Source organism: Coregonus lavaretus (genome assembly GCF_964263955.1).
Source record: "Coregonus lavaretus genome assembly, chromosome: 11".
Taxonomy (NCBI): Eukaryota; Metazoa; Chordata; class Actinopteri; order Salmoniformes; family Salmonidae; genus Coregonus; species Coregonus lavaretus.
In genome coordinates, this window is record NC_139998.1 from 45754499 (window position 1) to 45877789 (window position 123291).

At 42.6% G+C, this 123291-nt stretch overlaps 5 protein-coding genes and 2 long non-coding RNA genes across 10 annotated transcripts; 1 reads left to right on the forward strand and 6 right to left on the reverse strand.

Moving 5' to 3' along the window:
* Nucleotides 1-3596: 3596 nt before the first annotated feature.
* Nucleotides 3597-11658, reverse strand: r3hdm4 (R3H domain containing 4). The gene is made up of 8 exons (XM_084171799.1): nucleotides 11501-11658; nucleotides 10413-10570; nucleotides 10074-10195; nucleotides 9814-9928; nucleotides 9449-9534; nucleotides 9188-9273; nucleotides 8954-9009; nucleotides 3597-5668 (listed from the first exon to the last, which is right to left on the reverse strand). Exons 1-8 carry the CDS (start codon nucleotides 11539-11541, stop codon nucleotides 5562-5564), a joined length of 771 nt encoding a protein of 256 aa, XP_084027925.1. The 5' UTR covers nucleotides 11542-11658; the 3' UTR covers nucleotides 3597-5561.
* Nucleotides 11659-11734: 76 nt separating this feature from the next.
* LOC311137353 lies at nucleotides 11735-14627 on the forward strand. Of its 2 annotated transcripts, XR_014613944.1 has the most exons (4): nucleotides 11754-12093; nucleotides 12215-12897; nucleotides 13167-13366; nucleotides 13680-14627. It is a non-coding gene; the product is annotated as an uncharacterized lncRNA (long non-coding RNA). The 2 variants fall into 2 exon arrangements; XR_014613943.1 differs by having other exon boundaries at nucleotides 11735-12093; nucleotides 13167-13826.
* Nucleotides 13923-58046, reverse strand: abca7 (ATP-binding cassette, sub-family A (ABC1), member 7). Of its 2 annotated transcripts, none has more exons than XM_084171787.1 (49): nucleotides 57842-58046; nucleotides 55732-55834; nucleotides 54844-54937; nucleotides 53816-53957; nucleotides 53337-53464; nucleotides 52907-53028; nucleotides 52322-52516; nucleotides 49815-49907; nucleotides 49185-49422; nucleotides 48671-48810; nucleotides 48389-48505; nucleotides 47880-48071; nucleotides 47330-47535; nucleotides 46783-46959; nucleotides 46282-46504; nucleotides 45790-46011; nucleotides 45158-45362; nucleotides 38661-38774; nucleotides 38388-38559; nucleotides 37711-37842; nucleotides 36916-37055; nucleotides 36539-36676; nucleotides 36141-36361; nucleotides 35692-35749; nucleotides 35212-35414; nucleotides 32493-32631; nucleotides 32003-32148; nucleotides 31759-31883; nucleotides 31188-31280; nucleotides 30552-30744; nucleotides 30037-30131; nucleotides 29885-29923; nucleotides 29607-29712; nucleotides 29437-29511; nucleotides 29153-29322; nucleotides 28644-28821; nucleotides 27957-28072; nucleotides 27513-27657; nucleotides 27131-27254; nucleotides 23941-24070; nucleotides 23299-23422; nucleotides 23113-23175; nucleotides 22860-22966; nucleotides 22449-22590; nucleotides 22209-22343; nucleotides 21996-22099; nucleotides 21769-21861; nucleotides 16279-16537; nucleotides 13923-15278 (listed from the first exon to the last, which is right to left on the reverse strand). In XM_084171787.1, the coding sequence occupies exons 2-49, from the start codon at nucleotides 55795-55797 to the stop codon at nucleotides 14832-14834; spliced, it is 7086 nt and encodes a 2361-aa protein (XP_084027913.1). In that variant the 5' UTR covers nucleotides 55798-55834; nucleotides 57842-58046; the 3' UTR covers nucleotides 13923-14831. The 2 variants fall into 2 exon arrangements, with proteins under 2 accessions (XP_084027913.1, XP_084027912.1); XM_084171786.1 differs by lacking the exon at nucleotides 57842-58046 and adding an exon at nucleotides 57402-57488.
* Nucleotides 58047-59353: 1307 nt separating this feature from the next.
* On the reverse strand, nucleotides 59354-70226 carry LOC311137763 (amyloid-beta A4 precursor protein-binding family A member 3-like). Of its 2 annotated transcripts, none has more exons than XM_084172348.1 (11): nucleotides 70120-70226; nucleotides 68085-69211; nucleotides 67222-67252; nucleotides 66953-67098; nucleotides 66354-66440; nucleotides 65838-66026; nucleotides 65208-65387; nucleotides 64350-64562; nucleotides 63089-63208; nucleotides 62527-62667; nucleotides 59354-62365 (listed from the first exon to the last, which is right to left on the reverse strand). In XM_084172348.1, the coding sequence occupies exons 1-11, from the start codon at nucleotides 70139-70141 to the stop codon at nucleotides 62294-62296; spliced, it is 2328 nt and encodes a 775-aa protein (XP_084028474.1). In that variant the 5' UTR covers nucleotides 70142-70226; the 3' UTR covers nucleotides 59354-62293. The 2 variants fall into 2 exon arrangements, with proteins under 2 accessions (XP_084028474.1, XP_084028473.1); XM_084172347.1 differs by having other exon boundaries at nucleotides 69952-70226.
* A 95-nt stretch (nucleotides 70227-70321) lies between these two features.
* pex11g (peroxisomal biogenesis factor 11 gamma) lies at nucleotides 70322-73395 on the reverse strand. Its single transcript, XM_084172363.1, has 5 exons — nucleotides 73098-73395; nucleotides 72709-72900; nucleotides 72068-72246; nucleotides 71650-71712; nucleotides 70322-71421 (listed from the first exon to the last, which is right to left on the reverse strand). The coding sequence occupies exons 1-5, from the start codon at nucleotides 73158-73160 to the stop codon at nucleotides 71199-71201; spliced, it is 720 nt and encodes a 239-aa protein (XP_084028489.1). The 5' UTR covers nucleotides 73161-73395; the 3' UTR covers nucleotides 70322-71198.
* A 211-nt stretch (nucleotides 73396-73606) lies between these two features.
* On the reverse strand, nucleotides 73607-89946 carry LOC311137766 (uncharacterized protein). The gene is made up of 16 exons (XM_084172352.1): nucleotides 89828-89946; nucleotides 87453-88098; nucleotides 80996-81092; nucleotides 80695-80798; nucleotides 80420-80457; nucleotides 80236-80273; nucleotides 79847-79982; nucleotides 78886-79048; nucleotides 76750-76921; nucleotides 76620-76639; nucleotides 76340-76400; nucleotides 75960-76023; nucleotides 75634-75790; nucleotides 75409-75442; nucleotides 75213-75253; nucleotides 73607-73885 (listed from the first exon to the last, which is right to left on the reverse strand). The coding sequence occupies exons 1-16, from the start codon at nucleotides 89828-89830 to the stop codon at nucleotides 73860-73862; spliced, it is 1800 nt and encodes a 599-aa protein (XP_084028478.1). The 5' UTR covers nucleotides 89831-89946; the 3' UTR covers nucleotides 73607-73859.
* A 14793-nt stretch (nucleotides 89947-104739) lies between these two features.
* Nucleotides 104740-107561, reverse strand: LOC311137783. The gene is made up of 3 exons (XR_014613979.1): nucleotides 107483-107561; nucleotides 105644-105744; nucleotides 104740-104787 (listed from the first exon to the last, which is right to left on the reverse strand). It is a non-coding gene; the product is annotated as an uncharacterized lncRNA (long non-coding RNA).
* Between the last annotated feature and the right edge of the window lie 15730 nt (nucleotides 107562-123291).

Genomic DNA, 123291 nt, shown 5'->3' on the forward strand with positions numbered 1-123291 from the left:
ATAATGGTTTCTAAGTTTCATGTTGGTGAAATATGTAAGAGATGTTGAAACGTGTTTGTGTTCTATAACTCGAGGAAGGAAGAAACTATTTTATCCCTAAGCACTCCTCGACGTAGTCATGGTTGGAAACTTGTCAGATTCTCCCTTGACATTATAATGAAAGACTACCTACCCCATTTAAGCTTTTGGCGACGTTCCCTTAGGTAGTGAGCGATCCCTTTTCACCCTACAGCAGGTGGGTGGTGCCGATATTCTATTGCAGGGGTCTGCAACTAGAGCCCACGGGCCAAAACCGGACCCGCGAGCGATTTCCTTTGTTGATTTTTATTTTGTTGATTTCTTGTAAAAAATAAAAAAAATAAGACAAAAATCACCAGGAATTCAGCTAAAAATGTTTAATTTAGGAAATCTGTTGCCAATTATTCCCCGAATTAAAAAAATAGACGTGATCACGTCTCAATTTTCAAATACAATTTATTCTGGGCTTAGTTGTGGTCAATTTGCAGTGTTCAAATTATTATAATTATGTTCTGGACCTCGACCATCCGCTCTGACTAAAATCAGTCTGGGGCTGAATCTAGTTACCTACTCTGCCCTACTGAATGTTCATAGCACACAAAGTAAGCAAACTAAATTAAGATGAGACCACACGTCCTAATTATCGCTTATACATTTCGCCAACTCTTTTGCTTTTTCCCTCATCAAAATTCCCATGAAATAAAAGTTATGGTGGAATTTTCTTGGGAAATAAAATAATTTAATTATTATGACATAATTAATCATTATTATTACCATCATTAATGCATAACAGTTGCAAGCGAAACCTTGCGTTTCTGCATCAGTTACTTGTATCAAGGGGTAGCCTATGCATTTCAATCACACAGCAAAGGTCAGCAACAATACAACTGAATCTAATTGAAGCCTAATTTAATTCTAACCAGTATCAACACTTTACCTATTACATATTTGGCTGCATTTAATAAATAAAAAACATAAGTTATTGAAGTTTACTGATGAAAACTAAAGTTTCTTATAAACACATTAACTGAAGCATTACTAACATCAGGCTGCCATCTAGTGGATAGATTCATGAATCATGACAGCTCTCAAAATAGAATACTCTCTACTGTATCTTGCAAACAATTTACTGAAGCAGAGCTAGCTGTTGAAATGATCACCATCATAAAAGATGATAAATGTTTATTTTCACACTTCAAAACAGGAGAAATTACTGCAAGTAATTGCCCAACTGTTATGGGTGTGACTGTGCACATAGGCTCCAGGCTAAAATAAATACACATTTACAGTGAGGGATAAAAGTATTTGATCCCCTGCTGATTTTGTACGTTTGCCCACTGACAAAGAAATGATCAGTCTATAATTTTAATGGTAGGTTTATTTGAACAGTGAGAGACAGAATAACCCCCCAAAAATCCAGAAAAACACATGTAAAATTTTTTATAAATTGATTGGCATTTTAATGAGGGAAATAAGTATTTGACCCCCTCTCAATCAGAAAGATTTCTGGCTCCCAGGTGTCTTTTATACAGGTAACGAGCTGAGATTAGGAGCACACTCTTACAGGTCCCCTGTAGCTCAGTTGGTAGAGCATGGCGCTTGCAATGCCAGGGTTGTGGGTTCGTTTCCCACGGGGGGCCAGTATGAAAAATGTATGCACTCACAAACTGTAAGTCACTCTGGATAAGAGTGTCTGCTAAATGACAAAAATGTAAATGTGAAATGTAATCTCAGCTTGTTACCTGTATAAAAGACACCTGTCCACAGAAGCAATCAATCAGATTCCAAACTCTCCACCAAGACCAAAGAGCTCTCCAAGGATGTCAGGGACAAGATTGTAGACCTACACAAGGCTGGAATGGGCTACAAGACCATCGCCAAGCAGCTTGGTGAGAAGGTGACAACAGTTGGTGCGATTATTCCCAAATGGAAGAAACACAAAATAACTGTCAATCTCCCTCGGCCTGGGGCTCCATGCAAGATCTCACCTCGTGGAGTTGCAATGATCATGAGAACGGTGAGGAATCAGCCCAGAACTACACGGGAGGATCTTGTCAATGATCTCAAGGCAGCTGGGACCATAGTCACCAAGAAAACAATTGGTAACACACTGCGCTGTGAAGGACTGAAATCCTGCAGCGCCCGCAAGGTCCCCCTGCTCAAGAAAGCACATATACATGCCCGTCTGAAGTTTGCCAATGAACATCTGAATGATTCAGAGGAGAACTGGGTGAAAGTGGTGTGGTCAGATGAGACCAAAATGGAGCTCTTTGGCATCAACTCAACTCGCCGTGTTTGGAGGAGGAGGAATGCTGCCTATGACCCCAAGAACACCATCCCCACCGTCAAACATGGAGGTGGAAACATTATGCTTTGGGGGTGTTTTTCTGCTAAGGGGACAGGACAACTTCACCGCATCAAAGGGACGATGGACGGGGCCATGTACCATCAAATCTTGGGTGAGAACCTCCTTCCCTCAGCCAGGGCATTGAAAATGGGTCGTGGATGGGTATTCCAGCATGACAATGACCCAAAACACACGGCCAAGGCAACAAAGGAGTGGCTCAAGAAGAAGCACATTAAGGTCCTGGAGTGGCCTAGCCAGTCTCCAGACCTTAATCCCATAGAAAATCTGTGGAGGGAGCTGAAGGTTCGAGTTGCCAAACGTCAGCCTCGAAACCTTAATGACTTGGAGAAGATCTGCAAAGAGGAGTGGGACAAAATCTGGTGGTCAACTACAAGAAACGTCTGACCTCTGTGATTGCCAACAAGGGTTTTGCCACCAAGTACTAAGTCATGTTTTGCAGAGGGGTCAAATACTTATTTCCCTCATTAAAATGCAAATCAATTTATAACATTTTTGACATGCGTTTTTCTGGATTTTTTTTGTTGTTATTCTGTCTCTCACTGTTCAAATAAACCTACCATTAAAATTATAGACTGATCATTTCTTTGTCAGTGGGCAAACGTACAAAATCAGCAGGGGATCAAATACTTTTTTATCTCACTGTAGTTAAAACATACACCCTGAGTTTATGCTTTCTTTCCCACTATTTATAATCTTGACAATTTAAAGATATACTGTAAAAGCCCACTTTCACATTTGGATGTTGCAGCAGATAATTTTATTTTGATCCAAGATCTATTGACTAATTGCACATCAAAGTTTTTGTTTAGTTCAGGTTTGTAATTGGTTAAAAAAGTTTAGTCTTTCACATTGTGGTACCCAACTCAGAGAAACGTGTTTTGTCAGAGGTATTGCATTCTTGTGACATATTATGTGGACATTTCCTCATATTTGAAGCTCAATTACATTCCACATTTCCTGTTATGTAATACATTCTTTAAAGATCCTGTGCAATCACTTTTTTTTATTACATATTAAGTGTCCATCAAGCAGTAATGTTAATGTAAAAATTATGGCAGGGAGTCACACTGCACCATCATACTGCTCCATCATTGCTACTACCATGTGTCCATTTAATATTCCAAATGCAATATTAAGGGATATACATTTTAAGTTGTTCATGAAATACTGTCTGAATCAATGATTAAATAATCAAGTCATTTAAGAGTCATTGAACACTTGAGTTAACATTTATTAAAATGTGTCTATTCAGACATGGCTTTTGGCACTTTCAGTAAGGATTACACAACCAACTGCCTAGACAATAGGAGAAACATTGACATTTACAAACTAAACTACTATATTATCATTTGACTATTTTCCTGATATAAATATGTACTGACATTACTTAAGATATACACGCCTGCATCAAACAAGCATTGAAGGAAATATCTATTCATATCACTGTAAAAAGCTTTAAGAGAATACTATGCAGAAACAGAAGTTTTCCTATCCTGTATTGTTGGCACACATTGAACATGAGTTCAATTAATTAATGTTGGAGCTTAATATTTACAGCACTACTAGTAATAAACAAGCAACAAAGTTTAAAAAAAATTGCACCACTACATATAGTAGAGGGTTGTTGGTTGTAATATTCAAAAGAAGTTAAGCTTCTCGTATGAATACATTACTTGTGAAATCACAAAAGACATTCATAGTGAGAGGTTGAAAGCCTGGGAAACTAAATGTACGCACACAACAAACTTTGGTTATCGACACACTGGCAGGTCAAGTTTCTTCATACCATTTTAGATAGTACAAATAAAGTTATGGATATTTTAAATAACCTGGATGGATACTTTCAAAAAGTCATTAGTATAAATACATACACAAATACATAGCAATAGGGTTGCCAAAATTCCTGGAACTTTCAATAAATTCTCCGGTTTTCCCAGAGTTTCCATTCAGCCAGGATTTCTGGAAAACCAGGGAATTTATTGAAAGTTCCAGGAATGCATTCGTAAGGCATAAGTGCTAGTTCAGGGGTGGTTTATGATAGAAAAGAGTGCCTGAGAGGCAAAGCACAGAGCAGGTTTGCTGTCAAGTAAGAAGGTTGTGTTATATTAACTCATTAGTACTGTACATAATCAGTACAGTACTTTTTGATTAGACATTCCAAATCAAATGGCAGTTGAGAGAATCTATGAAGCTGTATATTTATTTTTTTGAAGTTGACCTGTTTCATTGTCAGATGGTAAACTTACATAATTTGCTAAATAATGTAAACAAATGGGGGAATAACAATGTACCTGGATTCAGTACAGTAGACCACAAGGTCTATGCATGCAAGTATCAAAAGCTGCCAAATGGTGTACATCTTTGACAAAACAATAGAAAAGCTTTCTCCCCAAATAAAACACAATCATGCAAAGTCAAATTGGAAAGTGGCCCATATCTTTGTGGATAGATTTATATTCTTGCAAGAGTGTGAATATTGTGCAAAGAGAGTTTGCAAGTATTTTTTTTTTTACCAGCACAAGTAATGAAAACCATAGATATACCTCTAAAGCCATATACATTGACAAATGATCATAGTGATGAGTTCTGTGCTATAGAATAGTTTCTGATCACGCTCTTTCTTCACTCAAGTTGCATGAAAAGGTCCAAGGGTTTTAAGCCTGGTCCTACCACTAAAGCTGTTTTTATTTTTTCAATTCATAGTGGCTAATTAATTCATCAGTACAGATACAGAAGGTGAGCTGCATACTCCCTCTCTGGCCCAGTTCTATTTTGATCCCTGCCCCCTTACCCTGGTGGCCATCAATTTTAAGTTCACAGATAGATGAAGGATTGGATTGGATAGTTAAGAGCAATAGAACATCCACTAAGCATATGAGTGGACTACGTAGAGTCAACACAATTTACAACTTACTTAAATTTGGACATCAATGTTAGCAACACTGTTGATTTTCATTCTAACAAATCATGGACTGATTCAGATCTGGGACACCAGGTGAGTGGAATCTCTGGCTAATTAGTGACATCAAACCAGCAGTACTCTGGACTTCCAGGCTCAGATTTGAGTAATCCTATATACACTTACTTATGCCTATCTGTACCTTTCAAGTCTGCACTTATGGGGCTAGGGAGTGAAATGGAACCAGGCCCATCTGTCCAGCGGTGTGACCGTCTCTCAGCTCATGTGCTCCAGGTAGGCAGAGAGCATGGGGCTGGGAGGCTGGAACAAGCCCTCCTGTTTGTTCATGACATCAGTCTGACGAGCACCGTTACAGTCCGAGCCTGCAGCACACAGACAACATAAAACATCTCTCAATACATAACTCATTATAGAGTACCACAGTATGTCATTATACCCATAAAACCTAGCGGTCAAACAGGGAAATGGTTCCAATCGTTTTTACACCATTCATTTTTCCTATAGGGGATTTTAGCAACACTTAAAATAAGGGCTGTGTTTTGTGTAGGCTTACCTTGGTGTGACGTTTTGATAACTGTAAATCTCTCTAGGACAAGGTTTATGGGTATTATGACACCTCCACTGTGGGGCTCTATTTTCATGTTACTAACCACATTTCCATCCCCAGTTTTTATGCGAGTAAAGTCATACCGTATAAAAAAAAAAAAAAATCACGACAGCTGTTGGTACAATTTCAGAAATGTCGACAGACAATTTGTTTGTTCGATATGGTGGGATCTTTGTGTGTCGGTAAAATGAATTATGCAACAAATTTAGGTGGAAACGATTTCTTGCGCAATTTTTGATAGAATAACCATAATGTCGAGGTAAATTTGCAGTCACACTACGCTATGTTGTATGGTCCTCCCACTACGACTTGACAAAGCATGCACATTAGGCTCCAGATGAAATAGATTGAAATGCACTTCACAAGGTGGTGAAAGTGCACGTGATGAGCTTGTTGCTTCTTTCCAATAAATATTGAGTGTCTTTATTTGTATGCTAGTGACATTATGATCGGTGCTTAGCTGCCAATTAACAAATAAAAATGATCTTGCTCTTATCCATCTCATCATATAACCTAATGTCCATTATATCAGCAAACTGTTGTCTAAAGAGCATGCGCAAAAAAAACGAGATTGGGCAAGTTTGCCATTTATCGCAACAGTGTGTGTACCAAAACCATCGATAGAGTGGAAAATGCAATGGAAACACATTGAACTTATGTTTTTTATTCGGTACATGAGAACTTTAGCGCAAACGTTTTTTTTATGTGCACTACGTCATCACGCACAGCCTTTAAACTGCAACAAGTCAGTTTGATGGAAACAAACCTCTGGTGGGAAAATGTGCATATTTTTTAAATATTCGTACTCAAAATATTGGAGAAATATGTTTTTTTCCACAAGCGTAGGTTAGGTGTCAGTGTCGCTTTAAAAGTCATAAATAACTATAGAAATAATATATTTCAGCCTCCCGAGTGGCGCAGCGGTCTAAGGATTCTGCGATGCAGTGCTTGAGGCGTCACAACAGACCCGGGTTTGATTCCAGGCTGTGTCACAGCCGGCCATGACCGGAAGACCCATGAGGTAGCACACAATTGACCCAGCGTCGTCCGGGTAAGGGGAGGGTTTGCAGGCGACCGAAGTCAGCTTGCAGGCGCCCGGCCCGCCACAAGGAGTCGGTAGAGCGCGATGGGACAAGGAATTTGGCCGGCCGGGATTTCCTTGCCCCATCACGCTCTACCGACTCCTTGTGGCGGGCCGGGCGCCTGCAAACTGACTTCGGTCGCCAGCTGGACGGTGTTTCCTCCGACACATTGGTGCAGCTGGCTTCCGGGTTAAGCAAGCAGTGCGGCTTGGCAGGGTCGTGTTTCAGAGGATGCATGCCTCTCCCGAGTCCGTAGGGGAGTTGCAGCGATGGGACAAGACTGTAACTACCAAAGGGGTAAAAGTACACACACACAAAAATATATACATACAGTGGGGAAAAAAAGTATTTAGTCAGCCACCAATTGTGCAAATTCTCCCACTTAAAAAGATGAGAGAGGCCTGTAATTTTCATCATAGGTACACGTCAACTATGACAGACAAAATGAGGAAAAAAAATCCAGAAAATCACATTGTAGGATTTTTAATGAATTTATTTGCAAATTATGGTGGAAAATAAGTATTTGGTCAATAACAAAAGTTTCTCAATACTTTGTTATATACCCTTTGTTGGCAATGACACAGGTCAAACGTTTTCTGTAAGTCTTCACAAGGTTTTCACACACTGTTGCTGGTATTTTGGCCCATTCCTCCATGCAGATCTCCTCTAGAGCAGTGATGTTTTGGGGCTGTCGCTGGGCAACACGGACTTTCAACTCCCTCCAAAGATTTTCAATGGGGTTGAGATCTGGAGACTGGCTAGGCTACTCCAGGACCTTGAAATGCTTCTTACGAAGCCACTCCTTCGTTGCCCGGGCGGTGTGTTTGGGATCATTGTCATGCTGAAAGACCCAGCCACGTTTCATCTTCAATGCCCTTGCTGATGGAAGGAGGTTTTCACTCAAAATCTCACGATACATGGCCCCATTCATTCTTTCCTTTACACATCAGTCGTCCTGGTCCCTTTGCAGAAAAACAGCCCCAAAGCATGATGTTTCCACCCCCATGCTTCACAGTAGGTATGGTGTTCTTTGGATGCAACTCAGCCTTCTTTGTCCTCCAAACACGACGAGTTGAGTTTTTACCAAAAAGTTATATTTTGGTTTCATCTGACCATATGACATTCTCCCAATCCTCTTCTGGATCATCCAAATGCACTCTAGCAAACTTCAGACGGGCCTGGACATGTACTGGCTTAAGTAGGGGGACACGTCTTGCACTGCAGGATTTGAGTCCCTGGCGGCGTAGTGTGTTACTGATGGTAGGCTTTGTTACTTTGGTCCCAGCTCTCTGCAGGTCATTCACTAGGTCCCCCCCGTGTGGTTCTGGGATTTTTGCTCACCGTTCTTGTGATCATTTTGACCCCACGGGGTGAGATCTTGCGTGGAGCCCCAGATCGAGGGAGATTATCAGTGGTCTTGTATGTCTTCCATTTCCTAATAATTGCTCCCACAGTTGATTTCTTCAAACCAAGCTGCTTACCTATTGCAGATTCAGTCTTCCCAGCCTGGTGCAGGTCTACAATTTTGTTTCTGGTGTCCTTTGACAGCTCTTTGGTCTTGGCCATAGTGGAGTTTGGAGTGTGACTGTTTGAGGTTGTGGACAGGTGTCTTTTATACTGATAACAAGTTCAAACAGGTGCCATTAATACAGGTAACGAGTGGAGGACAGAGGAGCCTCTTAAAGAAGAAGTTACAGGTCTGTGAGAGCCAGAAATCTTGCTTGTTTGTAGGTGACCAAATACTTATTTTCCACCATAATTTGCAAATAAATTCATAAAAAAATCCTACAATGTGATTTTCTGGATTTTTTTTCTCAATTTGTCTGTCATAGTTGACGTGTACCTATGATGAAAATTACAGGCCTCTCTCATCTTTTTAAGTGGGAGAACTTGCACAATTGGTGGCTGACTAAATACTTTTTTTCCCCACTGTATTTCATGGTCATTCTACTACTTACTTGCTGAAACAAGGTCCATGTACTGGCAGACGGCATGAAGCAGTAGCCTCTCAAAGCTAATAAACAAAACACAAAATCAGTTCATTCAACTGGAAATCTGTTAATTGGGTCAACATTTCCCACATAATTGGTATCTATACAAGTCCAAATATTAGCCCAGAAGACCTTCTCAAATGTTTAAAGAACACTTCTGATAATTCTGTTTGGGGAACATTTTCAGAGGGAAAAAAGTACCTGCTTCCAAGGTTGGTGGTGTAAACAGAGTGAGGCTGAGCACCAAAGAAACTGAGAAGGTTCTCTTCAAGTACCTCAAGTGTCCCCTAAACCAATCAGAGGGGAGAATGGCAATGAGAGAGAGAAGTTAAAGTGTGTAATTAAGTGTTGATGAGGACAGGTGTCACTAGCACAGATAACAGTGTCTTTATCTTTGGTTAACCCATGATATGGTTGGCAAACATGTCTTAAAATCTCATAATGATTAATGTTGATGCTTACAATGGGAATTTGTTTGCGTTTCAGCGTAGCACGCAGCCTTCGATCAATCCTCTGGAAGTAGTCTTGAGCACTGAAGGCTGGATTCACTGCAGAGTAGAAAAATGTGATCAGTTCATATCAAATATCCCAATGTCAAATATCCCCAAATCCTGACAATGAGCATGTTTAAACCAATGAAGCACTGATTTTTATCATTTACAGATTTTATTTCCTGGCAAACATCGTTGTTTACTGACCTGTAGTGATAAAACACATCAACCGAAACATACGCTTGGTAATGAACTTTCAACAGCATAATGCTACAAGCTTTGTATGTAGGGCAGTGCATGTTGGGATTGTGACAGGCATTGATCCTGGGCTCTCACCCGCTCTCTGGTCCTTGGGGAGCTTGTTGGAGTTGCTCCTCTTGGCCTCCTCTTCCAGAAGGGCCAGAAGCTTCTCCTGCTCCTCTCCAGAGCGATTCATGAAGTCATTCCATTGCTGGGAGACAGACAAGGGGACAATGAGCTACAGCTTAGGGGCAAAAATGTAGTTAGGGGTAGTAGTGGTAAAACGTTCAGCGAGTCTCTCTTGCAACAAGCGAGGCCTGATTGAAGATAAATTGTTGGGACCAGTAGAATCCTACCTCCACGTAGTTGCCATTGGTGCAGGCCTCAGTGAAGATGGAAGGTGGGGCAGGGTCACTGCATACCTCTGCCTCGTCTTTGGAGCACTCATCTTTTTCAAGTAGATTGGCAAGGTAGCGACCTTTTTGGGGGGAGAGAAGAAATGAATAGGCAGCATCGTTAAATCATGTTGATAAAATACTGTTTGGCTATTGGCTATGACTAATGAATGCGTTCAGACCAGCTGCAATCAAGCTAGTGGGTATTAAGAATCTATGATGAACAGGCATCTACCATCTGCAGCAACCCAACATCTGCAGCAGAGTGAAATATTCCCACTGACAGACATGAGAACTTACTGTTCTCCTGCCGCCTTTGGCTCTTCTTGCCTTTGGCTCTGGGTGTGAGGTCAGAGTTGCGTACCGCCTGGTTGATGAAAAACTGTTTCTTCTTGGTTGGAGACGCACGTTTGGCTGGGGAGTTGGGCAGAGAGGTGCATTTGCGCTCCTCTTTCAGGCTGGGAGAAATAGAGAGCAAGGATTATGAGGACTCAATTAGTGTGTTGACTGATGTGTTCGTGGTGACCTCTTCACAAAATATGTATTTGTTCAAGTGTAGCTAGTAACTAATATTGAATGGCCTTACTAATAGAATAATCTCGCTACAGTTATACTGACCACAGAATAGTAGGCTAGATGTAGGTTACATGACACCCCACCATAAAAAGTGGGTCAGTCGGTTCAGATTGCAAAGCCACGCCCCATTAAAATTATCGAGCTCTGAATGGTCGATTTTCACTGTTACCACTTTTAGACCAGATGGCAACATTGTAGCTAACGTCCTATCATTGTCAAATGACTCATGCAAATGAGGTTGCTTGATGATCTGTCATGAAGAAGTATATTGTTGGTTACAATAGTAACAGCTATAGCTAGGTGTATATAGAAGAGGTCTCGTCAGAGAATTTAACGATTGGCTACAAATATTTTTGCATGAGCAGAGAGAGAGCAGCAGAGGTGTCACAAACGACTCGAGCAACAAAAAAATCTTGCTAACCAGTTTTACTAACTAGGGTCAGCCACTTGAAATGGCGTCAATGTAACATATACACAAGCCATTTGTGATAAACTTAGTTCACCTTCACCAACGGTAGCCGGCAAACCTACACACACATTTTAGATGTGTACCACCACACCAGCTTGCAAGCTTAGCTAGTTAACGTTAGCTACCCGTATTGTAGTGTTAAGCACAAACATATTGATATAGCATTCATTTATACAAATGTACCTGCTAGCAAAACTAACTGGCAAAATCTACGATACAGACTAGCTATTTATCAAATATTCAATGTTTGAAAACAATGACTCAAATGTGCTTGTCGATTGCTACTAGCTAGCTCGCAAGTTCCCAATTTAGTTAGACCATTTAGCTAGACTTTTTCACTCACATAATATCCTGTTCCTCATTATTATTTGTCAAAACAACCATCTTACGCAAAGAACAACTAACGAGGGTTGAATACAAAAACAATAGCTACGATACACACATAAATAGAGTACGCGTTCAGTTAGCCACTTGCTAGCTTGGCTCTGTCAGAGTAGGTAGACAGACAACAGCAAAGCTTATCCCCGCCCTTCACAAAACCGAAAACGAGGCACAAGCTCTAGGTCATTAGAATCTTGATCGCAGCAACACGGGCTCTGTGTCAACGTCAAACCAAGTTGACGTTGGTTACAAAATAACTTTATTTCTCGCCTTAACGTTTCTTTTTTATTAGTAGCTATCTACGCGAAAAAGACGCGTAGGCTCTATTTCAATGACATCTGAACATATCTCGTAAAGTTAAGGTTGTAGACGTTTCCATAACAGCAATGTTTAACTGTGCCCTTCCAGAGGCAAGAGAGCCAATTTACAAGACAGAGTCCCAAACAGTCCCACCCGGCCAGACATAGTCAGTAGCCTATTGTTCTTTCTAGGTGTTCTTTGTTTGGGGATATAATTGGGAAAAGGCTACTTTTATCTTTTGGATATCTTTCTCAGGTATGTCTTGGTGTTTTCCTTTGTAGATTAATAGTTATACTAGTATCAAATGTTTTAGAAAAGCTGCTTTTGCTTACATAATATTAGAGCATCATGTTTACAGTGTGAACTTTTATTCCAGGCAAAATTGTAGACATAGGAATGGGCCGGAGGAACAAGGCAAGGGCAACAAGACCAGAAATAGGCGACAAACGGGTAACACCTGAACCTCATCCAATGGTTGTGGGAGCAGTGAAATGTGTACAACCCAGGAAGACTGCCTTAAAGTTAACTAAGGTTTGTGAAGTAACCACAAACAACATCAATGCCAGAAGTCCTGTCTCCAATACATATGAGAGATTAGACAATAGAGTGGTGAAAATCTGTGTCAATCTATGGCCTGTCCTGGCTTCAGCCAAAGAGCCTGTAGAGGAAAGCAGTGGTTCTCTGGATGAAGAGGAACCTGGGACAAGCACAGATACAAGGACCTTCAACACATCAAAGTCTGGTGAGCAGCGTCCGAGAGACCAAGAATGGAGACCCCACGTTAGACAAGAATTGGACAGGGCTAAAGCAAGCCGTCTAGTGAAGCCTATGTTACTACCACCCATAAGTAAACCATCCCCTACTACACGACTAGCACATTCAGAGTGCATGGGAATGCCAGTGTCACACACGTCTCTTCCACAGATATGTGTATCAGACCAAGATGCCTTGGTGAAATCCTCCAAGGGGACAAAACCCAGTGAGAATGAGGCACCATTTCCCATGATCCTATTGCAGAAGACCAGCACTTTGATGGACACCACCATTATCTCCCGATGTGTAAGGATCAGCTGCATTTCACCACCTTTCATGTATTACACAGTTATTACTTAACATCAAACTTCACCAAACCTTATCAAAATCCACTGTTAATGTATCTTATATTAATTTATTCCACAAATGATATTCTAAGGGAGATACAAAAAAAAATGGTACATCTAAATATCCTGCTGGCTAGTTATCTAATCCATTGTGTATCAAATACTGAATGAGCAATTAAATACCCCATTGAAGCAGTTACATCCAATCTTCATATTGTCTCAATTCAGAGGTCTGCCCAGTTTCGCCTCCCTGAGATCTCAGTGTCCAGTATAGAAGGCCTGCTTCAGAGAGTGGCAGAGCGAGTGGGAAGGAGAGAGAGAGATGATGAGACATGGGGACTGACCTATCCTGATCATCTTCTCATGGCTGGCGCGCTGCGAAACCTGAGAGAGAAGAGGCTCCAGCATCAGGGAGACTATAGCACAGAGTACTGTTCCATCAATACTTCTTACAATGGGAAGGTTATCCTTTAACAATTTTACATTTTAGTCATTTAGCAGACACTCTTATCCAGAGCGACATACAGGAGTAATTAGGGTTAAGTGCCTTGCTCAAGGGCACATCAACAGATTTTTCACCTTTCGGTTCCTGGCCCAACGCTCTTAACCGCTAGCCTACCAGCCGTCCCAACAATGAGCACAGAGACCCGTCAGAATTCATGATAATTGTTGTTCTATTGTGGCAATTGATTGAGATGAAGCCACTTTTATGGCTAACTAATTTATTTTAACCTTTCCCAGGGGAACGGTAAGATGTTCAGAGGTCAAGCCAATCGGTGGGAAGAAAGGGACCACTCTAATAACAGAGAATGAAATGCAGAACCCTGCCTCCCTCTGCAATAGAACCAAACTGCCCGTCATCCTTAGTATGACCAAAGGAAGCCTTTGAACATGGATGAATCACCATCTCAACAATAGATGAAAATTGTACATGCTAATAAAGTTGTTATACATTACTAGAACAAAATACCCAAGATAGATGTATCCCCATTTAAAAGTTTTATTACTATATGTTCTGTATACATCTAGTTGTATGTACACATAAATAATCACACACATATTCAAGTATGAATGTTCAAGCATAATATACATCATAAGACCATACATTCAATTGTATGTACAGATATTCTACACATGCCTATCAGTTATTGTAACAATCTCGCCAATACGTCAGACTACAGTACAGTAGTAAACTGCTTTGGATTTACAGCTACATATTTTTTTTCTCAAGTTCCATTCAGTATAACATGAGCCCAATTGAAAGATAAAAAACAAATATAAAAACAACAGTTGACCTAATGAAGGCAGTGTTTGGAGTCTGGTACGCAGTCTGGTAACTGTACATCTCAATGTTGTGCCAGTGCAAGTAAACTACGTTTTTAGCGTCAAATAATAAAAGTGACTGGACACCAGAAAAAAATATGTTTTTGTCTCTGTGCAAAACATGAGACCAATGTGAAAAGATATTGACGATGATTTTGTTGCCCTGAACATCTTCAGCGATAATGTAACAAATCATCGGTAAGATTGTGTGCAGCATTTCTCAGTTAAAGTGCTTTAGGCAAAATGCAAATGCTAAGATATTGAAAGACTCTTTGATTGACCCATGAGGAACACCACTTTTTCATCATTCATTGGAAATTGAAATGCCAAATAAAAAGTAAATAATAAACGAAAGACCTGAACCATGAAAGTGCCTGTAAGTAATTGGAGGTGAATACAACTAGTTTGGAGGTATTGGACCACTACACTATAGCTGTGATGGAGAATGAACAAGGCACCACACCCAGACATTAGAGGAGCTATCCGGTAGTACTTCCCTCCCCTCTCCTAGAGGACACAGGGGCACAGAGATCCCAGGCTGTCCATTCAGGGGGCTGTGCCCCAATAACTTTACACACTGCTGTCTTGTGTGTTGCTACCCACTAGGAACAGACTGGTCGGATCCTTATTGCCTGAAGTCTCCCTTGTGCCCTTGGATCCGTTGGCGGACGATTCCCTGCTTGACCTCCTACTACTCGACTCTCTCCTGCTCTCTCCCCTGCTCTCTCCCCTGCTCGATCCCCTGCTCGATCCCCTGCTCGACTCGGGCTTCTCCTGTGGCCTGCTTGTCATCGCCATGCCACTGTCCGTGACCCCGTTTGGTTTGGTCTCTCTGGGTCTGCCGTCTGAGGACTTGACAGACTGGAGAGGCTTGGTTGTTTGGGCTGGTTTGGCTGTCTGCCCTAGTTGGGTGGGCTGGGCCACTCTTCTGGGTTGAGGTGCTGGTGTCCCACCGTTGACCGTCACTTCCCTCAGCCGGTCTTCATCGCTCTGCTCCTTGGCAAAGTTGACAAACACCTGCAGGGTGGGGGAGAGGAGATAATGGACACACATCGAAGGGTTAACACAGGGGCATGGTTTAAGATAAGATGCAAATGGAAGTAGGTGCTTGGAGGGAAGGAGAAGTGCCCTGTTTAAGTGCCTCACAGTGAATGAGTAGAAAATGAATTCTGAAGTGTTATACAGGTAACTACCAAAATAAAGGAAACACTTGAGTAAATAAGGGATACAAAGTATATTGAAGGCAGGTGCTTCCACACAGGTGTGGTTCCTGAGTTAATTAAGCAATTAACATCCCATCATGCTTAGGATCATCTATAATATTATTTATCTATAAAAATGTCCATTATTTTGGCTACCATGGTAGAGATGAAGAGGCGAAGCGAGAGGTTTCAATCTCGCCAAAATCAGCCAATGTGTTTCTATGGGCTTATTTTGGACCTATGCGTCTCACCTGCCATCCCGCCTTTGGGACAAGACATGAGCGTCTCGTCATTTTATACAGATCTCTAACCATGGCTAGCAGAAGAGATCTCAGTGACTTTAAAAGAGGGATCTCAAAGGAGCATAGGGGGTTTAAAAGGTGTGTGTGTGTGTCTCAGTCACCAGATTTTAACCCAATTGAACACTTATGGGAGATTCTGGAGCGGCACCTGAGACAGCGTTTTCCACCACCATCAACAAAACGTATGGAATTTCTTGTGGAAAGATGGTGTTGTATCCCTCCAATAGAGTTCCAGACACTTGTAGAATCTATGCCAATCTAGGCGCATTGAAGCTGTTCAGGCGGCTCGTGGTGGACCAACGCCCTATTAAGATGCTTTATGTCGGTGTTTCCCTTATTTTGGCAAACAACTGCTAGCCTCTTCAGTGTAATCTGACATTTTATAACCTACCTCTTCCCTTCCTCCTCTCCCCACATAACCACATTGGAGTCTTTGCTACTGATTCTATGAAGGAAACCCCCCAGCCTCAACCTTTAACCATCCCACGTGACTGACCCCTGAATGACCTCTACCTGGTCCAGGGTGGTCTGTGACACTGAGTAGTCGGCAATGCCCAGCTCCTCGTGGTTGTTGGAAAGCACATCGAAGACCCGCGCCAAGGAGCAGGCGTTGGAGGGCAGCTGGTACTGCAGCACGTTCTGGTGCCTCTCCTTTAGCTCGATGCCCGGGAAGGAGCCCTTGATGTAGGTGTCCACCGGGCACGGGTCCTCGGGAGGCTTGGGTGGATTGGTCCCCGACAGGCGCAGGACGATCGTGTAGCCGTCCCCGAACCTGTGGGGAAAAGGTGACGAAGTGGAAATAGGGGGGAGGTGTGGGATTTGAAAGACTTAAAAGAGTGCCGGTGTAGATACTGTATTAAATGTTTATGGAGATTTGTATCATGTGTTAAACTGTATAAACACATGATACAGAGCATGAACAGACCAGCTGGCTGGTGTATTTACGGACATATTCAATCTCTCCCTATCCCAGTCTGCTGTCCCCACATGCTTCAAGGCCACCATTGTTCCTGTACTCAAGAAAGCAAAGGCAACTGAACTAAATGACTATCGCCCCGTAGCACTCATCTCTGTCATCATGAAGTGCTTTAAGAGACTAGTCAAGGATCATATCACCTCTACCTTACCTGTAACCCTAGACCCACTTCAATTTGCTTACCGCCCCAATAGATCCACAGACGATGCAATCGCCATCACACTTCCCTATCCCATCTGGACAAGAGGAATACCTATGTAAGAATGTTGTTCATTGACTATAGCTCAGCATTCAACACCATAGTACCCTCCAAGCTCATCATTAAGCTTGAGGCCCTGGGTCTGAACCCCGCCCTGTGCAACTGGGTCCTGGACTTCCTGACGGGCCGCCCCCAGGTGGTGAAGGTAGGAAACAACATCTCCACTTCGCTGATCCTCAACACTGGGGCCCCACAAGGGTGCGTGCTCAGCCCCCTCCTGTACTCCCTGTTCACCCATGACTGTGTGGCCAAGCACGCCTCCAACTCAATCATCAGTAGTCTTGATTACCAACAATGACGAGACAGCCTACAGGGAGGAGGTGAGTCTCGGAGTGTGGTGCCAGGAAAATAACCTCTCACTCAACAAAATAAAACAAAGGAGATGATCGTGGACTTCAGGAAACAGCAGAGGGTGCACCCCCCTATCCACATCGACGGGACCACAGTGGAGAAGGTGGAAGCTTCAAGTTCCTTGGCGTACACATCACTGACAAACTGAAATGGTCCACCCACGCAGACAGTGTGGTGAAGAAGGCGCAACAGAGCCTCTTCAACCTCAGGAGACTGAAGAAATGTGGCTTGGCACCTAAAACCCTCACAAACTTTTAGATGCACAATTGAGAGCATCCTGTCGGGCTGTATCACCGCCTGGTACGGCAACTGCACCGCCTGCAACCGCAGGGCTCTCCAGAGGGTGGTGCGTTCTGCCAAACGTATTACCCGGGGTAAACTACCCGCCCTCCAGGAGACCTACAGCACCCGATGTCACAGGAAGGCCAAAATGATCATCAAGGACATCAACCACCCGAGCCACTACCTGTTCACCCCACTATCATCCAGAAGGCGAGGTCAGTACAGGTGCATCAAAGCTGGGACCGAGAGAATGAAAAACAGCTTCTATCTCAAGGCCATCAGACTGTTAAAAAGCCATCACTAGCACATTAGAGGCTGCTGCTGCCTATTGAAATCACTGGCCACTTTAATAATAATGTTTACATATCTTGCATTACTCATCTCATATGTATATACTGTATTCTATAATATTCTACTGTATCTTAGTCCATGCCGCTCTGTCATTGCTTGTCCATATATGTAGACCACTGAGTGGCACAGTGGTCTAAGGCACTGCATCGCAGTGCTAACTGTGCTACTAGAGATCCTGGTTCGTATCCAGGCTCTGTCGCAGCCGGCCGCGACCGGGAGACTCATGGGCGTCGCACAATTGGCCCAGCGTCGTCCAGGGTAGGGGAGGGAATGGCCGGCAGGGATGTAGAGCAGTTGATAGAGCATGGCGTTTGCAACGCCAGGGTTGCGGGTTCGATTCCCATGGGGGGCCAGTATATAAAAATAAATAAATATGTATTCACTAACTGTAAGTCGCTCTGGATAAGAGCGTCTGCTAAATAATGTAAAAATGTAAAAAAAAAAAAGAAAAAAATTCTTAAATTCCATTCCTTACTTAGATTTGTGTGTAAAAAGTATATGATCCCCTGCTGATTTTGTACGTTTGCCCACTGACAAAGACATGATCAGTCTATAATTTTAATGGTAGGTTTATTTGAACAGTGAGAGACAGAATAACAACAACAAAATCCAGAAAAACGCATGTCAAAAATGTTATAAATTGATTTGCATTTTAATGAGGGAAATAAGTATTTGACCCCTCTGCAAAACATGACTTAGTACTTGGTGGCAAAACCCTTGTTGGCAATCACAGAGGTCAGACGTTTCTTGTGGTTGGCCACCAGGTTTGCACACATCTCAGGAGGGATTTTGTTCCACTCCTCTTTGCAGATCTTCTCCAAGTCATTAAGGTTTCGAGGCTGACGTTTGGCAACTCGAACCTTCAGCTCCCTCCACAGATTTTCTATGGGATTAAGGTCTGGAGACTGGCTAGGTCACTCCAGGACCTTAATGTGCTTCTTCTTGAGCCACTCCTTTGTTGCCTTGGCCGTGTGTTTTGGGTCATTGTCATGCTGGAATACCCATCTACGACCCATTTTCAATGCCCTGGCTGAGGGAAGGAGGTTCTCACCCAAGATTTGACGGTACATGGCCCCGTCCATCGTCCCTTTGATGCGGTGAAGTTGTCCTGTCCCCTTAGCAGAAAAACACCCCAAAGCATAATGTTTCCACCTCCATGTTTGACGGTGGGGATGGTGTTCTTGGGGTCATAGGCAGCATTCCTCCTCCTCCAAACACGGCGAGTTGAGTTGATGCCAAAGAGCTCTATTTTGGTCTCATCTGACCACAACACTTTCACACAGTTCTCCTCTGAATCATTCAGATGTTCATTGGCAAACTTCAGACGGGCATGTATATGTGCTTTCTTGAGCAGGGGGACCTTGCAGGCGCTGCAGGATTTCAGTCCTTCACGGCGTAGTGTGTTACCAATTGTTTTCTTGGTGACTATGGTCCCAGCTGCCTTGAGATCATTGACAAGATCCTCCTGTGTAGTTCTGGGCTGATTCCTCACCGTTCTCATGATCATTGCAACTCCACGAGGTGAGATCTTGCATGGAGCCCCAGGCCGAGGGAGATTGACAGTTATTTTGTGTTTCTTCCATTTGTGAATAATCGCACCTGTTGTCACCTTCTCACCAAGCTGCTTGGCGATGGTCTTGTAGCCCATTCCAGCCTTGTGTAGGTCTACAATCTTGTCCCTGACATCCTTGGAGAGCTCTTTGGTATTGGCCATGGTGGAGAGTTTGGAATCTGATTGATTGATTGCTTCTGTGGACAGGTGTCTTTTATACAGGTAACAAGCTGAGATTAGGAGCACTCCCTTTAAGAGTGTGCTCCTAATCTCAGCTCGTTACCTGTATAAAAGACACCTGGGAGCCAGAAATCTTTCTGATTGAGAGGGGGTCAAATACTTATTTCCCTCATTAAAATGCAAATCAATTTATAACATTTTTGACATGCGTTTTTCTGGATTTTGTTGTTGTTATTCTGTCTCTCACTGTTCAAATAAACCTACCATTAAAATTATAGACTGATCATTTCTTTGTCAGTGGGCAAATGTACAAAATCAGCAGGGGATCAAATACTTTTTTCCCTCACTGTATGTTGTGAAATTGTTCGATGTTACTTGTTAGATATTACTGCACTGTCGGAGCTAGAAGCACAAGCATTTCTCTACACCCGCAATAACATCTGCTAAACACGTGTATGTGACAAATAAAATGTGATTTGATAAAGGGTTATGTCTGTATCATAATGACATTGGTGAGTGAAGGCCTATAAAGCACAGTATCACTGAGTTCAGGCCCATTTGAAGTGTGATATCTACACATTGACAGTGATCGTGCCATGTACAGTGGGGAAAAAAAGTATGTAGTCAGCCACCAATTGTGCAAGTTCTCCCACTTAAAAAGATGAGAGAGGCCTGTAATTTTCATCATAGGTACACGTCAACTATGACAGACAAAATGAGAAAAAAATTCCAGAAAATCACATTGTAGGATTTTTTATGAATTTATTTGCAAATTATGGTGGAAAATAAGTATTTGGTCAATAACAAAAGTTTCTCAATACTTTGTTATATACCCTTTGTTGGCAATGACACAGGTCAAACGTTTTCTGTAAGTCTTCACAAGGTTTTCACACACTGTTGCTGGTATTTTGGCCCATTCCTGCAGATGCAGATCTCCTCTAGAGCAGTGATGTTTTGGGGCTGTCGCTGGGCAACACAGACTTTCAACTCCCTCCAAAGATTTTCTATGGGGTTGAGATCTGGAGACTGGCTAGGCCACTCCAGGACCTTGAAATGCTTCTTACGAAGCCACTCCTTCGTTGCCCGGGCGGTGTGTTTGGGATCATTGTCATGCTGAAAGACACGACGAGTTGAGTTTTTACCAAAAAGTTATATTTTGGTTTCATCTGACCATATGACATTCTCCCAATCCTCTTCTGGATCATCCAAATGCACTCTAGCAAACTTCAGACGGGCCTGGACATGTACTGGCTTAAGCAGGGGGACACGTCTGGCACTGCAGGATTTGAGTCCCTGGCGGCGTAGTGTGTTACTGATGGTAGGCTTTGTTACTTTGGTCCCAGCTCTCTGCAGGTCATTCACTAGGTCCCCCCGTGTGGTTCTGGGATTTTTGCTCACCGTTCTTGTGATCATTTTGACCCCACGGGGTGAGATCTTGCGTGGAGCCCCAGATCGAGGGAGATTATCAGTGGTCTTGTATGTCTTCCATTTCCTAATAATTGCTCCCACAGTTCATTTCTTCAAACCAAGCTGCTTACCTATTGCAGATTCAGTCTTCCCAGCCTGATGCAGGTCTACAATTTTGTTTCTGGTGTCCTTTGACAGCTCTTTGGTCTTGGCCATAGTGGAGTTTGGAGTGTGACTGTTTGAGGTTGTGGACAGGTGTCTTTTATACTGATAACAAGTTCAAACAGGTGCCATTAATACAGGTAACGAGTGGAGGACAGAGGAGCCACTTAAAGAAGAAGTTACAGGTCTGTGAGAGCCAGAAATCTTGCTTGTTTGTAGGTGACCAAATACTTATTTTCCACCATAATTTGCAAATAAATTCATTAAAAATCCTACAATGTGATTTTCTGGAATTTGTTTCTCTCAATTTGTCTGTCATAGTTGACGTGTACCTATGATGAAAATTACAGGCCTCTCTCATCTTTTTAAGTGGGAGAACTTGCACAATTGGTGGCTGACTAAATACTTTTTTCCCCCACTGTATGTTACACTAAGATACCTTATAAAGACATGATATTAGTCAAATCAGCAGCAAACATGTACCTGTTCTTAAGGTGCTGAACGGAGCCCAGACACTGGAACCTTCCGTTCACCATGATGGCCATTCGAGTGCAGAGAGCTTCACATTCCTCCATACTGCTCACACACATACAGCAAAACACCCCATTATAAGCCAATGTTCATACCGTACAAGTGTTAAGACATCAATAGAATAGACAACGTTCGAGGCCAGGGGAGGGTGTGCTGTTGGCATGAATAGCGTCACCTACCTGTGGGAGGTGAGAACAACGGCCCTTCCTTCCTTGATGACGCTCAGGATGCAGTTCCACAGGAATCTCTTGGCCTTGGGATCCATGCCAGTGGTGGGCTCATCCTATAAACAACAGGAGTGCAGACGTAACTGTAGGTTAGAGGAGATAGGAGAAAAGGAAAGCATCAACTGGTATATTAGAAATCCACTCATTCCTTTCTCTCATACCTACCAGGAATATAACAGGAGGAGCTCCGATCAGGGAGATGGCAGTGGAGAGTTTGCGTTTGTTGCCTCCGCTGTAGCCTCCGGCCTCTCGCTCTGCGTACTGGGTCAGCCCCAGCTTCTTCACTCCCCATTGAGCCACCTTGGAGGGACACAAGTTACATTTTTCCGGACATTTTCTGAGACAAATGATATGAGTGAATTGCTAGGTAATGTGTGTGTTTTTGTGTGCGTGTGTGTTAAGTACCTTGGCCACAGACTCCTCTGGCACCCCTCGGAGCCTGGCGTAGAATTCCAGGTGCTCCCTGCCAGTCAGCAGGTCGCAGATGGCATCAAACTGGGGGCAGTAGCCCATCAGCTGGTGGACCCGCTCCATCTCAGTCAGCACACTACATATCACAGAGTACAGGCATAATGAAGGGTTAGTGCGGTAGGAATTATCATTATGGATACAATGAATGTGAGAACAGCATTTCTAGACTCAGTATTTCACTTTCACTGCCTCTATTATGTCATTGAAAGTAATTTATTTACTTTTATTTTCACAGCTACTAAGCATATGAATAATGTCATAAAACAGCAGGAAGGAAAGGCGCAAACATGTTTGGTATATCTAAGGAGTAAATGGTGACCGCCTAATCAAACTGGTCTTACTTACCTGTGATGACTGAGAAATGCTTCTCCATAGGTGATCGCTGTGTCTCCAGTCAGCATGCGAAACGTGGAGGTCTTCCCAGCCCCGTTTACCCCCAGCAGCCCAAAGCACTGACAGGGAGAGGCAGAGAAAACACAACACTCACAGTCACACCTATCTAAAACATTCATAGTGTGCTACTCCAATGCCCTCGCTAAGTGCTCTAAAGAGTTAACAGTAGATTTGTGGCTGGCAGAAACACAGCTCTATTTCTCACCTCTCCACGAGGAATACCCAGACACAGACGATCCACTGCTGGCTTCTTGCCAGCTTTGTACACCTGCACAAACACAGGGTCATCCGTTTTAAACCCTTAGAGATTAAACCCCATGCATTTAAACCTAAAATATACAGTAGATGACCCAACTTTTTCATCTACAAGTCCAAAGTTTGTTTTACTTGCCTTACTCAGGTCCATCATGGTGAGTATATCGGCTTGGGCTTTCCCACTCTTCACCCTCTCTCTCTCCCTGGCGATGTCCTCGTCCTCTGGGCCAAGAGGGGGCAGCTCAGGCTCTGAGCAGGGCCTGGAAGAATAGACTTATGAGTAAGATAACCTGACGTGAACTGAGGCCATAAAAATAGAATTCGATTATATTTCTATGATTTCACTGATCTGACACTAAGGAGTAAGAGGAGCCATGGGTTTCACTGTAAAGATTTCACCTATAATGATAGTAATATGTAGTAGTATGAACAAATAAATAAATAAAAATGTATGCACTCACTAATTGTAAGTCGCTCTGGATAAGAGCGCCGGCTAAATGACTAAAATGTGAAATGTAATACTATAGTAATGTGTTTATGTAGCTTTTTTCACTAGGTCTTAAAGTGCTTTTACATTGTGTCGGAGTGGCTCAGTCCATATATACCTAATCACATTGTGATCAGTAATAATTTTGAGCAAAGAATTAGGAAAGATGCATTTGACAAGCACAGTACTTGAAAAGGGATCTATGAATGAGATTATATTTTACCAACTGAAATGCCAGGATGTGTTTTGACATCCATGCACAGTCCTTGCAGCAGATGTCACAGTACCTACCTGCAGTTGATGAAGAACTTGTACTGTAGCAGTATTGTGAAGAGAAAGAACACGACTCCCTCCACAGCCATGGCAAACAAGTTCTTCCCCACAAAGTCCCATTCCAGGGGGTCCAGCGTCTGCTTTGTGCCTGTGGACATGGGTACCCACATGGAAACAATGAATTGACCTCAAACCAGATGATGTTGTTGGCACTGATTTGATGTTGAATCTTTAGACAAGCGTATTATCATTAAGAACTCCTCTTCTCTCAACAGAGGAAGCCACCGTCTACTAAGCTATATGGAATTATTTTAAGAAAGTCATAGCAAGGATCATTTAGCTATTTGATTTAGAATTTTAAGACACCTTGAGATATAAAAAAATGATTTGATGAAAATGTTACATTTCCTTTAATTTGCTATTAGCCCATACAAACGCATTGAATTACAGATTCACTAATGGAACAACAGATAGTCCCCCAAAAAATTCTAAAGGTTTGTTCTCAAGTGTATGTTTTATATCTGAGAGATATAAGAAAGATCAGCAAACATTTTTATCTTATTTTTTTATTTGATTTTTTACATCTATTTAACCCCTTATTTTTGGCACTAAACTGTCTCATATACTTCCATTCATTTTTTAAACTGGTACCGGGGGACCTTCAAACGAGTCTTGTGAGGCCTGTGGGCGTCTTAAAGCAAAACAGTCGTCCAGGTCCTGAGGCAGCAAAGCATCCCCAAACCATCACACCACCACCACCACCATGCTTGACCTTTGGTATGATGTTCTTACTGTGGAATGCAGTGTTTGGTTTTCGCCAGGCATAATGGGACCCATCTCGTCCAAAAAGTTGACTCAAGTTTGCCAAAAAGCACCTGGATGATCATCAAGACTCTTGGAAGAACGTTCTATGGACAGATGATTCAAAAGTATAACTTTTTGGACGACATGTTTCCAGTAATGCCTGGCGAAAACCAAACTCTGCATTCCACAGTAAGAACATCATACCAAAGGTCAAGCATGGTGGTGGTGGTGTGATGGTTTGGGGATGCTTTGCTGCCTCAGGACCTGGACGACTTGCCTTAATAGAAGGAACCATGAATTCTGCTCTGTATCAGAGAATTCTACAGGAGAATGTCAGACCATCCGTCTGTGAGCTGAAGCTGAAGCGCAACTGGGTCATGCAGCAAGACAATGATCCAAAACACACAATGAAGTCTACATGAAAATTGCTAAAAAGCAACAAATTGGAAGTTTTGGAATGGCCTAGTCAAAGTCCAGACCTAATCCCAATTGAGATGTTGTGGCAGGACTTGAAACGAGAAGTTCATGCTTCAAAACCCACACGTCACTGAGTTAAAGCAGTTCTGCATGGAAGAGTTGGCCAAAATTCCTCCACAGCGACGTGAGAGACTGATCAACAACTACAGGAAGCATTTGGTTGGAGTCATTGCAGCTAAAGGTGGCACAACCAGTTATTGAGTGTAAGGGGGCAATTACTTTTTCACACAGGGGAATTGGGTGTTGCATAACTTTGTTTATGAAATAAATGAAATAAATATGTAATTGTTGTGTTATTTGTCCACTTATGTTCCCTTTATCTAATATTAGGTTTTGGTTGAAGATCTGATAACATTCAGTATCACAAATATGCAAAAGTTGAGAATATTAGAAAGTGGGCAAATATTTTTTCATAGCACTGTATATTGCCATGGCTGAATTTCTGTTGTTCAATGCTTCCCATGGCTCCCCCTTCTGGCTATTTGGATAAAATTCATAGTGCAGTTTCAACATTTATATGGCAAGGTAAACGATCTCGGAAAGAGGGAAAGACATAGGAGACTATCCGTACCAAACTTTTAATTGTATTTCTAGGCACTGGCATTTTGCCTCATCCTAAATTGGTTTAGACATGATTCTTCTGCCCCCTGGCTGAGTATAGAGAGAAATATGGTGTCTCCTATTGCCCTGGAAGAGGTGGCCTTCACAGATATATCCCTTAAACAATGTAAACTACGCTTTGGTACTATTATTGCGCCCACAATTTATATTTGGCGCAAAATTGAAAAACAATGTAACTTGGAATCAAAATGGCATGCCCCGAGTGGCGCAGCGGTCTAAGGCACTGCATCTCAGTGCTTGAGGCGTCACTACAGACCCCTGGTTCGATTCCAGGCTGTATCACAACCGGCCGTGATTGGGAGTCCCATAGGGCGGCGCACAATTGTCCCAGCGTCGTCCGGGTTTGGCCGGTGTAGGCCGTCATTGTAAATAAGAATTTGTTCTTAACTGACGTACCTAGTTAAATAAAGGTACAAAATAAAATAATAAAATGCCCATACTCCAAAATGTCACAATAATGCCTTGCGATCTGGAGGGCGGCCTTTTGCATCCCCCCCAATGGTCCAAATGTGGAATCTAATCCGTACCCTTGCCGATATCATGGACAGTAATGGTTTGAGAACATTCCAAGATTTGAAAGACACATACACATTACCAGGAAACTCCTTTTTTCTATATTTACAATTTAGGTCAACTATGCTAAGTTGACCACCTAAATTATCCCGAAAGGACTGATCTCTATAATATATGAACAACTTTTGGAACGCTCATATTCTGAGATAGCCATTAAAAAGTATGGTCCACAGATCTAATTGAATCTGAATAACCCTTGAACTGGAACAGAATATGGAAAAATATGACCTTGGCATCCCGTAATCCAAACCATCAATTTATACATTTTAAGTTTGTTCACAGACTATTTAACACCAAGGAAACATTTTACGATGAAATTGGCCCCAACTCCCAAGTGTTCACTGTGTCCCCTAAATCAGGTAGGCACATTGCTTCATATGATGTGGGAGTGCCCTGCAGTTAAATGCTTCTGGGGCAAAGTTACAAAATTCATTTAGAAGTGCATGAATTGAAATATTCAATGCTTTGCATCTATTATGTTACTTAACGATGATAGCCCCTTGAATCTCTCAATCAATCAGAGAAGATTACTGCTGACAGGCAGCACTGCTGCGAAAGAAGGCGGGGTGGGAGGCATGGCTTCCGGGTGGGGATGGAGGATGTGGGCGTGTGGATGGGGACTGTTTTTTTGTACCTGTAAACCCCCCCCCCCCCCCCCCCCCCCCCCCCCTTTGGGAAAAAAATACTAAACTAAATAAAAAGTTGGTAAAAAAAAAAAAGAGTATTATTATACCCAGTCTCTGGAAAGCGTCCGACATAGCCTGGTTCTTAGCCATGTCGATGAGGCCTCGGCCCAGACAGAAGTGGGGGAAGATCAGGAAGACTTTCTTTAGGATCTTGTTGATATCGTTCAAGTGCTGAAAAGCAGACAGACAAGTTCATGTCTGAATACCATAGTAAAAGAACATTCACATCTGATTTGTTAACACTGGCAAACATTTTGCAATTGTAGTGGTGCAAGCAAGTTGAAAAAAACATTTAAAGAAGTACACTGTTGTACCATGTAACCAGACAGCCTCAGCTGAACTAGTGTTGGGTGTAAATCTAAATATCAGCTGTGCCCTGAGACTAATCAGTAACCCTGATTTAATATCATAGTCAACTCCATGACCCACCTGATCTACGAACAGCTCCAAGACAAAGGTGGCGATGCTGCCGTTGATCCCGATGAAGAGGTTGATTGAGGTGAGGACAACATAGGCAGTGCTGGGGACACTGAACAGGAAGGAGGCTGGATACATGAGAGGAGTGATAGACCAGCTGAAATGGAGGAAAGAGAAATTCTAATCAGTAACAAGGAATTTGTTTTGTAATGCACCATGAACTTTGCTAAGAACAACTCTGTGTAACATTCTTTAAAGAAGGAGACCTCAGCTATAATGTTTTAAATTAAAAAAACATTGATATGACCACTCAAGCAAACATACTGTTGTATAGTTGTTTTAAAAGATAATTCATTATAATTTTTAATTACTAAATGTAATGTAATAAAGTGCACATACAACATAATTAGTTATGAGTGCAATGATAACAAAGCTACCAGTGTCCATGGCCCTTACCCATAAAGCAAGAGCAACAGGACCAGAGCAGGGAGGTTGGTTTCAGACACGTAGGACTGTTGCTGGAAGCAAATGAAGATGAGGACCACCATAGTGGCCGGGACTGTATAGTTCAGCTGGGAGAAAGTAGAAGGCCAGTTAAGTACAATTCAATAGAGATGAGACTTATCCCCAGGGCCCAGTTTTTCAAAAGTTATCCATCTGGATTTCACCTTTCGGATAGGATTAAATGCATATAAATAAAATGAATAGAACAGGAGTCCCCATTCAAGTCAATGATTCATCCATTCTATTCATTCAATTTCTATACATTTAATCCTATCCGATAGGCAAAATCCAGATAGATAACTTTTGAAAAATTGGGCCCTGGAGTTACAGTACATGGCACTGAATTATAGAGACACAAGGATTGAAAGGATACTTTTTACTGTCAACATTATCAGGCTTCTGAAACGTAGACTATAAAAGTATTGCTGCACTGTTGGACCTAGAAACACAAGCATTTCGCTGTACCTGGGATAACATCTGAAAAATGTGTACACGACCAATAAAATTTGATTTGATATAAAGTTTAGGTTTGAGCCAAAACTCAAGGTAACTAATGAATAAGACTCTGGAGTGTACCTTAAATATTAGTGCTAACAAAACGGGTATCAGTTAAGCCTATTAGGATGGTGGGAGACTAACCATGTCCCAGGTGAAGTTGGCCAGCCAGTAGAGAATGGGCCGGACTCCGCTGACAAACTGAAGGTGCTTGGCTTTGCTGACCCTCTCCTCGATGAGAAACAGCACGAAGCTGGCCGGCACAAAGGACATGGAGAAGATCACACAGATGGACACCAGAACATCTACTGAGGTGGTCATCCTGAAAACAGAGAGGCAATGAGTATGGTAAGATAAAAGTAAGCACAATTTATTCTGTATTTTGATGGCAGAACTTGTTAGTGACTTTTAAGGCCAGTGTGGTATCATGTTTTCCTACCTATCACATTTTCATACTAACATTACTCAACCTGCTCTGTACATTAAAAGTATTGTGTAATAGTGCTTACAACAATAGTGCTTGCAAATTGGATAAAGCAACTCCAAAAAGAGGGATTTGATTAACTCAGACACACTAAGCTTAGGCTTAATCAACAATGGGTCTTATTGGTGTGAATTGAATAGGAAACTAGAGAGAAAGAGACTGAGCTTACATGGCAATTTCAGTGAGCTGTTCCTTGGTGAGGTTGAGGGGGTGGTTGTAGGCGGTTATGCCATGCTTCATTCGCTCTGGCCCTGGGGGCAGGCTGGCACGGAGCAGGCCATTGTTCATGACATTGACAAACGATGCCATGGCGTGCCAACCCTTGTTGTTATACCACACCTAGCAGGGGCGAGGTAGAGCTTAGGTAACAGTGAAACAACACACACAGATGCACATGCATACACTCACCCACACACACAGGTGCTCACACACACTCATCTTTTGACCTCTCACCTTAACATTGTTCTGACTATTCAGTCCACCCAGAAACTCTGGTAGGCGACCCAGGAGCTGATCCAATGAGCTATTCTGTGAGAAACAGAGAACCAGACATTAAAAAGAGACAACACAGAAACTACGAGGAAACCTGACGTTGAGGGTGTAAAAAGATGTCTATCTCCTACCTGTGCCACTCTGTAACGTGAGCGTATAGACATGACTGAGTCCTCCATTTGGTAGGCCTGTGGGACAGCCTGAGTGCCTCTGCCCCCCAGAGAGAAGCCCCCATATCTACAACAGAAACAGGGTCACATTTACATCAGAGTAGATGGACTGTAATGTATTAGGGCTGAGGGAATCTCTCTTGGACAGCATCTGACCAAATTATGCAAGATTTTTGTTCTGGGTTAACCGAGATTAGGGCTGTAGACAAGTGATGTCTATGATTTTACACTCCACTTACCTGAATTCATTGATCCACTTCTTAGTGGCTGAAGTTAGGCTGAAATCGTAAGAGTGTAAGGAGAAATGAATTTGTAAGGTGGAAAAACACAGATTTAATCACAGTAATACTTTCTAACAAATATAATAATCAAGTGGAGAGGTGTAAGAGACCTTTTCTTCATTATCTGAGGGTAAGTCTTGACCAGGTAGTCCGAGATATTGCGGCCGGTCATATTCTGCAGGATATCCCCTGTCAATCTCTGGCTCTGTGGAACATAGAAACAAGTTACAGTATTCACAACACAACAGTATGTGGACATTTAGCTTTAGACATTTATTTAGGCAGGTAGCTAAGTCATTGAGAACAAATTCTCATATTTTAATTAAAGTCTGTCACAGGAGATTAGTTGCAGTACCAGTATTTATGCAATGTTTAACCACTGAGAACAAAGTAACAGTATATAAAATAATAATAATATGCCATTTAGCAGACGCTTTTATCCAAAGCGACTTACAGTCATGCGTGCATACATTTTTTTTTTGTGTATGGGTGGTCCCGGGGATCGAACCCACTACCTTGGCGTTACAAGCGCTGTGCTCTACCAGCTGAGCTACAGAGAACCACATATAATGCAACATTTAACTATAGAGAAGAATAAAGTAACAGTGTATTATGCGGTATTGACCTGTGGAGGGGGGATGCCTCCGGCTCCTTCGGGGCAGTCTGGTAGCATCCTGCGGACCTCCTCAGAGCTGCACTCACAGTCAGGAGAGGGCTTGTCTGCAGTCCAGTTGCCTCTGTTGAAGAGCTGCCAGGTGGAGTAGAGAATCTGGGGCCTCATGAACATGCCTTCCTCCTCCTGCAAACATTGAGGATCCCTGCAGGGGACACATCCTAGCGTGAACATGCAAAATACACCACGACACCCAACCCAATCGAGGAAACATAGGCCCAACTTAAATATCTTATGTTCATGCTAATACGCACTTTCCCTCCAGAAGTGTCCTTTGGAAAAGTCAATAGCCCTAAGTCACAAGTCATGTGGGGAACCTAGTGAATGACAGGTCCAGAATAGAATGAACCCTCTTTCTCATAAAAACACACCTTTACGCACAAACGAACTGAGAATACATTGAGACAATAGAAAAAACCTTGTTGGTAATGCCGAGAATGAAGATAAAGTGGTTTACACTTTAAGATGGTAACACATATGTGTCTGCTTTCCTTTGTGGTTGCAACTGGACAGGCCAGGTAACACAGTATTGTGTTTTTACAGTACGTATTGCTTTAGTAGAGGAGAGTAGAGAGGAAAAGGCCTTACATGCTGTTTTCCATGCACTTGGTTCCAAATCCAGGCCGGTCGAGAAGGGCATCCAGCAGATTCTGAATGGCAGGATCCCCAGGGGCATCGTTGCTGGAAAGAGGACACCACACAGATAAGAGGTTCAATACAGACAAAGAAAAATAGGAAGACAAAGCAGAATCTGGCAGGTCGGACAGACAAACAGCATGGGAACAACCGACTCCTTGAAGTTTCAGTCCAAACATTTATCAGAATGTTAATCTGATAATTGCCATTCAAGACTACAGATGTAGGATCTTAATCTGATCACCCTGTTGCAGGAGAACTTTCCTGCAATGCAGGAAACTTAAAACTTGTAGTATATTTAAAGTTTAAAAAGGCTTCTGAAGTTTGTCATTTCCACTTTGAAATTTCAGACTTGATTTTCCCTTACGAAAAATGTATTAACCCCTACAACAATATCCATTAATTATAATCCACATAATAATTCACATTTCCCGTTGCTGCAGGATTATTTTCCTGCTGTAGCAAACTGGCACATATTAAGATCCTACATCTGTACTTGAGATCAATAGGTGTAGGCCTTTACCTGAAGAAAGTGTACTGTTCGCCATACATCCAGGGCTGCAGCTGGAGCGAGGGGTACTTTCCGAACGGAGGGACGATGAGGCTGAAGAGCAAAGCAATCAACACAAACACAGCAGGCAGCACGATCTGAAACACAAGGCCATCGTGTCACAATAGCCTGTTACTGGTCTCTCTTCATTGCATCACCTGCTTGTATTTGATACGGTCCAGTAATTGAGAATAAAGTCACGTTTATGAGTCTGCACCTGAGCGAAGAAGCCCCTGCGACTGCGGAGGGCGTACAGCCACCTCTTGATGAAGAGTGCACGCAGCTGCTGCCACGTCAAGCCCCACCCGGTCAGAGGGATTCCGCCATGGCCATCCCCGCTCAGCAGGTCTGTCTCCTGGGGCTCTGTGTGTTGGAAAGGCCCAAGCATGGTGGAGAGAAAGAAAGACATTGTTAATTGAGCCAAACGACTCTTATTCCAACTGCTGCAGTTATCCCTGTCACTAGTGTTAGGGTTAGGGGTAGAGAGCTGAGCTCCCGAAAATTCTGAAAAAGGGAAGTTAAAAGGCACACAAGGCCCACTACTGTAGGTACCTTGCTTGCGAAGCCGTTTCATTCCTGGCAGCAGTGCAGAGAAAGAGGGTCAGAAAGGAGGACAGAGGACTGACCATGTTAAATAAAAACACATACTAGGAAGAAGACGGTGTGTTTCTATGCGTGTGTGTTACTATGTTTTCCCTTGTGTTTACCTGGATCCTCAGATGGCTCTCCAGACAAGCCCTGTCCTTGACCCTGTCCTTGACCCTGCCCCTGGGGCGTGTCGGCTTGTCCCGGGCTCTCCTCTGGGTCCACGTCCACCCCCGTCTCCTCAGCCACTCTCAGAAAGATCTACAGGAACAGATGAATTTTTTTTTACATCTTCTGCGTTGTGTGTTGGAATCAAGTAGATAAATGTCATGTTTCAATTAAGCAATAAGGCCCGAGGGGGTGTGGTATATGGCCAATATACCACGGCTAAGGGCTGTTCTTAAGCACGACACAACGCGGAGTGCCTGGACACAGCCCTTAGCCGTGGTATAATAGCCATATACCACAAACCCCTGAGATGCCTTATTGCTATTATAAACTGGTTACCAATGTAATTAGAGCAATACAAATAATGTTTTTGTCATACACGTGGTATACCACGGCTGTCAGCCAATCAGCATTCAGGGCTCGAACCACAGTTTATAATAACTAATCGAGAACTCAGAACTCTAACACAAAAAACGCAGAACTCTGGGGAGAGAAAGGATCTGCCAGGAGCCAACCTACTGACTTATCTTTTCTGGTAATCGTGGTAAGCCTAAGCACATTACCGTGACAGTAACTCCGCAAATATACTATTTCGGGTAAACCCTGCTTAATCTAGTTAAAGCTGGGTTTCAACCATCCACAAGAGGTTCAATGGACGCGTTTTAAATACAGGTCAGTTTAGTGCAGTCATGAATATATTTAGGACGAGCTTCATGTAACTTTGGCCTGTTACACGCTAGTGTCTTTGTAATATAGTGCTTCTGACGCAAAGCCTCTTTAAGCCCTAAATGTATTTGAGAGAGACTGTGTGTATGCCAATGTGTGTGTGTGTTATGTGTGTGCTAATGCCTGTGTGTGTGTGCATGTGTGCCTGTGTGTGTGTGTGTGTGTGTGCGTGCATGTGAGAGTAGCCCATTACGAGCCAGCATGCTGACCTCTTCGCCAGCATGGGTGTCTGTGTTCATGTCCATCCCTCCCCCTCCTGCTGTGCCTTTGTAGTGTGCGCCTGTGTGTTTGTGTTTATGTGTGTATATGTGTGTGAGTGTGTATACGGAAAGTATGTAGACCCCTTTACTTTTTCCAAATTGTTATGTTACAGCCTTATTCTAAAATTGATTAAATAAATAAAAAATCCTCATCAATTTACATACAATACCCCATAATGACACAGCAAAAACTGGTTTAAAGATTTTTTTGCAAATGTATATATATATATATATATATATATATATATATATATATATATATATATATATATATATTTTTTTTAATATCTCATTTACATAAGTATTCAGACCCTTTGCTATGAGACTCGAAATTGAGCTCAGGTGCATCCTGTTTCCATTGATCATCCTTGAGATGTTTCTACAACTTGATTGGAATCCACCTGTGGTAAATTCAATTGATTGGACATGATTTGGAAAAGCACACACCTGTCTATATAAGGTCCCACAGTTGACAGTGCATGTCAGAGCAAAAACCAAGCCATGAGGTCGAAGGAATTGTCCGTAGAGCTCCGAGACACGATTGTGTCGAGGCATAGATCTGGGGAAGGGTCCCAAAAAATTGAAGGTGCCATAGAACACAGTGGCCTCCATCATTCTTAAATGGAAGAAGTGTGGAACCACCAAGACTCTTCCTAGAGCTGGCCGCCCGGCCAAACTGAGCAATCGGGGGAGAAGGGCCTTGGTCAAAGAGGTGACCAAGAACCCGATTGTCACTCTGACAGAGCTCCAGAGTTCCTCTGTGGAGATGGGAAAACCTTCCAGAAGGACAACCATGTCTGCAGCACTCCACCAATCAGGCCTTTATGTTAGAGTGGCCAGATGGATGCCACTCCTCAGTAAAAGGCACATGACAGCCCGCTTGGAGTTTGCCAAAAGGCACATAAAGAAACAAGATTCTCTGGTCTGATGAAACCAAGATTGAACTCCTTGGCCTGAATGCCAAGCGTTATGTCTGGACGAAACCTGGCACCATATCTACGGTGAAGAATGGTGGTGGCAGCATCATGCTGAAGGGATGTTTTTCAGTGGCAGGGACTGGGAGACTAGTCAGGATCGAGGGAAAGATGAACGGAGCAAAGTACAGCGAGATCCTTGATGAAAACCTGCTCCAGAGCACTCAGGACCTCAGACTGGGGTGAAGGCTCACCTTCCAACAGTACAACAACCCTAAGCACACAGCCAAGACAATGAAGGAGTGGCTTCGAGACAAGTCTCAGAATGTCCTTGAGGGGTCCAGCCAGAGCCCGGACTTGAACGTGATCGAACATCTCTGGAGAGACCTGAAAATAGCTGTGCAGCGACGCTCCCCATCCAACCTGACAAAGCTTGAGAGGATCTGCAGAGAGGAATGGGAGAAACTCCCCAAATACAGGTGTGCCAAGCTTGTAGCATCATACCCAAGAAGACACAAGGCTGTAATCGCTGCCAAAGGTGCTTCAACAAAGTACTGAGTAAAGGGTCTGAATACTTGCAAAAATTTCAAAAAACCTGTTTTTGCTTTGTCATTATGGGGTATTGTGTGTAGATTGATGAGGGGGAAAAGAACAATTTAATCCATTTAGAATAAGGCTGTAACGTAATAAAATGTGGAAAAAGTAAAGGGATCTGAATACTTTCCGAATGCACTGTATGTGTATATATACACACGTGTGTGTCCTCTCCTCACCTCCTCCAGGGTGGTGTCAGACAGGCCGTAGCTGGTGATGCCCAGATCAGCTTGCCTCCTGTCAAGCTCGGTGAGGAAGATGGCCAGGCTGCTGTCCTCTACCGACTTCTGGGGCAGGTTGATGACCGCCTCACGCCCCACGTCCTCCACCAGCCGGGCCCCGGGGATGTGACGCTGCACCAGGGCCAACAGGGCGGCCAGATCTGTTGGGGGGAGTGAGCGAGAGGGAGAGGGAGAAAGAGGAGGTTTGAAACTTCACTGTCCAGAAACATGCCCTAACCCCCCACTAGATACTTGAGTAGACCTATCTGATCCCCTCAGATCAGTCTGTAGGGGGGTAGAGGCTCGCCATTTGGTTAGCTATGGACGAACAGAACAGTCAAGCGAAATGGTTGTTTTTACAGGTGTCTTCAATAATGGCGAGAAGTCAACACACAGCTAGCAGAAAGTCACTAAGTGACTTTGGGTGGGAGACCCCACCTGAGCCGCTAACATCACTGCCCAATCCTGTGTCGTCACTCATGGAGGAGTCGCTGTCCTGAAATATAGAGGGAGAGACAATCAGCGAAGGGTTCATAGTTCAGTGATAAAAGTCATGACCTTTAGCATCCCACAGTATACACAGCCCTATCGCGATAGTCTACAATGACCTTCTCCTCTCCTCTCAGAAGTAAATGAGACAAGGAGAGACACTTTTGACTATTAAGATGCACTGGTAAAATGGTCTTCAGGGCCCATATTCACAAAGTTTCTCAGAGTTAGAGTGCTGATGTAGAATTAGTTTTGTCTTTTAGATCATAATTATGAGGACAGGGGGACCTGATCCTAGATCAGCAATCCTATTCTGAGACGCTTTGTGATTAAGGGCTCAGCACACAATGTATTCCTGCTGAAATTTAATTTGCAGGGGTATACAATCTCTCACTCACCTTTGTGGCAGGGGGCAGTTTGGTAGCGCTGGCACTACTGGGGGTTCGAGTATCCAGTCCCTCCTTCTTGACGACGGTGAGGTAGTAGCCCATCCCCAGCTTGGCCTTGAGGAAGAGAGGGGAGCCGCAGCAGCACAGCTTCCCCTGGGAGATGATGGCTATGCGGTCTCCGAGAAGGTCAGCCTCATCCATGTAGTGGGTGGAGAGGATGATGGTGCGATCTGATTGAGAGAGAAGAAGAAAAAGATAAAGTAGATTCAATTTCATTATATTGCACCTGAATTTACATGAAATGGTCAACTCCGCAACCAAGTTAGACCAGGGCTTTCTGGAAATCCTGGGAATTTTGGAAAAGTTTACGGAAAATGTTGCAACCCTAGACACAGTTCAGGGCTAACCTTTGCGGTACTTGAGCAGCAGGTCCCAAATGCCTCGACGGGAATAGGGGTCCACCCCAGCTGTGGGCTCATCCAGGACCACCACCTTAGAGCCCCCCACAAATGCTATGGCCACCGACAGCTTCCTCTGCATACCACCTGAGAGATAGAGACAGAGACAGGGGGCGAGAGAGAAAGAGGGACAGAGACGACAGAGAGACACAGAGGGACAGAGAGAGAAAGAAATACACACACACACACACAGAGAGAACTTGAGTGTGGTATTGTATATGTAGTGGTTATTGAAGGATATGTTATTCTGTAAAGTATACAGCTGAAGGCCATATATGTAATGGATGTCGAATAGTAGAGGGAGGGAGGGAGGGAGGGAACCATACCAGACAGGTTCCTGGTCTGTTCGTGGCGTTTGTGCAGCAGGCCCACGTCCTCCAGGAGAGTGTCCAACTCCTTCCTCACCTCGTCGCCTGATAGGCCCTTCAGACGACCATAGAACCACACATGCTCCTCTACGGTCAGACTATACAAGAATAACAAGGTTAAAGTCAGAGGGCTGATTGAGTACCATCACACTGTTTTACATGTACAGTGGGTAAATGTTTTAAGATGGCGCCTGAGGGGCAAGAGATTAAGTGAATGGGGCCTTTCGTTATTTAGATTCCCTCTAGTGATTTTTCATCTTTGTCATATCAGTTATTTAAAGGTGCAATATGCAGAAATCGCTCCGCCATTTCCTGATAAGAAAATGTCTAATAGTTCGCCTAATTTCAGTTTATGTGACAAAACAAGCAATGTATAGTGTAGAGAATCATTGTACCATCTAAACCACTGTGAAATATATTTTCCCCCAAAAATTAATATTGTATTTTCAGCTGGTGTACAAAACTAAAAGTAAAAGACGCAAAAACGAAACGAAGCATAGAAATAGCGCACATAGAACAGATATACCGCTTCTTAGACTTGCTTTCAATGAGATTGACAGATCTATAACTCACATTTCTCACATATTGCAGCTTTAACATCACCAAGGAATTAATTAACTTAGGAAGATAGAAAACAAGCACTCCATAAATGGAGTCAACATGGTAGTAATCCTATGCACTACAATATAATGAAATACATGTATAGGATACATTACTTAATGACATGTATTCAAGAGTAGAGCAGGGGCTTACATGTCAAAAAGGACATTGTGCTGAGGACACACTCCCAGGGTCTTCCTGATGATGTCCATGTCAGTGCGGATGTCCATGCCCTTAATGTACACGGTCCCAGCCGTGGGGGGAAACAGACCCGTCAGGATAGACCTGTTAATTGAAATGAACTGTGTATTAAGCATTATAACCAGTGGAGGGTAAACGCATGTAAACGACATTTACCCACATTTTGCAGAAAATGCATCGAAAGCATAGAAATAATTACTTTACTCACCACAAACGGCAGAGTTTACCCACTTATTTTTTAACTACTACATCGCCAATTATAAGTTATAACCCTACATTAGAGCTTCATAGCACATTCATAAGCAATATATAACACTTACATAAGCACCACATCAACAAGTACAAGGGCCCGAGATTAGACCTGTCAATGGAAATGAACTGTGTATTTTATCATGATAACCCTAAATTAGAGGTTCATAGAACATTCATAAGCAATACATAACAAGTACAATGGCCCTCGATTAGCGCGACAATACGTAACACATCCATAAGCAATACAAAACACCTACTGTACATAAGCACCACATCACCATTCATTTCTATGTGTCTGTAATGTAGGTGCAGGTTGACATGGTGGTGTTGGCTGTTCTACTATATTGATTCAATGGTTCTTAAAGCACAGCCCTTACATGGTGGTTGTTTTGCCAGCACCGTTGTGCCCCAGGAAAGAGGTGATCTGGCCTTCGTAGAACTTGAGATTGAGGTGGTTGACCGCCAGCTTGGCGCCTTGCTTATAGATTTTGACCAGGTTGCGGATGGCCACACCCAGTATGAGGTGAGAGGGGTCGGCTTCGATTCGATCTGAGACAGGTACAGAGAGGGAGCCTCAATACCATAAAATGGTGTCTGTTTTTTACATCATATTTAGTGTGTGTGTGTGCGTGCGTGCATGTTTTTCTTACCTCCTCCCTGTCCTCTGGGAGCAGGAGGGATGGGTATGCCGGCCTCTAGAGGAATTCCTCCCCAATAGTTCAAACTGAACACGAAATTCCATGGCCTGGGCACCCCATATTCACCTGGACAAAAGATCCCAACAACGTGTGTTTAGTCATACCAGTATAAGTGTCACGACTTCCACCAAGTCTGCCTCCCCTCCTTGTTCGGGCAGGTTTCGGCGTTCGGCGTCACCGGCTTACTAGCTACTGCCGATCCATTTATCATCACTCCATTTGTCTTGTCTTCAATCACACACACCTGGTCCTTATTCCCTCATTAGTCATTGTATAAGTGTTCCCTCTGCGTCCTTGTCTGTGTGGGTTTGTTTATTGTGGAGGTTAGTGAAGCTCGGTGGAGCCTGTGTATTTTGTATCGACGGGAGTATTTTCCCGTGTGCCTTGTATTTTCCAGTGCGCCTGTTTTGTGCCCTGGAGTGTTTTTGACGCATTTCTGTGTAAACCTGTATTTTGCGGATTAAAGCCTGTTATTCTGTGATTTACCCTCCTGCACCTGACTCCTTCAACATCACCTCATCACAGAATCACCCACCCGCTATGGAGTTAGCGGGAGAGACGTGCATGCCTGGAGTCGTGGAACGGGTCCAGGAGCATTCAACTATGCTAGCCAGCTTGGGTGAAGCGATGGATCGGGTTCTTCAGGTCGTCCAACGCCTGGAGAGGAGAGAGCCCGATCCGTCGAGACCAGCTGGCCAACCGGATCCCACCACCTACACCCCAGCACCCGGAGGGATCCAGATATCCCGACCACGGGACTTCGACGGGACAGCGGCGCTGTGCCAACGATTCCTTCTCCAACTGGAGCTCTACTTCTCCAGCATCCGGCCAGTCCCATCGGAGCGGGAGAAGGTGTCCGCTCTCGTCTCCTGCCTCTCGGGGAAAGCCCTGGAGTGGGCCAACGCGGTGTGGAACGAAGGAGGAGCCGCGTTGGAGAACTACGGGGAGTTCGCTCGCCTCTTCCGGGCGGTCTTCGATCACCCGCCCGAGGGTCGAGAGGCGGGCGAGCAGCTGGTCCACCTGAGGCAGGGGACGAGGACTGCGCAGGACTTCACATTGGAGTTTTGAACTCTGGCAGCTGGGTCCGGGTGGAATGAGCGGGCCCTGATCGACCATTTCCGGTGCCATCTGCGAGAGGACATCCGATGGGAGCTAGCCTGCCGTGACACCATGTTGTCCTTCTCGCAACTGGTGGACATGGCCATTTGTTTGGACAACCTGCTGGCAACCAGAGGACGTCCTGGAGGAGGTCTGCCCGGTACGATCCCGGCCAACTCGGATCCGAACCGATGGTGATGGGGGGAACCGCTAGCCAAGAGAGCGGAGAGTGAAAGCGCCAGTGTCACACTGGTGGCGCGAAGTGACATTTCACCACACGCTCTTCTGGGTTTGGAGGCGGCAGGCAGGGCACTCTCGCATCACCCCAGGTATCGAACACCCACACTCGTTCAGAGCCCTCTGCTGCGCACTGTAAAATACACATCTCCTTTCCTGAGCACATGGTAGTTCCCCAGTGTAAGGCGCTAGTCGATTCAGGCGCAGCTGGGAACTTTATGGACAGGGCATTCGCACACCGTATAGGCATTCCATTGATTCCCCTATCCATTCCACGCCCCATCGGGCGGGGGATTGCGCGATAAACCTCCGGTTAGACGCTGTACCTCCCAGGAGTCATATATACCCCCTGTCACAGGCTGAAACAGTGGCTATGGAAACATATGTCACGAGTCCCTGCGCCAGGGGTAATATACAGTAATTAATTTGCATTTTATTGCATGACATAAGTATTTGATACATCAGAAAAGCAGAACATAATATTTGGTACAGAAACCTTTGTTTACAATTACAGAGATCATACGTTTCCTGTAGGTCTTGACCAGGTTTGCACACACTGCAGCAGGGATTTTGGCCCAATCCTCCATACAGACCTTTTCCAGATCCTTCAGGTTTCGGGGCTGTTGCTGGGCAATACGGACTTTCAGCTCCCTACAAAGATTTTCTATTGGGTTCAGGTCTGGAGACTGGCTAGGCCACTCCAGGACCTTGAGATGCTTCTTACGGAGCCACTCCTTAGTTGCCCTGGCTGTGTGTTTCGGGTCATTGTCATGCTGGAAGACCCAGCCACGACCCATCTTCAATGCTCTTACTGAGGGAAGGAGGTTGTTGGCCAAGATATCGCGATACATGGCCCCATCCATCCTCCCCTCAATACGGTGCAGTCGTCCTGTCCCCTTTGCAGAAAAGCATCCCCAAAGAATGATGTTTCCACCTCCATGCTTCACGGTTAGGATGGTGTTCTTGGGGTTGTACTCATCCTTCTTCTTCCTCCAAACACGGCGAATGGAGTTTAGACCAAAAAGCTCTATTTTTGTCTCATCAGACCACATTACCTACTCCCATTCCTCCTCTGGATCATCCAGATGGTCATTGGCAAACTTCAGACGGGCCTGGACATGCGCTGGCTTGAGCAGGGGGACCTTGCGTGCGCTGCAGGATTTTAATCCATGACGGCGTAGTGTGTTACTAATGGTTTTCTTTGAGACTGTGGTCCCAGCTCTCTTCAGGTCATTGACCAGGTCCTGCTGTGTAGTTCTGGGCTGATCCCTCACCTTCCTCATGATCATTGATGCCCCACGAGGTGAGATCTTGCATAGAGCCCCAGACCGAGGGTGATTGACCGTCATCTTGAACTTCTTCCATTTTCTAATAATTGCGCCAACAGTTGTTGCCTTCTCACCAAGCTGCTTGCCTATTGTCCTGTAGCCCATCCCAGCCTTGTGCAGGTCTACAATTTTATCCCTGATGTCCTTACACAGCTCTCTGGTCTTGGCCATTGTGGAGAGGTTGGAGTCTGTTTGATTGAGTGTGTGGACAGGTGTCTTTTATACAGGTAACGAGTTCAAACAGGTGCAGTTAATACAGGTAATGAGTGGAGAACAGGAGGGTTTCTTAAAGAAAAGCTAACAGGTCTGTGAGAGCCGGAAATCTTACTGGTTGGTAGGTGATCAAATACTTATGTCATGCAATAAAATGCAAATTAATTACTTAAAAATAATATAATGTGATTTTCTGGACTGTTGTTTTAGATTCTGTCTCTCACAGTTGAAGTGTACCTATGATAAAAAATTATAGACCTCTACATGCTTTGTAAGTAGGAAAACCTGCAAAATCGGCAGTGTATCAAATACTTGTTCTCCCCACAGTACGTCCCTCCACTTCACCTGCCTCCTCGAGTTTCTTCTTTGTGAAGAAGAAGGACGGAGGTCTGCGCCCGTGCATTGAATATCGACCACTGAACAGGGAGACGATAAGATTTAGTTATCCTCTCCCCCTCATTCCTTCAGTGATTGAATCAATGCATGGGGCGCGCTTCTTCTCCAAATTAGATCTCAGGAATGCCTACAACCTGGTGCGTATCCGAGAGGGAGATGAGTGGAAGACAGCATTCAGCACAACCACGGGGCATTATGAATACCTGGTGATGCCCTATGGTTTGATGAATGTTCCCTCAGTTTTCCAGTCCTTTGTGAACGAGGTGTTCCGGGACATGCTTGGTCGCGGTGTAGTGGTCTACATCGATGACTTCCTGGTGTATTCCACTACGCGCGCCGAGCATATGTCCCTGGTTCGCAAGGTGCTGGCCCGACTGTTGGAAAATGACCTTTATGCTAAGGAAGAGAAGTGTATGTTTTTCCAGCAGTCTGTCTCCTTCCTTGGATACCGCATTTCCACCTCAGGTGTGGGGATGGAGGGAGATCGCATTTCAGCCGTGCGTAATTGGCCGACTCCAACCACGGTTAAGGAGGTGCAGCGCTTCCTTGGCTTTGCCAACTACTATCGCAGGTTTATCCGGGGCTTTGGCAAGGTCGCAGCTTCCATTGCATCCCTGTTGAAGGGTGGGCCGTCCGGGCTCCGCTGGTCTGCTGAGGCTGACCTGGCCTTCAGCAAACTGCGGGGTCTGTTCACCTCAGCCACGGTACTGGCCCACCCCGATTCATCACTACCGTTCGTAGTGGAGGTGGATGCGTCCGAGGTTGGGATAGGAGCTGTCCTGTCTCAACGCTCGGGTACGCCACCCAAGCTCCACCCCTGTGTGTTCTTCTCTAAGAAGCTCAGCCCGGCGGAGCAGAACTACGGCGTTGGTGAACGGGAGCTGTTGGCTGTTGTCCGAGCCTTGACCGCGTGGAGGCATTGGCTCGAGGGGGTAAAACACCCTTTTCTCGTCTGGACGGACCACCATAACCTGGAGTACATCCGGGCTGCGAGGAGGCTGAATCCTCGCCAGGCCAGGTGGGCCCTATTCTTCACCCGGTTTGACTTCACTCTATCATACATCCCGGGTACAAAGAACGTGAAGGCAGACGCACTGTCCCGGCTGTATGACACAGAGGAGAGGCCCAGCGACAACACCCTCATACTGCCGGCCTCCTGCATTGTGGCGGCGGTAATATGGGCGATGGACGCGGATATAGAGCAGGAATTACGCACGGATCCCTCTCCACCTCAGTGTCCAGATGGGCTACAGTACGTGCCTGCTCTTATCCGTGATCGTCTGATCTACTGGGCACACACACGTCACCCTCCTCTGGTCACCCAGATATCGGCCGTACAGTGCGTTGCCTGACCGGAAAATACTGGTGGCCTACCTTGGCTAAGGACGTGAGGGTGTAAGTCTCCTCCTGCTCGGTGTGCGCCCAGAGTAAGGCACCTAGGCACCTCCCAGCTGGTAAGTTACAACCTTTACCAGTTCCACAACGACCATGGTCTCACCTAAGTGTTGATTTTCTGACTGATCTTCCCCTCTCCCAAGGTAACACCACCATCCTGGTCATGTGGACCGCTTTTCTAAAGCCTGCCGCCACCTTCCTCTGCCCGGTCTCCCCACAGCTCTGCAAACTGCGGAGGCCCTGTTTACACACGTCTTCCGGCACTACGGGGTACAAGAAGATATAGTGTCTGACCAAGGTCCCCAGTTCACGTCCAAGGTCTGGAAGGCGTTCATGGAACGTCTGGGGGTCTCGGTCAGCCTGACCTCTGGGTTCCACCCTGAGAGTAATGGGCAGGTGGAACGGGAAAATCAGGACGTGGGTAGGTTCCTGCGGTCCTACTGCCAGGACCAGCCGGGGGAGTGGTCGGTGTTCTTGCCATGGGCAGAATATGCCCAGAACTCTCTCCGCCACTCCTCCACTAACCTAACGCCTTTCCAGTGTGTTCTAGGTTACCAACCGGTTCTGGCACCATGGCACCAGAGCCAGACCGAGGCTCCTGCGGTGGATGACTGGTTTCGGCGCGCGGAGGAGACGTGGGATGCTGCCCAGGTTCACCTCCAACGCGCCGTCAGAAGGCCAACGCTGACCGCCACCGCAGTGAGGCCCCCGTCTTTGTACCGGGGGATCGGGTCTGGCTCTCCACCCGGAATCTGCCCCTCCGCCTGCCCTGCCGGAAGCTGAGCCCGCGGTTTGTGGGACCGTTCAAAGTCCTGAGGAGAGTCAACAAGGTCACTTATAGGTTATTACTTCCCCCTGATTACCGTATTAACCCCTCGTTTCACGTGTCTCTCCTCAGGCCGGTGGTAGCTGGTCCACTCCAGGAGTCTGAGGTGCGGGAGGTCCCTCCAACTCCTCTGAACATCGAGGGGGCCCCGGCGTACTCTGTCCGTTCTATCCTGGATTCGAGGCGTCGGGTGGGGGGGACTTCAGTACCTCGTGGAGTGGGAGGGGTACAGTCCGGAGGAACGGTGCTGGGTCCCGGTGAGGGATATCCTCGATCCCTCCATGTTACGGTATTTCCACCGTCGCATTCCGGCTTGCCCTGCTCCGCGTCCTCCTGGCCATCCCCAAGGCCGGGGTTGGCACGCAGGTGGAGCCGCGCGTCAAGGGGGGGGTACTGTCGCGACTTCCGCCGAGGCTGCCTCCCCTCCTTGTTCGGGCAGGTTTCGGTGTTCGGCATCACCGACTTACTAGCTACTGCCGATCCATTTATCATCAATCCATTTGTCTTGTCTTCAATCACACACAGCTGGTCCTTATTCCCTCATTAGTCATTGTATAAGTGTTCCCTCTGCTTCCTTGTCTGTGTGGGTGATTGTTTATTGTGGAGGTTAGTGAAGCTCGGTGGAGCTCGTGTATTTTGTATCGACGGGAGTATTTTCCAGTGCGCCTGTTTTGTGCCCTGGAGTGTGTTTGATGCATTTCTGCGTAAACCTGTATTTTGCGGATTAAAGCCTGTTATTCTGTGATTTACCCTCCTGCGCCTGACTCCTTCAACACCACCTCATCACAATAAGTGCAGTTTTAGTTTGTCAAAGTGCCATTTTCTGCAAAGGTGCACTGGCAATGCAGTTACACGTTCATTATAATATGTATTTTAATATGCACTTTTATACAAAATGGCATGAAACCATAGAGCAGTTATCAATAAAAGAAATGTTCAACAATTAATTTCCTTACCTGGGAAAACAGCTTCAATGTACCAGGTGGCCAGAGCGTAGATACATGCATCGATATGCAGCATGATTATGGACGTGGTGAAACTGTAGGTGTCTCCCTCCATGGGGCTGGAATGCAGGTTGAACCACTGGATGCCCACTCCTTGCTCCTCGTACTGGGAGAAATACTCACAGCCAAAGCCAAAGGCCACAGGGGAAAACAGGCTCTGTGGGGAGAGAGATGAGAATTTGTAGTACTACCAGATTGGATGGGTTAATTTCATATATTTATACAGGTGACACCATTGAGATTCCAAACCTCATTCAAAAGAGCAACCTATCAGCAGCAAGTAATGGGTTAAATACAGTACCATAATCATTCTTCCTTATCAACAAAAAACGACTCACGGAAACCTCAACAAAACACAACAAAGAGAATGTGTATCATGAGGACTCACGGCTAGGACACAGTGTGTGGTGGTGAGAATGTGTATTATGAGGACTCACGGCTAGGACACGGTGTGTGGTGGTGAGAATGTGTATTATGAGGACTCACGGCTAGGACACGGTGTGTGGTGGTGAGAATGTGTATTATGAGGACTCACGGCTAGGACACGGTGTGTGGTGGTGAGAATGTGTATTATGAGGACTCACGGCTAGGACACGGTGTGTGGTGGTGAGGTGGTCTCTCCAGGCCACACACAGCACGTAGGGCAGGTAGAGGGCGAAGTAGATGAGGCCTCCGCAGGCGGCCGCCAGGTTGGCCCGGGAGAAGAAGGTGCTGATGAGGAAACACTGCATGATGGTGGCCGTAGCGAAAGCCGTCAGGAAGAAGAACACCACAGTCGGGTTGCTGTAGGGCAGGATGTCCCCCCACTGGAGGAAGAGAACAAACAGTATCCCTACTGCAATGCCTTAAAACTATACAGAGTGCTGTAAAGAACACAGTCATTAATCCAGGGCAAGATTCTAGGACAACTGCATAGCTGTGATGTGAATACTTTTCAGTCCTGCCAAAAGACTGCAGATACAAAATGGCTTGATAATTGGCTTGATAGCCTCTGAAGCAAAAAACAAGCTGTGCATGGTCCCGGGCAAAATAAACAAGTGACTAAATAATCAACACAAGGCTATTAGACCACATGCCTTGAGCAGAGCAATGAGGAGGCCGGCGCTGACCAGGAAGGGCACCAGGCTGCTGATGAACCAGCTGACCCACAGCTGGCCTGTACCAAGCCCCATGATCCTCATGGTCTCCTTGAGCCGCGCCTCCTTCTCGTACACCACGCCCTTGATGATCATGGCCACCGAGTAGATCCACGCCAGCGTCATGAACAGGGGCAGCGAGCGGTTCAGCACACGTAGGAAACTGGAGGAGGGAGAGAAGACAAGATAGAAGAAAAGAGAAGGTAAGGGAAGACAGGTATGAGGTAATATGGGTGGGTAATAGATAGTATGTGAAACCGTTTCATAGAGCATGAATAAAAGGAAAAGTTGAGAGAGAGGAGGATGGGTGGGGAAAAAAGTTGAGGAGGTTGAGGAGGTTTTCAAATCCTGTTTATTTCACAATAGACTGAATTTGACAAGAGATCCTACCCAAATGTGACTTCAATGCTCTTTTAAACATAACATTAAAGTCCTACTCACACGTCATCCACGTAGCAGGGGTAGGGCATCTGCTGGATGTAGAGGCCAGTGGTCTGCTCCACACCACTCAGCACGCGGGCCACAGCTCTCTCCACCAGGTCCTGTACGTACACAAAGCCCCCCCAGATGTAGCGCATGTCACTGAAGGGGTCCGCTGCTGGGCCTGGGTCCCAGAACCTGGGGGGGAAACATTCCCATTAACATTTATGGAACATTATATTGGCAACAGGTATTGTCATGCAGCAGCACCATGGTTGCATCTAAAGCAATAGTGGAAGTCTATCAGGGGAAAATGTACCCATAACATTACAATAAGACAATTTTAGGCAGGGGGCAACAGAGCTAGCCAGGGTTACCAGCCCTGATTCTTTGTATCAGCAACTCAACAGAAGTGGGCTTTAAGTTGGGTAAAAACTTTTAAAATCATCATAGACTTGGATCAACCGTAAAATGTTGGGTCATTGGATCAATAGTAACCTTTGACCCGATGACCCAAAATGCAACCAATAGCATTGTTCATATCAAACGTTCCACTGAGTGAGTTTACCTGTCCTTGATCTTGTTGGTGCGTGCGACATCGTCGATGTCCATACGGATCTTGTATGTGACGTGAGGGGGCAGATCGGGTGAGGTGGTGTTGGGCAGGAGGAACACTATCCCAGCCCAGAACTCTCTCTCCCCCAGCAGCTCCAAGGCCCTGTCAATCATCTGGCCCTCTGTGGCAGCACCCTCCAGCTTGTTCAGGGAGAAACACTGAAGGATAACAAGGACATGAGTAATGTTACAGTACAAAACAATGTACAAGATAAACATAATGTAACTCAATGTGAGGGAATGGGTGAAGTTATACACACTGTAATAAGTACATACACAATGGCTGAAACCACAACTGTAGACTAGTGAAGCTAACTCACATAGACACAATGCCAATGACAACTTCTAATTCAGTGGTAGAACAACTAAACTAATTAGACGAATTAACGGTTAAGTAAACGTTACACTAATCAAGGTCTTGACAAGCTCTTCAGAACCAGGGTTGGTGACCACTGATCTACAATACACAGCATAGATGGGTGAGTAGGAGGAGGGGTAGCTACTTGGGTGACTTGAGCCAGGGTGGTGATGGTGTTGTTCAGGTCAGTGTACACATCCAGCCAGGTAGGGGGCGCTCCTTCTTTCCTGGGTTCGTTGGGCGTGGACAGGAAGCGGGCAATGCGCTTGGCCGTCCAGGAAGTGTCCTCCAGCTGCAGGTTGACCAACACGGCTACCTCTGGCCGCCTCAGTAGATCCTGCCACACAGAGGAAGTGACACGGTTGGCCAAAGCTGCCAAATGAGGAGGATTTCAAAGGCCAGACTAGAAATAGTACCACTCTCACCAGGGAGGCTCTAATTCCTAGATGTCCTGGCTGGCTGGCTCCTATGGTATGGACTACTTGGCACTTAAGCAACGTATACAGTAGGCTCTTCATAAACACAATACACAATAGTAATAGTGAACATGCACTTTGGTTGCTACGTCATAGCTACTGCCACACAGTATCCGCGGTGACGTTTTCTTAATCAAGACCGTTCCAGGTTTGTTGGCATATTTAATGTGTGCAGTACCTGCAGCAGCTGTATCTCCACACTACTCTCCATGTAGGTCTTGATACCAGGTCCCACCTCCATCCAGGCACCATTCAGCTCCTGTAGGATCTGCAGGTCCTGGAAGGTCTTGTTCACCTACAGGTGAAGACAGAGGATCATAGAAGAAAAAATAAATAAACAGAACTTCATAAAAAAATAAAAAATAAAATAGTTACAAGCATAGAGATATTTTTTTTTACAACACCAAGAAATACAGAGCGAATGGAATGAGTGTGAAAAGACAACAGAGGCTTGATGTACCTCTTTCATGACGTCGTGTACGGCAGGGGTGTCTGGTGTGTACAGCAGCTTGCCAATGAACAGGGGCTTGATCCCTCGCCACACGATGCGAGACAGTGGGTTGGACTCCAGGCTCTGGATCAAGCTTTTACAGTACGGGGCTGGGAGAAACATTTACATTTACATTTTTGTCATTTACATTTACATTTTTAGTCATTTAGCAGACGCTCTTATCCAGAGCGACTTACAGTTAGTGAGTGCATACATTTTTTCATGACACAACACAACACCCATGGTAGGTAGGTTGTTGGCTCATCAGCTCACCACTTATTGTAAACAATACACCTTTTGAACATACGTCAATTCATCTACCACCCAAAAAGAGGTAAACACACGTCAATCTAATTATCAAATCCCCTTTCATCCAAGATTATCTACAGGTATGCTAGTCTTGCTTTTAATTAGTATTAGCTAATGCTACCACACAGAAACCCTATAGATATCTAGTGAACTTTGAAGTCTCTCTCTCTCTCACTGGTGACGTTGTCCTTGTCCATGTTGTTGTCCTCGGTGCCGTTCTTGCCCAGAAAGGACTTGATGTCGTTGTCCTCGTACCAGTTGAGTGAAGGGATCCTCTCGCCGCCCACCTCAGGGTGGCCACACATAATCCTGGAGAAGGCCCTGAAGCTCTCCCGCGGCAGGGCCGAGCGGTTCTCTGGCGAGAGCAGACGCAGCTCCGAGTTCAACTCCCTAAAGCTGGAGAGAGAGGACAGCTAGCGAGAAAAAAGAGGAGGGAGTAAGAGAGAAAAGAGAGAGGAAAAAGTAAGTGGAGAGAGAAGAAAGAGGGGGGAGATGCAACATGAATTGACTTTCCTGCAGGCGGATGTGAAGCATTGTTTTGCTACTACTGAGTGAGAATGTATTTTAGGCAGTGTCACAAAGCTATCAAGTCAGGTATTCAAGCTTGAACGGCTAACTATAGAAATGGCTAATTCTCATTTACCTAAGAGATATAACTTATTGCATCACACCGCAGTAGGTGAGGAAAAAACGGAATGTAATATTGAGAACAACTCATACAACAGATGGTAGACAGGATGGCAACATAAGTAAACAGTCAACAGTAAATCAATGTCAAAGAAAGAATAGAAGAGGGTGTTCTTACGTCATCCATGAGTACTGCCAACTCCTTGGACACGGAGGTGACCGCTTGACTGATGACCCGGAGGTCACCGGCGTTGGCCCTCAGTCTGTCTCTCTGAGGGAGGAAAGGAGAGCCAGGATTAACCTTGGGATTTAGCTTTGATCTGTTGTCCATTACTTCCATCTAGAGACTCTGAAGATTGGAGATTCTATTGGGTGCAATGATATTCTATGTTAGTGTTAAGAGTAGGATGCTACATTAGCACAAATGCTATGGTAAATGAGCTTTCTAAAAGCCTTCAAACAGTTGTGTTCCCCAATACAAATTAATTTTGAGCTCTCCTAAACATTTCTAAATAAAGCCACATAATTGCAGAGGGTCTGCTCATTCCATCACAGCAGCCAAAATAAATCAATAATAATATAATCCAAAAGTAAATGGCCAAACTGAACAAGCAATTTCTTACAGAATTCAGTGGACTATATGCAGTGAGGGAAAAAAGTATTTGATCCCCTGCTGATTTTGTACATTTGCCCACTGACAAAGACATGATCAGTCTATAATTTTAATGGTAGGTTTATTTGAACAGTGAGAGACAGAATAACAACAAAAAAATCCAGAAAAACGCATGTAAATTTTTTTAGACATTGATTTGCATTTTAATGAGGGAAATAAGTATTTGACCCCTCTGCAAAACATGACTTAGTACTTGGCGATAAAACCCTTTTTGGCAATCACAGAGGTCAGACGTTTATTGTAGTTGGCCACCAGGTTTGCACACATCTCAGGAGGGATTTTGTCCCTCTTCTCTTTGCGGATCTTCTCCAAGTCATTAAGGTTTCGAGGCTGACGTTTGGCAACTCGAACCTTCAGCTCCCTCCACAGATTTTCTATGGGATTAAGGTCTGGAGACTGGCTAGGCCACTCCAGGACCTTAATGTGCTTCTTCTTGAGCCACTCCTTTGTTGCCTTGGCCGGGTGTTTTGGATCATTGTCATGCTGGAATACCCATCCACGACCCATTTTCAATGCCCTGGCTGAGGGAAGGAGGTTCTCACCCAAGATTTGACGGTACATGGCCCCGTCCATCGTCCCTTTGATGCGGTGAAGTTGTCCTGTCCCCTTAGCAGAAAAACACCCCCAAAGCATAATGTTTCCACCTCCATGTTTGACGGTGCGGATGGTGTTTTTGGGGTCATAGGCAGTATTCCTCCTCCTCCAAACACGGCGAGTTGATTTGATGCCAAAGAGCTCGATTTTGGTCTCATCTGACCACAACACTTTCACACAGTTCTCCTCTGAATCATTCAGATGTTCATTGGCAAACTTCAGACGGTCCTGCATATGTGCTTTCTTGAGCAGGGGGACCTTGCGGGCGCTGCAGGATTTCAGTCCTTCACGGCGTAGTGTGTTACCAATTGTTTTCTGGGTGACCATGGTCCCAGCTGCCTTGAGATCATTGACAAGATCCTCCCGTGTAGTTCTGGGCTGATTCCTCACCGTTCTCATGATCATTGCAACTCCACGAGGTGAGATCTTGCATGGAGCCCCAGGCCGAGGGAGATTGACAGTTATTTTGTGTTTCTTCCATTTACGAATAATCGCACCAACTGTTGTCACCTTCTCACCAAGCTGCTTGGCGATGTTCTTGTAGCCCATTCCAGCCTTGTGTAGGTCTACAATCTTGTCCCTGACATCCTTGGAGAGCTCTTTGGTCTTGGCCATGGTGGAGAGTTTGGAATCTGATTGATTGATTGCTTCTGTGGACAGGTGTCTTTTATACAGGTAACAAGCTGAGATTAGGAGCACTCTCAGCTCTTTACCTGTATAAAAGACACCTGGGAGCCAGAAATCTTTCTGATTGAGAGGGGGTCAAATACTTATTTCCCTCATTAAAATGCAAATCAATTTATAACATTTTTGACATGCGTTTTTCTGGATTTTTTTGTTGTTATTCTGTCTCTCACTGTTCAAATAAACATACCATTAAAATTATAGACTGATCATTTCTTTGTCAGTGGGCAAATGTACAAAATCAGCAGGGGATCAAATACTTTTTTCCCTCACTGTAGACCAGACTATTCTTTTCCACTCCTAATGTGAATTGAGTGCATATTTAGAGCTTTAATGTAGTCCCTGTAACTAAAGAGTATTTTGTACAGTGGATGAAAGACAGATGTTCTTAGCTTGTTCACAGCTAAGAACATGACACAGTAGTTGATTCATTAACTTCATGCATACAGTACAGTAGTTGATTCATTAACTTCATGCATACAGTACAGTAGTTGATTCTTGGAAGACAACAATAAGCACCTGTTGTCAAGTAGAATTAAACTATAAAAGAGCTAGCAGACATACTATGTGACCCATTGTTATAGCATATAAACTTACATTTTCCTCCAAGAGTGGCCAAATATTTTTGTATATCAAGTTTATTTACATGCACTTCGATAGGAAAACAGCAATATAATTTTCCTTTCACAACAACATGAACAGCCACTGACAGAGAGTGTGCGACCTCAACTGACCGTGAAGAACTTGCTGAAGTCCAGCTGGGAGAGGAAGAGCTGCTCTGCTTGCTGCAGGGAGTCGGCTGGGATGGCACAGAGCTGGCTCTGCAGCTCCGCCATAGAATCCTCTTGATCTACAGTGAGGAACTGGCTCAGCACAGTGGAATTGCACACAATGTCCTTCAGCATCACTCCAGTGCCTGCCAGAGACACCTACAGAGAGATACATGTGGTCAAGAAGATACCCAAAGACACAGAAGATGTAAAACAAGTGTTCCCGTGTGGCTCAGTTGGTAGAGCATGGCGCTTGCAACGTCAGGGTTGTAGGTTCGATTTCTACGAGGGACCATTATGAAATTGTATGCACTCACTACTGTAAGTCGCTCTGAATAAGAGTGTCTGCTAAATAATGTAAGTGGTATGAATTATGAGTTGTAGGCATGTAAATAATCAGGTTTATGTTCACCGCTGATTCAATTGGGGTTTTTACTGTGCATATACTATGTTGGTTGAACTCATGAGCTACTTTTAGCCTGACTGGGAGTCAATATGTGTTACAGTGGTTGACGGTGGTGTCATGGAGGGGTTTACTGCAGTGCTTACCACCTGAAAGTTCAGGCGAGCCCTAAACAGCTGGTCTAGGGCAGAGGGAGACAGGCTGCCATTGGTCAAGAGAAAGTTGGAGAAGGTCTGATTGGCTCGCAGGTATTCTCCCACAGGAAGATCTGTAACGTAAACAAAAAACATGAATCAGGACATAACTGGACAACAAACAGCACGGACAGACAGACACTTTTCATTGTTTGCGCCTGTTTGAGACAATCCACAGAGGATTTGCGGACTGGAATACTCTGATCCATATTCACCGTCTCAAGTACACATATATCATCCCAAGCCATACCTAAGTACAGGTTGATTTAGTCTTTTGACTTTTCTTTGGATTAAATATACAATGTAAACAAGTAACTGGACATACCAAACTCAACTATACAACAACCATCTAGGGAAATATGTTGAATAGACAGCCACATACTTGGCCAGGCGCCTGGCCTCTCTCCAAGTCTCCGTATAGTATCTAGAAGGTCCTGAAAGCCAGAGAAGGCTGTCTGGTTACCACTGTAGGACAAGATTGTCTGGGAGTCCACTAAGAGTCGAGAGAGTCTGCAGGAGAAAAAAAAACACTTGGGGTCAGAGATAAAACAGTTTTATGGATTTGATTGTTATACAATTAAAGCTTAATATCAAACAACTCAGTGGCATGCAGTAGGGTTAGATGTCAACTCCAATTCAGTTAAAATAAAAAAATATATATATATATTTGTAAAAAATAAACATTTTGAAATGTTCTGATTCCAATTTATGCCCTAAATCATTTACTTTAATTTTATCACATAATTTGACTGAGACCACTTTATCAGAACACATTGAAACAGAACTTGCCCAAATCCCTGATGTTCAACAGCCACCAATTAAGTACTTTGGCCACACACAAATACACTGCAGTATACCCACATGGAGTTGTCAAAGTTGCCCACCCGCCCTGGGGTCTCCCCCTGAGTGGGGCTGTGGAAGCAGGGGTTGTTGATGTTGCAGATGATCCCCTGAACCCATGGCAGGGTGCCTGCTGAGGGAAGTGCCTTGTTGGGGAAATGACCTGGAATTATACACACACACAAACGTGTTAGCTGTGGGATTGACCTGAGACATGCAAAACACTGTTGAACTGTTGCCCAGTTCCTGTGCTATATTTTGATGTGTGTAATAATCACACACAGTAGGATTGGCCTAGTCTCTGAGATGTCTGTCGGAACATTGTTATCCCAATGAGTCCCACCTTCTTACCCCTTTTAAACATTGACGATCACAAGCTCACATAGTTGCTGTCACAAACTCCACACAGTTGTCACTGACTAGTTGGATATTCATTTCCCACTGAGCAAACTATTTCTGTACTTACAGCATTCATATACATTCATTTTTATCAGGTTTTTGCTTTGGCAAACCTTATGTCTATTGACATTTGTCAATAAAGAGCGTGAATGCAACTGTTTGTCAAATTGTTTTGTATTCTACTTGTAGCCCTGGTTGTCCTGAAAAGAAAAGGGTACACCACTTCATTGTGAGGCTAAATATAAGGGCTGGACATGCAGATAAATGAAAGTCAGATAAAAGCCTGTTTTTGCTGGGGTCTCGGGACTGATAGGATTAATGTGGGAGGCAACCAGTCATGACCTGAACCATGGACAAATGTAAACACTGAGATTGAGCTAAAATACATACAACGTTATGACTGCGAGATTGACCCCACTGCATGACAAGAGTCTTTAAATAAGCAAGACGTCTATCAAGAGCAGAACAGGTTGGAAAAAGTCTGGCGGCACCCAGAATCACTCTCACCTAGCTAATCATCTTATGTGGTTGGCTGGAAATTTCAGGGGCGGGGAGGGAGCGTTTAACCTGTGTGTCACAGCGAGCTGGTAGGCAGTTTACACTAGAGCAGCACTGTCAACACAAGAGTAGACGGACTGATGGGCACTCACATTGGCTCTGTTTGTAGGGAGGATGAGAGTGACGCACTGAGATGAGGATGAGGAACAGGAACAGAGGCCAGACCAGCTCGATAATCAACTGGATCTGTAGGGAGGGAGGGATTACATCATCATCCTCACACACATTAGGCTAATAGTGGCTAGTAGCTACCGTTGCATTTGATGCCTGCCTTTTATTTTTATTTTATTTTATTTTATTTAACCTTTATTTAACCAGGTAAGCCAGTTGAGAACAAGTTCTCATTTACAACTGCGACCTGGCCAAGATAAAGCAAAGCAGTGCGATAAAAACAACAACAGAGTTACATATGGGGTAAAAAAAACATAAGGTCATAAAATACAACAGAAAATATATATACAGTGTGTGCAAATGTAGCAAGTTATGGAGGTAAGGCAATAAATAGGCTATAGTGCAAAATAATTACAATTAGTATTAACACTGGAATGCTAGATGTGCAAGAGATTATGTGCAAATAGAGATACTGGGGTGCAAAAGAGCAAAATAAATAACAATATAGGGATGAGGTAGTTGGGTGGGCTAATTTCAGATGGGCTGTGTACAGGTGCAGTGATCGGTAAGGTGCTCTGACAACTGATGCTTAAAGTTAGTTTATGTTAGGGGTCTTAAGACAACAGATTGCACCTGTAGCCTAATGGTAAAAAAGGCCTCATTAATTAGTTAGGCTACATCATGGATATCAATTTCATTAAAGATAAAAAGGGGACATGTTCAATAGGAACGTTAGAATCAGAATTAGAATACATAAGACAAGTGGTACATAGAGACATGTTGGCTCTTTACATCCTAGTTTCATCTGTTAACGTGATGCAGGGCCAACTACTGCTACACCACTGAACACATGCCAGTTCAGTTCCCACCTTGTTCCTCCTGCGGTAAGTGATGTTCTTCCAGAGCAGGAGCAAGAGCTGAGTCCCAATCCCCATGTTGTGCTGCAAGGTGCTACCAAGCCATAGTGCAGCACTATAGGAACAAAACATGAGGGAGAACAGTTGGACACCTGTGTCTTGACTAAAAAATTATTTTCTGACCAAAGATAATGAACTACACAACAGCAGTTCTAGCACCTCCACTTGGAAATGTAAAACAGGCAGAAAAATATGGATATTTCTTATCTTAACGTATTCCTTATTTCCACAGTACATGGCTAATTCAGGTACAGATGGGAGCACACTGTCCTGTAAATCCTACATCCTCACAGGGAGTCTGAAGACACTGATAGATCAGGACAGGTCAGTTTAATCCAGACAATAAACAAGCTCTTTTAATTACACATTTGTACTTTACAGATGTAGTGTAGCTACAGTTGGAAAACTTTGAGAGTAATGTTATCTAATACTGGAGAGGATAAATATTTAACAAAAACACAATGACATAGCATGAAGAGGAGGATACTATGCTATTATGTCACGGAGGAGACAACGTTAAATCTGCTCAAGACTCCCCCCTAGGTTGATCCTGCAATCCTCATTATCCCAATTGGTTTACGTGATTCTGAGATTTCTAAATTAACTTTTGCTCAACAAATGCTTCCACGTCCTATCATTTGTTGATAAACAGCATTGTGTCATCTAAATTAATTCACCAGCAAACACACAAGTGATTTCACTTGCAAATTCACCTCAGGAATTTTTCATAGGCCTACCCCTAGTGTCAAGCTATTATGTGTGCATTCATCTGTGTACAACTATTCACTTTATCCGCAGTAAACTTTTATAGCATGCTTATTACCATAATGTGCAAATAAATTAATAGGACATCACAATACATGCTCAATGAGTTCCTTTTCTTTAAACCTCTGCACAACAACCAGATAAAAATGGTAAGGCTGATGTCAGACATGGAAATGACTGTACAGAACACAGTTCAATTGAGAACCCAGCTGGGGCCTGGATGAATGACACAGGTGGTCAGCAGACAAATAGGCCTACTTAAGCCAACCCGGTCTCCCCCATAGAGAATATCAACTGACCGGGCTCAAATAAAATATTAAAACTGCACCCTAAAATTAATAAGAGAGACATTACTAAATGTTTATGACAATGGATATGACCACATATTTTGGGGTAGAGAAAGTATGTCAACAACATGCCATACCAGTTAATGCTACACTACACAGCGATCACTCAATACATGTATCTTAACACGTTCATTAGACATTCATTACTAATTAATTCAATTAAAATTAAGGTCTTCATTAATCAAATTGTAACTAAATTAAACGTCATCATTTACAGGGCTGTATACCAGTGGTATTCATTCAAACAAGTCAGCAAAAATGTTTTTTGTTAAAGAAAATTATTATACAATCAAACTATAAAAATTGACAATTATGATACATTAAAATAAATGACTGGTTATACACATGTTATCATAGCTACAAAAATTGACAGAATATAACAACTGAACATTCTATTTTCCCGAAGTGATGCTAACGTGTGTCGGATAAAGCAGCCTACGCAGTATTAAGGATTAAATTAGGTAATTTAGCCTCAAGAGGCATCCCGGGACTAGAATGTAATATGCTCACCTTTTGCATGAATGACAGTATTCCTATTTATCAGTGTAGATGTCCCAAATAAGTCTTTTCGGTACCGCATTGACGTAAACTGTGTATTTCAAGTGTTTGTAATTGGAGATGAAATCTACAGACTTTACGCCCACTGGTGGATGTTTATTGGCTAAAGGAGGATTATGACAGGCCTCACAGAAACCGGTTTCCTGTCTCATTGGTTGCAACACCGTCAATTCTTCCACTATTTTGGTACACAAATGAAGATGATTGGCCAGGAGTATGACACGTACAGTGTTACACAAGGTCGACTACGAATACATAATAACAGAAAAAGTTAAAGGAATATATTTTTAGGTGTAGAATAAAGCAATATAACCGAACATTTCAAAACTAAAATGGAGACATTTATAGTCGGTTTACAAATATTTTAGAGGCAATATTATAATTTTTTGTACCTTTATTTTATCAAGGAGTCCAAGGTCTCTTTTACAGATGTCACGACTTCCGCGGAGGCTGCCTCCCCTCCTTGTTCGGGCAGGTATCGGCGTTCGTCGTCACCGGATTACTAGCTACTGCCGCTCCCATTCTCGTCACTCCACTTGTCTTGTCTTGTCAATCACACACACCTGGTGCTCATCCCCTAATTAGTCTGCGTATAAGTGTTCCCTCTGCCCCCTTGTCTTTGTGAGTGATTGTTATATGTGGGAGGAGAATAGCTCGGTTGAGATACTTCCTCATTTATTTTGCCAGGGTTGATTTTTCCCGTGTCATTACATTTATTGTATTTTCTGAGACTGTGTTTGGTCAGGGAGGATTGTTTCCCCTGTACCTGTTTCGATTGCCGTTGTAGGCGCATTGTATGTCTGGAAGGAATAAATCTGCATCCGGTTATTTTACTCCTGCGCCTGACTCCGTCCATCATTCACCACAACAGATCAGCCCTGAATTACAGAATACACATACCAATATGAATACAAAACGCAAGCAGAAAAAAACGGTCATAAAAAACAAACATTCATCAGTAATAAGGTCCTCAGTCAGCTTTCTGAATTGCCCTAGAGGCACCAAAACATCACATTTACGAACAATTTGAAGATTGTTCCACAAATAAGGTGCAAAAAAACTAAAAGCTGATTTACCTAAATAAATCAGTGACCAAAGGAATTTCCAGAGTTAACCATCCCTGAGACTGGGTGTGGTAACTCATGTCTAAAGTTCAGTAAAGATGTTAGGTACAGTGAGACTTTTTGTAAAAGGGCTTTTAAAATGAAAAAATAGCAATGTATCAACCTACTTGACATCAAAGAGGGCCAACCAACTGTAGTATATGAAGATTATGACTTTGATAAGGTTTTAAGTGGAACCTGAGAGGATGTTTATTTAGTAGAGGGAGCCATTTTGTAGTGACACCCCTGTTCGTTGAAGACAGGTGATTGGACAGTAGAGGGAGCCACCCATATTTTTCTATATCTTATGAGTATAGGCTAGAGACGAAGAAGAGCAGAGCAGACATTGCAATTTGGGAACCACTGCTCTCCGGATGCTATATACATCTGTACACTTATGCTGAAATCTTGTGATATGAATAAAACTTATGATCAAAGTTCAGTATAAGCGGACTCCTTTGTTTAACAGCAATAATTAGCAACATTGACTCGACACTACACAACTTTCTAGTAGAGAATGCAGTGATGAGTATTAAAATTGTCGCCTGTAATAAAGCGCAGCGCGCTATGATAAACTGTATCTAACGGCTTTAATGAAGAAAGAGGCAGCTGCATTCATATAGATGACAGATAGGAACGTCGACTGAATAATCTGCTTTCACTATTTTGCAAGAGCCAGGACCTATTTCTATAGAAGCCCATTTTTATTCTCAGTTTAACTCATCAATATGCTTTTTAAAAGACAGCTTTTCATATATCCAGATATTTGTAAGCTGGGACATGATCAATATGGACACCATCCAAAGTACAGTTATTTTTATGCGCTCTAGAGAACAACATATACATCGTTTTACATGCATTCAATACTCATTTCAGGTCAAACTTTTTTTGTAATACAATGAAGGCAGACTGAAGTTCAGATAGAGCCTGGTTAACCATGGGGGCAATAGCATACACAACAGTATCATTGTCATACAAGTGCAGGTTAAATTTTTTACAGACAAGTCTATATTGTTCATGTAAACAGTAAAAGGTACAGGACCCAGAACCGACCCCTGCGGGACACCTTTCGTAATATCCAGGAAACCTGATTTAACACCATCAGTAGATACACATTGAGTTCTGTCAGGCCAACTGAGGAAAGCCTCTGAATTTGGAGGGAGTGATCAACAGTATCGAAAGCCTTTGACAGGTCAATGAAGAGGGCAGCACAATGTTGCCTTTTATCCATACATCAATTATAACTAGGGATGCAGCAGAGATAGTGCTATGACCTGGTCTAAAACACAACTGATGTACATTTAGAATACATTTCAAAGATCAGAAAGAACTTAGCTGAGAATTAATCAAGGATTATAATATTTTAGCTAGGCAAGAAAGTTTAGAAATAGGGCGATAATTATTTAGGTCACAAGGGTCACCACCTTTGTAAAGGGGGAGTACATGGGCCGCCTTCCAACTTTGGGGATGGTAGCAGATATAATCGTGAGGTTAAAAATATGGGTTAATGATTCAGCAATCAGGGGGGCAGAGAGCTGCAGAAATTTTTTATCAAGCATATCAGCCCCAGAGTACCTTTTTTACATCAATCTTAAGGTATCTAGCACATCACAGATAGTAAATTGTTGAAATGAAAACAAAAATTCACTAGAAGTTGACGGGTTAACTGTCAATTGACTGACCAAGGTAAATTAAACCACAGTTTCTCTCAAATAAAAATCCAGCCGAGATAAAATGATTAAAAGCATCAGTTATCCCATTCTTTTCAGTTATGATGCCAGAGTCAGACATTACTTGCTTAGGCAGGGAAGATACATTTGTATGCTTCAGTGCATTTATTGTTTCCCAAAATTTAGAAGGATCACCAGCAGTCAGATTAAAAAGTAGCTTGGATTTAGCTTTCTTAATGAATGGTTTTATACAGAAAATGTGTATAAAATCCCTATAAAATGTATTTATAATTATATGACAATATTTTATGTTGTCAATAATTCTATTAGACAATTTCAGATATATTACATGCCTTACTTTTATCTTCCTGCATAAGTAAAATCAGGATTATGACTGCCATTAATTCCAAATAGACTGGTTTGGATTTCTCCCTGACCAATATGGCTGCCATTTTCTCCCGATTCTGGAACTTTGAGGGTTAATGACATAGCCAATTCTACCTCTATTTTGGCACACAAATTAAGCCGATTGGCCAGGAGTATGACAGATAGTGTTACACAAGATCGACTACTACTACTTAACAGAAAAAAGTAAGAGGTTATATTCTTAGATGTACAATAAGGCAATATAATAAATAGCCCAACATTTGTTTTTTGTAGACACCTTCCTATTAAAAATAAACAATTATGCATGACATATTGCAAGCACACATCATTCTTCAACAGGAATTGTGTATGCTAAAAATAGTTGGCACTGCAGTAACTGATTTCAAAAGTGGATTCAATATCCATATTTAGTTCACCATTCGACAACTTTTCGAAACGTTTTGCTATTGTGTGCCCTTATATGAAACAGGTATTGACCTGTGGTGACCAACGTGGCCAGGCCATATTCCTATCATAGGAATGTTGCTGGGTGCTAGACGGCATTGAGAGCCTCTCATCACTCTCCAGTCCGGCTCTGTCACTGTGGGGTCAGGCCTGAAACTTATACAAAATAAGATCCCTACATTGCAGAGAATGCACACCCATACTGATACTCCCACATATGATGAGTATTCTAAGATGTCGATATGTCACGGGGTTAGTATGTACCTTTTTTTGAGTCGATTTCTTCAATTTTTGCATTAAATATAAAACTGTGGAGGTAGAACGACAAAACATATCACACAATACCATTAGAGAAACAGCCTACAATACAGGGTTTAGTCACACATATCCCCAGTCCATAATCAATCAAAAACAATTGCTTGGGATAGATCAATTGTAATAAACATCCAAAACTGCATTCATTAAAAATATATCTCTCTTACGCTAAAAGTTACCTTTGATTCTGCAAATACAGAACTCAACATTATGCATTCTTCTAGGCACTGAAATGGGAATAGCATGCAAAATACAAAATCTTTCAGCATATTAATAGTACACCGTTCGAAGATAGCGTAATAATGCAACACTGATGTAGTCGCCTGTTGACGTGCATGTTACACAATGACATTGTCTAGAATGAGGCAGGAAGCACGAAATGACGAGAGACATCTTCCTTAAATAAGGCTTCTCTCCATTAACTCAAGTTCAACGGAGGCACATCTGCAACTAAAGAGCGGTGGTGGAAGACATGAATTGCACGTACTGCTGTTCCTGTTGAGAAAGATAATTAGTATAGTCGAAAAATAACCTCACTTTTCCTATTGCCAATCTTAGTTATCATTTGCTTTAAAACATCCCATAAATATAAACTCAGTTTTATACTTAAAAAACAAAAAGTGCTGCATCATGTAATTCCAACATACATACATCAAATATTCTGTACAGGTGGACACCCCTTTATGTTCAGTGGTGTATCAATAGCCAGCTGATGCAGTACAATTGCATATTAAAAAAAGTCCAATGAGGCTGTGAGTGAGCATGTGTATAGTTTCAAAATGGCATGTGTATAGTTTCAAAATGGCATGTGTATAGTTTCAAAATGGCATGTGTTTAGTTTCAAAATGGCATGTGTTTAGTTTCAAAATGGCATGTGTATAGCTCGTTTGCTTGTGAGCGCAGCAGCATTCTCTCCTCCGTTCTCTCAGAGAAATACTGGCGTATCTTGTCCCGTTAGAAGGCGATATGTAGAGGCTGGCATGGTCTTCAAGTGAATCTGTTCAGAAAGATGAACACTTATGAATGACAATGCTAATATTTCTTTGACCAATTAATTGACTAACTGAGTAATGCTCTGTCAGCAAAGAGAAAGTAGGCTTCTTGAAATGAAAGTCTGTTAAATCTATTGCTTCTGAGTTAGGGTTGAATTCCTCTCACCTCCCCGACTGCGTTAGTCAAAATGTGGATGATCTTTTCGTGGGGAGTGGCTACCACACTCTGCCCGTTGATTTCAATGATGCGGTGTCCGACCCGGATGCCACCTCTCTCCGCGATCCCTCCACGCATCAGACTGCAGATCTGCTCAAGGCAACAAGGGTATGAGAAAGATAGAAAAATACAGATTGAAAAGATATGTGAGAGAGTTGAGGTGATTGAAGGCTGTGAAGTAAGGCTATGAAAGTGGGCAATTGACCATTTTAGCTTTACTACTATGGAGTTCCTAAAATGGATGCCGTACAGGTACTATTCAATCAAAAATTCTGTTTCAGACCACATTGATTTCAGATTAACTTTAATCAAGACCATGTTCGAGGTGAGAAACAAAAATAACCTCAAATGCATACTACTCACTACTGACTGGACAGGGCCTGAGCCAAATAAATATTGACATAAATAAAACATTAATAACCTGAATGTTAGATCCTGTTTGGGGATTCTGTCTGGCAGTTGTTTAATAAAAATGTATAGTAAAATGATATACAAACTAACTGTCACTTACAATGCCGTCCTCCACACTGAAGCCCAACTGAAATTTGGGGTCCGGTCGCTTGATTATTGCCATGGTGACGGGAGGGCAGTGGACGATACTGAGCTTCACCTCGGCTTGGTTTTTCAAATCCTTTTATAAATACAAAAAGGGGTAAATACATCATACAAATACTGGAGAGATGTCTGCAAACATAAATTTCTATGTCACCTTAAAGTATCCGTTCACTATCTAACTGCATTCTATGCTTCTTACATGATGAAAGGCATTCACAGAATGGGTATTGTGTGTGTGTGCATCCGTGCATGTGCGTAGAATACATTTAACAAAACACTATTAGGTGAACAAATCAAACATCCTACCATCAAGTCCAACCTCATGCCAAAATAATATTTTAGAAAGCAAACATTTCCACCAATTCTTCTCCCCCTCTACACATCACCCGCATCAGTCTCAATGACAGGGAACATCAACTAGATTCAGCCGCGGGCAGATTTTTTTTCTACAGTGGATGGTCAGGGGGCCGGAACATAATTACAAATAACTTGTAGACTGCAAATTGACCGCAAGAAGCCCAAACAGATATAATACTTGACTAAAACAATCATTTCAAACCTTGCTTACATTTGTATACAATCGTACACTGAGAATACAAAACATTAGGAACACCTGCTCTTTCCATGACAGACTGAACAAGTGAATCCAGGTGAAAGCCATGATGCCTTATTGATGTCACTTGTTAAATCCACTTCAAATCAGTGTAGATGAAGGAGAGGAGACAGGTTAAAGAAGGGTTTTTAAGACTCGAGACAATTGAGACATGGATTGTGTATGTGTGCCATTCAGAGGGTGAATGGCCAAGACCAAATATTTAAGTGCCTTTGAACGGGGTATGGTAGTAGGTGCCAGGCGCATCGGTTAATATTAGGAAGGGGTTCCTAATGTTTGGTATACTCAGTGTATATTTCTCTATTATGCATGGGAATACTTTGGAACAGATTTTCAAAATGTGTATCACTTGGAGCTGATTTGCTGGTGTCTTTACAGTCTATTATGTCCAACATTAAAACATCTAAACAAACGTATTTTTGCTCAGTAAACATGGGGGGGCAAATAAAATCACCTGCGGGCCGCAGTTGGGGAACACTGCTCTATGACTTCAACTTCATCAATACAGCACCATCTAGTGTGCATTCTACGAACTACACGATAGACACAGCCAACAGTCACAGGAACTAATGAAACACAGAGGCACAACACAACCCCCTCTTACCCGTATGATACTCTGGCAGGTAGTTATGGGGAGGCCCACTAGGCTGGTGCTATTGACGGACATGATGCGGTCTCCAATGCTGAGGGCCCCGCAGCGCTCTGCAGGGCCACCATGGAGCAGGTTGGCCACCACCACCGTGGGCAGGATGGACCCCCAGCCCGACTCCACCACCGCCACCCCCACTATCTCTCCAGGAGCCTTGGAGATAGACACCTGGACACAGACAGCGGGAAGGTGGTTTAAGAGAAAGATGGAATTTCATCTGGGTGATGTTCAGTAGGTAAACACCGTAGCAATACCTTTTGCAATGGAAAACAAAAATCTATGTTCTTAGTGGACAAGTTCAGGGAGTACCTCACCCAGTTTCAATTTTTTTTAAAATCTTAACTGAACACAACCTTGATGTACATTTCACTTAAATCATGAAATGTATGGATCTGTTTCAGTAGTGTCTTGAGCAATAGAGTAAGTGGTTGTTGCATACTGTACAACAAGCAAATATCTCTTTGGTTTATGAAGGACAACATTATCTCCATGAACAATGTTAAAACAGATTCTTATCTAGGCAAGTACTTCCCAACCCTCTCCTCGGGGACCCCCAGACATTTCACATCGTTTTTGTCGCCCTGAACTGGCAAACCTGATTCAATTAGTTAAGGGCATGGTGATAGTTGACTAATTGACTCAGGAGTGCCAGTTTAGGGCTACAACCAATATGTGAAACATCTGGTGGTCCCCGAGGAGAGGGTTGGGAAACCCTGAGGGGTAGGAGGAATACTGTGTTTTTAGACCTACACTCAAAAGGACACCCCGGCTGGTACTAACAACAAGGTGCTGAAATGCTGGGTGTTACTGTACCTCTCTGATGTTATCTGAATCAGAGAAGTGCACCAGGTCTCCGTTGTAGAGCTCCTGTGTGCCCAGGTAGTCACTGTACTCGCTGGGCCTTAGCTCGCTGGCCTTGATGCCGTTGGCATGGAGGAACTGCTGGTAGGCCACACCGAAGGCTTGGCCAATCGCCTGAGCGATCACCTGGGCCTACATGCAGGAGAGAGACAGTGGGCGTGTTCAGACATCAGCCAACAGTTTGGTAATCCTTTACATACCTGTTCCTTCTCACAGAGTATTTCATGAAGCCAAAATAGGCTGTGGCTAACGTATTATTAAACCTAACCATAACCTATCCCAAACCTCAACCTAACCCTAACAGTAATGAACTGCTAATTAGTGTTTCCTCCTGTTTAGCGACTCCTAGCATGAAAACTAACCTGAGTGCCAGGCTGTTTGTTTCTGTATTCAACAAAGCTGGTTTACCTAGTTGCTTAGACAAGACAACAACAAGTTGGCTCAAGTACTGCAGAAAAAGACTGGCACCGGATATACAAATTTAAAAAACCAGTTCAACCCAATCTAATTATTTTCAACCAAATAAACCCACAGAAAACCTATTGGACATAATGTTGTATGGTTTCCGCTTGGCTGACTCACATCATCGGAGTTGAACACATGGCAGATCATACAGCACTTTTTCTGTGGCCCGGGGGAGTTGGCCCCAGCGGGGTTCCCCTCCTGGCCTTTACGGCCCCCGGCCGACTTCCTGCGAGCCATCAGGACCACAATGCTGCCGATGTCTGCGATGTAGGAGATCATCTGGAGAGGGTGGTCCATCATGGCCTCCTATAGGAGAAACAGGAGGGATGAATGTATGGAAACATTTACTGTTTACTAACACTTTAGGTGTAAGTTTACTAACACTTTCATGAAAAATATCCATGATAGATCCATTCCCACTGGGTCTAACAACGAAGACGGCCAGGTTAGTCTAACAGCAACCGCTATATATCTAGGAGCAGTCAGCCATTCAGAAGGGAGAAAGCTGAAAAACTGTGTTACAGAATTCTCTTGACTATTCAACTGTACAAGTCGAGTACGACTCAAATTAGAGACACTGCTATTCAAGGAATGACCTTAACTACTTTGACATCCATTCAAACCATGTCATACCTGTGTGTCTGCGCTGAGGACTTTGATGCGCTGAGTGGAGATGAAGAGATCCACCTCAGTCATAGGCTGAGACTCTCCCTCTGGGGCCTGGAGAAAGACAAGAGCAGATGTTTTGATGACACAATCTAAAGCAGATCACACCTTTTTAGTAGAACGGTCTGAGCCATTCTGGCACCTTTGGCCTCTTGGACCTCCCAGTTCCCGCTTATCCCAGTCAAAGCTGTACTCTGTCCTGGCACCCCAATGCTGGAACAAGCTTCCCCCTAACGTCAGGACAGCCGAGTCCCTGCCAATCCTCCGACAACATCTATAAAAAAAAGACCCTACCATTGTACTTGTCTTTTCTTACTAGCACTGACTTTGCTGTTAGCTGTTTTATTGAGGAAAAGTTACTTACTATGACTGTGACTGTAGCACCACCCCACAGTGGGGAAAAAACATGCGAAAGGTTCTGCCACAGCACATTCTAACCCCAGCGGTCCCAATCGACTGAGAAATGTGGTTGTCTTACCTAGCTAACTTAAGATGAATGCACTAACTGTAAGTCGCTCGGGATAAGAGCGTCTGCTAAACGACTAAAATGCCAAAAGTAAACACACTTTGATCCTGTCCACAGCCTCTTGGGCCTGTTTCATTCGGGCGTTGGTGGAGGGGTTCTTGTCAGACTTGAGCTGGGTGGAGCCCAGGTACTTGGCCCCAAATATGACCCCATCCAGGAGGTCATCTGGGTCACAGGGGCCAGGCACTAACAGAAAAACAAAGTGACTTATCAGAAACGCATTATTATTATTATTATTATTATTATTATTATTATTGAGACCCCAATAAAAGAAGCACAGAAGTATTACATAGCCTAAGTTACGCTTACCATCTTTATAGGCTGGGTGGTCCTCTGTGCCCTGTAAGTGAAGAGGTCAATGATTATTGAACAAAGTAAAATACACAGCTCATTTAAACCAATCATCAGCAAAATAATTGGTACTATACTGAACAAAAATATAAAACGCAACATGTAAAGTGTTGGTCCCATGTTTCATGAGCTGAAAGAAAAGATCACAGAAATGTTCCATACGCACAAAATTCGTATTTCTGAAATGATGTGCACAAATTTATTTACATCCCTGTTTGTGAGCATTTCTTCTTTGCCAAGATAATCCATCCACCTGACAGGTGTGGGATATTAAGAAGCTGATTAAAAAGTATGATCATTACACAGGTGCACCTTGTGCTGGGGACAATAAAAGGCCACTAAAATGTGCAATTGGCATGCTGACTGCAGGAATGTCCACCAGAGCTGTTGCCAGAGAATGTAATGTTAATTTCTCTACCAACGTCGTTTTAGAGAATTTGGCAGTACGTCCAACCGGCCTCACAACTGCAGACCAAGTGTAACCACGCCAGCTCAGGACCTCCACATCTGGCTTCTTCACCTGCGGGATCATCTGAGACCAGCCACCCGGACAGCTAATGAAACTGAGGAGGATTTCTGTCTGTAATAAAGCCCTTTTGTGGGGAAAAACCTCATTCCGACTGGCTGGGCCTGGCTCCCAAGTGGGTGGGCCTATGCCGTCCCAGGCCCACCCATGGCTGCGCCCCTGCCCAGTCATGTGAAAACCATAGATATGGGCCTAATGAATTTGAAAATTGTTGCATGTTGCGTTTATATTTTTGTTCAGTATAATAACACCACCATTAATCATTAATAACAATCTTTCAGCATGTCAAACCTACCCGCTCACTGTTCTCTGCAGCGTTGACCTCTTCTGGAGCCTCCTCCCCTAACTTTATCCACACAGGCTCAGGGACCTCATCCTCAGGGAAAGAGTCCATGGAGTCATCCCTGTGGCGCAACCGCCCGCCGTTCCCAAAGTGGTCCCAGAACCTCTCGCCGTCCTCCTGGTTGTAGGAGACAGACACCACCGCGTCCATCTCCTCTCTCCGGGCCATGTAAGGAGGAACCTGGGTGTCAGAGGGACTGGGCTGGGGAACCTTCATCTCTGTACACTCCAGCAGCCCTAATAGGTCTCTCTGGTGACTCTCAGAGAACAGCAGCCCCGTGGCCTGGTTCAGGTTCTGCTCTGGTAGCAACGGGCTGACGTCAGTCAACAGAGATGGGCCTGGAGGGTCAAAGTCAGAGGGCTCAGAGAATGCTGATGGTGTAGGGTCAGAGGTTGAGTCCCTGGGGAGAGGGCTTTCTCTGATGACCTGGAGTCGGTTCAACAGGTGATGGATCCGAGTGTGCTCTTCGTCACCTGGTCTCCGGACCTCAACCTTCTTCTCTTCCTCCACCACTCTTTCCTTTTCACAAGGATCCAGGACCTGTTCGGTTGGGGTTCTATCCTCAGGAGCAAAGTAGATTAGCTCCTCCTGGCTGACTACCACAGGAGAAGCTACAGTGTCACTGGTGTCCTCTGGAGGCAGGGACTCACCTCGTACATCCTCTGGACTGTCCACAGGGACCGAGGAGGGAGGAAAGCTGGGGTCGTCCATCTCTTCCACTGACCCTGCTTCACTAGAGTCATCCGACCTCCAGTCCAGAGGAGGGGGCTCTATCAGGTTAAAGGAGTCCAGGTCCTCTGATTCAGGGTGGGAAGCTTTGGAGGCAGCTTTAGAGGTCTGGCTTTGACTGTCTGGATCACCTACAGCAGTGTTCTCCTGTTGAGGTGAGGAAACTGTTTGTTCCACCTCGTTTCCAGCAGGGCAATTATCGGCCTCCATTTTGTGGATAGCAGCATGGGTCATAGGCAGCACATCAACAGGTTGAAATGATAGAGACTCCACATACAAGCCCCTTTCAATGCCTTGTGGGGTGTTTCGGCAAAGGTTGAGCCATTTACAGGGGTTAATATACTGTTTCACTGTGAAAGTAGACAATTTTAAAACATATACATTAAAATAGATTACTTAATGTATAATCGTTTATATTTACACCATCAAATTGTTTATCGTCTAACACTATCCTACATTAACCAAAAGTACAAATGCTTTTCACATCCCCCATTTTTTGGTGCAGGGGATAATGAAAGCACCCTCTTTTTCTGTCTCTTCATTGGCCTATGTCCAAGATAGCAGTGCTACTATTGCCTCAGGCTCAAAGTACATGTTATTGTCATGTGTCACTAAGTCCCCTTTGTGTAATTAGCCTGACAATATGGTATGTTTGTATTCGTATTAAGCTACTATCATTGTAAAATGTTCTCCATATGTAACAAAATAGAGCTGTAACCAATATAAAACAATTATCATATAAGTAATTATGATGGTGAGCTACTCAACACATACAAATACAAGACACCAGTGTTCTGAATAATGACACTGAAAACATCTCATTATGCTGCAGTGCTGCTAGCTAGAGAAATTACAATAGCTCCTTGTTGTAGCCTGGCCGGATCACCAGAGCTAATTTGCTAGCTAGCTAGCTTCGTTTCGCTTCGCTTAGCTAACGCGTTAGCAGGTATGGCTAGCTACTCAGCTAATTTTCAGCTAATTTACAGCCAATATAAACTTCACTAATCTTCCTGCTGGTTTGCGAACAAGTTACAGACATTTAGGGCGATATTGGCATTACCACCGTAACTGACATGATCCAGACGCTCACCCTGTTAAATTCTGTATCCGATGACTGCTTTAACTTTACTGCCACGGATGAAGTTGACGTGGCTGGGAACTCTTTTGCAACGAAACAAGTCGGCAATGTAGCAGTGTCTTCATAGTAATAGCTACAATTGTAACAGCATTGTGCTGAGTCAATTAGCAGTACACTTACACTCGTCTCGTGTATGAAACATAAAATGCTGTTGTATAAATCTCTGCTACAGAGTTGCCGTAAATTGTTTCGGTGGTCTTCTCTGCTGCTACAATCAACGTTGATGTAATGCGCATGCGTACGACTGATTCTAGTCATGCTCAATCTATTGTCAAACTGAACTTCATATCTATAATAATAAAAACAGCAGAAATACATTACGTAATTTAACTTCGAGTGTATTTTATTCTAGGAAAAGTATGAACATGAAAATTACAATTCACCATACAAATTGCAATTTGACACTGATCACAGCAACTGATAGCCAATTAACATGTCCAGCCTGTTTCAGTGGTTGAAATAGTAGCCACATAAATGTTGTGTTCAAGGTATTAGATTGGTTTTATGAGCATTACCATATTGAAAGGGCAATTGCTATTCTGAGCCAAAGTTATGATTATATTTTACAAAAAATGAGATTATTGGTGCCAAAATGCCAAACAATTAATGTTACAGCAATATTGTTAATATCTAACATTCAAAATTCTGCCCAAAAAAATCTAACAAAAACAAATAAACAATCTTCATTCATCCTGAATGATCCGTGGATTAATAGATTCATACATTTTCTAATAAAAAATTAGTAATAGATATTCTAGATTGTTTCACTTCACATTCCATGGGTTTATGTGAGAAATACTAAGAATCATGACAGATAATTGGAGTGCATAGCTAGGAGAAACAGTAGGCCAGCTGAACATGACTCCACTTAAGCACAGGCTGACAGAGCTTCCCATGTTTTACTGTATTCCTACTAGTATCAACAAGTCTGGCCTATGTTCAACATCGCTGAACAGTTGGTAGCGGTTTAAAACAGATAATAGTCAACTGTTGCATCTGGTTGTGGAGCTTTGGCAAGAACAGTGATAAACAAACCGTTAATTACCAACACTGGGCGCAACGATGTAATCCAGAACAGGGTTTGATGTTGGAATGTTCCCCCATTTTCAGTAGATTTTTCAACAAATTACATTGTCCACTAATGCTGATTGGGTTATGAAAATGTGTTAGTAAAAAAAAGATTTGTCAAAGCAATAAGACTAGGCACTGACTGCTTGACTGGCACCCATTTGGATCAAGCCAATCAGGGATGATGTGGTGCCCATAAGTCCTACTAGCCAATTGGGAAAGCGTCCTGCCCAGAGGAAACCAGGGGGCATCCAATGAATGGCGTTACTCAGATCTGCCATGCTGCTGAGAATACTGAGGACCTCCCCTCGCACCTGCCTCCGGAGCTGACACCTGCTGGCAACAGTTCCCTCACTGGAGAGAGACAAATCAAACCCAAGATACATTTATATACACTCATTTGTTTAGCAACACAAACTTATCTAGCATCCTTACCTGAAATGTCCTCCCAATTGATGTAATGAAAATGTATTGGGAACGCCAAGATTCCATCAACACATTTTACGTGATGGGACACAGTCATTGACACACACTGTCATTGAGACAACACAAGTCCACTGATTCAGTATTGACCAGACTCACCTACTGTCGCCTTGTCTTGACTTCCTTAACTTCTTCCTCAGCAGCATGATAACCCTCATAGACCTAGAATGGACAATGTGTATGGTGAGTAAAACTGGCTTATAGCCATTCTACATGCCTCCCCACTATCACTGAGTGTTTCAAATCCTGTCCAAAGCAATAGGCTACATTCTAAGGAAAGCTCCATGCCGAAATCTGTACTGTAGGTATGCCAATGTAATCTCGTCCCCCAGCCAGCTCCGAACCCAACCGCTCTCTATATGCAGTAGCAATTGAGCCTGAGAACAAGGATAATACCAACGTTTTCTGTACTTTCACCATATGCCAAATAGGCGAACAACATTGTAACTTTCACTGATTGAAGAGTGCCTCAGATTCGTTTTGTAGTATGAAACCATCAGCGGAGAAGTAGTCTTACCTGAAAACGCCTAAAAGCAGAGATACTCCCCAGAGTATACCGCTTAGTAGCCACCATTTGTCAGACTTGGCACTGATGATCTCGGCATCGGCAGCCCACGCTATATGTTCACAGGGGTAATACAGCTGGTCAGCCACATTATTCAGCACAGACATCAAGCGCAGTGCAGAATCTTCCTCCTGGAGAGAGGGACATGCATGTCAATCTAAATAAAGTGTCAAGTCTATGCTAAGTATTTGGCCCTCAATATCTTACTACGGGGAATCTGGCTTTAATTGGTTTCAATTGTGTGTTGACACTGACATGCCTTGATATTGAAGTGGGGCTATTGCCACGTCTTGAGACACAGGTGATGGCTGGCTACGTCATTTCAGAAATCTTTCATACAGGGCATTACTGGACATAGCAATAAAGGAAATCTATTATGTCTTGACAGAAAGGTCCAAGCCTATAGACAAGGGTTTCCCAAACTTGGTCCCCCAAGGGGTGCACGTTTTGGTTTTTGCCCTAGCACTGCACAGCTGATTCAAATGATCAACTAATCATCAAGCTTTGATCATTTGAATCAGCTGTGTAGTGTTAGGGCAAAAACCAAAACGCGTACCGAGTTTGGGAAACACTGCTATAGACTCTTTGCTCACCCCGGCTCCAAGACCATAGCTTTGTGAGTATGTGAGCATGGAGAGATCATCGAAGAGTCTAAGTACAGTCCGACAGTGGCTTAGCTGTGCAGAGAACAGTAGGAGGCTCTTTCCAAGCTGTGCAGATGACAGCCCTGGCTTCTCAGACAGAACCCCACCAACCAGCTGGGACCCATAGCACAGTGTCCTTATCTGCCCACAAATATCACACAAAACACAAGGCCATTATATTATATTATTTTATAGGACGTGGTATGCAACTTCATTTAAATAGGGCAATGACTCAACATTTATTAATTGTCATATTTAAAATAAGATGAAATAACTGAATGTAGTATGTATTCATACTACATCAGATTTTTTATTAAATGTTTTGGTGCTACACTTACCACTTTATCTCTTCCTCTGTACGACTCAAGCACATTCACAAGCGACTCCAAGGAATTTTGCATTATGTAAACACACTAGTAGCGGTCTGAAAGTCAGGTGCACGCAGCTATGCTCACTCGAATGGTAATCAAATTGATCCCGTCCGTGTTAACTGCAGCGTCAAAGTAACAACGATCTGTAAATGCACGTGACAGATGTCATCTTTTTCAGCATGAAGGTCCACACGAAGTTGTGTGAACTAGTCCCAAAAACAGGTTTCCTCTACTATCTGTCACCCTGAGAAAAATGGTGTTGTACTTTGAACAGGAAGTGTTGCTGTAATATTCAGGCAGTAGTAATAGATCACATATTCAAAGATGCAGTGAGAAAGGGGGTAGCTTTGGGTAATAAATTCCATGAGAATTTAGCAGCATATCAATAAATGTATCATCTTCTTAAATCCTTCTTCTAATTCTTGGGAGGATAATTTTGTTGAGTACACTAATAAAATATTAATAATACACAAAATACAATTGACAAAAAAATATTTATTTTTCCAACTCATCTCAAGAAGCCCAGCCATGAACAAAGTATAGTGTATTAAATAGTTCTACAAGCAAATTCGAGCAAACAACAATCATGCCACGATTGTTTCAATTCTTAGGACATTTGTGTGTGTGTGTGTGTCTCCCTTGAAGACGAGCATTAAATTGTCAGTCCAGTCAGTATTGGTGATCCATATTGGTCAGGAAAGGGAAAGGGTTTCAGTTGATTGTGTGATCTTAGACATTGTCATTGTCATAGATATCTGTAAAGAGGAGAGAGGAGGTCAACAAAGGGGTTAACTCCTTGTACTTTTCCTACTGTATATATACTGAACAAAACTATAAACGCAACATGCAACAATTTCAACGATTTTACGGAGTTACAGTTTCTATAAGCAAATCAGTCAACTGAAATAAATAAATTAGGCCCTAATCTATGGAGTTCACATGACTGGGCAGGGGTGCTGCCATGGGTGGGCCTGGGAGGGCATAGGCCCACCCACTTGGGAGCCAGGCCCAGCCAATCAGAATGAGTTTTCCCCACAAAAGGGCTTTCTTACAGACAGAATTACTCCTCAGTTTCACCCTTACAAAAAAAGATTGCAGTTTTGAAACTGCAGTAAAAGTGCAGTAACTGCAGTTGACTGTGAAATTTGGACGCAGTAACTGCAGAATTCAGTTACACTGCAAAATTACTGCAGTTAAAAAAACAGTGTTATTTTGGACGCAGTATTTGCAGCATAATGCAGTTATATTGCACTAAAACGACGTTGGATGCGGCTTATGGTAGAGAAATGAACATTAAATTCTGTGACAACAGCTCTGGTGGATATTCCTGTAGTCAGCATGCCAATTGCACGCTCCTTTTGTTTTCCCCAGCACAAGGTGCACCTGTGTAATGATCATGCTGTTTAATCAGCTTCTTGATATGCCACACCTGTCAGGTGGATGGATTATCGTGGCAAAGTAGAAATGCTCACTAACAGGGATGTAAACAAATGTGTGCACAAAATTGGAGAGAAATAAGCTTTTTGTGCTTATGGAACATTTCTGGGATCTTTTATTTCAGCTCATTACATTTACATTTACATTTTAGTCATTTAGCAGACGCTCTTATCCAGAGCGACTTACAGTTAGTGAATACATATATTTTTTTTATTTTTTTTATACTAGCCCCCCGTGGGAAACGAACCCACAAACCTGGCGTTGCAAACGCCATGCTCTATCAACTGAGCTATATCCCTGCCGGCCATTCCCTCCCCTACCCTGGACGACGCTGGGCCAATTGTGCGCCGCCCATGAGTCTCCCGGTCACGGCCGGCTGCGACAGAGCCTGGATTCGAACCAGGATCTCTAGTGGCACAGTTAGCACTGCGATGCGGCGCCTTAGACCACTGCGCCACTCAGGAGCTCATGAAACATGGGACCAACATTTTACATGTTGCATTTATATTTTTGTTCAGTTTATATTACATGAGCTCATCTGGGGTCTGTGACTCCCGATGTTGTGTCCCAGAGCTAAGTTCATAATATGACAGTTAAAATATAAATGTATTTACAGTAAGCATGATTCATTCAAAAATAACTTACCGTTAATATGATCAACATCGTCGTAAACATCCTCCCCTTCCCTGAAAAGGAATATTGAAAACCATATTAACCAGAATGTTATGACACAGTTGTAGGCAGCAAAATATGATACCAGTGACTGAATAACAGGGACTATGGCTATTCTGAATTCATATTCTACCAATAATTGTGTTTAATAAATATATAAGAAACCTACGCCTGAAGAAGAAGAACCCTGGGAACATATCCATCTGTGAGAGAAAGAAAATGAATGAACAATTAAAATAATGACACTCATGCTGACAAAGTAATCAAAACAGGGAATTTTCTGCAATCTCTGATTGATAAGGCTGTACTACAAACATACATTGCTGAGTAGCCTAATCGATATACAACTAACTTTTACAGAAACTTTTCACAAGAGGGCGATGTATTCACATACATTTCCCTTGCTCATTGCGACACAGGGCTTTCTTGTCACTGGTGAGTTGAATGACCTCCAGGATCTCTCCCTGAACCACAGTTAGATCCTTCTTTCCTGCCTTCTTGACACTTGCGTCAACCATCATGCTGTGTAACACCTTAATCGGTCCCTCAAACTGACAGAACAAAATAAAAGTGATGTTTATTTTTTCATTTGACTTGGTAATGTCATATTATTAGGCGACTAGTGATTGTGCTTTTCAGAGGAATGTGTGCACATGAATTGCGGTAAAAGCAATTTTCAACAGTTCAACAGATATGCAAGAAGAGCAAACTAAGATTTACCTTAAACCTTTTTCTGAACTCCTGTTCGTCTTTCTCCAGTTTCTTTCTCATTTTTGGATCTAGACTGGAACATAAAGACAAACATGTCCTTTTTTGTCTGATCACAAAAGTAGTTTTTATTTATGCTTTCTTATTTTTAGCCATTAGCAACTACTTTATTTATATACAGTGCAATACATGCAACAGACAAGATAAACTATATACAAGCTTTCATTTTCATATTTTAAGTAAACATACAGGCCAAATTTGGCAAGCGATTAAAGCAACATCACACTACGAAAAACCACAGACAAAGGAAGGCATTTGACTAACCCTCCTGTGTATCTGAATTTGTTTGTAAATGTTTTATTGAATTCAAAGGTACTGTATATGAGGAATACCTCATTTCAGGAGGTGGAGGGGGGAAGTCATTGGGTATTCCTTGCACATCATCATAGTCATCTGGATGAGAGAGAGAGAGAGAGAGAGAGAGAGAGAGAGAGAGAGAGAGAGAGAGAGAGAGAGAGAGAGAGAGAGAGAGAGAGAGAGAGAGAGAGAGAGAGAGAGAGAGAGAGAGAGAGAGAGAGAGAGAGAAATAAATAAATAAATAAATAAATATATGAACATAAGCATACTACATGAACAACTTAATGGAAAATGGTCATTCACAGCTCCACTTACCCTCCTCCTGAGTCATGCTGCTGTAAGAGAGAAACATATCAATCATATCAATCACTTGCATTCAGGTTACACTGTTTCAATTACAGACAAAGTGAAAGCAACATGGTGTATTTGTGCATGTGAGGGCTACCTGTTCATGTTATCTGAGGAGTCGACATCATAATAGATGTCATTGTCCTCAAAAGAGACAGGAGGTGGAGGTGGTGGTGGTGGCAGTGAGGGGTCAGGGGCTCTGGACAGTTTGAGTTTACGTTTCACTTCCTCATAGTCCACATCCACACATGTGTTAATGATGTAGCCATCTGCAAAACAACACTTCATTAATGGCTTTTGGTAGCTTTAGGTACATGAAATGTGTGGTTTTCAGCATTGTCACAGCAAATATGGAACTAGTATAAAATATGGAACATATATGGAATTGTTTAGGGACAGATCAACATTTACTGGAGCGGGGAGTGGGGCTTGTCCAACTCCAGGTGTAATAAAAAAAATGCACCCCCCTCCCCAAGGTTTAAAATATTTTCACATGACCTTCCCCTTGTACTGTAAAGAACGTGCACACCCTTCCCCCTCATAAAATGAACTCTAAAATAATTTGTGTTTATTTGGATATTGACTTGACCACTTCAGCATGGTTTTGTGGCACAGTCGATACCAAGCAGGGCTATGGGCCAGAAGGTTGAGGGTTCGCCGAACACCACGGATGAGCTCACTCTCCCTGCCTGTCTCATTACACTATGATGAGAGCTGGCTGCAGACAATTATCAGCTTGGGGGAAATCACATTTTCAACATTTTGATGCTACATTTATAATTGGGTTTCTGTGCCAATGCACCACACACAACCAATAAGCAACGCTTAACTGCATACCGATTACCGACTTTGAGCGCTTCATCATGGTTTGCGTTTTCAACACCACAATCAAATAGAATATGCCAATCTCAACAAACAGAAAATTCATCCCTCCCTTATCAGTATTGAAGGCTTGGCTTGACAATCTCTGAATGCAATTCAACTTTTTGATGTTTTGTAACAGATGTCTCTTTCCATTCATCTAATGGCTGGGGCGCAGTTTGGATGCTGGAATTATATTAGAGTGGAGTGGATGGACATGCGTAGGCAGCCTACAGGAGACTTGAAGTAGCCTAATCAGATTAAAACATTGTGACTAGTTGTGTTTATGCCACACATAAAAGGTAGTACATTTTAAAAGTTAAATGACAAATATTTTTGCTATATTAAAGCGTTAGGTTCGAGGTCGAGGAATAGCTCTCAGAGGCAGAACGCGTGTTAAGCTTTCCTGAATAACTGGGCCTGCTGGGAGCATATACCTATATGGCCACTTGGACGACATGGGAGAATGATGACCGGCAACAGACAGTGCATCAGTATCAGAAGTAAAAATACAGCCAGACTGTCCTGTAATGTGTCGAGAGTAGACCCACAACTGATCCAAATGGAATGAAATATTGAAATAACAGAACTTTTGCGCCATTATTCAAATTACATGCTCACTGCAGTTTACAGCCTAGAGTAGAATTGTACTGAATTGTACTCACTTGAAAACAATGATGCAATATTCATTGCACTGTGGTGTTGTAGGCTAGTCTAGGTACAAGGCCATACAAATATAATGAACTGTATAACGGATACATTTATTTGAAAAGTGAGGGGAGCCAGCAAAAATAAGTAAATATATATATATCAATAAGATAGCTTTTTGAGCTGCGTGTCTCATGTCTTGACTGTTCTTTCATGTGCAATGACGCACCTGGGCTCTCCGCTGCCTATCAGCTATTCCTCTATGTTCTTGTGGATTTATATAGAAAATTGGTGCAGATTTGAATGTTTTTATGTGTGATATGATTGCTAGTTAACCAATTGCAGATCTGGGCAAACGATCCACCTACCACTATTGTCACTATATATAGATGGGCAAGATAGAGTTGACTGTATACTAAGCGTGCAGAAAAGCGTAGTGCTTAAGGGAAGTATCAAAACACCTTGATAGGGGAGGCGCATGCAAGCAGATGAGGAGATTTTGCTATATGGAAGAAATTATATAGTAAAGCCTGCAAAATGGGGACTGTAAACAAGCGGAAAAAATGCACTACCCTCCCCTGTGCCCAATAAAAAAATCAAACAACCCTCCCCAAAGCAAAAAAATAAAGTTAGACAACCCTCCCCTATTTTGGACCAGCCACCCCACCCCAGTAAATTTCGAACTGTCCCTTAGTTCTATAGAACTAAATAGTGTTTTACTTACAGGTGCCAGTCAGTGTGCGGGCTAGCCACATGCCCCCAGGATTGTTCTTAACCCGTAAGATCTCCACACTGTCTCCCTGCCTAACAGTTAGATCCTGCTTGCCCCCCTGCCAGTTGTGTCGAACCCTGGCCATGTGAAGGACCTCTATGTCCCCAGTCCCCAGCTGTGGAAGGGTACAAATAAATACAGAGGGTTGTAAAGTGGTGTTTGTAGACTACAGAGATTAATGAGATGTCTGTTCTGCATGTGAGATAACATTACTGTATTTCCATATATGGCAAAACACCATATGAAAAAGGCTCACAGAGATCTATTACAGGTGTGTTCCAAAATACCCAGCCTGGTCTCATAGATTAGACGTAACATAGTAAATGTAAATCCGGGACACTCAAATTAGAATGATATGTTATGTTTGGTATGGTTACATAATACAGATGGCTAATTAAGGCATTTTAGCTAATTAGTAAAGGTTCAACTACGTACTACTTTTTAGCTTTGCAACTACTTAGCATGTTAGCTAACCCTAACCCTAAACCTAACCCTAACCTTAACGCTTTTAGCTAACCCTTCCCCTAACCCTTTAACCTAACTTCTAAACTTAACCCTAACCCCTAACCTAGCTAACGTTAGCCACCTAGCCACCTAGCTAGAATTCGTAACATATCATACGTTTTGCAAATTCATAACATATTGTATGTTTTGCAAATTTGTAACATATAATATGAATTGTAATTCGTAACATATCACACAAAATAGGTTTTGGACATCCACAAATAAATACGAAACGTAACATATCATACTAAATGGAGTGTCTTGGATTTAAATACAGAATAATACAAAATGCTCTGAGACCAGGTTGCAGCACCATCTCCAAAACACTGGTATTCAAGTGTGTTATGACAAACGTTACTGTTTGGGGGGATTTCTGGATTTGTTAGCGCATGGAAATGTGGCGTATCACCTTGAATTTCTTTCTGTATTTGTTTTCCCTTTCCAGTATTTCCTTTTGCTCTCTCCTCTCCTGCTCTTGCTGCCGCCTCAACTCTCTCTGTTTATTCTTATCAGAACTTGTGGTTTTCCCCTCCTGTTGGTTGCCTCTGAGATGGCAAAAGACAGAGACATTGACGGGTCAGTGATATTATTTGAAGTAGACACCTATTACGCCCATATAAACATGTTATAACAGATATGTGACTATTCAAATGTTTTTCATTAGCCTTGTGATATGGGCTGTTAAAAGTATGCTATGCCAGGTATTGAGTTGTCTACTTGTCAGACAAGCATAAACCCAAGATACCACGTACTGTATGTAGGCAGGGGATCAAAGTTGTATTTCAATACTATACTTACTTATCAATCATATCATAGACCTCACTTTCATCGCTCCCCTGCAGCCAGGAATAAGAAGATAGATTCAAGGTAAATGTCATGAAATGCATGTTTTCAAGAACAGTATTTCAGAAGTAATTCAAAAGCAGTGTTCTGCATTGATGTTCACTGATGGTAAACAGAATAGGAACACAGAATTTTTCACCTCATCTATTTGTGAAGAACTATTTTCATTCCAGGAGTCTGTGGGTGAAATAGCAGAAGATACTATTAATGACATGCATGAACAAGCGATGAACATGTAAAATACATGCATTATGGGATGATGGATTGAGATACTATATGTGTATACAATTCAAGCTTTCACATAAATCATACATTCACGATTTAAGAGTCATCACGATTCAGCCCTAAATTCATAATAGCTAGTGAATCTCTTGCATGCGTTCATGGTAAAATAGCAGTTATTTTCAGACATACCACTTTTGTCCCAGCTACCTGGGTGTTTTGGGGGTGGGGGAGGTGGTTTTACATCTAGGCCTAGGCCTATGTCATCATATACCCCCTGGTCATCCTCGGAATGTCTAACGAGATAACAGGAATCAGAGGGAAAAAATACATAAAGTGAAACATTTGGCTTTTTTGTTCCTGTAAATCCAGTTACCTACAGAGTAATCACAATTAGAAAAGCAACAATATAAGAACGATGTCCCTATCTGTGTTCATACTATCACTCAACATTTAACAATCAACACTTGACATTTCAAGTGAGCACACTCACACAGGGGTACACTCCCGTGGTAGGCTGCTGGGCTTGCTTGGGAGTCTTGAGGGGCCAGATAGACTAACGATCCCTGGAAGAGACTTACTACTGCCACCTGAGGAGAAGAAACAACCTGCACTGTAGGTCTACAGTAGGTCTTCACCAATTCATTCAATATCAACAGATATATTACAGGGCAATGCTCTGCACCAGCAGCAACAGTCTGATAATTTCTTACAGAATATACTGTTTCGCATGTGATGTATACAATACATAATTCAAAAATACTTTTTAGAGAGAGACATGTTGAGGTTTTAACTGGTAACCAGATAAGGCACACTGCATATTTGTCCTAGACAGGTTGCAAATAAACAGATACCTATATTGTGTCATTATGGTGCTTACAGTAAGTCCATACATGTATTCAAATAGAATAGACACCGGCTGGAATGCGGTTTTAACCAACCAGCATCCAGGATTAGACCCACCCGTTGTATAAATGTATTCAAAACAGTCAGTTTTCCATTTTATACTTGTAATGGAAGGGGGGCTTTTTCAAAGGAAATTAAGGCCTAGATTTGATCAGACCCACACTAGCCTACACCCGCATAACGGTTGTTTTGGCGGTGTCAGAGGTGGAACTGCGTTAGAGCTGTCAAATCCACAAGCGGCTCCCGGCATTATACCTAAAGCGGACATTGCCATTGGCTGCACGGAGTCGCATTAAGAGAAATCCCATGCAGCCTTGTTTACAAGTTCGAACAGTGGAATCTGAGATGTAATCTACTTCTCGATTAGGCCGATAGAAATCCTCATTATTTCGTTTAAAGATTTTCAATTTGGGTGTCATTATTTCTATATAGCCTACACTTTCTAGTTATGATGCGATTGGGATGGGTGTGGCTTCGTGACAATGGCCACACGAGCAGCCGCTGTGATTTGACAGCTCTAAAGCAGTTACACCTAGCCTGGCTGACGCAACACAGGTGACTCACAGTGCAGGGAGAGCTGTGACCACATTGGTCTGGAAAGGAGGCTGTTTGTTAATGCAATATTCGCTCAGAAATTGTGCGATGGGTTTGATTGGTTCTCTCAAATATGTTTTTTCCCTGGGGGGTTGAAGTGTGTGTGGCTGTTTGAGTGAGAAAGACACAGAGGAAACCCAACCAGTAAAAGCACAGCCCCCTTCATTATCAACGCATTGTGCCAACAACATCAAAAAGTAATACCAGACTCTGGTCAGGAGGACTTCGAGAGTTACAGTGCCTTCAGAAAGTATTCACACCCCTTGACTTTTTCCCACATTTTGTTGCATTACAAAGTGGGATTAAAATTGATTTAATTTTAAATTCTGACATTTAAAAAAATTGTTTGTGGAAAATAAAACACTAATATACAGTATCTTTATTAGATAAGCATTCAACCCCTGAGTCACTACATGTTAGAATCACCTGTGGCAGCGATTACAGCTGTGAGTCTTTCTGGGTAAGTCTCTAGGAGCTTTGCACACCTGGATTTTTTCAAAATTATTCAAGCTGTCAAGTTGGTTGTTGATCATTGCTAGAATGCCATAGATTTTTGAGCCGATTTATGTCAAAACTGTAACTAAGCCACTCAGGAACATTCAATGTCATCTTGGTAAGCAACTCCAGTGTAGATTTGGCCTTGTGTTTTAGGTTATTGTCCTGCTGAAAGGTGAATTCGTCTCTCAGTGTCTGTTGGATTTTGCCTGTGCTTAGCTGTATTCCGTATATTTTTATCCAAAAAGTATTCAGTTTATAAAAATAAAATAAAAACTCCCTAGTCCTTGCCGATGACAAGCATACCCATAACATGATGCAGCCACCACCATGCTTGAAAATATGAAGAGTGGTACTCACTGATGTGTTGTGTTGGATTGTCCCCAAACATACTGCTTTGTATTCAGGACAAAAAGTAAATTTCTTTGCTAAATTTTTTGCCTCATTATTTAAGTGCCTTGTTGCAAACAGGATGCATATTTTGGAATATTTTTATTCTGTTACAGGCTTCCTTCTTTTCACTCTATCATTTAGGCTAGTATTGTGGAGTAACTACAATGTTGTTGATCCATCCTCAGTTTTCACATATCACAAACATTAAACTCTGTAACTGTTTTAAAATCCCCATTGGCCTCATGGCGAAATCACTGAGCAGTTTCCTTCCTCTCTGGCAACTGAGTTAGGAAGGACGCATGTATATTTGTAGTGACTGGGTGTATTGATACACCACCCAAAGTCTAATTAATAACTTCACCATGCTCAAAGGGATATTCAAAGGGATATTTTGTATTATACATCTACCAATTGGTTCCCTTCTTTGTGAGGCATTGAAAAACCTCCCTGGTCTTTGTGGTTGAATCTGTGCTTGAAATTCACTACTCGATTGAGGGACCTTACAGATAATTGTATGTGTGGGGTAAAGAGATGAGGTTGTAATTCAAAAATCATGTTAACCTCTACGGGATCGGTGTCCCGTATACGGGACGGTTGAGCTAACATGCGCTAATGTGATTAGCATGACTGTTGTAAGTAACAACAAACTTTCCAGGACATAGACATGTCTTATATGGGCAGAAAGCTTAAATTATTGTTAATCTAACTGCACCGTCCAATTTACAGTAGCTATTACAGTGAAAAAATACCATGCTATTGTTTGAGGAGAGTGCACAACAACAAAAAATGTATCACGGCAACTGGGTTGATACATTCATCTCTGAAGGTAAATAATGTACTTACATTCAGTAATCTTGCTCTGATTTGTCATCCTAAGGGTCCCAGAGATAAAATGTAGCACAGTTTTGTTTGATAAAATCAATTTTTATATTAAAATGTAGGAACTGGGTTCTACAGTTTGAAACCCAGCTGTCTCTGGCTCCACACCCACCCAGCCCGGCCATCTAGATATGTGAAAGTTTGTGTATAAGCTAATGATCCATCATGTATGACATTCGTGGGAGTGTGTAAACTTACATTTTGTATTACCATATCATTTTTGTATGTTTTCTATAGTTATGTACTTGAAAATGTAGCAATTGACCAATTCAGCACATTTGGGCAGACTTGATACAAAATAGTCCAGTATCGCAATGCTTCACTGGATCAAATTCTGAAACTTTGGACACACACGGCTGCCATCTAGTGGCCAAAATCTAAACTGCGCCTAAACTGCAATAATATATTGTGGCCTTTAACTTCCATTTCAAAGATGATGGAACAAAACATTTAATAGAAAACACGTTTTTTTGTTTGTATTATCTTTTACCAGATCTAATGTGTTATATCCTCCTTTATTAATTTAAAATTTCCACAAACTTCTAAATGTTTCCTTTCAAATGGTATCAAGAATATGCATATCCTTGCTTCAGGTCCTAAGCTACAGGCAGTTAACCACTATTGAACACAGAATCAGTCCATGCAACTTATAATGTGATTTGTTAAACACATTTTTACTCCTGAACTTATTTAGGTTTGCCATAACAAAGGGGTTGAATACTTATTATAAATGCAACATGCAACAATTTCAAAGATTTTGCTGAGTTACAGTTCATATAAGGGAATCAGTCATTTGAAAGAAATGCATTAGGCCCTAAGCTATGGATTTCACTTGACTGGGAATACAGATATGCATCTGTTGGTCACAGATACCTTTAAAAAAAAGTAGGGGTGTGGATCAGAAAACCAGTCAGTATCTGGTGTGACCACCATTTGCCTCATGCAGTGCGACACATCTCCTTCACATAGAGTTGATCAGGCTGTTGATTGTGGCCTGTGGAATGTTGTCCCACTTCTCTTCAATGGCTGTGTGAAGTTGCCGGATATTGGCAGGAACTGGAACACACTGTTGTACAAGTCGATCCAGAGCATCCCAAACATGCTCAATAGTTGACATGTCTAGTGAGTATGCAGGCCATGGAAGAACTGGGACGTTTTAAGCTTCCAGGAATTGTGTACAGATCCTTGCAACATGGAGCTGTGCATTATCATGCTGAAACATTAGGTAATGGCGGCGGATGAATGGCACGACAATTGGCCTCAGGATCTCTTCACGGTATCTTTGTGCATTCAAATTGCCATCGATAAAATGCAATTGCGTTTTTTGTCCGTAGCTTATGCCTGCCCATTAGTCAGCTGTTTGTTCACCAGTACCTGCCCGCAATTGCTAATAACCCATCCGCAACTGCCCGACTATATGTGATAAAGTGAAAATCTGAGGCCTGCACCCAACAAATATATAAAAAATGCGCTATAGGCTACAGTCAACGATGGCAGAACAATGTTTTGACAGGGGGTGCAGTTTCTGTAAGATTGCTTTGTAAATAAATAAAAGAGAATGCAGCTCTCTTCTTACAGACAGAGGGGTCCATCCCACATTTTTCTACAGACTACAATGATGAGTCCTAAAATTGTCCCCTGTGATAAAACGTATTTTGATAAAACGTATAATTTCCGACATAATTGTTCTTCAACTTGTCTATAATTAGACACATGTAGCTTATTTATTGTCATTATATGCTGTCCTAGAATATTAAATAAACCCTTGCTCAACAGAATAATGTAATAGATCGATAGAATGAATGCTTCAATCTAGTTGACATCTTTCGAGGAGCAAAGACGTTTAGGGACTTAGGAGAAAATTCAATAGCGCTTAGACTTCCTGTGCAAAATGTCCAAATGACATCAGTTTGACCGGTTGTAAGGAAAAAGAAAGCTGTGAAACCGACCCAACGTGTTTCTGATAAGATTTCAGTTCAGCTTCGATGTATATTTTATGTGATTGAAATACTATCAGCTTTTATGATGCTTGTATGATGAAGACAGCACCTATACATATGGTATCTAACTGAGCTTTGCATTCTCTCAAGATGCAGAAATATATAAATCATATTTCTCCACTCCTGTTCCCAAGTCCAAATTTCGCCTACTTTTGGTGTATAATTTTACTGCAAGAAATGCTTCATTCTGCAGGAGTTATTATTAAGGATATAGACCTACAGTCAGTGTCCAGATTTCAGTTTCTATTTAATAATATATAATATGCCATTTAGCAGACGCTTATATCCAAAGCGACTTACAGTCATGTGTGCATACATTTTGATGTATGGGTGGTCCCGGGGATCGAACCCACTACCCTGGCGTTACAAGCCCCATGCTCTACCAGCTGAGCTACAGAGGACCATTTAACGCAGCTAAATAGTAGGCGACAGTTCCCTTGACATGCCATAGGCCTATTAAATAGCCCCGTCTTGTGACTGTCGAATTTGTATAGTGCCTCACAATCATCACACATAACAAAGCCGGCACTGCTATCATCCTCTTTTACCACTTCAGAAAACATTTTCCAAACATTACTTTTCTGGCTCTCCCTTCTATTTATTTTCAAATATCCTTTCGCAGCTTTTGTCTTATTGAATTAAACTTCGACAATGTCCTTTTTGCCTCCGTGGTTGATGTTAACTTTTTCTGCCGGTTCCCAAAAACATGATTTGGCGATCGGGTGTGTAGGCTATTTGGCGCGTGTATGGTTAAGCCCTAAAGTTTAGGCTTATGCACTAATATCAGATAGCCTAAAATAAAGAACGACAAACCTCAATGTAGCCTATATAAATTGCACAATAATTGTAAATTTGTTGATTTTTTAAGTTATTGTTTCTCTTTATTCAACCAGCCCGCCACCCACACAATATTTAATGACCCTAAACTCATCCGCCCCGTGGATATAACCGCGTGGACTGCGGGTTATGAGTCAAACCGCGCATCACTACTGCCCATAGCATAACCCCACTGCCACCACGGGGCACTCTGTTTACAATGTTGACATCAGCAAACCGCTCGCCCACAAGACGCCATACAATTGAAACCGGGATTCATCCGTGAAGAGCACACTTCTCCAGCGTGCTAGTGGCCATTGAAGGTGAGCATTTGCCCACTGAAATCGGTTACAACGCTGAACTGCATCCAGGTCACGACCCTGGTGAGACTGTGTAATGATCATGCTTTTTAATCAGCTTCTTGATATGCCACAACTGTCAGGTGGGTGGATTATCTTGGCAAAGGGGAAATGCTCACTAACAGGGATGTAAACAAATGTGTTCACAATTTGAGAGAAATAAGCCTTTTGTACATATGGAACATTTCTGGGATCTTTTATTTCAGCTCATGAAACATGTTGCAAATATATTTTTGTTCTGTATAATTTCAAAAATGTTCTACAAACAAAATTCCACTTTGACATTATGGGGTATTGTGTGTAGATCACAATCTCAATCAATTTACAATTCAGGCTGTAACACAACAAAATGTGGAAAAAGTAAAGGTGTGTGAATACTTTCTGAAAGCACTGTTGGTGTTAGCTAGACTAAGTTACACCTCAGACACCGCCAAAACACCAGCTATGCGGGTGTCGGCTATCGCCAGTGACCGCTTGATCGGATTGAATCTAGAACCAAGCTGCTTACCTTCAGTCTTTCTTAACACTGGGCGCCCTGCAAGGTGTGGTGGTCTGGTGTTTCTCTGATGGGCCTGCAGGTTGACGTGCGGGGGTCGTCTGGGCTTTATGGGTCTGGGGCCCTCAGAGGGCAGGGTCCTTCTCAGGGGGGTTACCTCCGTCAGACTCCTCTGGCTGGGTAGGGAGGGGGGCACTGGCTTGGTAGGGGCGGTGGGTACTCCCTTGTGCATCATGTTCTGCAGGAGCTCCCCTGTGATTCTCCCCTTGCCTTGCCTGTCAGTGTCTGAGGGTGGGGGTAGAGGTCGGGGCAGCTCCTTGGTGGCTCCATGGGGGCGGTGTGATGGTGGAGGGCGGGGGAAGACACCATGAGGCTTGGGGCTGGTGGATACGCCCTCCAGTTCAGCCCTTACAGGTCGTGGTGGTAGCCTCTGAAGGTCCAGGGTGGAGCTTGATCCAGAAAGTGGTGGTGTGGGAACCAAAGGCATCAGTTTATGTCGGACCCCTCCGTTTGCTGTAACACCAGCGTCTGCCAACAACGGGCCTCCTCTACCAAATCCTGGCAGTGGAGATTTTGGAGAAGTACTATCTTGGCTACCTGCCATGTCAGCCTTGGCATGGAACCTGGCCCTCAACGCACGAACATCCACACTCTCCGCCTGACACAGATACAGCAAGGTGAGAATGGGGCTGCTCAGTTCGTAAGCAGGAAGTTAGCAGAATAGCAAAAACCAGTGCAACCACCCCCACACACATCTCTCTTTCTTCACACACCCATGCTGAGGCATCATTCGAATGAGGGACTGCACACATCAAATCACTAGCGGTTCCTGATCCTTGCATCATTACTGCCACTAAATGACACAATAGGCTCAATACATTACTTGCTCTGACCAATATAATGTCTCTCTCACAAGCACCAGAGTGAAAACACAGGTACAAGTATTTCTGAATGTGCTACTATCAGAGCAAGACACATAGAGACATTTCAATAGATGTGTGAATAGTGTTCTCTGAGGCACATTTAACATGTTAGGTGCAACCAAACCACATGTCACATGCAAGCCAAACTACCACAGAGCCAGTAAGGGAAAATGTTCTGAGATAGAGGTCATGGCACAGTAAACAATTATGTCAGATTGTCACAGACAGTGCACTTGTATGATCAATGCTACCTCTCTGAAAAGTTTTAGAGAACTTGGAAAAACCCACACTCAAAAATCATTACTTCAAGAGCAAAGATCTTTGCTGAATAAAGGGTTAAAAGAATGAAACAATGAAGAGAAACAGGAAGTAACTACAACCACACACCTATGCACCTTGTGTATCATTCTGCAATTGTTGCCATAGAAATGGCAGTTGCAGTCATAAATGGGCCAATGAGGTGCATGCTTTGCTAAAGATAATTTTCTTGTGACACACAGAGGAAATAAGAAAGACCTATCTCTGTACCACAACAGATGGAGCCTATCTGGCATTGTTCTCAAGCACTTGCTTACTCAAAACAGAACTGCATGTCCTTTAACATTCTCATTGCCTCTAGAACTTAAAAAAAATGGTCTGAAAGAGTTCACATGAGTTATTAACATATAGTTTGTGTATGGCATAGGTGTATGAAGGTTAAAGGAAAATGCGATACCAAATAACAAAAACCAGATTAAACAAATATCGAATCTAGTAGGAGAGAAAGTGTGTGGATCCATTGTGTGTGATATGCTGAGTGTTAATAATTAACTGGTGATAACAATGATCAATTATTCCTCTCATCACTGACTGAACCACCACTTCTTATACAGAGAAATAACAACAAATCAATTGGCTTGAGTGCAATGTTTAAATGTTCCACTTAATTGAGACATTTACAAACTGAACAGAATATTATTTTCACACTATATCCTAATGATCAATGTATATTAGTCCCTTGAAATAACATTATGCCAGACATTATTTTGTTCTTTAGGTACCTAAATCTAGGCTAATTCTCTTCACATCTGCAGCATTTAAGTTTGTACATTTTGGTTGAATCTAAACAAAAATGTATTTGAATTAGAGAACAGTGAAATCAATCATGGCCAGTCTTATAACAAGTGATTATTGTGTCTCATAAGAGTAGATGTGAAAGTCACTCTTCACCTAAAAGAGATTGTGGTTTAACATGTGGTTTATAGATGCCCGAGGCATTGACATTTCATTTCACGCATGTATTTGTAGAAGTGCAAAAAATGTGACCTTCGAATAACAAACGCGACCTGTTAGAGAGAATACTTGCTACAAAAAAATGCATAGACAGTAAACGTATGTTATAGCCTATATAGAGGCTGTCTAATAGTATTCATATTTTGCATGTTTTTCCTGTATCGTTTCATCAATATTTAAGTGATACCTTACCATCTTTGTCCGTGTGGAGTTTAACTTAAATTTAGATGAAAATTAAGTGGTCCATGTTGAACTGTGCCATTCAAGGATGCTGCGCGACACTGTTCCTTCTGTATACAATAGATATCTCCAACGCTAAATCAGGAAATAGGTGGGGCAGGTGACGAAAAGGCTACTGTAAGAGTTAATTTATATCACCGTAAAAATTTGAATCTGAAGGTTAATTATAGACTATGGATTTTTATTATGAAATCCATGTGATACACAATTACTGTAGATACAGTATTTATTTTAATGACTGTCTTTTGATTTGATTACCATTTACGAAGCTTCTGTTCCTCTTGAAAAACGTTTACCTTTTTTTTTTTTTTTTTTACATTATCAGTAGGCCTAATACCCATTTAATCAAAATCGGAGATGCAATACTCATAAATGTATTTCACCTTCATTACTTGATTTACAAATGGAGACTAACATGATTTATGAGCACTCATCATCCGTCATTATGAGATCCACAGCCGCATGCATGGATTCACTTTCTGGAACATAAACATAACCACTTTATCTTGCTTACATAAATGGAGAAAATATAGTTAAAATAAAATTCACATTTGTCTGACTTTCATGAGAATTCTCAGAATTGTAATCAAGTTCGGCTATGAGATCCCTCCAAAACGAAAGCATTTGAATGTCATTTTCATACATCTTACTTATTCAGCTAAATTAATCAGTCACAAAAAAATTGTAAAGACTACTGAACAACCTACAAATATAATTCCCGTTGAGCTGAAATTCACAAATGTACAACATGATCAAAAAGCTATGTAAAACCGCACCCTAGTAAACAGATTCATACCGATACACTATAATGGTCCTGTATGTCGTCTGCAATCTTTATCCTACGTTAACCAGGATGACAGAATCATTTCACCGCTCATTATCCTATAATGTAATTACGCTACTAAGTATTGGCCAGACATGAAGATAACAACAACATTTCATTGGCTCATTCTTGGGCTGGTTTGTTGTTGGAGGTGGGAGAGACCGCTGCTGCTGGAGTCCCTCTGCTCGGTAGGGCGTGTAGTTGAGGGCAGAGGTTGGACAGCTGAATGTGTTCTGAAAAAAAGGATTGCCGTCTCGTGTGGCTCAATTGGTAGAGCATGGCGCGTGCAACGCCAGGGTTGTGGGTTCGATTCCCACAGTAAACCAATACGAAAGGTACAGAAATGTAGTTTTCATTACTGTAAGTCGCTCTGCTATAAAATATTTTATTGAGTCTAATATTGCGCTGTGCATATGAACCAGAACGTAATTATTGTCCGTTTACCGTGTGGACATAGCTTGACACTATGTCTGAGAAGCAGTTTGTTTGATGGTCTGGATGGATATTTACATATAGAATTCTGCCTAAATTCGTATTGAGTCAAGGGTTGAAATGAGGCCACGTCACAATGTCAATGATATAGGACTTGTATTATTCCAATGTTACTACCCAGCAAACAGTCAACATTCCTTTAATCTAGGTTATGTTGCAGTGTAGTCCCAACGTGGCCCTTAGGCAGCAAATGAAAACATTAGAATATCCCATGAAAGTTATTTCGAAAACTATAGGATACTTGCCAGATTTTAGCCTTCATTGCACTACATTTTATTACGGGAGATAGGTTCAGTACACATCACTGCATTCTGTATCAAAAAGTAGGCTGTCCCTCTCTTAACTCTTGAAGATCAATGCACTGCTCTCTTTTTGTTTATGAAGCCCTCTTGTTCAAACCTCCGCCATCTCTTCAGTCTCCACTGAGTTAGGTAGATCTGCATTAGGTTTTTTTGCACCTTACTTGTAGAATGATCTCCAGAACCCTCTAAGGTTGGATGTTTTGGTGCGACTAGGGCAGTTCAGAAGGCTGGTTGATGACTTTTTATTTTACTGAGGAATGTGTTTGTTTTTCATAATCGTGTTTTGTAAGATACTTTTCTGAATATTGTATGTTTTTAATAATAATAATAATAATTGAGTGGGTGCTTATATCTGTCCTATTTCACACATGTACAAGTGTGTATTAATACTTGTGTGAATTGGAAATGTGTTTTTTACATATCCCAACTCCACCTGAGACACCTTCAGAGAGTGGGGTCACGGCCACTTGTGTGCAGTGCTCCCTTGCAAAAATTCTAACATCTGTAAAAAAAAAAAAAAAAAATACACCTCAAATATCTTCATTAGATAAGTATTCAAACCCCTGAGTCAATACATGTTAGAACCACCTTTGGTGGTGATTACAGCTGTGAGTCTTTCTGGGTAAGTCTCTAAGAGCTTTGCACACCTGGATTGTACAATATTTGCGCATTACTCTTTTTTAAATTCTTCAAGCTCTGTCAAGTTAGTTGGTGATCATTGCTAGACAGCCATTTTCAAGTCTTGCCATAGATTTACAAGCCGATTTAAGTAAAAACTGTAACTAGACCACTCAGGAACATTCAGTGTCGTCTTGGTAAGCAACTCCAGTGTATATTTGGCCTTGTGTTTCATGTTATTGTCCTGCTGAAAGGTGAATTCATCTCCCAGTGTCTGTTGGAAAGCAGACTGAAACAGGTTTTTGTTAGATTCATTTGTATTTTAAGAATAATGACTAAAGGATTTCACCCCAAATACAGTATAAATGTGTGAACGGTGTTAGAGTTATAATGTACAGTGGGGGAAAAAAGTATTTAGTCAGCCACCAATTGTGCAAGTTCTCCCACTTAAAAAGATGAGAGAGGCCTGTAATTTTCATCATAGGTACACGTCAACTATGACAGACAAAATGAGAAAAAAAAATCCAGAAAATCACATTGTAGGATTTTTAATGAATTTATTTGCAAATTATGGTGGAAAATAAGTATTTGGTCAATAACAAAAGTTTCTCAATACTTTGTTATATACCCTTTGTTGGCAATGACACAGGTCAAACGTTTTCTGTAAGTCTTCACAAGGTTTTCACACACGGTTGCTGGTATTTTGGCCCATTCCTCCATGCAGATCTCCTCTAGAGCAGTGATGTTTTGGGGCTGTCGCTGGGCAACACGGACTTTCAACTCCCTCCATAGATTTTCTATGGGGTTGAGATCTGGAGACTGGCTAGGCCACTCCAGGACCTTGAAATGCTTCTTACGAAGCCACTCCTTCGTTGCTCGGGCGGTGTGTTTGGGATCATTGTCATGCTGAAAGACCCAGCCACGTTTCATCTTCAATGCTCTTGCTGATGGATGGAGGTTTTCACTCAAAATCTCACAATAAATGGCCCCATTCATTCTTTCCTTTACACGGATCAGTCGTCCTGGTCCCTTTGCAGAAAAACAGCCCCAAAGCATGATGTTTCCACCCCCATGCTTCACAGTAGGTATGGTGTTCTTTGGATGCAACTCAGCATTCTTTGTCCTCCAAACACGACGAGTTGAGTTTTTACCAAAAAGTTATATTTTGGTTTCATCTGACCATATGACATTCTCCCAATCCTCTTCTGGATCATCCAAATGCACTCTAGCAAACTTCAGACGGGCCTTGACATGTACTGGCTTAGCAGGTGGACACGTCTGGCACTGCAGGATTTGAGTCCCTGGCGGCATAGTGTGTTACTGATGGTAGGCTTTGTTACTTTGGTCCCAGCTCTCTGCAGGTCATTCACTAGGACCCCCCGTGTGGTTCTGGGATTTTTGCTCACCGTTCTTGTGATCATTTTGACCCCACGGGTGAGATCTTGCGTGGAGCCCCAGATCGAGGGAGATTATCAGTGGTCTTGTATGTCTTCCATTTCCTAATAATTGCTCCCACAGTTGATTTCTTTAAACCAAGCTGCTTACCTATTGCAGATTCAGTCTTCCCAGCCTGGTGCAGGTCTACAATGTTGTTTCTGGTGTCCTTTGACAGCTCTTTGGTCTTGGCCATAGTGGAGTTTGGAGTGTGACTGTTTGAGGTTGTGGACAGGTGTCTTTTATACTGATAACAAGTTCAAACAGGTGCCATTAATACAGGTAATGCGTGGAGGACAGAGGAGCCTCTTAAAGAAGAAGTTACAGGTCTGTGAGAGCCAGAAATCTTGCTTGGTTGTAGGTGACCAAAGACTTATTTTCCACCATAATTTGCAAATAAATTCATTAAAAATCCTACAATGTGATTTTCTGGAAATTTTTTCCTCAATTTGTCTGTCATAGTTGACGTGTACCTATGATTAAAATTACAGGCCTCTCTCATCTTTTTAAGTGGGAGAACTTCCGTAATTGGTTGCTGACTAAATACTTTTTTCCCCACTGTAGTGGCAACCCACTAACAGAGGGGGGCGGGACTAAACATTCCAGTGTGAAGGGGACTGAGAAAACGGGTTAAAAAAAGCCTCCTAAAGGTGGGCGGAGCAAAGTGCCTTTGTGTGTCAAGGGGTATAAAACAGTATGTATGGGTTTTTGGCACCAGAGCTCTCCATTAATAAAAATACAGATCATTCTTGCTGGTTGTGGACCTTGAATCATTTATGATTAAAACCAGAGCCTTACAACCTCTGGTAATGATTCAAGCTTAGGTTGAATTAGAGATAGAAATTCTCGTGACAGTTTTTCTCTAGGATTTTGCCTGTGCGTAGCTCTATTCCGTTTATTTTTATCTTTAAAAAACTCCCTCGTCCTTGCCAATGACAAGCATACCCATAACATGATGCAGCCACCACCATGCTTGAAAATATGAAGAGTGGTACTCAGTGATTTGTTGTGTTGGATTTGCCCCAAACATAATGCTTTATATTCAGGACAAAGTTGATTTCTTTCCCACATTTTTCAGTTTTACTTTAGTGCCTTATTGCAAACAGGATGCATGTTTTGGAATATGTTTATTCTGTACAGGCTTCCTTCTTTTCACTCTATCGATTAGGATAGTATTGTGGAGTAACTATAATGTTGTTGATCCATCCTCAGTTTTCTCCTATCACAGCCATTAAACTCTGTAACTGTTTTAAAGTCACCCAATTGGCCTCATGGTGAAATACCTCATTGTGAAATCCCTGAGTGGTTTCCTTCCTCTCCAGTAACTGAGTTAGGAAAGATGCCTGTATCTTTGTAGTGACTGGGTGTATTGATATTCCATCCAAAGTGTAATAAATAACTTCACCATGTTGAAAGGGATATTCAGTGTCTGCTTTTTTATTTTTACCCATCTACCAATTGGTGCCCTTCTTAGTGAGGCATTGGAAAACCTCCCTGGTCTTTGTAGTTGAATTTGTGTTTAAAATTCAGTGCTCGACTGAGGGACCTTACAGATAATTGTATTTGTAGGGTGCAGAGATGAGGTAGTCATTCAAACATCATATTAAACACTATTATTGCACACAGAGTGAATCCATGGAACTTATTATGTGACTTGTTAAGCACATTTTTACTTCTGAACTTATTTGGGCTTGGCATAACAATGGGGTTGAATACTTATTGACTCAAGACATTTCAACTTTCATTTTTTATCAATTTGTAAACATTTCTAAAAGCATAATTCCACTTTGACATTATAGGGTATTGTGTGTAGGCCAGTGACAAAACAATCTCAATTTTATCCATTTTAAATTCAGGCTGTAACACAACAAAATGTGGAAAAAGTCAAGGGTTGTGAATACTTTCTGAAGGCACTGTAATAGTTATGTCATGGGAACATATTTGGAAACCTCGTATGTCTGAGGATTTTTTAAACTTGCCACTTGTATCTTCTTGAAGCGTTAACATTCTGAGAATGTATAGGGCACCAGGATATGTTTGCTAGGTAATAACTCACCTGGTTGATTCATGTCAGATTTTTGACTGGTGACAGAAAATATGTCCATCAGCTTATCCCTGGATGAGATCTGTGGGAACAAACCACAACAGAGAGAAAGGATCTGTCATCTCTGCTCACTGTGACATTCACAAAGAACAAGTCTGCTACCAGCTTAAAGTCAATGACTTATGGGGTTGCATTGGCCTACCATATAAAATCTTTATAAAATGTTAAAGTTGATGAGAGAGCATTACATTTGTCCATTACTTGCTTTGGTTGCCCTGACGGAGAGCTAGAAATGGGATTGAACATGTCCATATCATCCAGGCCTAGGGCTGTATTACGAGTCATGATGGCAGTCAAATTCCATGTGACCGTTTAATCACGGTAATTAGGCTTCTCCAAGCTCTGATGCTGCTGATGGTCATTAGAGGCCTACCAAACTTGCTATCTACCTGGTACTCAGCACTCTATTGTCCCTCTAATCACTCTGACATCAATGCAAATGTAATCGAAAAAACCCTAATAAAACACTTAATGAAACCCATGAGCTCATGTTGTGCAACATTTCTATAGGCTATGCAATTGCGTGAGAAAACAGAGTTTTGATGGCCTCTATTAAAAAGAGGAGGATCCCATCAGCTTTCTATAGGCTAGGCCTACTATATTTATTTATAAACTTTCCTAATATTAAACACATTGCTTCTCCTTACAACAGGAGTATAGCCTACCTGGCTGGCATGAAAATGAACCATGGGAAAAGCGTCCTCCATTCGCTATTTACAGTGGAGTTGCAATGATCATGAGAACGGTGAGGAATCAGCCCAGAACTACACGGGAGGATCTTGTCAATGATCTCAAGGCAGCTGGCACCATAGTCACCAAGAAAACAATTGGTAACACACTGCGCTGTGAAGGACTGAAATCCTGCAGCGCCCGCAAGGTCCCCCTGCTCAAGAAAGCACTTATACATGCCCGTCTGAAGTTTGCCAATGAACATCTGAATGATTCAGAGGAGAACTGGGTGAAAGTGTTGTGGTCAGATGAGACCAAAATGGAGCTCTTTGGCATCAACTCAACTCGGCGTGTTTGGAGGAGGAGGAATGCTGCCTATGACCCCAAGAACACTATCCCCACCGTCAAACATGGAGGTGGAAACATTATGCTTTGGGGGTGTTTTTCTGCTAAGGGAACAGGACAACTTCACCGCATCAAAGGGACGATGGACGGGGCCATGTACCGTCAAATCTTGGGTGAGAACCTCCATCCTTCAGCCAGGGCATTGAAAATGGGTCGTGGATGGGTATTCCAGCATGACAATGACCCAAAACACACGGCCAAGGCAACAAAGGAGTGGCTCAAGAAGAAGCACATTAAGGTCCTGGAGTGGCCTAGCCAGTCTCCAGACCTTAATCCCATAGAAAATCTGTGGAGGGAGCTGAAGGTACGAGTTGCCAAACGTCAGCCTCGAAACCTTAATGACTTGGAGAAGATCTGCAAAGAGGAGTGGGACAAAATCCCTCCTGAGATGTGTGCAAACCTGGTGGCCAACTATAAGAAACGTCTGACCTCTGTGATTGCCAACAAGGGTTTTGCCACCAAGTACTAAGTCATGTTTTGCAGAGGGGTCAAATACTTATTTCCCTCATTAAAATGCAAATCAATTTATAAAATGTTTGACATGCGTTTTTCAGAATTGTTTTGTTGTTATTCTGTCTCTCACTGTTCAAATAAACCTACCATTAAAATTATAGACTGATCATGTCTTTGTCAGTGGGCAAACATACAAAATCAGCAGGGGATCAAATACTTTTTTCCCTCACTGTAAGTGCATAGATGACATGTATTTTTTCCCCCTGCCCCTGTTTCGAGACAGATGCATGATAATGATCCATTCTATATCAAAACAAATTTCACACATACAGTGCCTTCGGAAAGTATTCAGACCCCCTGACTTTTTCCACATTTTGTTACATTACAGCCTTATTCTAAAATGGATTAAATAAATCATTTCCCTCAGCAATCTACACACAATCCCCATAATGACAAAGCAAATTTATTTGGCAAATTTATTAAAAATAAAAAACAGAAATACCTTATTTAAATAAGTATTCAGACCTTTTGCTATGATACTCAAAATTGAGCTCAGGTGCATCCAGTTTCCATTGATCATCCTTGAGATGTTTCTACAACTTGATTGGGGTACACCTGTCGTAAATTCAATTGATTGGACATGATGCATGTCAGAGCAAAAACCAAGCTATGAGGTCGAAGGAATTGTCCGTAGAGCTCCGAGACAGGATTGTGTCAAGGCACAGATCTGGGGAAGGATACCAAAATATTTCTGCAGCATTGAAGGTCCTCAAGAACACAGTGGCCTCCATTCTTAAATGGACGAAGTTTGGAACCACCAAGACTCTTCCTAGAGCTGGCCGCCCGGCCAAACTGAGCAACCGGAGAGAAGGGCCTTGGTCAAGGAGGTGACCAAGAACCCGATGCTCACTTTGAAAGAGCTCTAGAGTTCCTCTGTGGAGATGGGAGAACATTCCAGAAGGACAACCATCTCTACAGCACTCCACCAATCAGGCCTTTATGGTAGAGTGGCCAGACGGAAGCCACTCCTCAGTAAAAGGCACATGACAGCCCACTTGGAGTTTGCCAAACGTCACCTAAAGACTCTCAGACCATGACAAACAAGATTCTCTGGTCTGATGAAACCAAGATTGAACTCTTTGGCCTGAATGCCAAGCGTCACGTCTAGAGGAAACCTGACACCATCCCTACGGTGAAGCATGGTGGTGGCAGCATCATGCTTTGGGGATGTATTTCAGCGGCAGGGACTGAGAGACTAGTCAGGATCGAGGCAAAGCTGAACGGAGCAAAGTAAAAAGAGAGATCCTTGATGAAAACCTGCTCCAGAGCGCTCAGGACCTCAGACTGGGGCGAAGGTTCACCTTGAGTGGCCCAGCCAGAGCCCGGACTTGAACCCGATCGAACATCTGTGGAGAGACCCGAGAATAGCTGTGCAGCGACGCTCCTCATCCAACCTGACAGAGCTTTAGAGGATCTGCAGAGAAGAATGGTAGAAACTCCCCAAATACAGGTGTGCCAAGCCTGAAGCGCCATACCCAAGAAGACTCAATGCTTTAATCGCTGCCAAAAGTGCTTCAACAAAGTACTGAGTAAAGGGTCTGAATACTTATTTCAGTCGGAAGTTTACATACACCTTAGCCAAATACATTTAAACTCAGTTTTTCACAATTCCTGACATTTATTCCTAGTAAAAATTCCCTGTCTTAGGTCAGTTAGGATCACCACTTTATTTTAAGAATGTGAAATGTCAGAATAATAGTAGAGAGAATGATTTATTTCAGCTTTTATTTCTTTCATCACATTCCCAGTGGGTCAGAAGTTTACATACACTCAATTAGTATTTGGTAGCATTGCCTTTAAATTGTTTAACTTGGGTCAAAAGTTTCGAGTAGCCTTCCACAAGCTTCCCACAATAAGTTGGGTGAATTTTGGCCCATTCCTCCTGACAGAGCTGCTGTAACTAAGTCAGGTTTGTAGGCCTCCTTGCTCGCACACGCTTTTTCAGTTCTGCCCACACATTTTCTATAGGATTGAGGTCAGGGCTTTGTGATGGCCACTCCAATACCTTGAGTTTGTTGTCCTTAAGCCATTTTGCCACAACTTTGGAAGTATGCTTGGGGTCATTGTCCATTTGGAAGACCCATTTGCGACTAAGCTTTAACTTCCTGACTGATGTCTTGAGATGTTGCTTCAATATATCCACATAATTTTCCTTCCTCATGATGCCATCTATTTTGTGAAGTGCACCAATCCCTCCTGCAACAGCATAAAAACTTCCACTGCTGTGCTTCACGGTTAGGATGGTGTTCTTCGGCTTGCAAGGCACCCCCTTTTTCCTCCAAACATAACGATGGTCATTATGGCAAAACAGTTATATTTTTGTTTCATCAGACCAGAGGACATTTCTCCAAAAAGTAAGATCTTTGTCCCCATGTGCAGTTGCAAACCGTAGTCTGGCTTTTTAATGGCGCTTTTACAGCAGTGGCTTCTTCCTTGCTGAGCGGCCTTTCAGGTTATGTCGATATAGGACTTGTTTTACTGTGGATATAGATACTTTTGTACCTGTTTCCTCTAGCATCTTCACAAGGTGCTTTGCTGTTGTTCTGGGATGGATTTGCACTTTTCGCACCAAAGTACGTTAATCTCTAGGAGACAGAACGCGTCTCCTTCCTGAGTGGTATGACAGCTTTGTGGTCCCATGGTGTTTATACTTGCGTACTATTGTTTGTACAGATGAACGTGGTACCTTCAGGCGTTTGGAAATTGCTCCCAAGGATGAACCAGACTTGTGGAGGTCTACAATATTCTTTCTGAGGTCTTGGCTGATTTCTTTTGATTTTTCGATGATGTCAAGCAAATAGGCACTGAGTTTGAAGTAGGCCTTGAAATATATCCACAGGTACACCTCCAATTGACTCAAATGATGTCAATTAGCCTATCAGAAGCTTCTAAAGCCATGACATCATTTTTTGGAATTTTCCAAGCTGTTTAAAGGCACAGTCAACTTAGTGTATGTAAACTTCTGACACACTGGAATTGTGATACAGTGAATTATAAGTGAAATAATCTGTCTGTAAACAATTGTTACAGAGTAGATGTCCTAACCGACTTGCCAAAACTATAGTTTGTTAACAAGACATTTGTGGAGTGGTTGAAAAACGAGTTTTAATGACTCCAACCTAAGTGTATGTAAACTTCCGACTTCAACTGTATGCAGTGCGTGAGTTTCAAGATCATTTTCACCATAATAATGCACCTTTATAATAAAAGCATTACATGCATAATCACATTTGCGGTCACGTTTGAGAATGGTGTTTTCCCGCTAATTGATTGCATTTTGGAACATTTGCGCTTATAGCCTACTGCCGTGTGCGCATTTCTGCTCTTATAATGTGGAGAAATAGCCTAATAGTTTATCAACATTTTAAGCTAAACGTTCTGATCTGTTGCGTCAGCCTCATTGCTTTGAAATGATTTTTGATGCTAGTGGTTGTATTCATTTGGGATCTATTGCATCCCACAACTGTCCCAGACTATGTTTGGAAAATGTATTTCTCACACAGAATAGGTCAACTTTTGTACTATGGGGGATAGTAGATTGACATAAGCTAGTGCTTTTGCTGTTCGTTAGGGCTACTCATCTTGTTGGACAGTTCTTCCAACATCTTCAATATGCACCTCGGAATTCGATAAGGACGCGCTCAGTTGTGTCCCCCATGTGTCTGTCTTAACTTGTAGCCTGTAAGAAGGACCTGATCATGTGACGGGCATTGGCTAATAAGAATTGAGATATCTGAGAGAGCCATGTGAGTGAGAGGTGCTTCGGAGCACGCAGCCGCAATAAGGGAATTATAATTATTGTATTCAGCCCAAGGGCACAACGGCCACAAAAGGCATGTATTTTTTTAGGGGGCATTACGGCCACACAAAGGGGATGCCACCCCGTGAAATTCACTGCATTATCAAGTGCTTGCCAAATTGTGAATGAGAAACTGATGAAGTGTGTGCAACCTGCGCAAAAAAACAAAGCAGAGCTCATGCCTTTCATGCAACTTTTTTCAAATCATCATTAGAGTCGCATCATGCAGCCTTAGAATGTATTAAACATCAAAACATATAGCCCAACGTTTGTATCACAACTAAAGTTGCATAAATAACTATATTTTAAGAATATAGAAGGACCTGTTTCTTTGTTTACCGCTCAACACAGAATAGCCGCATGTGCGCACTCCCTCAAATCGTTGTCACGAATGTCGGTGGAATGCGGTAGGCCAGAGTCAAGCGCAGGACACAGAATGAGATGAAGAACCACTTTACTGAGTAGTAAAGAAATACAAGAAAACCCTCCAAAACAACAAAGGAGGAGCAAAACCCGCTCACAGAATGACACTCGTACAATCCAATAAACACGCACACCAAACAGTGGACGTGAACAGGTTAAATAGGCAGACAAACTAACATAATAGGGAACAGGTGTGCAACAACAGACAACAATCAAGTGAACATAGAAACATATAACATAGAGCGGCAGCAGCTAGTACTCCGGTGACGACGAACGCCGAAGCCTGCCCGAGCCAGAAGGAAGGGCAGTCTCGGCAGAATCCGTGACAATCGTATGGAGAAAATATCCTTTCTATTTTATTCAGCTATGTTCAATTGTATTCTTCATACTATAATATAAAATAATGCCACAGAATTCTAAGCAAATCTTGTCTGCTAAATGAACTAGTGTAGCCCACAGCCATATGGCATAGCCAGATCAGGGCCTAACATAAGGACAACTCAGAGTATGCTATTCTGTTCTTCTGAAATATACTATATTTTCTTCATATCATGTTTCTTTAGACCTGTCTAAAATAAATAATGGATTTATTGTGATGTTGTAGGCTATATTACATGGATTTATTATACTTTTTTAAATGTAGATGTTCCAAAGGTCTGCATCATTGGCTTGTAGGCTATGCGTGGAAGCCAGGAGATGCTAAATGTGTTTATGTTAATTACTGGTAAATTACATTGAGACCGGCAGTTATTTTCTTGACAATCACCGGCTGACAAAATTTCATGACCGCCACAGCCCTATCCAGGCCCTTCAAAAGAGAAGTCAACAAAGACGATCTCATCTTATATTTCATGTTGGCAGTTGAGAGTAATGTACAGTAGCTAGAATATTTTAGTATGCAATACGATTTTTTCTCATTCAATCTAACTTGGTTTCACCATGCTAAAACTATAGGTGAACTACCCTTCTCTTAGCCTTTCCCACTCCTCTAGTTACTGGCTCTCCTTACATTTGGAGGAGCTACAGTGAGGGAAAAAAGTATTTGATCCCCTGCTGATTTTGTACGTTTGCCCACTGACAAAGACATGATCAGTCTATAATTTTAATGGTAGGTTTATTTGAACAGTGAGAGACAGAATAACAACAAAAAAATCCAGAAAAACGCATGTCAAAAATGTTATAAATTGATTTGCATTTTAATGAGGGAAATAAGTATTTGACCCCTCTGCAAAACATGACTTTGCACTTGGTGGCAAAACCCTTGTTGGCAATCACAGAGGTCAGACGTTTCTTGTAGTTGGCCACCAGGTTTGCACACATCTCAGGAGGGATTTTGTCCCACTCCTCTTTGCAGATCTTCTCCAAGTCATTACGGTTTTGAGGCTGACGTTTGGCAACTCGAACCTTCAGCTCCCTCCACAGATGTTCTATGGGATTAAGGTCTGGAGACTGGCTAGGCCACTCCAGGACCTTAATGTGCTTCTTCTTGAGCCACTCCTTTGTTGCCTTGGCCGTGTGTTTTGGGTCATTGTCATGCTGGAATACCCATCCACGACCCATTTTCAATGCCCTGGCTGAAGGATGGAGGTTCTCACCCAAGATTTGACAGTACATGGCCCCGTCCATCGTCCCTTTGATGCGGTGAAGTTGTCCTGTCCCCTTAGCAGAAAAACACCCCCAAAGCATAATGTTTCCACCTCCATGTTTGACGGTGGGGATGGTGTTCTTGGGGTCACAGGCAGCATTCCTCCTCCTCCAAACACGGCGAGTTGAGTTGATGCCAAAGAGCTCGATTTTGGTCTCATCTGACCACAACACTTTCACCCAGTTCTCCTCTGAATCATTCAGATGTTCATTGGCAAACTTCAGACGGCCCTGTATATGTGCTTTCTTGAGCAGGGGGACCTTGCGGGCACTGCAGGATTTCAGTCCTTCACGGCGTAGTGTGTTACCAATTGTTTTCTTGTTGACTATGGTCCCAGCTGCCTTGAGATCATTGACAAGATCCTCCCGTGCAGTTCTGGGCTGATTCCTCACCGTTCTCATGATCATTGCAACTCCACGAGGTGAAATCTTGCATGGAGCCCCAGGCCGAGGGAGACGGAAAGTTATTTTGTGTTTCTTCCATTTGCGAATAATCGTACAAACTGTTGTCACCTTCTCACCAAGCTGCTTGGCGATGGTCTTGTAGCCCATTCCAGCCTTGTGTAGGTCTACAATCTTGTCCCTGACATCCTTGGAGAGCTCTTTGGTCTTGGCCATGGTGGAGAGTTTGGAATCTGATTGATTGATTGCTTCTGTGGACAGGTGTCTTTTATACAGGTAACAAGCTGAGATTAGGAGCACTCCCTTTAAGAGTGTGCTCCTAATCTCAGCTCGTTACCTGTATAAAAGACACCTGGGAGCCAGAAATCTTTCTGATTGAGAGGGGGTTAAATACTTATTTCCCTCATTAAAATGCAAATCAATTTATTACATTTTTGACATGCGTTTTTCTGGATTATTTTGTTGTTATTCTGTCTCTCACTGTTCAAATAAACCTACCATTAAAATTATAGACTGATCATTTCTTTGTCAGTGGGCAAACGCACAAAATCAGCAGGGGATCAAATACTTTTTTCCCTCACTGTACATTCTCATCAAGAAGCAGTAAGGCTGCACCATTTTAGATAAATAAATCATTGTTATCAAAAGGCACCCTGGCTATCATATAGACTACAAATGTGCATGTATGTGTACCTGGACATCCATAAAATGGTTATCAGATAAATTAACTAAACAAACCTTTGGACAACAGTAAGTGTCCTTTATCCTTACATCTACTGGTTTATTGACTTCTGTGACTAGGTCCTCTTGTGTTACTGGGTTTTGGCAGACCTCTTTTATATCGTCAAGGACAGGGTCAGCCTGTTCCATAAGCAACCAAAAGTCAGTTACACACATTTGATTTCTTACATGTAAAGCAAGAATTTAAGCAAGAAATCAATCATTGCACTGCTGTGCAAATCAAACAAACTTCTGAAAGCGCAGAATGGAAATATAAATATAAATCTTGCAATGATTGAATTACAGACAGAATTATGGTCTATGTTCCAAAGACGTAGTCATAATTGATATACTGTACTAACAAGATATTTATTTGCTGGGATTAGGAATAATCTCTGGATTTTTGGATCAGATCAAAACCCCTTACCAAATTGGTCATCTTGATGTAGAACAGACTGTAGGTGTCTTCTGTAGGTGTCTTCACGACCAGGAGAGGGCTCTAAGGTCCGACTCCTCCTTTGTCAAAGAGCTGATCTTCCCACTCTCATGGTCGTGCTCCACAACCTAAATCATGAACACAACGGCATGACCGTGGAATGGCTATAGCAACCAGACAGTCAGCGACGTAAACATCACGTGGTCTGCAAAACGCATCATCATACTGTGACACTTTATGTATTTTTAAAGTTCTATATCTTGAAAACTTGATTTTGGGACTGTATAAACAGTGGACTAATGAAACAAATACCAAAAGCTGTTTTGGAGTGGAATATTTATTTGAATGGTTCTTAATATTCTCTACAATATCAATGTGTCCACAGCATTATCCAATTACCAAAATGAATCTGGATTAAGTCCCCTCCATAATCTTAATATATATATATATATCTTCCCAGAACTCAATCCCATTCCTCATAATTGAATATGATAGGATATGATTATGGCCTGCTTCTTCTTTGCTTTCCCAAGAGAGACATTAAAGTCCTCTGTTTAGCTGAATGCATCTGGCCTGGCTGGCCCTGAACAGATTGGATAGTTCCCATCAGTCATCTTCTGTGGGCCTCCCAGAAAGCCAAGTCAGTGTTTAGGGGAAAACTGGGAGTGTCCCTCAAAATCATTTTTTTTACATTTTACATTTTAGTCATTTAGCAGACGCTCTTATCCAGAGCGATTTACAGTCAAATCAAAATCAAATCAAATCAAATCAAATTTTATTGGTCGCACACACATATTTAGCAGATGTTATTGCGGGTGTAGCGAAATGCTTGTGTTCCTAGCTCCCACAGTGCAGTAATATCTAACAATACACAACAATACACACAAATCTAAAAGTAAAAGAATGGAATGAAGAAACATATACGTTTTAGTCAGCACTTAGAACAGGGATACATTTAATCAGCATGCGGGCCAGATGACTTACCCCAGTCATCTCCTCATATGTTCACCCCAATAGTGGACACTTTCAGCCACACCCTCTGCTTGTGTCTTCCCTGGCTCCTGCCTGACACCTCTTGGTCCTTCCTGTACACACACACAATTGAGAAGAAACTGAAAGTCAACACACATGCAACTGGTGCACATGGCCAAATTCACAAAAATGGTCTGTGCCCTTGAGCAAGGCACTTTAACCCTAATTGGTCCTGTAAGTCGCTCTGGATAAGAGCGACTGCTAAATTACTAAAATGTAAATGTAATTACTTTCAAGAAGTGGCCTACTTTTCACAATGTACAGTAAATAGTAGAGATAAAAGTTATTAAATTCTATAAAATAATACTTTGCTCTTATTGGTTAATAATATTTAACCTATTTTTGAGGTTTAGTGAATAACAACCAATGCAGTAAATACAATATTTATGTTTTGATTTTGGCTAAGATTCTCCTAGTCATGTGTGTTTGCCTAAACAACTTCTGCATTCAGAAACACCTGATGAGATGTTGATTTTAAGACTTTCAGTGCCAGTTTCGCGAAAACAGAGTATTTTAAATGCAGTAATAATTCGACATTAAACTGGTTATGGCAGTAGGCGGATTATGCTATAGTCATGTAAACAAACCCCTTACTCTGCTTATTTTATTGGCTAAGGTCAAAATCGAAGTAACCATACGCCGATTAAAACACCTGAGTTAGTTGTGTTCGAATACCCATACTAACATACTTAATGAGTATATACTACATATTATAAGTTCATTTTAGTATACTGTAAACGAACGGTATCCTTTCAGTTGAGTGTACTTTTATTTTAATCAGTTGAGTGTACTAGCGCTTCGCCTGTCTACCGGAAGTTGATGCTGTTGGTATGCAACTTCTTTCTAGCTTGTTAGCATAACAAATTACTAGCTAGACATTTTACGACTTCATTAACAATGTCCATTGAGAACGTACAATGACTATACCACGTAGCTAAGCTAAGAATGACGTCAATAAACAAGTCAATAAACGTTGGGTAGTTAGTTTGATAGTATATAGTTAATAGAACAGGGATAGAACAGTTAATAGAACAGTTACCCCCCCCCCAAAAAAAAAAAAAAAAATTGTAAAGTGGTTATCCCACTGGCTATAGGGTGAACGCACCAATTGGTGAGTCGCTCTGGATAAGAGCGTCTGCTAAATGACGTAAATGTGCCCTTGAGCAAGGCACTTAACCCTAATTGCTCCTGTAAGTCGCTCTGGATAAGAGCGTCTGCTAAATGACTAAAATGTAAATGTAAATGTAAGTTCAACGTATAAGTAGCCAACTAACGTTAGGTAGCTAGCTAACATACCGAAACATAAAAGCAACTGCTGTAATGATATCCTATGCGGATCATAAGGCTAGCGTAGTTGACAAATTATCAGCCAACGTAACGTAATTTATTTGAAAAGTCATTACTTTATTACATTGCTCAGCATTTCTTAAGATTTGTTTATCAGAGTGCCAACAGGATAAACGGGATTATTAGGTAGGGAAATCGTTCTTCTGGCAATGCATGTAAACATTTTAATCTAATTATTATTATATTAATCTGACTATCCACAATAATCGCATTATTTTACGCATGTAACCTTACTCACTTTAGAATATCCACTGATATAGTAGTTCAGGACTAATCTTAATCTTTGTCCCGGAAAGGGTCCCTCAAAGACCAGTAATTTATACATTTGAACTAAATAGATAAAATGTCAGCCTCTTCTAAATAACCTACTAGTTTGTAAAGCATTCAGGTAGTAGTATTCAGTAATACTATGCATGCTAACTGGCAGAAGTAATGGAAAAATACCTTTGAGAAGACAACTTAACATCCATTTACTCAATTACTTTCCAGAAGAAACTAGAAACAAATTTCAGCAGCCCCATGCTACTTAGAATGGACACAGTCCCTTAGCTCTCTAGTTGGAGGACAGCCAGACAGTCTTGACAGTTCCTTGGCTTGGAGCTGGACAGCTCGCAGCTGCCTTGCAAGCCTCTTTGTCTGTCTCCATAATTATGTACTGTCTCTATTATGACGTGCTGTTTGCCACTGTGGCGTTACTCGCCTACTCTTGCTAATAACCTGCAAGGACAGGTCGCTGGTTCTAATCCCCGAGCCGACTAGGTGAAAAATCTGTTGATGTGCCCTTGAGCAAGGCGCTTAACCCTAATTGCTCCTGTAAGTCGCTCTGGATAAGAGCGTCTGCTAAATGAATAAAAATGTAAAAAAAAATAAAATAAAAAAATACTCAGCCATTGTTGTAGTAGTCTTGGTTACAGGGATATGCATACATGCGCATCACCATAACGGAAATTTAACACGTTCATATCACATTACATCTCCCCTTTTAAGTATAATGTCCCCATTTTCACATTACAGAGACATGTTTCATTTTCAGGTTAAAGTTAACACATTTCTTAGTCAGAAATAATAACAACACATTTCCCGGTGTCTTTCAGTAACAGAAAAAAACTATTCCCTGTTTTTCTGTCTTCTTCCTTTGTTCTTTGAATACTGTTAACTACAGTCGGCTCCGAAATTATTGACATCCTTCAATTACTTGATAAAGATTAGCAATAATGACTATAAAATAATTAATTAAAATAATGTGCTATATTGTATGCTCCCAAAGATTTTGTTTAACAAGTAAAACTATTTCCCCCCCAAAAATGCAGGGGTCAAAATTATTGACACCCCTAAAGATTATTAGAAATAAATGAGTCAAAAGTTTCCAAAATGACACAATACATTATTTACCATTAATTTCTGTTGGGCACAAAATCATCTGAAACACAACCAAAACGAACTGCAAATGCATCCAACCAGTCTGTAGGGTCACAAGCTTGATGTAGTCATTACGTGCAAGGAATATGGGACCAAATACTCAATTTTTGACTACTTTATTATAAGAATCTTTAGGGGTGTCAAAAATGTGTCCCCTACCTTTTTAAGAAAAAAGTATTACTTGTTAAACAAAATCTCTTTCTCTGAGCAATTGTATTACTATAAAATATTGTAATTTCCCAATTTGTTTGAGCATACAATATAGCTCAGTATTTGAATTATTTATTTTATACAGTCATTATTGCTCATCTTTATCAAGGGTGTTAATAATTTCGGACCCCACTGTATGTAAAGTCTTTAGGCCTAGGGTATTGGGTAGACTGCCAAAAACCATTTTTAAATTTCCAAGCGAGAAGGTGGCTTTACAATTCGTCCAGATCTTTTGACCACAGGACCATCTTGAACTGTCCCATGATTTACACTTGTGTCACTGTGTTGGTGATTGAGAGGTGGATCTCATTGAGTGACATGCAGGTTGGTTGGACTGTTGGAGTGTTAATCTGGAGTAACTGGTTCTCTTTTCACCAGCTGAATGTGTCTGCGGATTCTTCTGGGAGTGAGACTGAATGAGCGTGGAGCGGTCTCCTGGTGTTGTACTACTGCAGTTGTAGTCCAGGCCTTTTCTCCATTGAGTTTGAGGCGAACTCTGGAGCTGGGTTGAGTGGCGGGAGAGCCTTGGCTGAATGCTTCCGGTTGTAGAACTTCTCGTAGGATTTATTCCTTTATACTTTTCTCAGATTGGGCCAGACAGGTGTGAGGTTCTCTTTGAAAGTTGTTTGAGATTTGTCCTGATGTTTCGGCCCACCATGAGTTTAGCCGGACTCTCACGTGTTGGCTCAGTAGGGGTAGAGCGGTAGCTCAGTAGAGAAGGGAGAAAGGTGAGGGTCAGCCTGTTTGAGGATTGACTTGGCTGTCTTCACCTCGCGCTCGGCCATGTCGTTGGCCTGGGGCTAGTGCGGACTTGACGTAACATGTTGGAAGTCGTATTCTGCTGCAAAATCTTGGAATAACTTTGCAGAGAATTTGGGGTGCATTGTCCGTCAAAACAGTCTCTGCGATTCCGAATCATATGAAGATACTCTTCAGCTACGCTATGACTGTCTTGGAGTCCGTTCTGGGTAGGGGGAGTATTTCCAACCACCTAGAGTAGTAGTCAATGACGATGAGGTAGTTTTTTCCTTTGTGTTCGCAGAGATCGGCTGTGATCTTTTGCCAAAGTAGCTCTGGCAGAAGGGTTGTGATCAAGGTTGTGATCTTTGTTCTGGTTGGTCTGTACATGTTGCAGTGTTGGCACAACAGCACGAGCTCCCTGATGTTATTGGCAATGCCTGGCCACCAGACTGAGTTCTTGTGGCGCTCTCAGCATTTGGTGAGACCTTTGTGTCCCTTGTGGACTTTGTTTTTCATGCCAGCTCTCATGCTGGCTGGAACGACGATTTGGTTGCCGTGTCTGAGTAGTCCATTTAGTTCACTGAGTAATCTTTGGTCTGGGAAGAATGGCTTTGCTGCAGCTGTCACGATTTTGACATACTCAGGCCATCCACGTTTTATGTAGTTCAGTACTCGCTGAAACTACTCGTCCTTTGCAGTCTCCTGATTGATTTGTTCCAGGATGGATTTTCTGACTGTTCCATATTTCTCTACAGCATCCACATATGCCTGTACTTCCGCTTCGACATCATCATTCGACAGTGTGTCTGCAACAACCAGGTATTTTCCTGGTACATACACTGCGACTGGATTGAACTTCATCAGCCTGATGAGAAGCCATTGGCAGCAGAGTGATGCTTTGTCAAGGTCCTTTTGGTTGATTAGCGTCACCAATGGCTTGTGATCTGTGATGAGCTTGTACTTGTCCAGCCCACACAGATAATGCTAGAATCACATTATTTTTCAATCTGGGCATATCACTTTTCAGCATAGTTCAAGGTTCTCGAACAGAATGCTGCTGGCTTTAACAAACCATTGTGATCTTGAAGAAGTACGCCACCTAGGCTATAGCTGCTGGCGTCTGTGCTAACAACCGCCGGCCACTTCGGATCGAAATACTCCAGCACTGGAGCTGAAAAGATGAGTGTCTTCACGTCAGTGAATGCCTTGTCCTGCGGTGGGCCCCAAAACCACTCTCTGTCCAACTTCAGCAGTTCGTTCAGTAACTGTAAGCCATCGGAGAGCTTGGGTAAGTATCTACCGATGTAGTTGACCATTCCCAGCAGTCTTTTCAGCTCTGTGATGTTTGTTGGTGGTTCAACATTGTAATTGGCTTTGACTCGCTCTGGGTTTATTGTGATTCCGTCCTTGCTTATCACTTGTCCCAGCAAGTCCAGCTTAGGTTGACGTAGTTTGCACTTTTCTTTGTTTAGTTTCAGTCCTGACTCTTGAATTGTTTCCATCATTCTTTTGAGCCTCTCATCATGGTCCTGCATTTTCTTTCCGAAGACGAGAATGTCATCCATGTGGGTACGGTTCCTTCATGTCCATGCAAGAGTTCCAACTTCTTCCTCTGAATAAAAAAAAATGTGGGTGCGGATGTTATGCCGAAAGGCAACCTTTTGAAGCAGTATCTGCATTGCGGAGTGATGAAGGTGGTCTGTCGTTGACTTTCCTCATCCAACAGGACCTGCCAAAATCCACTTGCAGCATCTAGGATTGAAAACACAGTGCTGCCTTCCAGCTTTGGAGTAGGTCGTCTATCGTAGGTAGGATGTACTTCTCTCGTTTGACACTTTCATTCAGTCTTTTCATATCGACACATTCTGACATTTCCATTTTTCTTCACCACCACGACCAATGTTGCACACCATTCAGTCGGGTCAGTCACTTTTGTAACGATATCCGTTGACTCCATCCTCACAAGCTCCTTCTCCACTGTAGGAAGTAGGGGGATGGGAATGCGTTGTGGTGTGGCTACACTGTAGGGCTGTGCGTCATCCTTCAGAATTATCTTCACTGGGTCTCCTTTAAGTGGGCCAACTTCTCCAAACACAGACTTCTTCAATGCGTTTAATTAGCCCAAGGTTCACGGCTACCACTCGACTGAGTAGGTTTTCTCCACCGGATTTGACCACTACTATTCTGAAGTAGCAATCAGTCCATTTGTTTCTGATCTGTAAAAACGGCTAGCTGGAGCCGTCTGAGTGGTTGGCTGTAGATGCCCTCACCCACTAGTGACTTAAGCTGACTCTACTTTGGTCTGACCCACTACAGGCAGTCCGGCAAGAACCAGGCAGATGTCTCCATATCCAGAGTTTTATTAATTCTTGGTCACTCACCACCACATATTAGCACACACGCACATATAATAGAAGTGATCTTCGTGTTGATCTTGTCTAGCACGTATTCCTGGATGTTGGCCTGCATGATGATGGCGAACGCCATATAGAAGAAGACTTTAGCCAGATCCTTCAGACCATGGTGGAAGTGGTTCACTACAGCCTTCTCTGGTAGGCCATAGTTTGCTGCGATGGTAACGTTGTATTGGACCGTAATGAACAGCACTGATACCTTTGAGGTGACGTTGCGGATGCACGCACAACACTTCTAGAATAAACACTGAAAACTTGGTCGCCAGCCAAACGTTGTGTCCTCGTCAGCTGAAGACAATAAACACTCTGAACTAGAGTGGGAGGAGCCAAAGTCCAAATGTCCATTCAAGCCCGCTGATTGGCTGAAAGGAAAGGGCCTTTTTTACATGATCTATACTTGTGTTTTGGCAATAAACTGCATTCTGGTGGACACTGTGCCTCCTGGACTTTGCAGATTATTCTTGACTGGTTTTAACTGAGGCTTCTTGGCTAACTTGTTAAGTAAGTAGCTTCAGACATCACTGATGTGTCTGCTCCAGAGTCTATCTTAAACAGTACAGCAGTCCTGGCGACTGTTATGATAGTTCGCCATGGGAGTTCATCATCTGTGATGACTGCATCAACAAATGTGTCCTCTGTGATCCTCAATTGATCCTCCTCATCATTCTCTGTAACTTCCTGCACTGATTTTGTGTCACAGACGGCTGCAAAGTGGCCTATTGTCTTGCATTTCATGCATCTTTTGCCTTTTGCTGTGCAATCATCTGTTTTTCTGTGGCCACACTCACATTCACTCTGTCTGTGTTGATTTGCGCTCTTGTAGTTATTTTTAGCTTTCCCTTTCCACTTGAATGATTTCAGCTCTTCCACTAGCTCTGCAGCCACTGGCCCCTCTGTGTTTTGTGTTTTCACTAACTCTGAGTGCCGTGCCATATCTACTACATCTCGCAGTGTTGAGAAGGGTGCAATTGTGGCCCGCAATTCGGGGCATAACTGCATGTGGGCATTCCTGCATCTGCAGAAACCCCTCTTTATACGTCTATTGGGCCATTTTTAAACTAGGACTCTGGTACAAAGGCCGGAGGTGGGGGCGGGGGCGCTCCAGTACAGTAGGTGGCGGTAATGCACCATAACGATGGATGCCAACTGCCGATAAATCCCAAGAGGAAGAAGAAGAGGCGGGGGCGACAATGGTAGCTAGCTAGCTAGAACACCGGTAGACAGTATCCTTCGTCCCCGCCTGTTGGGCACTGCTTTCCCGCAGTTCTGTTAGGGACGACGAGGGCAGGTGTTCGGCAGGAGGGAGCGAAGGACACTGTGTGCTAGCTAGGAGGACTCCGGTACACAGCAGGCGGAAGGCGGGAAAACTCAGATAACTCACAGCAGCCAAAAAACTCAAATAATACTTTTATTTCCCTTTTGACCCACATTTTAAATCGTACAGACCATTAGGGAAATCCAGAATATAAAAAGTGTCACATAAGCATGAAGATGGCGTGCTCAAAGGGGGGGCGTGTTCATGCAGGAACCAATGGGATGCTCCAGGGCGGGTATTACTTTTTGGTCCATGGATGGCCACATTTTACCAGCCACTCCAATTTTTTACCAGCCACATTTTTTAACAGAAAAAATCCTAATAATTAAGATGAATCACAGAAAACGCATGCACATTTTGTAATGTTAAAACAACATGTATTGAATGGTTTTTAAATGGATTGAAAGTGATTTCGAAGAACAACACAGAACATGACAGACAGTAGTGGATACCAGTGTGTTCTAGAGCTGTTCCAGCCGTCTCCATCTTTGTCTTTATTTTTTGAACAAAATATTGAACCTATGCTTTACCCTACCCTGCTTTCACCACTGTAGAGTTAAGATTATCTCTTGCATAGCTAACACACACACAAATATACAGTGCCTTCAGAAAGTATTCATACCCCTTGATTTATTACACATTTTGTTGTGTAACAGTCTGAATTCAAAATTGATTACATAGATTTTTTAAAGATATTTAATGTAATATACTGTATTATTTACAGTTAACTATAGTATAAATACTGTAGTAAAACAAAACTGTAGTATATACTATGTTTGCCAATTGTAGTATACTGTAATATTTACTGTAGTGTTTTTGCAGACTATAGTATACTATAGTGTTTTTGCTGACATTATTGTAGTATTTACTACTATAATGTTTTAGTTTTATTAACTTTGACATAGAAGTGGAGGCTTTCTCCTTCAGGAAACCTACTAGAGAAATACTAAAAGAGCACACTTTGAGGAAGACATACATCTCACCTGCTTAGGATGTTGCTCCTTTCTGCTCCTTGGCTCGACTCAAGCCTCAGAGCCGTGTGAAATGTCTTGGAGCCAAAGGTTAGGAAGATGCCTCACCGCTTGCATTAAAGGTCCAATCCACAGTTGAAACAATAACAAAGTGGGCACCCCACTTCTGTTTTGCTAAAAGGCTGAGGGATGGGCCTGGATAATTGTAACCCTTCTGTCACGACTTCCGCCGAGGCTGCCTCCCCTCCTTGTTCGGGCAGGCTTTGGCGTTCGTCGTCACCGGCTTACTAGCCACTGCCACTCCATATATCATCATTCCATTTGTCTTGTCTTGTTAATTACACACACCTGGTTCTTATCCCCTCATTAGTCTGTGTATAAGTGTTCCCTCTGCCCCTCTTGTCCTTGTGGGTGATTGTTTATTCGTGAGAGTAGTGTAGCTCGGTGGAGCTACTCGTACCTTGTTATTGCCAGGGTAGATATTTCCCCTGTGCCTGTTATTGTTGGAGCTACCGTTACCTTGTATTGCCAGGGTAGATTTTCCCCTGTGCCTATTTGTGTACGAAGGAAAAACTCTGCATTCGGTGATTACCCTCCTGCGCCTGACTCCTATCACACTCATCACACCTTCTCAAATTCATAGACAGAGCTATGGATGCAATGACTGTCCATCCATGATATCACATTTATAGTTTTAACCATGTTTTTAGGCTATACAGTGTTTGTTTACATTTGCAATGTTTAAAACAAACTTTTATTTTGGGTTTTAACAGGGTGTGACAGTTGAACTATGCTCATGAGGCATTATGAGATATATTATTCAAGCATCAATGGGTATATATCATTAATAAGTCAAAAAATGGATGTAGCAACTACAGATTTCCCCTTTAAAAAATAAATACTTTTCCCACCAACAGTATCATCTCCCAGGTGCTAATGATATCAGTAATAAAACAAGTAAAATCAAAGGTAATAAGGGCTACACTGGTGTAGAAACACTAAGCTATTCTTATCGGGACAATTTACATCTTTTTTTATTTATTTTTATAATATGTTTATTATTTTCCAATAAAAATAAAGTAAAAGAGACAGCAATACAAACAATGACATTCATTGTACTGTTGGATGGGATGGCCAGTTTAGAGGACAAAACAAAAGTTAACTCACACATACACAAAATAAAACAAAATCCTATTAGGTGGTACGTGTATAAGAAGACAGCATATAGTCATTACAAGCAGTGTAGTTCAGCCAAAAATAAATATTGAGTGGAATACAGCACAGAGTAGCAGCAGATCGTCAGCCCAGTTATGAAGCGGGACTAGACCATTTATCCAGTATCGGCTGCCATATTTTGTAAAACAATGGACTTCTATTGGAGGTGTTGTATCGAATCTTTTCCATATGGATTACATTCCCTAAATCCCGTAACCACATTTCAAAGGTAGGTACAGTCTCCAATTTCCAAAATTGCAATATGAGCCTTTTGGCTAATAGAGTACAAAGAGAGACAGCTTTCCCCTCCTGGTTATTCCCATCAACTGTACCAAACAGAGCGATCAATGGGTCTGGGGCTAGAACTCTATCAAAGGCCTTAGATAAGTAATCAAAAATGAGAGCCCAGTAAGCCTGTAATTTAGGGCATGTCCAGAATAAGTGGGACAACGTCCCCTCCTCCTGCTTGCACCTCTCACACAGTGGTGAGGTGTCCGGGAATATTTTATGCAGTTTTACTTTTGAGTAGTGTAACCTGTGTATCACCTTAAACTGTACAAGGTTGTGTCTGGCATTCACTGAACTGTGGTTTATATTCCTGAGAGCTTCTATCCAGTCCTCATTTGAGATTTCTGAACCAAGTTCTTGTTCCCAAGCCCTTTTAATGGTGTCTGTGGATACCTCTATGTGGGCCTGTAGCACATCATACAGTCTGGAGACCGACCCTTTTGAATGGGGTTTGACAAGGATCAAGCTATCTAATGTAGGACTCTTTGGCTTCATGCCATACTGTGGGATGTGTGTCCTTAAGAAATTCCTGATTTGGAGGTATCTGAAAAAATGTGTTGTTGGCATGTTGAACTTTGCCTGTAGTTGTTGAAATGAAGCTAACTGACCATCTATGTATAGATTACCAATTGTTGTGAGCCCCTTCTCCCTCCACTGTGAAAACACCACATCATCCATTGCAGGGTGGAAAGCATGATTCCGGCTAATCGGGCTGTCTATGTACACAGTGGGTATGTTAAGAAAATCCCTAATCTGTTTCCAGATCCTAAGAGTATGACAAATGACCGGATTGGAGTCATAAGTGGCTTTTTTCACATATGATGGGCTATTAACAAGTGCAGGGAGTGAGGAACGTTGACAGGAGGCCTGCTCAATCAAAAGCCATGAAGGCATATCCTTCCGTCTCATCTCAGGTAAACTTTCCCTCCAGAAAGACACAATGTTCAGATTAGCAGCCCAATAATACAGTTTGAAGTGAGGAAGGCCAAAGCCCCCCTCTATCTTGTACTTGCATAAATGCTTCTTTGCAATTCTGGCTGCCTTGTTATCCCATAAAAATGGAGTTACTATTGAATCCAGTTTCTTAAAATAGCTTTGTGGTATGAAATTGGGTAGACATTGGAAGAGGTAAAGAAACCTGGGTAGGACAACCATTTTAATAGCGTTTATACGACCAACCAAGGAAATAGGCAGAGTTTTCCAGAAATCTATATTTTGTTTAAGCTGATATATTTTCATGTCCCAATTCACTTTCAATAGCTGGTCAAGGTCTCTTGTCACTACTATGCCAAGGCTTGTGAACTTGTCCCTCACTGTTCTAAGCGGGGTAGATTGCAGAAATTGCATATCCACAGGCCGTGATATTGGCATCATCTCACTTTTTTGCCAGTTTATCTTGTAGCCAGAGAAGGAGCCGAATGTGTTTATCAAGTTGAGTAATGGTGGAATAGACGTTTTAGGCTTGGACAAAAACAAAAGAACATCGTCTGCATATAGGGAAATTTTGTGCTGTGTGTCTTTTATTTTAACAGAAGCTATATCGGCACATGCCCGAATGCGCGTAGCAAGGGGTTCCATGGCTATAGCGAAGAGAGCAGGCGAAATAGGGCACCCCTGTCGGCACCCCTTGAACAGGCGGAATGACTGCGACATTTCCTGATTGGTCACCACGGACGCCATTGGGTGTGCATAAATAATTCTTATCCAATTAATAAATTCCTTTCCAAATCCGAAATGCTCCAGAACCGACATCATATACTTCCACTCAATCTGATCAAACGCCTTCTCTGCATCAAGAGCTATTACCACTGCTTCAACTTTATGATCATGATACATTACGTTGAAAAGGCGTCTCAAATTGTAGTATATATGTCGGCCCGGGATAAAACCTGTCTGGTCAGGGTGTATGATGTCGGAAATATATTTTTTCAATCGGTTTGCCAATATCTTTGTCAACACCTTGTTTTCTATGGGGAGTAACGACACGGGGCGATACGACGACATCTCCATGGGATCTCTATCTTTTTTCAAGATCAGGGCTATTGTAGCCTCATACAGTGTTTGCGGGAGTTTGGTATTTTCTTTGGATTGTTGAAACATTCGCAGCATAAGTGGAGATAGACTAGCGCAGTACTTCTTATAGAATTCTATTACATATCCATCGGGCCCAGGGGCCTTGCTGTTTGGAAATTGTGCTATCGCTGTGTTAATTTCATCTAAGGTTATCCCTGCATCGAGTGCGGCAGCTGCCCCCCTGTCTAGTTTAGGAAGTTCACAATCAGCGAGAAAGCGTTCCATAGTTTGTGGATCAGTAGCATCGCATTTTGATTGGTATAGCTCTGAGTAAAACTGTGCAAAGCATTTGTTAATGTCCTGCGGATCTGTTACTATTTTACCCTTCTTGTCTTTTATTTTGTGAATAGCTCTAGATGCTTGTACATGCCTTAGCTGTCTTGCTAATAATTTATGTGGTTTGTCCCCCAGTTCAAAATAACTTTGTTGCGTTCTAGCAAGTAAAGAGCCCACCCGTTTCGAAAGGATGGTATTGTATTCATACTTTAACTTTGTGATCTTCTCAAGGACTGTATACGAGGAATTTGTCCTAAAAACGTTCTCCTGTTCCCCTAACTCTCTTTCAATTTCTCTCAGCCTAGTATTGGCACGTTTCTTCCTCTCTGATGTATAAGAAATAATGTAACCTCTAATCACAGCCTTTAGAGATTCCCAAAGGGTGGAGTCGTCAACATCCCCCGTGTCGTTAGTACTGAGGAAAAAGGCAATCTGCTCCTCCAAATACTGACAAAAAGCCTCATCTTTCAACAGGTATGCGTCTAAGCGCCACGGTCGCCGTCCTGTCGACATATTGTCGAGTTTCAGCACCATGGACAGAGGAGAGTGGTCCGTAATTAGAATGGGGTGATAGGGAACCGACTCAGCTGCTGAGATTAGTTTGGAGTCCAACAAAAAATAGTCAATTCTGGAATATGATTTATGAACTGATGAGAAGAAAGAATAATCCCTGTCTGTTGGGTGCGTCAGTCTCCAAATATCGACAATGTTAAGGTTTGTCATCAATGTATTTAGACAGACACTGGCATTTGATTGTTGAAGTGACCTTGATAGCTGTTTATCTAAAAGAGGGTCTAACGTACAGTTAAAGTCACCTCCAACAATAACACTTGTATCCGAGATATTTGGTATGGCCTTAAATACCCTTTGAAAAAATAATGGATCATCGAAGTTGGGTCCATATAAATTGACCAAGGTTATTGGTTTTGAATTCAGTGTACCAGCCACAATAATATACCGACCATTAGGATCTGAAATCGAGGTTGAGTAGACAAAAGGAATGTTTTTCCTTATCAGGATTGCTACCCCTCTCGCTTTTGCATCAAAGTTAGACTGGTATATCTGACCGATCCAGCCGACTCGTAGCTTGGCCTGCGCGGGGCGTTTAATATGAGTTTCTTGAAGAAGCACTATGTCAGCACCCAGTGATTTAAGATGAGAAAAAACCTTAGCTCGTTTCACGACATGCCCTAATCCATTACAGTTCCAGCTGACTATCTTTATTCCACCTGATCTACTCTGTGCTCGGTCACTATGTGGCATTTCTTATTTTAAAGCAAATTGCTGCTGTCATACAAAACCCAGAAGAAAGACGTCCCGCCGTGCGGGAGCTTGTCATGCCACCTGTACTAATAAACGTGAACATAAAACACAGACCCCAACCCCCCTCCCGTCCCTTTACTGAGTGACTTCCCCAAACGAAGCACTCCTTGGCTAACACACAAACGTTAGGGTGTCTAGACATAAAGCTTGAACTAACTCGTCGTCTATAGATGCTCCGCATATAAACTAGTATTAAATAACACTTAACTTAACTCTCATGTTAGGGGGTGAGTGGCGCTAAAACATGACATGCCAAACAATGCTATATTAGCCACACCATCTCACCTATCCTATAAGTCCCAATTTCTGATCTTCTGATCGAAAAGACATAGGCCGGAAATTCAATTCACACACATTCCTGGCCTGTATTTGGCCATTTAGCCTGCTGGCACAGCCGTTCTGTATCCTCAGCCGGGGGGCTTGCTTGTCAAGAACAGATCTGCCTCTTTTGCGTTGTCAAACGTACGTGTTGATCCCTCGACTGTCACCTTAAACCGGGCTGGGAAGAGGAATCCATATCGGATGTTGGCCGCCCTGCATTTGTTGCGTACCTCATCATACTCTTTCCGTTGGTTCCTCACCTCCAAGGTAAGATCTGGGTAGAAAGACACCCTGGTTCCGTTGTAGTTAAGGGGGAACTTTTGACTAGCCAGCTTGAGGATGAGATCCCTGGTGTGGGGATAGTGCAGCCTTACAATGAATGGCCTTGGTGGCCCGCCCTTGGCCGGCTTCGTTGCCTGTGCTCTGTGTGCGCGGTCGATCAGGATGGCCGTTTTGAAGTGTTCACTCCCCAGCAATGCCGGTATCAGCTCCGAGACAAATTCAGTGGGTTTCCCTTTCTCCGTGTCCTCCTGGATCCCACATATTCGGATGTTCTGGCGTCTTGAATGCGACTCGAGCATTTCCAGTCGGGCCTTCAGGGTTTTGTTGTCATTTTTGAGCGTTGCGCACTGTTTCTCTATGTCCTGTAGCCTGGCCTCGTGATCGATTGTCGTCTGCTCAACCTCGTGCACCCTTCCCTTAGTTGCCTTCACAGTTTCGGCCAAAGTCCCAATACTCTTTGAGATATCAGCCAACCTTGTGTCCACCTTCTTGCTTAGTGCGTTTATGGCAGCCAGTATGTCACTTTGAGTAGGATCTGTGGGGAACTCTTGGAAGCTAGCCTCTTCAGCTAGCTCCTCGTGGGTCGGCGACGTTGAAATTGGTTCGTTGTCTATCTCATTCCAATTATCTTGTTTAGCGCCCCCTTTTTTGTTGCCTTTTCCCTTTGTCATATTTGTTTGAAGTTATAGGTTGTGAGAGGTTAAGATAAATATTAATTTGTTTCAAAATTGAGCGGAGCTCTAGCAATGCACGTCTACTCCATAGCACGCTCTCTAGCGCCCCCCCGACAATTTACATCTTAACAGGTATGGCTCCAGCATCCTCTCCACCAACATGTCTCTTACTCTTGCCTCATGTAGAGCCTTTGATACCTGACGTTGTGTATTTTCGGGGGTTGACTTTTGGGATTGTACGCTCCCCTATCAGACTATGTTCAATGCTCCTCTCCCAGTTTCATTAATTAGTCCCTCAATTGCAAATATGGAACAAACTTCAGCTAACAACCTTTCTGCAATTCCTAGATTATTGTCCAATCACCGTATTGCGAATACTACTTACATGCAGAGAGGTATTGTTAGTAGTAATCTTGTCCCCATAAAATTGAGCTCTGTCAATAGCTCGAAAATTGTTTATTTCTCATTCAGTGCAGCTTCAGGTGCTACCCTGGATACTCCATCTGATATGAATACCCGTAGCAATGGCATTGGAATAATTCATTTGAATGCTAGAAGCCTGATCCAAAAGTTGGACTTTATTGAAATGTTGGTCTCACAATCAAATGTTGACGTACTGATTGTATCTGAATCGTGGCTATGTGATTCTGTGCCTGATTCAGATGTTCAGTTGATTGGGTACAATATTTATAGAGCTGATAGAGTTGGTAGAGGTGGTGGTATCGTGATTTATGTAAAATGCTGCTTAAATGTTTCTGTGTCCATATCAACCTCTGTCCCAAAGCGATATGAATGTCTAGTTTTAAATGTGGTACTTGGTAATAATGCTCATTTTGTCACGCCTTGGCTCTGGGGACTCTTTAATGTTGAGCCAGGGTGTTAGTTTCTATGTTTAGTTTTCTAGGTTTATGTTCTAGATCGTGTGGATCTATGTTGGCCAGGGTGGTTCCCAATCAGAGGCAGCTGATTCTCGTTGTCTCTGATTGGGAACCATACATAGGCAGCCTGTTTTGCACAGTTATTTGTGGGATCTTGTTCTGTATAGGTTTGTGTTGGTGAACCTGTAGACTTCACGTATCGTTTTGTTGTTCATGTATTAAGTACTCATTAAAAGATGTACGCATATCACGCTGCGCCTTGGTCTGCCTCTTATGACGATCGTGACACATTAAACTCTAGCAGGGGTATATCGCGCCCCCTCAGCTCCTCCTTGTACTCTATGCAAATTATCTGATATACTGTCTAATTATGCAAACTCTGAATTACTGATTTTGGGAGATTTTAACCTGGATTGGCTTTCACCAGTATCCGATAAATTAAAATATATTTGTACTGAGCTAAATCTAACTCAGCTGATAACTAAACCAACCCGTCCCAACTTTAAGAATCCAGTAAAATCTACTCTACTAGACATTATTCTAACAAATACCCCCCATAAATACACAGCCAGTGGGGTTTTCTCAAATGATATCAGTGACCACTGCTCTATTGCTTGTATTAGAGATACCAGGCTGAAACACTCTGATCCCTGTATAATCTCTAAGAGAAATTATAAACATTTCTCACAGCAAGCTTTTATCCTTGACTTATATCACTCTGAGCTTTTATCCACTTGCTGCTTTCTGGACCCGGTTTTAGCCCTTGCTTTTTTCTATTCTATTGTTACCTCTATGTCTGATAAACATGCTCCGCTTAAGAATCACAGAGTAAGAAAACGAACCAGTTCTTGGTTCTCTCCTGAATTGTCAGGTCTTTTTCTGCAAAAGAATCGGGCCTGGGCCTTGGCGAGGAAAACAGGTACTCCAGCTGATTGGCAGTTTTTTAGGCAATTGAGAAATAAATGTACTGCAGCTGTCAAAAAGGCAAAATCAAATTACTTCCTTAATGCTATGACAGATTCTGCAGGAGATCCTGCAAAATTCTGGAAAACCGTTAATTCACTGAAACGGGGGAATTCTGCTGTTTCTCTTCCTAAGCAAATTATCTCAGACTCCTGTATTCTAAGTGAAAAAAATGATATTTGTGATGCTTTTAATAAGCATTTCATCTCTGCTGGTTTTTTATTTGAAAAGAAAAGTGGCCATTGTGGTACTGGCCAGTTAGTTGATTTTTCGTCTTGCTTTTCAACCGTTACTCTGAAAAATGGTAACCCTGTTTTTAGTTTCCAGAAAATAACTGAAGCAGAGGTTCTAGCTGCCCTGTGTGCCATTGGTACTAAGAAATCCTTAGGCGCTGACAATTTAGACCCGTACTTACTTAAGTGTGCTGCACCTATCATTGCTGGTTCAGTGACACACATTTTTAATCTAACATTAAGCACAGGAAATATCCCTAAGGTGTGGAAAGCAGCTTTTGTTCTGCCATTACATGAGGGAGGTGACGGTAGTGATTTGGATAAATATCGACCCATCTCTAGGCTCCCTTGTCTGGCAAAGATCCTAGAATCTATAGTCAACAAACAGTTACAATCTTTTCTTTCTGTTAACCGTATTTATAGCACCAATCAATCTGGTTTTAGATCTAAACACAGTACCACATCGGCCACTATGCTTGTTGTAAATGATATTGCAAATGCCTTAGATGATAGAAAGCACTGTGCTGCGTTGTTTGTAGATTTGTCAAAAGCTTTTGACACTGTAGACCATGCTATCCTTTTGAGTAAGCTGTCATCTATAGGACTGGGCACTGATGCCTGTCGATGGTTTTATGACTATCTTAACGATAGAACTCA

What these genes read in the sequence shown, in the direction of transcription:
- r3hdm4 (XM_084171799.1), bottom strand. Translation starts at nt 11,541, where the DNA reads ATGGTTGTTTTGACAAATAATAATGAGGAACAGGATATTAT. An exon ending in CCAATGGCAACTACGTGGAG is followed by an intron (nt 9,929 to 10,073) that starts GTAGGATTCTAC and finishes TCTGTCTCCCAG; the next exon opens with CAATGGAATGACTTCATGAA. An exon ending in ACCACCAACCTTGGAAGCAG is followed by an intron (nt 9,010 to 9,187) that starts GTACTTTTTTCC and finishes TTTGTTTATTAG; the next exon opens with CTTTGAGAGGCTACTGCTTC.
- abca7 (XM_084171787.1), bottom strand. Translation starts at nt 55,797, where the DNA reads ATGGGGATTGGGACTCAGCTCTTGCTCCTGCTCTGGAAGAACATCACT. An exon ending in CTTACCGCAGGAGGAACAAG is followed by an intron (nt 54,938 to 55,731) that starts GTGGGAACTGAA and finishes CCCTCCCTACAG; the next exon opens with ATCCAGTTGATTATCGAGCT. An exon ending in AAGTGGATCAATGAATTCAG is followed by an intron (nt 29,713 to 29,884) that starts GTAAGTGGAGTG and finishes TTTCTGTTGTAG; the next exon opens with ATATGGGGGCTTCTCTCTGG.
- LOC311137763 (XM_084172348.1), bottom strand. Translation starts at nt 70,141, where the DNA reads ATGTTTCATACACGAGACGAGT. An exon ending in CTGCAGAGAACAGTGAGCGG is followed by an intron (nt 67,253 to 68,084) that starts GTAGGTTTGACA and finishes CTTCACTTACAG; the next exon opens with GGCACAGAGGACCACCCAGC. An exon ending in TCCTCAGCGCAGACACACAG is followed by an intron (nt 66,027 to 66,353) that starts GTATGACATGGT and finishes TTTCTCCTATAG; the next exon opens with GAGGCCATGATGGACCACCC.
- pex11g (XM_084172363.1), bottom strand. Translation starts at nt 73,160, where the DNA reads ATGCAAAATTCCTTGGAGTCGCTTGTGAATGTGCTTGAGTCGTACAGA. An exon ending in GCTATGGTCTTGGAGCCGGG is followed by an intron (nt 72,247 to 72,708) that starts GTGAGCAAAGAG and finishes CCCTCTCTCCAG; the next exon opens with GAGGAAGATTCTGCACTGCG. An exon ending in CTGCTTTTAGGCGTTTTCAG is followed by an intron (nt 71,713 to 72,067) that starts GTAAGACTACTT and finishes TGTCCATTCTAG; the next exon opens with GTCTATGAGGGTTATCATGC.
- LOC311137766 (XM_084172352.1), bottom strand. An exon ending in GTCTATGATATGATTGATAA is followed by an intron (nt 79,983 to 80,235) that starts GTAAGTATAGTA and finishes TTGCCATCTCAG; the next exon opens with AGGCAACCAACAGGAGGGGA. An exon ending in CCGCACACTGACTGGCACCT is followed by an intron (nt 76,922 to 78,885) that starts GTAAGTAAAACA and finishes GTTGTTTTGCAG; the next exon opens with ATGGCTACATCATTAACACA.